General features: G+C 39.0%; 1 protein-coding gene and 1 pseudogene across 3 annotated transcripts; both read left to right on the top strand.

Annotated features, from left to right (window-relative positions):
* Nucleotides 1-25,023: 25,023 nt before the first annotated feature.
* LOC101710967 (nascent polypeptide-associated complex subunit alpha pseudogene) lies at nt 25,024-25,637 on the top strand (annotated as a pseudogene).
* Nucleotides 25,638-32,663: 7,026 nt separating this feature from the next.
* LOC147821667 (vascular endothelial growth factor receptor 1-like) lies at nt 32,664-131,147 on the top strand. 3 transcript variants are annotated; one of them, XM_087199544.1, is made up of 14 exons: nt 32,664-33,012; nt 62,492-62,588; nt 63,460-63,686; nt 82,789-82,913; nt 86,672-86,834; nt 86,937-87,073; nt 89,618-89,792; nt 90,545-90,662; nt 92,726-92,895; nt 93,638-93,797; nt 111,969-112,083; nt 119,408-119,516; nt 125,748-126,056; nt 130,876-131,147. In XM_087199544.1, exons 1-14 carry the CDS (start codon nt 32,949-32,951, stop codon nt 131,130-131,132), a joined length of 2,226 nt encoding a protein of 741 aa, XP_087055670.1. In that variant the 5' UTR covers nt 32,664-32,948; the 3' UTR covers nt 131,133-131,147. The 3 variants fall into 3 exon arrangements, with proteins under 3 accessions (XP_087055670.1, XP_004854856.1, XP_087055669.1); XM_004854799.4 differs by lacking the exon at nt 130,876-131,147 and adding an exon at nt 126,220-126,442 and having other exon boundaries at nt 32,801-33,012; XM_087199543.1 differs by lacking the exon at nt 130,876-131,147 and having other exon boundaries at nt 32,801-33,012; nt 125,748-126,170.
* Nucleotides 131,148-144,179: the final 13,032 nt, after the last annotated feature.

The following is a 144,179-nucleotide window of genomic DNA, read 5'->3' as shown; positions in this document are numbered from 1 at the left end:
ATTTTAAGAAGGTGAGCAGTAGCACCCTTGACGTTTCTATTTTTCTTTGTTTTTTCAGTGCTAGGGATCGAACCCAGGACTTTGTACAAGCTACAGAAGAACTCTACACTTTGGGCTGCATATAAATATCCACCTTAGATTTTTAAATGGTTGGGTTCTCCCATAAGTAAGGCTCAGCCCAATAATATAGCATACATATAAGTTATGCATATAAAAGATGAGGCTCTTAATATAGAAAATGAGGATAGTACATATTTATTCAAGATCTGAAACCTGAGTATTAAAGGGCAGTAAGTTGATCTCCTGTTGGCAATGACTTTATAATATTTAAGCTTATACTGTCCTGAGTGGTTTAGGATCTGTTAATTAATTTAAACTCATTTTGTTACTTAAAGCATGATGAATTAAGTAAAACATCTAGAAAAAATACAGTAACAATCCAGAAACATTGTCACTAGTGTTCAGCAGCTTTCAGTCTTTGGCTCTATGTATATAATACTTTAGCGTTAAAGACACCTAACTCACCCCAACCTTTCTTGGCTTTGGTTTTCTATCCTGTGCCCATATTCCCCAGCAACCTCTTGCCTGCATGAACCCAGGGGTCATAACCACACAAAGGGTGTCCTTTACCTATATAGATGAAATCTTTCTAAATAAAACACTGTGAATTGGGGGTGAAACTCAGTGGTAGAGCACTTGCCTATCAGGTTCAATACCTAGCACCATAAAACAAGCAAACAAAAACGTAAGAACACACTCCAGTTCATTGTTTCTCTTCTGTCAGTCTGGGCCTCTATGACAAATCACCATAGATTAGGTGACTTAAACAAAATTTAAAAACTGAGTTTATTTCTCACAGCTCCAGAGACCGGAAGTCCAAAGTCAAGGTGCCAGTGTGGCTGGGTTCTGAGGAGAGTTCCTTTCTTGGTTTACAGATGGCTGCCTTCTGGCATGGCAAGACAGTGAGGGAGCTTTCTGCCCTCTTCTCCCAAGAGCACTAATCCCATTGATGAAGGCTATGCCCTGGTAACGTACTGACTTCCTAAAGCCTCACCTGAAAACACCATCATGTCAGGATTAGGGTTCCAACATGTGAATTCTGCAGTGAAACAAATGTTCAGGGCATTGTGACCCCAAAGACCCTGAAAGATAAAATGGCATCTATCGGGAGCAATGCTACATAATTTTAGGGAAAAATCATTTGGTTAGCCTAGTTCTCCTGCCTACAGCCCAGCTAAGGAATTCCGAGACAAAATTCTGTTCTGGCCTCGGGTCACAACTGAGACTTCAATGATCCGGTGATGCTGTGATTCTCCAGGACAAGAAACATCCTGGGAGCTGAAAACATCCTGGGAGGAACAAACATCTACTCAGTTCCTCCTTTTTCTTGGACTGTTACCATCTTGTTTACACGGATGTACTGAACTCTCTGCAAGTCATTTGTTACATTTGTTTCTCCCGATGTACTGAATCAAAGGTGCAGTAAACTGGGGGATTTCGTCTTTGCCGCCCAGAGCAGCACTGATCAGACTCAAATCTCAGCTTCTTCTCAGTCTCATTTTCTTACCTTTCCTGTAATTCGCCTTGTGCTGCCGTGGCTCGCAGGAGACTAGGACTTACTGCAGAGGTTCTAGGAATGTCCCCTTTCCCTGTTCCCTATAGGCATCCTGAGGTCTCATGTTGGGGCCTAGTTTGTCTTTTTGCCACTGAGCCGAATATTTTACATTTTAGCCACCTTTTAAAACTAGGCTCTTTGCCATTTGAAGCTAGAGTTTTAGACATCGGATATGCTAGTGTACTCCCCTGAGTTCATGCACATACACACACACACACACACACACACACACACACAAACATACATCTCTGTCATCATGTCCAAGGCAAACCAATCCATGGGCCCAACTGAGTCAAGATCCAACCTATGGAAAATTTAGACACAGTCAGAGGTGACTGACAAGTGTAGAATTTTTAATGGGGAAGCCCTAATAATTATAAATGCATAACATTAAGCACCTTCATGTCTTTTCCTTACTATGGTCATGTGAAGACTGCTCTCCTTTCATCCCTGTTTTACAAATGGGGAAACTGAGGGTCAGAACACTTACGTCCTTTGCCTGGATCACTGATGGTCAGTGACACATGGACTACAAAACATCCTCACTTCCTGGTGACAGGAGAGGGAAGATCCTGGCTCCAGTTGTTGGGGTCCCCAGGCCCCGCTCTGAGGTTAGGGGTACAAGTTTCCCTGGTCCCGCAAGATCTATGTCCTGACAAATCCCACATCCTCTGCCACTTTTTAAAAATCTCATCTAGCTGTCTTGCTCTTCAGTTGGCATCTAAGAGCCCTTCAGAGCCATAGTGAAGAGCAGAGCGTGAACCCTACCCTCTTTGAGGAACTAGCAGTTCTTTTATATTCTCTGAACTTTATAGATGAAAACATGAATGCAAATGTGGGAAAGGATTATGTAAAATGAAGGAGGCTCAATAAAGAAAATTCCTAAGACATTACACAGGAGGAGTAAGTTCAACAGACCTATTGTACCACACAGTGTTACAGTTAATAACAATAAGCATTGCATTCTTAGATGACTAAGAGACTGGACTTCAAGTATTATCACCACAAAAAAATTATAAGTATGTGAGGTGATACACATTAGTTAGTCCAATCCTGCTATTGCAGTGTATACATATTTCAAAACATCATGTTGTACATGGTAAACATACATATATATATAATTTTGTCAATTAAAAAAATAAAAGATGAATGGGAAGATGACTTCACTAATAAAATGAAGTTCACTGAAACTTACATGCAAAAGCTCATGAATCAGGATTACTTGAAGGTTTGAGTACGTGCATTCTACAAGTAGTGAAACTGTGTCTGTGATGTTGTTCTCCTTAAACTGCTAGATTGCTCACCACTCTGAGGTTAATGTCTTCCTCTTTTTATCTGTGTGACTTCCCACACATGTCCTCTGATTTTTTTAACACATAATGATATTTTTAAACATTTCTTAATAGTAGCAATTTCTAGTTGCACCTCTTGGACAGATACTGGGAAATACTAAATAAAATTAGCACTTAGATTGCTGTGAATTCTAAAAGCAGTGCAAAGTCAAGCTTGCAATATTCTCAAAATAGTGAATCAAGAAACAAAGTTGATTTTTTAAAAATAAGTTTTTAATCTTTTTTAAATTTTACTAGACTTTATTTTTTAGGTCAGTTTTGGTTCACAATGAAATTGAGCGGAAAGTAGAGTCCACATGCGCCCCTTTTCCCAACATACACACAGCCTTACTTGCTCCCCACCACCCTGTCAAGATCTCGCACCAGAGTGGACCACTCATTACCATGAGCAAAGCTACACTCACACATCATCACACAGAGCCCACCCTTGGCATGAAGTTTCACTCTTGCTCTTATATGAGGCATGGATGTGTACAAATGTGCAACACCATGTACCCACATCACTGTAGCACATTGAGTACTTTCACTGCCTGAACACCCTCTGTGATCTGCTTGTTCATCCCTTCTCCCACCCAACCCCTAGAAACCACTGATCTTTTCACACGGTCGTCATATTTTTGCCTTTTCCAGAATGTCATATAACTCAAATCATATAGTATGCAGCCTTTTCAGTTGAATTTATTTCACTTAGTAAAGGCCCGCAAAGAAGTCTTCTTATCAAGCTCTTCTTTTTGTATTTTGCCTCGAAAGCCTCGATCTAATTGTCTTCTTCTAATTTCTTTCTTCTAATTGTGACACATACCCGCTTCACTCTTGGTTTCCTGTAGCATCTCAGACCACTAAAATGAAGCAATTTTCTATATTTAATTATATAAAGTACAATGGGACTTGCATAGTCAAAGGATACTTTTGCCTTCACTTAAAGTCTTAGTCTATTCAGGTTGTTATGACAAAATACCATAAACTGGGCAGCACGTAAACAACTAAAATAGACTTTTAACAGTTTGAGAAGCTAAGAATTCCAAGATGGCAGTGCTAGCAGACTGGATGTCTGGTGAAGGCCCATTTCCTGGGACAGAGATGGTACCTTCTTGCTGTATCCTCACCTGGTGAAAGGGGCAAGCATTTCCTTGGGGGTTTGTTTTATAAGAGCACTAATCCTATTCATGAGGGCTCCACCCACATGACCTAATCACCTCCAAGGCTAAACCTCCTAATACCATTACCTTTGGGGTTAGGATTTCAACTCCTGAATCTTGAAAGGAAATTAAACAATCAAACCATAGTACTTACCAACAGAAGATGACAGGGACCCCCTCCGAACCAAAGCATTTGGAAGATCTGCCTGGAGCCAGTAAGTAGCAGGCTCACTACTACCACTTAAGAATGCTAAATACCTTGCAAACATACTTAGTTCTACCTAACATGCAAGAAGAGTGTGTGCTTTCTAAATTCATTTAGTGAGAACATATTTTATTAATATTACTGTACCCAAAGGAAAACTATTACAAATTTTTAATCTTCTTATGTCTTGGTCTCAAAGTCGCAAACTAATTCTCATTATCCAAGGCTTTCTTGAACTTCAGAATTCAATTGAATGATAAAGCTGCCAAGAAATCCAGAGCCTCTTTCTGCAAGGAGCCAGACCCTCCACACATTTGGTCCTCAGATCTGTATAAGCAGTGGAGTTCCTGATAATCATGGAGCTCTTTAACCTGTTAAAATTAAAAATGTATTCAATAGTTCTGATAGTGATCATTAGTACTTAAATAGTAGCTCATGTATACTGAATATTTACTGAGTCACTCATTATGCTGTTTGCTTTACATAGATCCTCTTATATAATCCTCGCAGTGAGGTATGACTTTTTGTGTGAACTTGATTGGCTGGAGAGAGGCCTAGGAGATTAATAAAACACACTTCGGGATATATCTGGGTGGGTCACGGGCATGGCTTCGAAGACTGCATCTGCTCCCTGGCTCCTCTAGGCTAGTGCCCTGCTCTCTGTTTCCTGATGCCATGAATTGAGCAGCTTTCCTTCACCATGTCCTTCCATTCTGGTGTTTGTGTTTTGGAACCAGCTGGCCAGGGACTTAAACCTCTGAAACTGTGAGTCAAAATAAACCATTTCTCTCTAAGTTACAGGTGTCAAGTGTTTTGTCTCCAAAATGGAAAAGCTGAAAAATATACTGTTCTTTTGTTATAGCTTGCGTCTAGAATGTCTTCCAAAGCCCCACGTGGTAAAGGATTTTACCACAGTCTGTGACCCTGCTGGGAGCTGGGGGACCCTTTTGTAGGTGGGGGTCTAGTAGGAGGAAGTCAAGTCACTGGGGTACCCTCAGATTAGGAACCCGGGCCTCTCTTCTTACCCTCTTTTTGACCACTATGAGGTAATCAGGCCTCCTCTGCCCCATATTCCCACTCTGACACACTATGCTGCCCCAGGCCCAAAGCAACATGGCCAAAGTAAACCTTTCCTCATTATAAGTTGATTTTTTTCAGGTATTTTGTCATCGTGATGGAAAGCCAACTAACACAACTATGATTTGCTGATTTTACAAAGAGTGGACTAAAGTGTAGAGAGGTTAAGTAATTTGTACCAAGCAAAAAGAGATGCAGCTTTTGTGTGGAACTAGACACATATGCAATATTAGAGGTTCTTTTTAAGAAATGGAACACAAATACATATAAACAAATTGGGAACAGATCCTTGAGTGAGTCCAGAAATGTACACTTCTCGTGTAACTGGTTTTCTGGCCCATGGTCACTCCATCATGACATAAGTGAGCCATGGTTAATCCAGGGAGTCTGGCACCAAAGATCATGACATGAATTTCTGTTGTGCTGCTTCTGGGAAAGTAAGCACATAACTTCATGCTGAGATTTTAAGCCACGTCACACAATTAATACATAGGGAGTTAGAAAACAGACATTAAAATTAGGAGAAATAGTTGATACACATTTTTAAACCAGAGAAAGAGATTCCATTGGGTTAGTGTTTTCTGCAAATTTCAGCTCAAAACTTTGGTCCAATTCCTGAGCATCAGACTTTCATAAAAACATAGCTCATATTTTAAGCTATACTTTAAACTATTTGAGAGAAAAGAAGACTTATTTCTTTTTTTTTTTTTTTTTTTTTTTTTGGTACCGGGGATCGAACTCGGGTCCTTGAGCTTGCGAGGCAGGCAACGGAACCACTGAGCTAAATCTCCGGCCCAAGAAGACTTATTTCTTGAAGGTCTTGGAGTATAAATGACTAGCAACAGGCACTCCTACATTTGTTTCATAAATAATCTGTCTAATCAGAATATCTTTTTTGTGTCCTAACTTAATGCCATATCTACCTCTTGATAGCATCACTTTGGTTTGCAGAATACATTACGGTCCTCTTCACAATGATTTCAAACATGTTATTGTTGAAAACAAATGAAGTTAAAAATGTCATATCACATCTCATCCATGATCTGCTCTAAGTCTGATGAATATTAGGGGCTGAGGGGTGGTTTGGGAAGCTCATTTTATGACCCATTGATGGTGTTGACTTCAGAAGACTAGAATTATTTCCAGGCTGTGGGCCCAGCCTCTGGGGAGGTAAAGATACAAAACTTGGGCTTGAGTTCCTGGGTGTGATCTTGTGCAAATCACTGTACTTCCTTCAGACTCCATTTTCCTTTTCTGCTAAATTGTGCCTTTAGAGTCCCTGGATAGGAACATCAACAATTGTTATCTGTTATCTTTAATATCTTTTGATATCAGAAACCATTGAAAAATCCCTATACAACCTTACAGAGCAGAATTTTGATGCTCTGGTCACTGCAGACCACTGACACACCATTTGACAGAGATCATGGAATAGAAGAGGCTGAAGTAGGCTTCCTCTGCTCCCTTTCCCATCACTGAGGACCAAGCTTAGAAGTATTTCAGTTGTGACACATGCCTGGTATCCTCCTCCCCCAAGGATATTGTTTTATTTCTTTTCCTTTTATTTATTTTTGTGGTACTGGGAGTTGAACCCGGTGCCTTGACACTGAGCTGCATCCCTAGCCTTTTTGTTTTTTATATATTTTGAGACAGGGTCACTAAGTTACCCAGGCTGGGATTGAACTTGTGATCCTCCTGCTTCAGCCTCTACAGGTGTGCGCCACTACATCTGGCATAAGGCCATTTTTATAAAGTGTGTTTCCCTTCAAGATAATGCTTCATAGTTTTTGTAACTTGATTTGCAACGAATATGTTGAGAATGGGAATAGTCAGAGTTGCTTAATGGTATTTATCAGAGAGAGATAGCCCTTGAAGCTCTGATTAAAGTTTCCATTTTCAAGATTCATGGTAGAGGCATGATGAGATAAAACAATCTTCATCTAGACCAACCATACCCTTCACAGCCTCACAGATTCAGGTCACACCTACCATCCTTCCAGCCCCAGGAACTCCCATTGTCTCAGGACATCTTCATGGGCCACAACCCAGCTGCTTGACTCTTTCAGTCACTCTACTATGGACAACAAGGAAGACGTAAAGCTGCATTTCAAAACAGCGTTAAGCATTTTAAGATGATAACTGCAGTGCACTAAACCAGGTATGGGACCTTCTGAGACTGGGGCCCTGTGTAGGTGAAGAGTGCCCCGCAGGCGGCCCCTTTCCCATCCCTGCAGGCCTGTGCTTTCCTTGGAGACTGTCTCTGTTTACTCAGGCTACTATCAAAAAATACCTTAGACGGAGTCATTTATAATCAACACAAGTACTGCTCAGAGCTCCAAGCAGCAGTAGCTTTAGTGTCTGATAAGGGGCCATTCCCCATAGACGCTACCTTCTGAGTGTCCTCAAAGGCCCACCTCTTTCTGCTGCCTCGAGATTAAATATAACAAGTAAATTTGGAAGCATACAAACATTCAGACCACAGTAGAGACTTATTTCAAGGGAATTATTGATAATTATATTTCTATTTTAAAAGTCATGTCTTTTCAATGATAAGCCTGAAGTTTTTTGTGTGTTTTGTTTGAGACAAGGTCTTAAGTAGTTGCTAGATAGCCTAGGCTAACTTGTGATCCTCCTGTCTCAGCCTCCCAGCAGGCTTATATGTCTGCCAGCAGGCCCAGATCCTTGGCTTTTTTCAAATACATGTATTTTGGTATTCTGAGTTGATCAATTGCAATTTCTATTTTTTTAAGAGTACTGGGCATAGTTTTCTATTCTCTTAATCACTGTACAGCTGAATAACCTCTAAATTATCTCTTTTCTGTAGTCCTTAAAATGTATGGTTACCAAAATAAGACAAAATGTTAAGGTTTAGCAGGAAGAATGACAGGGATCAAGACAGTAGAATCAGTGTGACTGAAACATCGAAATGTGTAATTTTTCTCCTCTTTTGATTTATTGCTATTTCAGTTGGGTTTTCTGCACTTAATGTTCATAAGCGTAATTAGTTTATAACCAAGGATAGACACTTTCTTTATTTGATTTTGGAAACAAAGTTATAGTAACTTTATAATATATATTTTGTGGCTTTCACTTCTCTTTCCCAGATCAATTTTATGAGATAAAGATGATCTGGTTCTTGAATATTTATTAAAACAGAGCTGAGAAATGATATGATAATACATATTTTGGGGAGGGGGAGGACTCTCTTGAATGGCTATAAAGTTTCCAAATTTTTCGTGAGTCAAAAACTTTTAGTTTTTTACATTTTTAATTACAAGTTAAAAATTAAAAATAAAAACCAAATGGAATAGTAAAAAATAATAAAATTTCAAGTCTCTGTCATCATTTTAGTATGTTGATATAAATGCTCAATAACTTTTTTTGACAAAAAAAAATCTGTGTATTGTATCAAAACAATATATGCAGAAAGGTATAAAAATGACGGATTTTTTAAAAAGTTACTCCAAACTTCATTATTAAGAAATAGCGTGTTCCACCACTCCCAGCCCAGAGGTAGGGACTTCTGGGCCGCCATTGCACTACTCCCAGCCCAGAGGCAGGGGTTTCCGGGACCCCTTTCCACCGGTCCCAGTCAGAAGTAGGGGCTTCCTCGCCACCTTTCCACTGCTTCCAGCCCAGAGGTAGGGGCTTCCAGGCCACCGTTCCACCACTCCCAGCCCAGAGGAAGGGGCTCCCGGTCCTCCATTCCACCGCTCCCACCACAGAGGAGGTGAACCACGCAGATGCCAAGAGCACCCCTCCCCCCTCAAACTGAGAAGAGAAATAAACAAATCTCAAAACCAGACTTCCAGATCACCTAAAGCAACCTCAAAGGGAACCAAGATGGAACAATCTGATACTCATCCACCTGGACTCCCTGAACTGGCAACAAAAAAGAATCTGGAAAAAATGAAATTAGAAATAATTTCTCAGATATCAGCAGAGACTGTGCCCATAGTGCAAGACATGATTAATAAATCTAGAGAGGACACAGATAAAACATATAGAGGAGCTGAGGATCATGATGGAATACCAACATAGAAAACAAATGGAATCCATAAAACAGATGCAAACAGATTTCCAGGAGATTAAAAACTCCATTGAAATTCTATGCAGCAGAATGAGCCAATGTGAGGACAGAATTTCACATATAGAAAATAAAATTGCAATTAGTGAACAGGGAAAGAAAATTGCTTAAAAATTGTAAAGGACCATGAGAAATCAATCCAGCAGCTGATAGACAATGCAAAGAAGAACATAAGACTTATCAGAGTCAATGAAGAAACAGGAGAGCAAGCAGACAACATAAAAAGACTGTTCACAGAAATAATGGAAGAAAACTTCCCAAGCAGGGGGAAAGAACTTGACATACAGATAAGTGAGGCATATAGGATGCCAACTAGCCTTGATCAAAAAAAATCTACACATAGGCATATAATAGTTAAGATTCCAGAAACCCAACAGAACAACAAAGTTCTACAAGCAGTTAGAGAAAAGACACAAATCACATGCAAAGGAAAGCTCATCAGAATCATAGCAGACTTCTCAACATAAACCCTCAAGGCAAGGAGAGCTTGAAGTGATGTATTCCAAGCCCTAAAGGAAAATAGCCTCCAACCCAGATTGATGTACCCTGCAGAGCTATCCTTCAAAATTGATGGAGAAATAAGATACCTTCATGACAAAGAGCACCTTAGGAAATTCATGAATCCCAAACCAGCACTCCAAAAAATCTTAGACAATATCCTAGGAAAAGACAAAGGGGATCACAATCCCTGGAAGCACAGCAGAATGAATCCATTGGGCACAACAAGAAATTAAACACAAGGGGGGAGAATCCAACAAAAAGAAAAAGGCATAACAATCATAAGTCAATATGTATCAGTTATAACCATCAATGTTAATGGTCTCACTTCACTAATCAAAAGAAATAGACTGGCAGAATGGGTCAAGAAGCAAGATCCAACAATATGCTGCATACAAGAAACAAACTTAATTCAAAAAGAAACTCATAGACTGAACGTTAAAGGGTGGAAAACAATGCTCCATGAAACAGGAACCTGAAAAAAAGCAGGAGTAGCTATCCTCTTTGCAGATCAAGTGGATTTCAAACTATCACTGAGGAAGAGAGACAAAGAAGGACACTACATGCTTGTAAAGAGAACAATCCAAGAGGAAGAGATGACAATCATAAATGTCTACGCACCAAATACTAGTGCACCCAACTATATAAAACAAATACTAACACACATGAAAAATCATATAAGCACCATACAATAGTAGTGGGGGACCTCAATACCCCATTGTCACAAATAGATAGATCAACTAGACAAAAAATAAGTAATGAAATACTAGAACTCAATTGAACTCTTCAACAAATGAACTTAGCAGATGTTTGCAGAGTGTTCCACCCCACAGAATCAGAATACACATTCTATTCAGCTGCATGCAGGTTGATCTCCAAAATACTCTCATACTCACTCAGAGAACATATTTAAGTAAGTGCAAAGTAATTGAAGTTATCCCCTGTATACTATCATACCACAGTGTGATGAAATTGGAGATTTGAATAACCAATGGGTCACAGAGGAAATTAAAGAAGAAATTAGACAGTTCCTTCAATTAAATGACAATGACAATACAACATATCGGAATCTATGGGACACAATGAAAGCAGTTTTATGAGGGAAATACATAGCAGTGAATACTCATATTAGGAAAACAGAGTGAGCCCAATTAAACAACCTGATGCTGAACCTCAAGCTTCTAGAAAAAGAAGAGCAGGACAAACCCAAAGCCCATAGAAAGGAGGAAATTATAAAGATCAGGGCAGAAATCAATGCAATGGAGACTAAGACAATGATACAAAAAATCAACGAAGCCAAGAGTTGGTTCTTCGAAAGAATCAACAAAATTGACAAACCCTTAGCCAACCTTATCAGAAAAAGGAAAGAAAAGGCCCAAATCCATGCAATTAGGAATGAAAAGGGTGAAATTACAATGGACCCAGCACAAATCCAAAGGATCATCAATACCTACTTCCAGAACCTATATGCCAATAAGATGGAAAACACAGAAGAAATGGACAGATTCCTAGATACATATGAATTACCAAAGTTGAACAAAGAACACCTAAAACTTCTAAACAACCCAATATCAATCAATGAAATTTAAAATGTAATTAAAATCTTACCAACTAAGAAAAGCCCAGGTCCTGATGGCTTCACCACTACATTCTGTAAGACATTTGCAGAGGAACTACTGCCACTACTACACTTGATCTTAGCCAAAAGGCCAAGAAGCTACTACTGCCACTACTGATTAAACTCTTCAGTGAAATTGAAAGGGAAGCAATACTCTCAAATTCATTCCTGGAAGCAAGCATCACCTTGATCCCCAAAGCAGAGAAAGATCCAACCAAAAAAGAGAACTACAGGCCAATCTCACTAATGAATATAGATGCAAAAATCCTTAATAAGATACTAGCAAAGAGAATGCAGAAGATCATCCAGAAGATCACACACCCTGACCAAGTGGGATTCATCTCAGGGATGCAGGGATGGTTCAACATACGCAAATCAATCAATGTAATACACTATATCAATAGAGACAAGGACAAAAACCATATGATCATCTCAATAGTTGCAGAAAAAGCATTTGACAAAATCCAACATGCATTTATGGTTTTTAAAAACCCTACAAAAAATTGGAATAGATGGTGTCTAACTCAACCTGATAAAAGCCATCTATGAAAAACCAGCAACCAGTATCATACTAATTGGTCAAAAACTGAAATCCTTCACATTAAAATCAGGAATAAGACAAGGATGTCCACTATCACCACTCCAGTTCAACATAGTTTTGGAAACATTAGCCACAGCAATTAGACAAGAGAAAGAAATAAAAGGAATAAAGATAGGAAATGAAGATGTCAAATTGTCATTATTTGCAGATGACATGATACTGTATATAGAAGACCCCAAGAATGCCACCAAAATTATTCTAGACTTAATAACCAAATTCAGTAAAGTATCCGGATACAAAGTCAACACACAAAAATCAATAGCTTTTCTGTATATGAACAACAGACTCACTGAGAGAGAAATAGAGCAAAAAATTCCTTTCACAACACCACCCAAAAAACTGAACTCCCTAGGAATCCACTTAACAAAAGAAATCAAAGACCTCTTCTCTGAAAACTATAGCACTCTGAAAAGAGAGCTTGAAGATATCAGAAAATGGAAAGACATCCCCTGCTCCTGGGTAGGAAGGATCAACATGAAAATGCCAGTGAAAATGGCCATACTTCCAAAACTGCTCTACAGATTCAATGCAATCCCAATCAGAATTACAGCAGCATACTTCATGGACCTTGAGAAAACAATCCAAAAATTCATTTGGAACAAAAAGAGACCCAGAAGAACAAAAGCAATTCTAGGTAACAGACATGGCAGGGGATATTACAACCCCCAACTTGAAACTATACTACAAAGCTACTGTGATAAAAACAGCATGGTACTAGCAAAGAAACAGACCTGAGGACCAGAGGAACAGATTAGAAGATGCAGAAACAACATCATACACACTCAGCCACCTCATCTTTGACAAAGGAGCCAAACACCCTCACTGGAAGAAAGATAGCTTCTCTAATAAATGGTATGGGATAAATTGGGTTTCAACTTGCCAAAGATTAAAACTAGACCTATATTTCTCACCATGCACTAAACTAAAATGAAAATGTATTAAAGATCTAAAAATTAAAATAGGAACACTGAACTGGCTGAACCGAGGTTAGGTAGAACTCTTGAAGACATTGGTGTAGAAAAAGATTTTATGAACAAAACCTGAGCTGCCTATGAGCTAGCACAAGCAATCAACAAGTGGGATCTCTTCTTACTAAAAAGCTTCTGCACAGCAAGAAAAACCAACAGAGTGAAGAGACAACCCACAATGTAGGAAAAAATTTTCACCTGCTGTTTCTCAGATGAAGGTCTACTATCTCGAATCTATAAAGAACTTAAAAAGATCAGACCTCCCAAATTTAAAGACCCAATCCAAAAATGGGCATCTGAAATGAACATGCATTTCTCAGACAAAGAAGTAGAAATAGCAAATAAATATGAAAAAATGTGCAACCTCACTGGTCATGCAAGAGATGCAAATGAAAATAACACTGAGATTCCACCTTACCCCTGAAAGAATGGCTGCTATCATGAAATGAACCAATAACAAATGCTGGTGGGGCTGTGGGAAAAGAACCCTGCTCCACTGCTGGTGGGAGTGTAGACTGGTGAAACCACTGTGGAAATCAGTATGGAGATACCTCAAAGAACTAGGAGTGGAAGTCCCATTTGACCCAGCTATTCCCTTGGTGTGCATATTCACCAAAGAATTAAGAGAATCATACCACAGTGATATATGTGCACCCATGTTCATAGCAGCACAGTTTGTCATAGCTAAAATTTTGAACACCCCAATTGCCCATCAGCTGGAGAGTGGATAAAGAAAATGTGGGTTTTTTTTTTAAATAAAATGGAGTACTACTCAGCCATAAAAATGAGACATTAGAGACATTTATAGCTAAATGGATTCACATTGAGGTGATACTCTTAAGTGAAAGAAATAGGACACACATGTGTAAATACCGAATAGCTTCTCTAGTGTGAGAAACTGAAAGTGTAAGTAAGGACTAAAAGGTATAATAGATAATGTGAAATAGGAAGAAAAAGAGCAAAGGGGAGGGGAAGTGGGAGCGGTATGAGAAAGGGAAGAAGGGAATGGAATTGATATGAGAAAATGAAAAAATGGAAACAAAGTCTTTGTAAAAAGGGAGGGATGGAGGGGTTGAAGGGAGGGCAGGGGAAGGGGGAAAAATAAGAACCACGAGAGATTATGTAAAGGTGCAAATTTCCAATGATGAATGTCATTATATTTTATACCTAAAATGTACTCATAAAATTCATTTAGAAAAAGATATTACAGCCAGTTTTTAAACATTTATTGTTTGTTTTTGCAGTGCTAGAGATTGAATGCAGAGACTTTTGTACACCAGGCATGTTAGTTCATTTATTTACTTATTTATATATTTATTTTTGTTGTTTTGAGACAGATTCTCACTATGGAGATCAGGTTGGCCTTGAACTCTCTATGTCATCCTGACTGGCCTCAAACTCATAGCAATCCTCCTGCTTCAGCCTTCGAATGCTGATATTACAGGGATGCACCACCACACCTGTCTGACCTCAGTTATCATTTTTTAGACCAAAAATATAGACTTTTCTTTCCCATAAAAGATGAGGAAAATAGTAGTCTTTTACTTTTCCCACTTCTCTTCATCTGCTGATTTTACAACCTTTACATTTTATTAGGTAACATAATTCCCAGAGCCTTTAGTATGACTATATGTGCATGTATATGCTATATATAAAAGTGCATGTCTTCCAATGTATTTAATGTTCACTTCCAGTCCTTTTTCAATGGTATCTCATATTTGATTAATTGTTCTCATTTTTAATTAATTGTTTTAATTAGCTGAATTATATTGTTGAGTCATGCAGCTTTTCCATGAAGAGTGGTAGGCATCTTACTCCCTGAATTCCTTCATGTTTGAGAAATGCCTGCCTCTGCCTTCTACTTGCATAGCATCTTGCCCTAGCCAAACACCTCCCTTTCCCTGAGAACTTTGCAGGCTGTGCTCAGTTGCCTTTTGCCTCTGGACGTTGTGATAGAGAAATCTAATTTCTTTGTTTTTGTGATGCGATAGCTAACAAATTTCTTCTTCATCCATGAATCTCAAAGTTTAATTAAAGTATGTTTTTGTTGGTATTTTGCTGTATTAAAATTGCCTTGAACACTATTTGTTCTCTTGATATGGATAATTCACTTTTTCTTCATGTTATATAATTTTCTTATCTATTTTGAGTAAAGATTGTTATTCATTTTTAGATTCTTTACTTCAGGGATACAAATTATTTTTGATTTGAAATATTTTAATTTTTCTATTTTTATTAATATCTCATCAGTTGCTTTAATATTTACCTTTTCATATGTATTACTTAAAATATCTCAAGTCTCTGTGCCAGTAATTAAATTTTCAGTGGTATTTATTTGTACCTTCCATTCCTCATCTATCCATTATGGCCACTTCTACATGTAAGGAGCTTGGAAACTGACAGTTTCTGAACAAATGAAAAGCTGAGCAAAGTTGGGCATGGTTGTATATACCTGTAATACCATCACTTGGGAGGCTGAGCGAAGAGGATCACCGCACATAGTGAGTTCAAAACCAGCCTGTACTACAGAGAGAGAGAGAGAGAGAGAGAGAGAGAGAGAGAGAGAGAGACCTCTGCAGGACCCAGAATTGGGGGTGGGGGTGGGACCTGAACTGTAGTAATGAATTGCTAGAGGCTCAGTGTGGCCAAGTCTGAGAGTTCAAAACTACAGGAAGACAAGTCATGGAGGCCTTCAAACTTTTGTGAGTTTTACCTCCATGAGCTTGACCAGACCCTTATATTCCATCCCAGAGAAAAATCTCCTTGTGCTTCCAATGCGGGGAGGGAAAAGGACCATTTTGAAATACTGTACAGAACACTCAGTTATTCTTAAGGAGGCCTGCTGCCAGGAGAAACTAGTGACCCAGAGCCTGACCTGCTGGAGAAATCAGAGCTTAAATACCGAGGAGCAGGGGAATCCCCAAATCCGGGCAGCTTTAGCCAGCCTGCACCCTACAAGGAGAGAAATGACTGAAAAGCACTTGGGAAATTCACATGCCACAGGCATAGACTCACCAAGCATGAGACCTACAACCACAGAACCTTACCACCAACTACTAGAGGCCTATTTCAAGCTATTCCTTTTATCCAGTATATCACATCCAGCCATCCAGGAAAAAACCCCAAAACACAAGACAAACTAAAAGGCAAAGTGCAAGGGCCGGGGATTTAGCTCAGTGGTTCCACAACCTGCCTTGCAAGCACAAGGACCTGAGTTCTATCCCCATACCAAAATAAAAAGGCAAAGTACAGTTTTAAAAGTTCCACCACCTCCCAACAGTGCTACAAGCTGGGGCCCAGGCCTTCAACACACAGACCTTTGGGTGACTCTCCAGATTTAAACTATAGAAACCTCAGAAGAAGGGGCGGAATAAAAGAAAGAGAAAAATATTCAAAATAATGATTGAGAATTCCCTAAATTTGTGTTAGATACCAAACCATAGGTCCAGGAAACCTAGTGGATACCAAACAGAATAAATGTCAAAAATCTATATGTAGGCTTATCATTTTCAATGTACAGAAATCAAAGAATTTGACCTCTCAGAAACCATGCAAGGAAGAAGAGAATAGAATGGAATAGGTAAAGTGCTGAGAGAAGAAAAAGCAAACAAAATTCTGTACGATGTGAAATTACTCAACAAACAAAATTCTGTACTATGTACTCTTTATCAGTGAAGGAGAAATGGATTCCCTAGACAAACAAAAATTGATGAAATTTGATCTTCCTTGCAAAGTATTGAAAATCAAAAATCCACCAAAGGAAACTGGAAAAAGAAGAACACATGAAATCCGAAGTCAGAGGGAGAAAAGAAGTAAGACTTAAAGCACAAATAAGTTATATTGAAAATAGGAAATCAATGGAGAAAAATCAATGAAACCAAAAGCTGATTTTTTTGCAAAGATCAATAAAATTGATAACCCTGTAGCAAGGCAGAGAGACAGAGAAACTACTTATACTAGAAAAAGGGGATATTACTGTAAGAATCAGAAATTAATGCTATGAATAACTCTATACCAACAAATTTAATAACCTAGGTGAAATGGACTAATTCCTGAAAGACAGGATCTGTGAAAATCATACAAGAAGAAATGGACTGGCCTGGAAATATAGTTTAGTGGTGGAGTGCTTGCCTAGCATGTGTGATAAGGCCTTGGGTTCAATCCCCACCATCACAAAAAAATGAAAGAATAAGACAATAAGGAATATCCTATGTATAGTAAAGAAATTGAATCAATAATTAATAAATTTCCAAAACAGAAGTACCAGACTCAGATGGATTCACTGGTGAATTCTATCAAACATTTAAACAAGAAATGATACCAAGTCTCTGTAACTACTATGTAATAACGCTACTTGGATATTCATTTCTATCCATATGTCTGCAAACTCTTCATTTTCTGTTTCATATTTACTCAGGATAGGCTGGGTACTATTACCGTGGCCTATGACATGGAAGTTTCTTTCTTTCTCATGCAGTTAGCTGAGGGCTGACAGCTTTCCACGGCTGCTCCTTTTCCCACACTGAACCTATGGCTTCTAGATTGGGGGGCGCAGGAGAAACATCAGCATAAAGAACTCACACCTGCTGGCCTGGCATTGTCTTAAATTGGCCAAGAATTTCACATGTCACTTACATTTATTGCTAGAATGTGCACTTTTTGACAAGAATTATTCAGATGATACTATTAACTGCAAGACAGTCAAAGCAGTGCAAAATGCCCATGTGAAGCAAGCACTGTCTCTGCATAGGTACTGTCCTTGAGGTCTTGTTTTATTGATTTCATGACTTTTTAAAAAAATTATTCTCTAGTATAAAGAGATTGGGAAGAATCTCATCAACCTAGTGGGACACCTAGGATAACTGCAAGGAGGAACCAGAGCCTGCCCAAGAGAGAAGCCATGGGAGTTACAATCACCAGAAGTGCTGTAGGGGCCGAGCCACCCAAGCCCTTTGGAGTTCACATCTTGCCACAGATTGCCAGAGATGTTGAACATGGAACTACAAGATTTAATGTTTGCCCTTCTGGATTTTCTACTTGCTTTGGCCCCATTCTTTTGTACTCCCCTATTTGTACCTTTTGGAATGGTAATGTCTATCTTGTGCCATTGAATGTTAGAAGTGCTTGACTTTCTTGTCATGTGTACAGGGGTTCGCAACTAAGAGTGCCTTAAATCTCAGAGAAGACTTTGGACTTCGATTTTTCAGCAGTACGCCAACTCTTGGAGATGGGCTAAATGCCATTTGCCTAAAGGGATATGTATGAGTCTATGGGGAGCCAGGGGTGGAATGTCTTGGCTTGTATTTAGAAGTTCCCCCAAAGCCTTATGAGGTCATAGGTGGGACATTTTCAGAGGTGGCTGAATCTAGGGTGTGTGGTGCTGGAATTGATTCATGGTGCAATGCTAGGCTCAAGGGCACTAGGATTAAGGGTGTGAGTGCTACCCACCCACCCTAAGTAGCCTGAATAAGATATAAGGGATAGAAAGAGCTGTGGTAGTCCCTTGTTGCTTTGCTTCCTTCTGTCCACATGAACTGTTTCTCCCCTGCCATGCCACCCAGCATTGGAGCCAGCTAATTATGGACTGCAGCCCTCTATGAACTGTGAGCTAAATAAATCTTTCCCTCTTTAACTTTGGTGTCAGGTATTTTGTCTCAGCCATGAGAAGAGTGACTAAGACAGCCCCTGAGGGGAGCCATGCAATCCAACAGCTGCCCAAAGTCTATCTAGTGGACAGACATCTAAGGGCTTTGAATGCAGAAGATGGGGTTGGGGACTGGAGGGTCTAAGCATCAAGGAGCACCTGACATTCAACAGGAGTCAGGAGACTCATACATTGCTCAGGGTAAGGGGAAAAAACTGTAACCTTTTCAGAAAATACTAGTGTATGTGTAGGCAAAGTGTGGCCACTGATTGAAGGCCTGATTTCAGAGAGGTGGGATTTGAGGGCAGAAGTGCTGTCAAGCCATGAGGATTAGTACAGAGGACTAGTTTGGCAGAGCACAGAATGTAACACTAATTAACACTTATAAGCTTATTTTGGTTCTGAGACTATTAGAAATGATTTTCTGCATTCTTCCTTCACACCTTGGAACAACCCTTACTGCCCTATCATCATCCCTGCTTTGGAGAGTAAGGGGCTGAGATGTATTAGGTGGGTTGCTCAAGGTCATGTAAGCTGTAAGAGGGAGAGCCAAAGCTGGAACTCCTGGCAGGTAAGCCCTCTTAACTGTCCACACACTCACTTTGCTAGTGGAAGCTCTTTGTTTCTGCTCTGCTCTCTGGATGTGGAGGACCCAGAGCACAGATGCAGTGATCTTGACCCGATGACGTCTGAACTGATCTGCAGAAAAATCCTGCCTTCATTTTCTTGATTTATGAGATCAATTCCCAAGGCCCAGATAGGTGGAGAAATGGGTTCCTCAGAAACCAATTTTCCCTTGCTAAGAGACCAAACCAGGGGGTGGAGGTGGGGTGCGGGGAGACAGGGACTGGAGTGGAGAAGTGTAAGCCATAAGCCTGAGCAGATCAAGTTACCACTCCATTCTGGTTTAGGTTTGACTATGCACCAAGCATCTCACCTGGTTGCTTGTTTCCTTAAAGCAGGATTTGTGGGTTAGCCATCTGCAAGCCCACCTGCACACTAATATTTTATTTTTCTTTTATCTCCCCCAATCAGTTTTCTGTGATTTCCTTTCTTCTCTAGTCATCAGGTCTTCTCTTCTTGTTACATTCTAGGAAAAATATGTCCAATTTCTTTGTAATATTTTCTTTTGTATACAAATTACCTGGAGGCTCACCAGAAAATTCTGTGTTGTGTGTATTACAAAAAATCAGTTTTAAAAGTCTTACAATAGTGTCATTAGGTGCTGAAGCATGAGTTTCTATCCTTTCACCTTGTTTCATTTTCTCTATTTAATGATCACCACCCATAATTTTTAAATAAATACAATGGAAAAGAATAAGGATTTCAAAAGCTCAGGTATTTCTATTCTCTCCTTTTAAATAATTTTTCTGTTTTTTCCCTTCTCCTGCATTCTTTTCTTCCTTCCTTCATTCTCCCACCCCCATTCTTTCTTTTTCAGTGCCAGGGATCCAATCCATTTCCTCTACATGCTTTCTATTACTCTAGCACCGAGCTACAACCCTGGTGTTTTCTTCTGCATGCTCAAACTCATTTCTGTGTATCAGCACTACTTCTTCAGGAAGCAGTACTTTCCACATCGAATGGATTTGTTCCATTATAATTTGTTTTTCCTTGTGATTGCTTTATATTTTGCTGTTAAATTGATATTGATTTGCTGGAAATTTATGCGGAGGATACCCATCTCCCTCACTATCTATGAAACCAAAGTTCTGGTCACTGTCTCTCTTTTTCTCTCTGGCTTCAGGTTCAGATCCTGACTTTACTTTAGCCTGATAGCCTGGGTTTAAAGTTTCAGATTAGGAAGAAAAAATGTGCTTTATTAAGAAAAATTTTAAGCCAGTTATCATGGAACATTCTTGCAATCCTAGCACTCTGAGAAGCTGAGGCGGGAGGATTGCAAATTTAAATTTTGTCCAGACATCTTAGTGAGACATTGTCTCAAAATAAAAGGGACTGGGGATGTAGCTCAGTAATACAGTGCCCCTAGTACTAAGAAAAAAGAAAGAAAGACAGAAAGAAAGAAAGAAAGAAAGAACGAAAGAAAGAAAGAAAGAAAGAAAGAAAGGCAGACAGACAGAAAGGGAGAAGGGAGGGAGATTTAAATATGTACATAAGACATAAATGCGATGTCTTCAGCATTATCAACACAGCACATGCCTGTCTTCTTTCATCTTTGCTTTTCTTGGATACTTTTGAAGCAAATTTCAGACATTTTATTCCTTAACCACACTGTGTTTTGACTTGATGCTTCAGTCATTGACATGTCTTATGTTTAAAAACAAAATTTGTCTCTTTTTGGGATTAATATTTTGTCTTATGTGAACAAATGGGAATTACAGTAAAATATAGAAACAGACTCCCACCTATTATACCAGTGTTATAAGGATATTTTTATGATATGATAAAAAATAAAGTTACTTCACAGCGTAAAAATAAATGAAAAGCAGCTTAGATGTGCTTTTCTGACAATAATTAGAATCAATGTTTTAGTTTTAGTTTAGAATTTGATTTTATGGGCTTATTTTTTTCAACAGAAAATATTTAAACCCACTTATTATATTTAATCCTTCCCTTTTAGGAATGGTTGAAAAGCTGAGGAATCTAACTTTCTTACCAGCAGCAGATGTGCCAGGTATTTGTTGCACCTGAGGATGCTGAAGGAGAGACAGGGCAAAACGTTGCTGGGTTTCCCTGGGATTTCTGCTGCTGCTCTTACTGCCAGTAACAAGAGGCCGCCTAGGAGGAGCCTGAAAGAAGAGAAGGAAGGAAAGGGCTGGTCTTCCATTCCCACTCCCTGCTGACCTGCCCTGAGGGTGTGCTGGGGTGAGGGGAATTTTTGACGAAGGAAAGCTAAACATGGAGAACTCTGCTAGTTAGTTACCCATTCTTACTCAGAGGTGGAAATGAATTCCATGGCTTTAGTGAAATTCCTAGTAAGAGCCCAGCCATTACACAAAACTCTATCCATCTATCAACTTACATATCTACCTATCTCTACCCTCTACTGCATCTACTGATATACACACTGGTCTGTATCTTCTATTTACCTATCTAATCTATCCCTGATCTCTACCATCTATCAATCATTTATCATCCATCCACCATGACTACATCATCAATCTATTTCATATATGTACAGTTTTGTTCAGAGTTATGGTACAGGAATCTGTTCCCTTTCTATTTTGGACCCGAGTCGCAGCATTCCTTTAAATTGCCTTGGCTTAAGCAGAAACTGAGTCAGTTGCTTTTAGTTGCCTACTTTGCTCCATAGGGCTGACCTCCCCTGCCCACACACACACCCTGCAGCAACCTCCCCAGGATCCCCACAGGCAATGCTCAGCTTCCTTAGAGACAGTCTTGGAGCCCTAGAGTTCTTACAGGCTCTTCCCCTCCCTCTCCTCTGCCCAGAGTTCATTCGCTCTGGCTGCCCCTTCTCTAAACTGCTGACCGCAGCCACCCTGTACCCTGTCCTTCCCATAATATTGTCTCCCCATCCTGTTTCCTCTTCATGCTTTGTTTCTTCCTAAGTTCATTTCTTATTAGTTTATTCTTTTCCCTTCAGTCTCATTCTTCTTGAGTTCACTATTTGCCAGTCTAAGCATCCTAAACCAGCCCTTCCTGGTATTGACAAGATGAAACACATTAACCATATCTACTAAGTATTCATGCGCTCTCAACCTTGTTCATTGAGACTTCACCCTCTGTTCTCTACCATCTTCTATCTTCAACTCCCGTCTCTCCCAAATAATCTTCGTCCTACAGTACACTGGCTTTATTCCCTTTTCCACTTTTCTATGTCTTCTCTCACTGTTATAAATCTGTTACTATCTTCAAAACAATTGCCAATTTAATAACGAATAAGGCATTTTAGCACTCATAACTATATCTTATTTTTAATTGCCTTAGAATCCTTTCCCAATATTTCATGTACATTTAGCCTTCTCAAATTTATTATAAGGTTCTGTATGGCAGTACTTATATCTTCCATGAGACTATTTCAATCAGACTAGCACAATATTATGTATAGAGCATGGGCTCAAAAATACTTAGTAAAATGAAAGAATCCATTTTCAGGACCATATACCATGACCTGAAACATTTCCTTTGACTGCTCAGCTAAGCAACTTTCACTGAGCTGGTGGAAGCCTTGGGCGAAGCAAGAATTTCTTTTTATTTTTTATTTTTGGTACTGGGGATCAAACTCAGGACCTTGCACTTGCGAGGCAGGGCCAGTGCCACTGAATTACATCCCCAGCCTTCAATGCTTTTTTTAAAATTTGAAGCAAGAATATTGATGAGTGAGGATGCACGTGTGCCTGCACCTAACATTCCAATGACAAATTCAATTCATCTTAGAATATTTTATAATATGGAAACTGCAATGTGTAGCAGTAGAATAATATTTTGAAGCTATTAGATATAATAGTTGTGACAGCCATATACAAATAGGGAAAAATAAAAACACTCTAAATAAAGAAATTCTGTGAACTACCCCAAGTGATCATAGTGGCTCCATAGACATGAGGGATTTATGAATCATCCTGCAGCCCACCTCCAGCTTTTCACTTTTCTAAAATATATTTTAAACTAAAAAAGGAGCAGCACTCAGCCCCCAGAGGGAGCCGGCCCTCGGCATAGGTACAGCACACAGCCCCCAGGGGAGCATGGCATAGAAAGCAGAGGCAAAGACTAACCCACTGACCTGATCCTGGATGAAGAGAATATCTGGGGAGAGAAGGGAGCAAGCAGAACCCACGACTGAGAACACTGAGTCCTCTTCTGCCAACGGGAGCAAGGACATGCCTTGGGTTGTCCAGTAACCACAGTCTGGGGTGAGAGAACAGCAGGGCATCTAGTGTCAGGAGGACACCTCAAAGACCCAGAGCCCTAAAGCTAGGCATGGAAATTTGTGACTGGCTGGGTCCCAAGACTGCAGATCGTGGGAAGAACTACTCACTCAGTGACATGGGAATTTTTTCTTTGTGTCAATCTTTTTCAAAATTTTTTTCTATTTTGTATTATTGTTATTTTGCTTTATCAGTTTTTTTGAGGATTGTGGTTTTTCTCTTTTTCTTTCTTCTGTTGGTTTCTTTTCTCTCTTCCAACTGTTTTCCTCTTCCTTCTTACATTTCTTTTATCTCCTGTTGTCGCTGTTTATCTTTTTTCTTCTTTTCTTTGTTTCTTCTTTTCAGCAACTGTTCTCTACCACTATTCATTTCCTTTTACTCCTCAATAGGATACCCTATCTTCCTTTCTCTCCTCCTCATAGCTCATGGATTAATTTTTCAAATTTTGCTTTTTTCATTCTCTTGTTTCCCACCTCCTCCACTTTTACTTGGATAATTACTAAGCTTTATGAATCTCTAGATGTAGTTAACATTACACTATTGTTGTTGAACACTGTGTCACTGATAGTAGAGGTAAAGTTCCATTCAGTAGATGTTTACTGTAGGTCAAAGTATGTCAGTATTTGGTTTGTCCTAGTCTTTATACTATAATTATAGATCTCTTCTAGGGTTGTACTTTATTGGTCCAAACTCTAAAGGTTTGTCAATAGTGTGTTTGATGTTATAATTAATACTGATTTTATTATTATAGCCGAGGTGACATAGCTGGTGCTACTAATTGGTTTTCTTGAGGTGCCAATAACTGGATAGCCTTGGGGTCATTTACAATAGTATAGTCCATTCCTAGAAAACTGGGTACAAGGCCAAGTACACTGTCACCTCCCATCTCAAGAAAATGGAAGTGGCTGGATCCTGGGACACAGGCGAAGTCCAGCAGTTAGCCACACCCAGAGGACACGACAGAAAAGAAAACATCAACTAAAGAAGTCTCCATACTAGAAACAAAGCTTTCCACTACAATCAACCCACAAGCTTCACCAACAACAATAACAAAACCCAAACAATTGAATAAACAAACAAAATTAGAAACATGAGAGACAAGTCAACAAAATTCCTCCAAAAACTCCCAAGTCCCCCAAAGTTGATCCATGGATCATTGAAGGGGAACAAAACAAAAGCCACACACCTGAATTATTCAAATGGTATCAGGGGAGATAACAAAATAGATCAATAAGGAATTTAATAAGCTCATAGAAAATATAAGTAATAAGGTATTGGGCCAAATAAACAAAATCCTGAGTGAATCTAAAGAAGACACTAGGCTTGCTCTCTTTCTGCCATCATCTTGGTTTTGTATTCTCCACATAAAATGCCCATTGAAGCCACAGAAACCTTCTCTCCTACAAAGCAGGAGTTGCCACAGCCCCAGGCTGACACAGGGTCTGGAACAGAATCTGACAGTGATGAATCAGTACCAGAGCTTGAGGAGCAAGATTCCACATAAGCAGCCATACGACAAGCCCAGCTGGTGGAGGCAGCTGAAATTGATGAAAAACCAGTCAGTAAAGCAAAACAGAGTTGGAGTGAAAAGAAGGCATGGATGGCTATGTCCAGGCTGGGTCTTTGGCAGGTAATAGGGTTACTCGAATCACTACCCAGAATTCTAAGAATGTCTTCTCTGCCATCACAAAACCAGATGTCTATAAGAGATCAGCTTTAGATACTTAAATAGTTTTGGGGAAGCCAAGATTGAGGATTTATCTCAGCAAGCACAGTTAGCAGCTGCTGAAAAATTCAAAGTTCAAGGCGAAGCTTCTGAAACAGTCAAGAAAATACACAGACTCCAACTGTACAAGAAGAGAGTGAAGAGGAAGAGGCATGGAAGTTAAGGACATAGAATTGGTGTTGAGGGCAAGGGTGGTCTGAGGCCTGAAAAACAACAATAATGATATTGTAAATGCTTTTATGGAGCTAACAATGTAACCATCTGAAAGGAGGACCTTTTTGGTGTTCAAAAAGGTCACTGCAGCTTGGTTTAACATATGTACTGTTCTATCACTAATAAAGTTACAGCTTATTGGATGAAAAGAATAAAGAGGAAACTAACAAAAAGATAGAAGAGCTAAAAAAAAAAATGATGCAACTACTTGACCTTTGATAAAGGGGCCAAAAATGTACACTGGAGAAAAGATAGCCTTTTCGTGTTGGGAAAACTGGCTATCCATATCCAGAAGATTGAATATAGACCCATATCTCTCACCATGTATTAAACTAAAATCAAATGGATAAATGAACTAAATGTTCAAACAGAAATATGTAACCTAGTGGAAGACAAAATAGTTAAAACTCTTGAAATCGTATTTGTAAGCAAGAACTTTCTAAACAGAACCCTGGTTGAACAGAAAATAGTTCTGAGAATCAACAAATGAGATCATATTAAATTGAAAAGGTTATGTATAGCAAAAGAAACAAACAGCAGAGTGAAAAAAACAACCTAAGAATGGGAAAATATTTTTTCAGCAATTCCTCAGATAGAAGACTCATCTAAAATATAAAAAGAACTCAAAAAAATTAGACCCATGCAAAATAAATCAAATAATGGGTAAGCAAAATTAATAGAGACTTCTCCAAAGAGGAAGTACAAATGGCCAATAAATACATGAAGAAATGTTCAACCTCCCTGCCATTAGAGAAATGCAAATTAAAACAACATTGAGATTCCATCTTACCCCAGAAAGAATGGCCATTATCAAGAAATCAGATAATAACAAATGTCAAGGTCATGGGGAAGAAATCCTTCCACGTTGTTGGTGGGAATTTAAACTAGTATAACCACTATGGAAATCAGTGTGGAGATTACTCAAAAATCTGAAATTCCATTTGACTTAGCTATTCCCCTTCTTGGCATCTTCATGAAAGAGTTAAAGACATCATATTACAGTGATACATGCATACCCATGTTTATAGCAGCACAATTCATAATAGCAAAATTTTGGAATTGGCCTATATACCCATCAACAGATGAATGGACAGAGAAAATGTGGTGTTTACACATAGTGGAATACTATTCTGCCATAAAGGAAGAAAAATTTGAGTTAATTTTCGGGAAGGGGATGGACTTTGAGACCATAATGTTGTCAAGTAAATCAGATACACAAGCTTAAATAGTCAATAGTTCCTCTTACATGAGAAACCAAAAGTATAAATACAGAGCAAAATAAAAGATAGATAATAGAAAGTGGAGAGATAGATCTTTCTCAAAGGGGAAGGGAACCAAGAGCGGGAAGGATGCGGGAGGGAAGGGAGGGACAAGAAATTAAAAAAAAGAAGGAAGAGGGGCCAGAAATTTAGCTCAGTGGCACCACGCCTACCTCACAAGCACAAGGTCCTGAGTTCAAGCCCCAGTACCAAAAAAAAAAAAAAAGAAGATGCATCACATACACGTTCCAATTCCACACAAAGAAGGTAACCATTATGTATCACACACATTACTAATAAAAATGGAAATCTAAAACAAGAGTATCTTAAAAGTAATAAAACAAGAAACAGTCAGTTAAGTATCAAGATAAACTTGGCCTTAGGCAAGATGGTTAATCATAATGAATAAATGACCATTATACAAATTTCCTTAGTTTTGGGTTTTCTGGGAGTTTTCCTTTTTGTTTTTTGAGACCAGGTGTCACTGAATTGCCCAGGTTTCCCAGGCTGGCTTCATATTCAATATTGTTTTGTCTCAACCTCCCAAGTGCTGGGATTACTGGTGATTGTTTTAGATATTATTTGCCTCTCTGTTTTGCCTTTTCTTTTGCTTGGTGCTTTGCTAATTACATAGTTATGACTTTTATTTTCTCCTTCCTACAATATCTTGAATAAAATTGACCTGTCTAGTTTCCTTTTGCTATGACCATCAATTATTCCTAAATAACAAAACAGTAAATGTTAATGAGTTTGTGGTGTACCACATATAGAGATGACATCAAGCAATAATTTGAGTCCTAGGTTTCCTTGGCCCTCGTACATTACTGCTTTCATTCAGTCATTCACTCATTTGTTCAGCTCTGGCCTAGTTAACATTTAAAAAGAGAATGAAAACAGGAAAAAGAACACACAAAAGGTACCACATATCTAAGGTATGGGAGCATTAGATTCCCTAGTCAATGATTTTGGTGATGATCCAGAAGACACTTTTTTATATTTGTGGATAATTAGTAGCCAGAAATGTAGAAAAGCCACTGAATGACAGGATTCTTGACCAAAGGATTTCAATGGGCTATAAAGAAACATAATGAGAGTGTGTAGGAGCCAGATGTGCGGCACACACCTGCTACACCAGCTTCTCAGTAGGCTGAGCCAGGAGGATCACAAGTTCAAACCCAGCCTGGGCAATTTAGCAACACCCCATCTCAAAATAGAAAGTAAAAAGGGGCTGGGAATGTAGCTCAGCCATAGATGGTCCCTGGGTTCAATCCCCAGTACTGCAAAAAACAAAACAAAGCATGAGGGTTTGGAATGAATCAACAATGTACCTATATAAGGAAACATGTGTTTTTGTGCAAAAGCTTAAGGAGCCCTAATCAGGGCCATTCAGTAAATTCAACCAGGCCCATTCAGTAAGCTATTCAGTAAATGCCCCAGGCCTGATGGGGCCACAGAAGAGGCTCCTGATGCAGTGAAAGAAGTACAGAAGCTCGGTCATAGTCCCTAGGAATAGAGGGAGGAGCAGGGAAACCTGGAGTCCAGAACCTCTGCATTCACCTTCGAAAAGTGGCCAGAACCCTAAATAAATCAAAAGATCTTATATGGCCAGAAGCAATGGTACAGGCCTGCAGTCCCAGCTACTTGGGAGCCTGAGACAGGGTGATTGCTTAAACCCAGGTGTTCAAAACCAGCCTGGGCTACACAATAAGACAACATGTCAAAAACAAGAAAAATGAAAAACGAAGATCTTATAAACAACAGCGGTACCAACCTAGACAGAGGAGAAAGTAGCCAGAATGGATGGAAGCTCTGCAGCAGGAACAAGAAAAGTGAGGGAGCTCCAGGTCCATGGCTCCTGCACAGGGCCATCAGATGCGGGCATTGCCATCATCCTTGGACTCTGTTGGCTGGGTTCTCAGAGGGGGCTTCCCAGTTACCTCCAGTTCTCCTGTTTCGATTTCTATCTCAACATCTTTCCCCTTCTTGCTCAACTCATCCAACTCAGAAAAGAACCCCTAGGCCTTCCAGTGCTTTTCTCTCTGCTTTTCTCAAAGTCTTCAGAAGGAAAGGAATAGTTGTGAGGCACTTTTGATCCTGAGTACAGTGAACTCTCAAGTTACGACTGGCTTCACATATGAACGACTTGGGTTATGACTGGAATTTTAGTTTTAACTTAGGAACAAAGTCTTGAGTTACAACCCAAATGCTGGTCACTTGTGCCTCTAGATGGTCTCAGATACAGATTTCACTCTTAAAGAGTTCCAGAAGGAATATGACAACATCTTTTCCGGTGTGGGGTTAATTGAGAGAGCCTGGGCCAGTGTCCCTCTAAGGAACTGAGATCTGCCTGTGTACAGGAGAGAGACTTTGAAGTCTATGTAGAGGAGCCTGAGGCTTCAATTGGCCAACTTGAGTTACAACCAGCCCTCAGGAATGAATTAAGTTCATAAGTCAAGGGTCTACTGTATCTCACCTGCAGGGAGACTGATAAATTGTCCCCCTTCTAGAGGAAGCTGGAAGAAATTTCTACAACATGTCATTTGAGCAACGACGGGACGAGAGTCCTGGAGAGAAGGTGCCCAGGGCACGGGAGGTTTCTAGGTACCAGTATTCAATAAATTTTCATGTGGAAAAGAAATTGGCTCAGTGGATGGGTCAAATAATAGCTTTCTCTTCCCCTCTCTTCTCCTCTTTCTCCTTCTCCTTTTCAGTGCTAGGGATAGAGCCTCAGCCCTTACACATTCTAGGCAAGTGCTCTACCACTGAGTCACGGGTATTTAACTTCTTTGAAATGGGAACGTGTCTAGCCACAGACACAGGTTGACATAAACAAGACTTGTGAGCCAGTGGACTAGATTAGCTTTTGACTGATAAAATTGTCAACGTGCCTGCTTGGTGCACCTAGCAGAGCTTTCTACAAGAGATTTGGAAGGGTGTGCTTCTTAGACTAAGGAGCTCAAAACTGTTCAGAGGATGTGTAATGACGCCAAAGGGAGTAATAAGATCACAAGGTTATTGCACCCAACTCATGCTGGGTATTTTCCCCCTTGCTTCAAGCTACTTAACCCATTCGGAATGAAACTCCTGATACAACGTCAGCCATCCCAAGCCGAGCAGCTCCACATTCAGAACATTGTAGAAGACCTGCCCTTGACTGCCTTCAGTCTCTAATACTGATGCTGTGCCACTTTACTTCAGTATTGAATATTAAAGCTGTTCAGGCTCTACCAGCAGTGTGTTCCTGAATAATGGCAAGAAAGAAACCTCAAGAGAATGTTTGCAGCTGATAACAAGAGAGAGTGTCTGGTTTTGCTAACCAAACAGGAGATGAAATGTTCTTTTGTATGTGAGCAGGAAGCAAGCAGATAGTCACTTCAATAGCTTTTTATACCCAGCAGGCATGTTGAATTTGATCTTTCCCATCAGTATTATCTATAAAACCTCTTTCATGTGTGATTTAGTTAGAACCGTCCTGTAGCCCATTATTCAAAGGTATTATCTTTTTCAGGGAGAGGGGTGAGAGTTATACTTTTATCCCCTGTATAGAAGTTAAAATGAAATCACAAACAAAACCTCAGAACTGTTTATAGCATTTATTGAGTTCTGTATGAGAATGCTAATTCAACTCAGAAAAAGAAGTTGTGAAGAAATTGCTGACTGTAAGTAAAAGCCTGCAACTTTTCAAAAGAAAGTTGGGGAATTTGTGAAGGACCACACCTTCTGCATCACGGATTTCACATAATCATAGTTAGAGTTGGCTCAATTAACTTTAAATAACTGAGCAATGCATTCACATTGTTGCTGAGCATCTTACTGTAATATAAAGATCCTTTTAAACTTTCCATCATATACCTATTCTGGCTCCACAAACTCAGTGTAGATTCATTTCTGGCAGTGGGTTTGGGAAGTGTTTGTGTTTAAACAAGAATCAAAATAGCATTTGAGGAAATAAAAAGCATTAAGTTTTGTGAGTTGTTTTATGGGCCATTTTCCCCTAGACTTAGCTGAAGGAAAATAATTGTCTCTCCTAAAAAGCCCTCCTTGGTTTTTCCCTGCAGATGGTCATGCCTGTGCCTACACTGTTGGTGAACTCCACACCCCTCTAGCACTGAGTGGATTCCTGCACTGTCATGGACTCTTTTTGTCAGCCTCCCCATCAGACCCCAAGCCCCTTTTAAGCAGCGGTGGTGTCTTTCCATTGGGCCCCCCCTGGCTGGGCTGCAGAAGGGCAATGCTGCTATGACTAATTCTTGGGAGAAGGTGTGGGAGTGGCAAGCAGCTCCAGGGGAAGCAGAGGGCTCTCTGTGTCCCAGGCTTTCCTTGGTTGAGGACCAGATGGAAGAAAGATCAGCTGTGGGCTCCCACCTCTCCCACGGGTGATCATGTGGTTTGAGAGGAACCAGGGTGTGCTGGAGGCAGAGCACAGGAGCTGGGGAGAGTGGTGAGGGGTAATGGAAAAATACAAAGGGCTGGTCGAGCCCAAAGGTGAGCCTGAATTTCAGAGTCTTGCTTTTCTTAGGAATCACCAGGTGGGGGGCGGGGGGAGTATTGCTCACATGCTGCAGCTCTTGTCCTCCCCATGCACTGCCTGTGGGGAGCTGCAGGTAGCCACCTCTGAGGCTCTGAAATGTGGCAATTTTAGGTTGCCCAATCTTCTCAGGTGGAAAGGGAGTCCAGTCCTTCAGGAAGAATCACTGGCCCATTTAGGAGCCATCACAGCCCCTTTTATCATGACCATCTGTCAGGTTCCAGTAGGACTATTTTCAAGCGTGCAGTATTTACAGGGACAAGACTGGACTGCTCTGTGAAGCCCAAGACAACTTCAGCCTTTGAGCTGATAGAGACATAATTGAGGAACAAACAACGTGGAATTAATGTCATTGTAAGTAACGTACTGTCACAAGTTAGCTTCACCAGGTTTTGTTCTGGTAGCAGCAGAAACACTCATCTTGCTAGCTAACTGCCACCGTGAAGTTTCTTTCTCGAGTATTTAGGAAATAAAATTCAAGCGCTCAGCCCTCACAAGTTGCAGGAGCGGTTTCACGCCTCAGCTTTTCAGAGGTATCAGGGGTCACTCCTTGTTTTGCTTCTAGGAAGCACAGGGTTGTGGAAATGACCTGGGCGGGTGCCTAAGTGCAGCCGAAAAAGCCACAGAGGCCCTGCCCTGGGAGCGGAGTCTGGTCCTCGGTCTTCCCCAAAGTGCCAGGGAACCATCCGGTGCCCGTGGACTGTCCCGGTCCGGAGCGCCCTGCGAGGAGGGTCTCTGGCGCCTTCCTAGACGTCTCGGGACAGTCTGGCGAGGTCAGGGCGGAGGGACAACGCGGGAAGAGCGGGCAAGGGGAGCGGGCCGACTGCGCCTCGCTCTTCTGTGCCAAGGACACCGTCGTGGAGGCGCGGCCAACTTCCTCTGGATCGGACTTCCCGCCCCGGGGGCCGGGCGGTGGAGCTCCAGCCCTGTCCCCTCTCTAGTTTCGGACGGCCCCCAAGAGCTGAGTAAGCCGGGTGGAGGGAGCCTGCAAGGATTTCCTGAGCGCTGGGGGCAGGAGGGCACGTAGCAAGGACCCTGAACCTGTCAGGGCCGCGCTCCTGGACCCTGACAGCCCGAGCCTCCGCAGGCGCAGTCGGCCCCCGCCACCCGCCCTCGGCGGCCCCCGCCCCTCTCCAGAGCCTCAGGGAAGCGAACCCGGGAGGAAGACGAGGGTAGATGGGGAGGCGGATGAGGGGTGGGGGACCCCTTGACGTCACTGGAAGGAGGTGCCGGGGTAGGAAGTGGGCTGGGGAAAGGTTATAAATGGCCCCCGCCCTCGGCTCCTCTTCATCAGGGTCCGCGGGAGGCTCCGAGAGCCAGGCGGACGCTCTTCGCGACTCCTCCCAGGCGGCGGCGGCGGCGGCTCGGAGCGGGCTCCGAGGCTGGAGCGCAGCGGCCAGCGGGCGCCGGGCGGCGAGGATTATCCGGGGAAGCGTTGCCTCCTGGCTGGAGCCTCGGAGAGGGGCTCCCGGGGTGCAGGGCAGAAGCGCAAAAAGACGGCTCAGGCGGCCGGGTCGTCGGACGCAGAGAGCGCGAGGTCCGGGCGAGCAGGCCGCGTCGCGCTCACCATGGTCAGCTGCTGGGACACCGGCGTCCTGCTGTGCGCGCTGCTGGGCTGCCTGCTTCTCCCAGGTGAGGCGGGACTGCGACGGGGCTGCAGGGCGCGGAGATTGTGGGGCCGGGGCCAGGCGCACGCGGGGAGGGCTGGAACCTGGGACCCTCATCGCAGCGGGCACGGCAGGGGCCACGGCGCCTTTTCTCCGAGTAGGCGCCTCGGAGCGGCTGGCCGGGACCCGCGGGCATCACCGTCCAGCCTGGCCGTGGCGCCGCGCCCGGGTCGGAGCTGGGGCTGCCCCATTGCAGCCGCAGTCGCGGTCCCCTTCCAGGCTCCCGGCTCGGGTCTCCCCACGGAAGCTCTGGGCGCAAGGGGCACCTCTCACACGGACTTTCCTGGCACCCAAGCCTGCTCCCGGGCGGCCTGGAGCGGGTCCACAGGTTCCCTGGGAGTCGAGAGCAGCGGCTCCTGGACGCCTGCGAGGCTGCCGGGGCGTGGGCGATGCTGGGTTCTGGCACAGGCCTCGCGCCACGAGGGATGAGGAGGAGGAGAACAATTCGGAGAGGGTCGCATGCTTGCGGGGAGCGGATGGATTTCAGGAGCGGCGGGCACTTGTGCCCCAGATTGTTCGCCCGGTGGCTCGGCTGCGCCCACTCCTCCTCGCCCAGAGCGCGCCCCAGATGGGGCTCCGTAGGGTGCAGGCCAGCCCAGGTCGCCAGCACTAGTGACCCTGACCCGCCAGGGCAGCCGAGGGCCCACGTACCGTTAAATGCAAGAATTGCAAGCCTGACCTGTAAATTCCGAGCCAAGAAAAAGGCTGACAATTTGGACCAAAAGATACAGGTTGAGGAATCATTGAGGTTTGCTTGCTAAGTCAGCTCTCGCCGGGCAGGCGTTTGGAGGACAGGAGGTGGAAGTGTCAGGGTCCGGAGATTTTAGGAACAGTTAGCGCAAAGACCGTCGCCATCCAAGGGTCAAAGCCCAGGGACTTGGGGCACTCGGACTCACGGTCTGTGCGAAGTAGGGCTGAGGGGCCAAACCCTCTGGAGTGGTCTGCTCTGCAGGGAGAGCCACAGTTTGAAGCCCTTTTTTTAAAAAGTGGGGGCGGGGGACAGGTAAAAATAAGTAAAATAAGGTAACGTAAGGTAAACCATTGTAATGATTCCCGGGAAGGAAAGTCAGTGGGGTTAAACACATTATTTAAAATGAACAAAACTTGGTAAACCCGAAAGGCTGTGGCAGATGTTTTTTTCTTGGTGGGAAGACTAATCAGACCATCAGCTTTTAAATAACAAGCAGTTCTAAGTGGCAATTAGATCGGTAAAACCAATAAACGCGGAGGCAGGTTTTGAAGTCCCAGTATCTGAGAACCCAGGTGGGGAACGGTACAAACTATGTTAAATATTTCACGTTCTATTTCACAAACACATTTTTTTGTTTTGTTTTGAAAGGCTGCTTATATTAAAATATAATTGCGTAGAGAATTTTAAAAGCTCACCGGTCTACTATATAAAAGTAAAACTAGGAAAATTTCTTTGAGCTAAAAAACGTGGTGGGAGAAAGCGCATCTTACTGGATTTTTTCTGCTTAACACACATATGTCTTTTTTTTTATTTCAAAAGAGTGGTTGACTTTAGTGATGTGTAGTTTTGTTTGAGTTGAGCGTCTTGGAGAAGCTTTACAGGTCGTGCGTAGGATCCTCTGGTGATTTTTCTTGCATCGTAACTTATTTAATGAAGCAGGAGTCTGGGAGCTCTTTCTCACTTTTAAATTGTTTTACAAGTGTTATGGGAAGAATGGGGGACAAAAGTCGGCAAGGTGCGACCCCTTCACTGCTTTGAAAACGTTTTATCAGCTAGCAAGCAGGTTTGTAGCTGCCAAGCAAGCCTGTGAAACCGCAGCTTCTCCGGCTGGATAACAAACATCGCACCGCCAATCAGCTACCTGCTTTCTAAGTCCCTCTGGCTTTTTCAGTCCAACAAGGGGGTGGAAGCTGCATTTCTCTGGCCTGAAAGAGGCCCCCCATTTCCGCCCTGTGGGCTTTATCAGGAGTCTGCTTGCACCTCTGTTGAGGCCAGAGCTGTCTCTGCAGATGCTGTAACTTTGAATATTTATCAGTTATCGATATTGTGCGTGTGCGTGTGTGTGTGTGTGTGTGTGTACAGGCACGATGTGTAAAATAACCAGAGATTGAGTAATATAAAGAGATCACGAATTTCCCTTCTAACAAGTACTTACCTTCTTCCAAATTTGTAAGAAGAAGAAGAAAAAAGATGCCTCCAATTCAGATACTTTCCTCTGTATTGTGATCTTTCTCTCTAGAAAGGGTAACAGTCTTTTTTTCCCCAGCTTTAAGACTCGCTCTCTTTTAAGGCACCTCACACTTAAGCAAAGTCACAGATCCCCTTCCCCTCTTTTTTCTTGAGTTCTCCAGCAGCTGACATTTATGATTCACTGTAACTAATTAGAAATACTTAATTGTGAACTTTATGAGGGCAGTCCACAGTAACATTAAGTTCAATCAGAATGTATGTGAAAATAATACGTATTTCCAGGTTGAATGTGACGCATCTCTCAAAGCTTCTTTTATGCTGTAACTTTTTGTTTTTGCCAAGGTTTATGAAGCCACACTTTCCCCACAGAACCGCATCTTTGAAATGTTCATTATGTAGGACTTTGGTGATCCACATAATTTTCCAACTGATGGGTCACGTTGCAGATAAACTAGGCAACCACCTACTCCAGTTCCCCAAATATTTTTACTTTATTTTTTTATTTTTATTTTTTGTACCAGGGATTGAACTCAGGACCTTGTGCTTACAAAGCAGTCAGTGGCACCACTGAGCTAAGTCCCTGGCTTTACTTTATTTTTCAGTACAGTACTTTGTTAGTTTTTTCTTTCCCTGATGAAAATTCTCTAACAGGATGTATAATTTCTCATCTAATAATCACCAAGCGGTCTTTTTGTTTTCATATATAAAATGCAGAAAATAGAACACCTGGCTGATTTCTAAGCCTCTTTTCCAGCTCTAAAATTCAATAAATGATTCCAAGAAACTGATTGAACTCAATGTCTTTCTCCGCCTCTATCCGCTCCCTCCCTCCCTGTCCCCCTCCCTCCCTCCCTGTCCCCTTCCCTCCCTCTCTCTCCCCCTCTCTTATTTACATTTGCATACAGAAACTTTGCTAAAGCAAAGCTGTGGCTGTAAGGATGAGCTGGGTTTCCCTTTTACTAACAGTAATCACTGTACTTTCTTTTTCTCAAGTACAGTAGAATATACCTAACCATCCAATTGGTCTTTATTACTTGCATTTTGCAAGAAATGGGATGATAGAGAATACTTAAGTCATTATCTTGAGATCATTATCTTGAGATCATTATCTTGAGGGGGGGGTTTCACCAGCAAAATGTGCTATCACAGGATGGCTGCCTTAAGTACTAAAGGTACAAGTTATTTAAAACCGTATGTTTTTTGATTTTTAAAGAAATTGTTCAAGAAATGGCTTTATTCTAAGAGTTCCAGTTTTCAACAGGGCAACTAAAACTTCTAACTTTAAAAATGAATCTATTTTATGTGGCTTAAAAATCAAATAATTGCTTCATTTTTATTAAAAACTATTGGAGGTGGCCAGGGATTTAACTCAGTGGTTTTGCCGCCTGCTGCGCAAGCGCAAGGACCCAAGTTCGATCCCTGGTACCAAAAAAAAAACAAACCAAAAACCTATTGGGACATTTCTAAATCTATTTTGAATTATATAATATAAAAATTGAGCTGGCATGAGGTAGGCATACTCTACCATGAGTATAGGTAGACACACCTATACTCCCAGCACTCTGGAAACTGAGGCAGGAGGATTGGCACCAGCGAGGGCTAGCTACATAGTGAATTCAGGCCAGCTTGAGCAACGTAGTGAGACCTTGTCTTAAAAAAAATTGAAATATGTTGCAAAAATGGCTGCATACTTACCCATGTGCCACCCATGGCACAGTTTGTAACAGCTAAAGCTTGGAAACAGCTCAAGTGCCCATCAACTAGAAACTGGATAAAAAACATGTGGGTTTTTTAATAAAATGGAGTACTACTCAGCCATAAAGAAGGAGAAACTAGAGTCATTTATAGCTAAATGGATGCATATTGAGGCCATACTCGTAAGTGAAATAAATAGGACACATGTGTAAATACCAAATAGTTTCTTCAGTGTGAGAAACTGAAAGTGTAAATAAGGATTAAAATGAGTAAAACGAATAATTGATAATTTGAAAGAGGAAGAAAAGGTCCAAAGGGGTAGGGGAAGTGGGAGGGGAAGGGGAAAGGAAAGAAGGGAAAGGAAAAATTATGAGAAAAGGGAAAAATGGAAACAAAATCTTTGTAAATAGGGAAGGGTGGAGGTGGTGAAGGGAGCACAGGGAATGGGGAAAAATAAGAACCAAGATGCATCATGTTCAGGTACAAGCACCCAATGATAAATGTAAGTGCATTGTATACCTAAAATGTGCCAATAAAAGAATTTAAGGGAAAAAAAATGAGTGCATACTGACAAAAAAAATAACATGCTTAAGGGAGATTATTCAAGGTATGGCCCATGTTTACCCTGACTTGGGCACCTCAACAAGGTGAGAACAAAAGACAGTAGCTCTGAGAGAGAGAGAGAGAGAGAGAGAGAGAGAGAGAGAGAGAGAGAGAATGGGAAAGTGCAAAGAGCTGTTTTGGTGCTAGGGTGTGAAATGGAAAGTCTTGGTGGTAGAGAACAGGCAAGTCAGGTTCTTGGTTCAGCTGCATGATTAAGCATATGTTGAGTGACCCCAAATAAATGTCATTTTTCAGTTGATTTCTCATTGTGGATAGGGGAGGAAAGACATTTGACATCACAACAGGCTCTAGTTTTTGAAAAGTAAAAATATTTTACTGTGAGTGGTTGAAAACCACAAAAACATCTGTTGCATTGGGATTAAACAACATAATAGAACAGAACAGCCCAGTCTTTTCCATTAGTTTTACTCCGCTGGAGGCGCTTACAAGGATGACCAAGTCTCTTTCCAGATGCTTTCCAGGAGCTCGGTTGAGTCCTCACACATTCAGCATGCTGCTGATTAAATTGCTGCACTTTATACTGGATTGAAGGAAGGGAAGGAAATGGGAGGAATGGGGTATCTGAGGGAGAGCTTGAAAGGAAAGGCTGTAGTTTAGCCCATGGGGCTACAGTGGGTTTCATTAAGGAAATGGTTCCATTGAGTCTGCTGAAGATAGTGGACTTGATTTCCTGCATTGCTGCTGGGGCGGATATGGGGGGGGGGGTGTCCAGAATTCCTGGGGATTTCCCATCAGTCTTGGTAAACCTAGATGCCTAAAAGATGTTGCTGATCACTGGTCCTTTCCTTGATTTCGAGCTCTTCGGGAGACTTGGCCTTGTCTCACCAACACATTCATGGAGAGAGCCAGATGGAACTTTAGTGAGTAGAGAGCCCTCTCCTCATTTCAGAGATGAGAACACTGGCCCTGAGAAGTTTAGTGATAGCCTCCCACCAAGGTCAACAGCTGGTTAGTGGCAGACCCAGGGTGAGAACCTGATGTCCATCGTATAGACATAGCTTTTTCATTTGTATAGTGCCTCTCTACCCCAGAGAAGAGGTGGTCAAATATTTGTCGAGTAACTCTACAGTGCTAAAATTTCTAAATGACAGCATCTCATTTATTTATTTTTAATTTTGTATATGAGGAGGTATTGGGGATGAATCCAAGGCCTCCTGTATGGTAGTCAAGCACTCAACCACTGAGTGCCACTGTCAGCCCTAACATCTTTTAAAATCTAGAATTGTCTTCTATTTTCTTAAAGCCCATAAGGGGTTTAAATTAAGAATATCAAAAAGGATGGCTGCTTAGTGGCACACTGAGACATTTGGTGAGAAGACTCCTTTTCCTTATGAGTACAGCTGTGGCTTAAAATACTTAGGGTTTATAGTACTAGCTTCATCTTTTACCATGTCCCTCCAAACACTGTGTTCCAGATACCCAAACTCTCCCCAAGTCAGAGAAATTATTCACCCTTCTTCAGATGGCCTTCCCTTTGCTCAAGCAGTCATGCTGCCCAGCTGCCTGCAAGAACCTTACCCTCCCTCTACATCCACTCCTCCACTGCCTACAAAGCCCAGAAGTCAACTCTAGAGTTCCTCCTGGAAGCCCTGGACAGAACAGGTGTTTTCTTCTGCTTCTGTACCCTCAGTATGTACAGCACTTTTCACCTACATTGGCAGTGTTTTATTTTTTCTGTGTAAGCTGTAGAGAGAGAAATCATGCCTTAGCTGTCCTTGTACCTACTGTAATGCCTGGCACTCAGGGTCTCAGTAAGTGTTGGCATGAATGAATGAATGAATGAATGAACATATAGCAACATTATCATTTCAAAGAAGTCTCCTGGGGTAAGATGCACATTTACTCACATATGTTATTATGCTCCTGCCAATTCACTTGCACTTGGCCTCATTTACAAGGAATTGTGACTGTTTTCAGGAGATATTTGTCCTCTTTAGCAAGGAACTGAGTTGCAGGAAGTCAGCTATGCCATCTCCTGGTATTGGAGCATGATGCGTCCTTGGGGCCTGTCCGTCATCGAAGCCAACATCTTATCCTCTGTTTTGAGGTACTAAGCACTGCCACTTTATCCTGCAGTGTCTTATGCAATTTTTAGAGACAATGAGGCTCTCAGATTTTAGGGTTTGACCTTCTTTCCTTCTGTTACTTCGAAACTGAGTCCTTGGGTGCTAAGCTGTGATGCAAACCCGAATGACTGACTCCAGAAACAACTGTTTCAATAGGTGCCTTTGTTATGGGGCCAGACTGATCTGCTTAACTTCTGTGCTTAGAATGAGTTACCCCCAGCCCTTCAAGAAAAGGAGTTCCTGCCAGCACTGCCCTAGTAGGTATCAAAAGAGTCAAGCACTGAAAGACAAATACCAAATGTTCTTACTTGTCGTAGAAACTAAAGGTTGATCTCATGGAAGTAAAAAGTGGAATAATCACTGGAGACTAGGAAAGCTGTTGAGAAAGGAATGAAGACAGAGGAGCAGCTGAATAGGAGTAATAACTTCTAATATTCTATAAACTAGGATGCCTATCATTGACAACTATTAATTGCCTATCTCAAAATAGCTAGTAGGAGGAGTTTGAATGTTTCCAGTTCAAAGAAATGATAAATGTCTGAGGTGATGGATATTTCAAATACCCTGAACTGATCATTCCACATTATATACATGTATTGAAATATCACATGGAGCCTATAAATACATGCAAGTATTATGTGTCAATTAACAATTTTACAATTTAAATATAAAGAATCAGAAAGTAATTGATCATCAATAAAAGTTCAGTTAATACATTTAAAAAAATCTGAATCACATGGTTTGGGCCTAACTTGCTTTATCTCTAACCCCACCTGCACTCCAGCCTTGCATTTGCTCACAACAGACTCCACAGCATGCTTCCTAGTTGGAGGCGTAGCTCAGGGTTAGAGCATTCTCCTAGTATGTGAGAGGCCCCAGTTTTGAGGCTTACCACCCACTACAAAAGAAAGCAACAACCAAAAAGCCCATGCTTCTCAAAGTGTAGTACCTGGTCCAGCACCATAACTGTTCCCCAGGAATTTAATGCATCAGAATGCTTATTATTTTATTAAAATCCCCAGGTATTTTGTTTGTACATTAAAAATGGAGAAGTGCTGATTTTAGCAAAGGATTGAGGGACAGTTCTGGTGCCCAGTTCCTCTTCACTGACACACTGGTGATAACCTTTACCTGTGTGACGAAGAGACTAGACGTGCACCAGCTACAAACCTCTTCCATTTCCCATGATGATTTGTGTTCTGTCTTCTGCTGGAACACCTATGTCCTACTTGCTGTCTCTTTCTGCAAAATCTTAACTTAGCTTGGACTTGCAATCAAAGTAAACAGAAGTTGTATCCTTGATGAATACTATGGTTCACCAAATCATGGGTGGCAAGATTGAGGTTTGGGAGAATATGGATTTGGTGGGAAATAGTACAATGACATTAAATAGATGGGTTTTAACTGGAAATAAAAGTTCTATGAGACATTTGCTTCCAAAACAATGTTAACTGGTGGTGAAAGCCAGCCGTGGTAAGTGCCCTTTCCAGAATTTCCAGATGTCAGGAGGCATCAGTGTCTCATCTGCAGCTGACAGATTTTATGTCCTTTTTGCTGGCTTGGAATCTAATGTGTGTTATTCTCCCTCATCTCATTATCACATATCTTGGCACATGCTTTTGTCTATTTCGAAGATTATCTCAGTGCTTGCAGGCGCTTTTTCCCACCTTGGTCTTCTGTCCTTCTGTTTAATGGGTGGGTGTAAATGGGATTTCCTTTCAAACCACAGATCCACCCATGTGGTCTACAGAAACAAAGCTACAACAATTAACAGACTCTTTTGTTTAAAAAAATCCTGAAGTGGACCTGATATAAATGAAAAGCCTTGGCCTTTATTATATACAAATAAAAAACCTCTTAAACTCAAGGTCACGTGTAGCCAAACCATGATGAATGCTCTGCCTGCCAAGGGATTTCTTTGAAACTCTTTGCCTCTCTATAGGGCAGTGATCCCTGGTGGGGTTCTCTGTTAGAACAAAAAATCCTCATGCCCTGACCACAACCCTCACCAATTGAATCACAATCCTTGAGTGGAAGCCTGGCATGGGTAATTTTAAAGGACCTAATGATTCCATAGGGCAGCTGAGGTTAAGAGCCTCAAATTCCATTGTACAGTGGACCCTTGACTTACGAACTCAATTAATTCCTGAGGGCTGGCTGTAACTCAAATTGGAAAATTGAAGGCTCAGGCTCCTCTACACAGCCTTCAAAGTCTCTCTCCTGTATACAGATCTCAGTGTCCTTAAGAGAGACATTGGCCTAGAATTTCTCAATTAACCCCACACGGGAAAGGATGTTGTAATGTTCCTTCCAGAACTCATTAAGGGTTAAATCTGTATCTGAGACCATCTGGAAGCACAAGCAGCCAGCATTTGGGTTGTAACTCAAGACTTTGTTCATAAGTTAAAACTAAAATTATGGTCATAACCCAAGTTGTTCATATGTTAGGCTAGTCGTAACTTGAGGATCCACTGTATATTAGAACCATCTGGAAGGCAGGCTGAACTACGGATTGCTAGACCCTACTCCAGTTTGTGATTCAGCTGGTCTGGGATGGGCCAACAGTTGACGTCTCTAATGAGTTCCCAGGTGATGCCCATACACCTGGCCTAGAGACCACACTTGAAGAACCACCAGTCTAGTGGCATTTTGAACCGTGGCTACATAGCAAGCACCTGTCCAGGGGCCAATCTGTAAAAGGCATTAAATCATCACTGGACCTAGGACAAGGTGGAAGAAACTGTTTATGAGGATTCCTGCCAGGAAAAATACCAGTAAAATGTATGGAAGGAATAATGAAGTGTTGGGGTGTGCAACCGAAGTGACAAAATTAAATGCCTTCTGAGGAGAGAGGTCTGTTCTGTGGGTTAGATGCCAGATCTATATGGCTGGTCTAGATGATAGAACCCCTTTCCCTCATCTGCCTTACTTTGTGTAGCACGCAGCATTTCCTCTAGTTAAATGTCAGCCAATACCGTACCATGGGGTAGGAGTGTCCTGGGCACCCAGATGCCTAAATGCAGTCCAAAGCCTCATGATACTTTGCCTCTTGAATGAGCCTCTGTATCTGTATTTCCTTTGTTGGGATCAGCACCCACCCCCAACTTTGAGTGGGTGACTTCTACCTGCTGGAGCAGTATGGTGATGTGCCACAGTACTGTCTTTATCACCCAGAAAGCTCACTGCTAGCTGGAGCCAGAACATCAGGGGAGACCATGGTGCTGGGAATTTTCTTACAAAACTCCAAGAATCCAAGCAGTATCCCCTTCCCTGAGTGTTGAGTAACACCTGTAGGGGGTTTTACGCCTAATTTTGTGTGGCCTCTATTTGGCACGTTCCCTTTCAAATAAAGAACATATGCCCAATCCACCACTTCAACTCTACATCTTCAGGGCTGAGACACTATAGCTATGTGTATCTATTATCTAGTGCTACATCATGAACTCTCCCCAAATGTAGGGGCCCCAAACAACAATTTGTTCATTATGTTTTATGATTCTCTGGGTCAGAGGTTTGGGCCAGGCTCAGCGGGGTTTCACCTGAGTCACTTAGCCAGCCCCAGCTCTGCCAGTCTTGACTGGGACCTTGGCACTGGGCCTCATACTCCACCTTGTCTTTCCTCAGGCAGTTGTCAAGCTGAGGCTTTCTTACTGGAAGCTGGTGTTCCTAGAGCACATGCTGGGTCCTTCCTCGTGCTTGGAGGCCCTGAAGGGATTGGAATTCCTATATCACTCCGCCACATTCTGTTGGTTCAAGCAAGTCCTAGCCCAGCTTGCAGGACTGGGGAGGCAACCTTCTCTCTCCATGGGGGGACCTCCACAAATTGTGCTAATGTTATCCAACCTGCTGCACCACTGTTTTAATACTTCACCTTTGCTTTTCAGTCTAGCTATTAGGCTGGAGTTTAGCCAAGAAAATCACAGCTAGTAAATAATAAACACTAAATAATGCTTAGCTGTTTTACTCAGGGTTTGTAAGGGAATAGATTTAATACAGGACATATAATTTATAGGATTATTTTATAATATTCACCCAAAAAGTTAAATGCAGAGGAGATCTGTCCATACGCTTGAGACCCAAATAATCTAGCTGAGGGCCTGGATCCCTCACAAGTCCAGCTAAAGGCCTAGATCCTATGGCAGTGTCCTCCATGAGTCCAGCCAGAGGCCTAAAGCCCATGGTAATGTCTCTTGCAAATCTATATCAAGGATCTGCATCAGAAAGGCCCAAAGGCCAATGGTGGAAGCTAGAAAGCCCACTGGGTAAAGGATCTGTGCCACCAGGCTGAGGGATCTGCAGTGGAGCCAGTAAGCAATGCTCAAGGTGAAGACCAGAGCTCCCCTGAAGAGAACAGCAACCCTTCGCAGCATACTAAGGACCCGAGCTCTTCCTCTAACAGAACAGAACAGTGGAGTTCACCTCAGGAAAACCAGCTGCAGCAAGCCTCCCCAGGAAAATCAACAGCATACAATCTTCCCCTCCAGTTCTCTCTCTCTTTTTTAAAATTAATTTTATTGGTACATTTTAGGTATACAACATAATGACATTTATCATTGGGAATTTGTACCTTTATGTAATCTATCTTGGTTCTTATTTTTTTCCCCATTCCCCTGTCCTCCCTTCAACCTCTCCATCCCTCCCTATTTACAAAGGCTTTGTTTCCATTTTTTCTTTTTCTCACATTAATTCCATTCCCTTCTTTCCTTTCCCCTAGCCCTCCCACTTCCTCTTTTCCCCTTTTCTTCCTATTTCACATTATCTATTATACCTTTTAGTCCTTATTTACACTTTCAGTTTCTCACACCAGAGAAACTATTCAGTATTTACACATATGTGTCCTACTTATTTCACTTAAGAGTGTTGCCTCAGTATGCATCCATTTAGCTATAAATGTCTCTAATTTATGATTTTTTTATGGCTGAGTAGTACTCCATTTTATTTTTAAAAAACCACATTTTCTTTATCCACTCTCCAGTTGATGGGCATTTGGGCTGTTTCCAAGTTTTAGGTATTACAAATTGTGCTGCTATGAACATGGGTGCACATATATCACTGTGGTATGATTCTCTTAAATCTCTGGTGAATATACCCAGCAGGGGAATAGCTGGGTCAAATGGTACTTCCAGTCCTAGTTCTTGGAGGTATCTCCATACTGATTTCCACAGTGGTTGCACCAGTCTACACTCCCACCAGGAGTGGAGCAGGGTTCCTCTTTCCCCCACAGCCCCGCCAAAATTTGTTATTGGTTGATTTCTTGATAGCAGCCATTCTTTCTGGAGTAAGGTGGAATCTCAGCATTGTTTTCATTTGCATCTCTCGAATGACCACTGATGTTGAACATTTTTTCATATGTTTATTTGCTATTTTTACTTCTTTGTCTGAGAAATGTCTCTTCATTTCAGATGCCCATTTGTGGGTTGGGTTTTTTAATTTGGGAGGTCTGAATTTTTAAGTTATTCATAGATTCTAGATAGTAGATCTTTGAGGAACAGCAGGTGAAAATATTTTTCCACCTTGTGAGTTATCTCTTCACACTGTGGGTGGTTTCTCTTGCTGTGCAGAAGCTTTTTAATAAGAAGAGATCCCACTTGTTGATTGTGCTAGTTCACGGGCAACTGAGGTTTTGTTCATAAAATCTTTTCCTACACCAATGTCTTTAATAGCTCTACCTAACCTCTCTTCCAGCCAGTTCAGTGTTTCTGTTTTAATATTTAGGTATTTAATCCAATTTGACTTTAGTTCAGTGCACGGTGAGAGATATAGGTCTAGTTTTAATCTTTGGCAAGTTGAAACCCAATTTTTCCAGCACCATTTATTAAAGAGGCTATCTTTCCTCCAGTGAGGGTGTTTGGCTCCTTTGTCAAAGATGAGGTGGCTAAATGTGTACGGAGTTGTTTCTGCATCTTCTAATCTGTTCCACTGGTCCTCAGGTCTGTTTCTTTGCCAGCACCATGCTGTTTTTATCACAGTAGCTTTGTAGTATAGTTTCAAGTTGAAGGTTGTGATACCCCCTGCCATATCTCTGGTGCCTAGAATTGCTTTTGCTATTCTGGGTCTCTTCTCGTTCCAAATGAATTTTTGGATTATTTTCTCAAGGTCCGTGAAATATGTTGCTGGGATTTTAATTGGGATTGTATTGAATTTATATAGCAGTTTTGGAAGTATGGCCATTCTCACTATGTTGAGTCTTCCTACCTAGGAGCAAGGGATGTCTGTCCATTTTCTGATATCATCTTCAATCTCTCTTTTCAGAGTGCTATAGTTTTCAGAGAAGAGGTCTTTGATTTCTTTCGTTAGGTTGATTCCTAGGATTTCAATTTTTGGATGCTATTGTGAAAGGAATTGTTTGCCTTATTTCTCTCTCAGTGAATCTGTTGTTTGTGTAGAGGAAAGCTATTGATTTTTGTGTATTGACCTTGTATCCAGCTACTTGACTGAATTTGGTTATTAAGTCTAGAAGACTTTTGGTGGAGTTCTTGGGGTCTTCTATATAGAGTATCATGTCATTTGCAAATTATGACAATTTGACTTCTTCATTTCCTATCTTTATTCCTTTTATTTCTTTCTCTTGTCTCATTGCTGTGGCTAATGTTTCCAAGACTATATTGAACAGGAGTGGCGATAGTGGACCTCCTTGTCTTGTTCCTGATTTTAGTGTGAAGGATTTCAGTTTTGACCATTTAGTATGATATTGGCTGTTGGTTTTTCATAGATGGCTTTTATCGGATTGAGGTAGAGACCATCTATTCCAATTTTTTGTAGGGTTTTTATCATAAATGCATGCTGGATTTTGTCAAATGCTTTTTCTGTGTCTATGGAGATGATCATTTGGTTTTTGTCTATGGCTCTATTTATATAATGTATTACACTGATTGATTTGCATACATTGAACCATCTCTGTATCCCTGGGATGAATCCCACTTGGTCAGGGTTCCAGTTCTCTTTTTATGCCATTGGCAACAATCCTCAGTTAGGCCTTCCACACCCAGAACGATGCTGACTTACTTCAGCTGGGCATTCCGAGTTGACCATTAGTTAATCCACCACATTGCCCCTTATAAATAGTATCCAAGAGTGAAATAACCACCAGAGCTTCTCATTCATAAATCTTTTTTTTAGGGCACTTGAGCCACAGTTAACCTGGCATGCCATGTTTGTACAGTGGCCTCTCACCACTACCCTATCACCAGCAGGAGTGGTTAGCAGATCCTAGAGTCTGAGGGTAGGCAGCTCTGCAACTTCTTAGGATTGATTTCAAGGTGTGTCTGATGTATGTCCTTCTTATAGAGGATGTGGTAAAACTGTAGGGAGAAAGATGCTTTAGGGTAAGGAAGGAGGAGGAAGGTAACCTCTGATGACTGTCAGACACTTGGATGTACATACATTACTCAGTTCTAAGAGGGAGGTGTGGTACTCATAACTATAAGGGAAGTGACATGTAGGTAAATTAAATATTGTCCTAACAGAAGTGGTTTGTAAATCTGAAATTATTTAAATCTGATCCCATCAGACTCCAGACCTCTCTCCTTACCATATAATAGAGCCTAACTGAAAAGCAGAGAAGAAAGAATATGGGGTGAGGGTGTTGGTCTTTCCCTCTCTCAAAACGAGCTTATCCTTTGAATTTCACCATTCACAAAGAATGTGAGAAGCCACTGCTACTTACGTTTAAAGTGGCATTGGGAGATTCCACTGCTACATGTTGCAGACACCGTTAAAATCTCCATTAGGACAAAATTTTAATTCTGTTGGTTTTCTTATAGGTATTCAGAACTGTCCAAAAAAGTCAGAAGAGGATCCCCAAAGTCATTAAGAACATGATTTTATGTGAGCTCCAAACTGATTTCCTAGACGCAGTTTAAACCTAGTTCGGGTTGCAATAAGGGACGGATTAAGGCCAGCATTTGATATTAGAAAAGCTCTTCTCAGGCAAGTCCTCAGCAGAAACTTGGATACCTTCTGACAGACAGTTTCCAGGAACCAAATACCTGCTCCTGTGTGCACCTTCTAGATCCCAGTAGCCCCCAAGACTGGGAGCTTACCTGAGGAGAGGACCAGAAAGGCAGATGCTCAGGAATTAGAGGGAAGGGAGGACACTCGCTATATCCCTGGGGAGGGGAAGGAATGCAAATACTGAGCCTCTCAGAAAGCACACTGTTCTTTCTATGTCACTTTCTGTGTTGGCTCATGCAAGCCTCTTTGTAACCATCTGTGACTTTCCAAGAACCACACACTTAGGGCACAGCTGAATTTAAACATAAGTCTTCTTGATTTCAAAATCAGTGCTCTTTCTACCAACATTTACCTAAAATAGCATGAATGAAAAAATGTAGGAACAAAATGAAAAGCAAGAGCTTCATTTTCAGGGTTTAGAATAAAAGGCTGATATATCTGTGAGAGAAAAAAAAACAACTTCAAGAATTCTCCTCTAGAGGAAGTTACTGTTCAGTCTGGGGTGGCTACCCTCAGGCTTCCATCTCCCTCTGTAATTGACAGTCCTTGTGCAGTTAGCAAAACTGGAACTTCTGTGTGTGTGTGTGTGGTGTGCGTGTGTGTGCTGGGGATGAACCCAGGGCCTTGGGTCTGCCAGGCAAGTACAGTACTGTACTCTTGGCACTGAGCTACATCCTGAGTCCTGGACCCTTTTCTATGACTCTGGTTGTTCCTTGCTCCTTTTTCCCACCTAGATCATTCTTGCAGATATTCAGACCTGCAAAAAGTCAAGATAAGAGAAAGTAATGTTTTACTTCTTCCTTAATGTGTTCCTTGGAGAGGGACAGTTTTCCATACCAGATGATGATCATGTTTATCGAAATCTGAGAAAAATGCTATCCTGCCCACCTATTGAGGAGTTTTATCTTTTGCTTCAGGGAAATAGCTGGGAAGTGTGGCCAAATGTTGTTATATGTCCTAGATTGAAATTGTAGGGAAGGGTGACTTAAATCTTGTTTGCTTTTTATGATTGTTTTCTTTTTCTAAGTTGGCATTAAGAAACCAAAAATATATGTAAACAGTGAAAAGGCAGGGATATATTAAAAGGGATTGCAAATAAACTATGTAAAGTGGCAATGTAAACTCTTGCTACAGCATTTCATGATTAATGATATTGTTTTCTTTTTTGGGAAACATTGTTTAACTCTCTTTTTCCACTTAATGTCTCCTGCTGGGCCAGATTTTTGTTCTCTGTTCTTTGAAAATTTTTATAGCTTCAGAATTATCTCCATAGGGACTTCTGCTAGAACTAAAAAAAAAAACCAGCGTCGAAACCGAGTATTTGTATTACTATAGAATGGACTTTGATACCTATAACTTCTGTCAGGAAGGGAATATTTGTCTCACATTGTTGATGTACAAGTTAAAAGCAATCTACCACACCCCATCCCATTCTGTCCTCAGAATTGGTAAATGAAAAATGCTCTGTGCAACGTATTTACCACATAAAGTCACTTAAAAACCAAGTGGGGGAAAATGAGAAAACTACCAGAAATGTTAATTTTTTTCAAGAATTTTTAAATTTCACTTTATCCTGTTTAGACTGACACATTTAGTGATTCTATATCCAGATGTGTCTTTTTAAGGCACAGTACAAATCTAAAATGTAGAAATAGTATTATTTTTGTTTTTGTTGTTGTTTAATGTATTTTACAACCCAAATTGAAGAGTCTGGGACTGCCTTGCTGGAAAACTCATTCCCTGTTTTGAAAGACTGTTGATTACAATCTTGGTAGAAGAGCTGTAGAAAATATATTTTCTTACAATAATTTGGAATGCTAAGTTTTCTCCCATGACTTCCTGAGGAAAAACATGGATCATATCAAATTTCTTTTTTATTCTTCCACTGCCAATTTCATAACTAGTCATCTTTCTAGATTTATATCCAATTTCTAACTTGAGTTTAGGCATGCAGAGGAAAACTATTTTATTTTAGGACATTTCAATGTATTCACTTAGAAGGCGGTTAAGTGATTATCATCAAGTGACCTATTATGTTTTATTTATGAATATAACTTTGGTTCTATTCACTGTGCTGCATCCTTACCATTGAATATGTATTCTTATTTGGTAAATTTTGCTAAGATTGTTACCCGATGGTGGGTCTTGTGAAGATTCTTTCCAGGTCCTTGTTGTCCTGAACAAAGAATTGGACAAGACATACAGAAAAGACAGCAAAACTATACGTTATTGAAGACAGAAAAGAAGTACGCTCTACAAGGCAAAAGCGGGCCAGTGAACAGACTCACAGCAGCACCAGGTCTTTTTTATCTAAAAATTTGGATTGGCTTCCCCCTCAGGAAAATAAAGACATTGGGACAATCATCTCATCAAAAATTCACTTGGTGTCCTGCCAGATTTAAATTGTCCTATGAAAAGACTCTCTTGGCGTCCTGCCAAATGTAAATGAAGGATTGAAGTACAGTGGACCCTTGATTTACGAACTCAATTCATTCCTGAGGGCTGGTTGTAACTCAAGTTGGCCAGTTGAAGGCTCAGGCTCCTCTACACAGCCTTCAAATTCTCTTTCCTGTATACAGGCAGATCTCAGTGTCCTTAAAGAGACATTGGCCCAGGATTTCTCTCAATCAACCCCACACAGGAAAGGAAGTTGTAATGTTCCTTCCCGAATTCTTTAAAGGTTAAATCTATACCTGAGACTACCTGGAAGCACAAGTGGCTGGCACTTGGGTTTTATCTCAAGACTTTGTTCATAAGGTAAAACTAAAATTCCGCTTGTAACCCAAGTTGTTCATATGTCAGGCTGGTCGTAACTTCAGGGTCCACTGTAGCACTTTTTTGATTGGCCCTCAAACAGCCCCAAATTCAAATGAAAACATTGCTTTCTGATTGATTCTGCGTACGATACTGACAAGTCATTCCGAGTCCTGTGTTCTGCACGTGTTCTCTGGGTTTTTATGACACTGGATACGTTCTGCCCAGTTCGTTGTCAGCTTTGCCCCAGCCTTTGTCTCTCATCTCAAGATAAATCAGCTACATTGGGTGAACATGTTATAACTTCCTGTGTAAAAATGTGTCCTTAAACATAAAGTGTACCTAATTCTGAAAGCCTTTCCATAGGAAATGCTGTTTCTGATCCATCTTTGCAGTTGTGAATCTAGTACAGTGGGTTGAACTGACTGCTGCTGCATCTTCCGCCATTGCTCTGGGTCTCAGAGGTCTTTGTAGGAGCTGTGGTTCCACCCTGGTTTGCCTTCTCAGAGCCCATGTGCACACAAATGTATATGTGGAGGAGGGTGGCAGAATATGTTTCAGAGCTGGCAGTAACCCTCCCAATACATATATGGTATTCTAATCCTTCTATACGGGCCATCCTCTGGGTCCAGCTCATTTTCTTGATGTTTGCTAAGCTGGCTTCATACCCTGCACTGGCTATAGACTCAGGATTGAGAATGAGAATGTACTCTACTCAGCCACTAGGAAATAGGTTTCCAAGAGAGATTGTCCTTGAGATGACCTCTACTCTACTCCCCACTAAGATTCCCTCATTCGGTCAAGGTTCCCAAATAGCACAGAAAGGAGGTAGCTGATTGGGAACTTTTCATTTCCAGGTAACTGACACTGCCTTAGATACTAGATAATGCTACTGTTGCTGCCACTGTTTTGCTACATTGGCTAAGAAGATTTTGATTGAAAAACTATTTCCTCTTGGCTCTGGACTATCCATGGTATAGAAGAAGGAAGGACAAGTTAGCCCTGGCAGAGTCTTTTATTCCTATCATCACTGACTCTCTGCCCCAGCCCTCTGCCATGATGCTGTATTTCAAAAGCCCAAAGTGACATGGGTACATCTTCTAAAGAATGTTTATTTGTGGTGTTTTTTTCCCACTGTCAGGTAAAGTCAGGTAGGCTCCAGACTTAAAAAAAAAAAAGTGAAACAGAGCATTGTGAGAAAGTAGAGCTCTCTCCTCTCATCGAAGAGATCAAGGAAAGAAGTCACAAGAAGTAAGAGAATTTAAGGGACATTGTTAAAAGGAAACAGTGGTTGGGGTGGGGGTGTGCCTCAGTGGTAGAAGCTTCCTAGCATGCATGGGACCCTGGGTTTAACTCCCAGAACTGAAAAAAGTTGTTTCAAAGTAAAGATGAGGCTTAGAGGAGTTGAAGACTCAGAAGTCATTGAAGGAAAAACAGACTCTTGTGTTTCCTTTCACAAATCACCCAGTCATGTTTTAGTTCTTACCCTCGGCTTTGCTCTTCTGAGAGAACATCTCTCCCTCCCTAGGTTGGTGAGGCAGCCCACAGCTTGTCCTTTTTCAGGCTAACACATAAATAAATTTAAATTTATATTTATATAAAAATCTGTATATGTAATATATCTATGCGTGCATAAGAAGAGTTAAATGAGGGAAAGGAGTTGCTAGATCCCTAGGACCAGGTGTGGAAGTCCAACCCTTAAGCACTGGACAGTCTCTCCCTCGGGAGGTAGTGGCTTCGTTCCATGGAGCAGCTCCAGGGTTAGGGACCTTACTGCTCCTGCGCAGGGCTCTTCCTTCTTGCTCGGTGAAACTTCTCGTTAGGTTATGTATACTTCTAGTTTTTGTCTTGTCCTCCTCCACAGTAGCCTGATCTGTAAGTTGTTGGTTGGCCAAATGATAGCAGAAATTGTTTTTCTTCTCTCAGAGATAGAACATCCTGGTGATATAAGAAATTAATTTCTAAAAGTGAAATTCTATATTGAGTAATGCAGATGTACGAGCAAAAGTGCTCTGAGAATTAAAACTAGGTTTGGGGTATATACAACTCTGCCATCATCTATGCATGTTTCTAAAGAAGGCTGTAATATCACATACTGAAGTGAGTGATACACATTCAGTAAATTGTTCCTTTAAAAAGTTGAGAACCTTCTAGCTGAGCATACACCTGTAATCCCAGCACTGAGGGATAGGCAGAGGCAGGAAGTTTTCTGCAAGTTCGAGGCCATCCTCGGCTACATGGTGAGTTCATAGTGAGTAAGGCTAGCCTAGATTTGAGATTGTCTCAAAAAACAACAGTAAACAAACAAAAACAAAAAAACAGAAAAAAACTGAGATCCTTGTGGTGGAGATACACTGATTTTAATAAGCTACTTTTCCTTCTAGGAACTCGACTCTCAGCAAAACATGTATTAGATTGATTCCATCTGAGACAATATTTTCAGATTTGTAAAAATCTCTAGGAAGGCACAACTATTAACAAATACTTCCTATGTAAACTCAATGAATCTTAAGACATTGTGAAAATTAAAAAGAACCCAGATTCAAAAAGAACAATTTAGAGAATATATTCTCTTGTTATCCAAGCAGGATTTATTTCTAGACTATGTATAATGAAAAGGAATTATATTTCAAGTAATTTTTTTAATTTAGGAGGAAACTGAGTTTGACAATAGAAAATACAGTGGTCAAGAATAGTGTTTAGGGCTGGGGATGTCGCTCAGAGGTAAGGTGGTTGCCTGCCATGCTCAAGGACCTGGGTTCTATCTCCATTTTTTGTTATTGTTTTTTTTTTGGTTTTTCGGTGCCAGGGAGTGAACTCAGGCCTTTGCAATTTCAAGGCAGGCGGCAGAACCACTGAGCTAAATCCCTGGCCCTATTTCCATTTTTTAACAAAGATAGACAGACAGAAAGATAGATAGAATTTAATGAGGCTTTAAAAGTTTTTTATTAGAGATCTTAAAAATTCAACTCCCCTAGGATGAATAGCTCTATTGTGCACTCCTGGCCATTGAAATCTCAGAGGCTTTGTGGATATTATTGGTTGCAAGGACAGAGATCTTCTCAACTTTACTATTAGTGAGTGAATTGGAAGCATCTCCTGTATAGATAGTTTAAGATTTCCAGAAGAATGTTTCCAGTGGCCTTTGGACTTTTATCTCCTGTCAGAGAGAGCTGAAGTGAATGAAGGACTGCACCATATTCAGCCTTCCGATCTTATTTTATTCCTCCCCGATTTTTCTAGGCAAGGCAAGCTGTGTTCTGTCATTATTTGGAAAAGATGATATAGTTGAAAATGTTGAAGAGTATATGAAGAGAATGGATAAAACTTGTGTTGGCTATAATAATGTTTTCTGCTATTTCTTGCATGGGTTGCTACAGTGTTAAGGTGATGCCTGCCTGCCTGTCTGCCAGCCTGTTGTTACATCAAAAGGCATTCTTTTGGATTCAAAACTAAAACTTAAACAAGAAGCATTTATGGTTACCTAATAGCACCATGACATTATAGCTCAACAATATATTTTTCTTTCCAGAAAAAACTATGTGTGAATCTGAAGGTTATCTGTGCCACTCGATAGGTTATAAGTAGTAGCTGAATATAATTAAAAGGTTCCAATTCCTGCACATATGCTTTAACCATTACATGGCAAGCTCCTACATTCAACTGACAAAATATTTCCCAGATCATCCCTGTGATGCATTCCTTGTAAGAAACCCCACAGGGACCCGTGTAAATAACGTGTCTGTGAAATTCCTAGACCTGCTGTCATCATCTCTGTGGATGCCTGGAATGTTGCATTGAACAGTAAAGGAATCTTTGCTTAAAAGCCAGACTGTAATCCTAATATTAGTTATATAGAATAGAGAAAACTTCTGATTTTAATGGCGGGTCGTGTACATACCAGCCTGTGCTCCAATCTGGAAGCATAGGATGGTATATACCAGGTTGCACACTTAATCTTACAAATGCTGAGTGAGTGCATACTGAAAGTGTACCTTTACTGAGCATTCAGTGACTGGGTCTTTTTCAGGTATTTATTATATGAAAATACAGGTATTCAAGCCTGAAATAACTCATAACTTTAAATTTGAACAACACCATAGCACTACTAGTGATTACGATCCATTTTGTAAGCCATAACGTCAGGGACTGTTTTCCCCACAAAAGCATAAGCCCTTGAAATGAGCTTCCTGCTATTGACAGAGAAAATGGAGAGGCATCTGAAACAAAACTTTATGTGCTCTTAGGGTGTAAAGAGGATTTGTTCTGTAGGTAGCCCTCAGTACAACCAGGTGAGGGTCTCCTAGACTTCTCCACTGAATATTTTTTGAGCTATATCTTGTGCTCTGTCAACCATATTTTGACCTGTGCTCCAGGCAGCTCTACAACATGGTATGGTAAACTGAAATGACACATAGTTAGCTCTATGAAGATGGGTTTTGAACTCACTCAATAAAGCTCAGCAGTGTGGGAGTAGAGCACTTTTGGGGGAAAGGTAACCCTTGGTCTGCAAGAGATTTCTCCCTGTCCAACTTGAATTAACTCTGATGTCACATGAAAAGGAGTAGTGCATGGATTTAGGTCACTGGAAGGGTAGCCTCCTGATGGTAGATGGTGACAGGCCTAATGATCAATGAATGTGCCCTGTTACACTATGACCCTTTGAGAAGCCAATGTCAAGTAAAAAACTCCAAGAGGTATGCTGAAGACATGCTCTTCTCATAAAACTGACAGTAGGAATGCTGATATTATTAGAGGACTGTTTACTTGGCATACATTTTAAACCACAAAGATTTTTTCTTTTTAATCACTTTTATAAGCAAAAAAAGAGTAAAGTCAATGACTCATGTACAGCTGGAATGAAGACTGCCCAAATTCCAGTCACTGTAGACATTGCCTCTTCAGTGGCTGACAGTATGATGTTCTGTGCCATGAGCTGCCAAACCTATTTAGGGGTTTTGTTGATTGGCAATTCAAACATGAATTGTTGGGGCTAGGGGTGTAGCTCAGTGGCGGAGCATTTCCCTATCATATATGAAGCTCTGAGTTCCATCCCTAATGCTATACACATATATGAAATATAAATTGTGAGACAGCTTTAAAACAAACCGGAGCAGAAAAAAAATTAAAAAATTAGTAACATGGCTTATTGTGGGGTTAGATTGGCACAAACATACAGGGGGAAGAAGTGCCAAGGCTAACAGCTGGCAGTGCACATTTAAATAATTTCTTGACCTGTTTTTGGCACCTGGAGTCAAGACATTAACGCTAAATGACTATTTTGCATTTCCTGTTAAGGCACTGATGCCATAGACTTTATGTTTTGAATCTAATGATTTTGGAATTACCTAGAAAGGCAAAAACTCTAAAGTTAGAAACCAGTGAAATGTTTTTGTGGATTTGGTGTGGTAAAATAGTGAGCTTAATTTACTGTGAAGATTTAAAGTTTCCCTGAGATTTAAAAACTTTTTACAAATAGTAGCTAACTAAACATTCAGTCCCTTTTTGGACCCTGAAGGTCAATAACACAATTATCCTAATATAAAATATTCTATATTGTGAAGCTGCCCATTTAAAAGTCCCAAATAATCTTGTCTACTTCAGGGAGTAGTCAGAAGTGAGTCAGAACCTCATGCTGTTACTACACACAATTCAATTTCTAGCTTTCCCTACTCTAGACTGAAAGAGTACAGTGAAAACACATACCAAACCTCTTCCATTTCTCCACCTACTTCCTGACCACAGCCAAGACAAATGTGAAATTTGCAGAAGGAGAAGAGCGTGCACATGGGTATTAGCTGGTGTGTATGTGTGTCTGGATTCATATGCACATCCTTTCATTAGGGTTTTTCTTGATTTGAGGCTAATTAAAAAACAAAAGTAGGAATTGGGGGGTGTGGGTACATGGTATGTATGTGTGCTTAGCACTTGTGAGGCCCTGAGTTTGAGTACTAGGACCAAAAATAAATACGGCCAATTGTTTTGGAAGAAGAAAAACCCTTAGTATTTAAAATATCATGGCTAATTGTGGGTCTTGGTTTATTCTGATGCCATATAAATTCCCATGATTTTCACATCTTCTGTGCAGTCTATTGGCAGATGGAAGGCAAACCTTCTGGCCTTGGGCCATTGTCCTAGAAATCAAAGAAAAATGAACATTGTAATGCCCTTCAGCACTGCTTGTCCCTATCAGTTTAGCAAGTACCACTGACTCATTTGATGCAATGATTCTAATCAGTCCATTTAGTGATAATGTCCACTTCCAATTATCTGATAAATACATGCCCTAAAGGAAGCATGACACAGAGGTTAAGATCGAGAGTGAACGTTTGGCTAGATACCAGAGCCCTGTAAGAATTAGCATCCCAAACACAAATCTTGGTAGTCCTGAAAATTTCAGTTGCATTCTTCACCCTCCTCCACTCTCAGCACCAGTGAAAAAGGTTCTCTGAGATTCAGAGTATGCAATTTAAGCTTTTAAGAAGCTAACTCTTGAGGAAGGAATCTTTCCTTATGAATTATATTCAACCTCACACAACCCTGGTAAGTGGCTCATGGTCTTAAATTCAAAGTTTAGAAACATGATACTCAGGGGAATTATATTTAGATAAAGAGTCCATTTGTCATATAGGGTTATGCACTATTGAGAACACAGTATGCAAAATCAAAGACAGATGCTTTTCATTTAAAATAAATCTAATATACAAAGCTTTGAGTTAAAAACTAATAAGTTAGAAATCAGTAATTTTAATAGAAAAAGAAACATCAGCAGATTTCTTCGGAGAACTCTAAGCAACATAACTGACAACGCGGCGACTCAGTTCTGGGAAGAGGACCAAGAGACGGTGTGGGGGAGGGGAGAGGGGAAGGGAATGTAAAAAAGATGTGTCGTGTACATGTACCCACAATGAATGTATTCATTCTGTACCACAAACACATACTGAAGAAATCTCATTTTTACATAGTTAAAATTCAAAATATGCATTAGAAATGATTTAAAATTAATGTTAAATTTTAAAGATTGTAATGAGGATAGAAAGTTTTTTGGAATATATATATATATATATATATATATATAACTTCTACATAAATAATGTTACTAAATGTGAAGGAAGACTTTCTCTAAAGTCAGTCTTCTAAAACTTTAAGAGTTAGCTCTGTTTAACCATTTAAGGAACTGCCATGCTGTTTTCCAAAATGGCTGTACTAGGGCCGGGGATTTAGCTCAGTGGTTTCGCCGCCTGCTGCATAAGCTCAAGGACATGAGTTTGATCCCTGCTACCAAAAAACCAAAACAAAACAAAAACAGTAGGCCAAAATGACTGTACTATTCTTAAATCCTACCAGTAGTGCATGAGAGTTCTAATTTTTCTACATCCTTCACAACACTTATTATTGTCTGATTTTTAATTAAGTGATCTTAGTAGAATGAAGTAGTACATTATTGTGTTTTTGATAGTCTTCTTTTTTTGCATGACTAGGGATGTCCTTTATCATTTCATGAGCTTATTGGTTATTTGTACATCTTCTTTGGAAAACTATTTAGGTCCATAGTCAGTTTTTTAAAATTGGGCTGTCTTCTTACTAGCAGTAAATATTTTAAAAATGTGACTTCTAACTTGCACATTGTTATAATGGCTGTGATTTCAGAATAATATTTAGGCTGGAAGGAATTATGAAAATGGACATCTACCTCCTCCATTGACAGATGAGGAAGCTGAGGCTTAGAATGGCTTTCTCGTGGCCACAAGAGAACTAGTTAGTAGCAGAGCTGTAGAGAGAAATGAATCTAAATTTTAAAAAAGGAAAACAGATTTTTCATGATATATACAGCCTTGCGTTGCTTAATAACAGGAAAATGTTCAGAGAAGTTCATCTTAGGCAAGTTTCTTGTTGTGTGAACATCATAGAGTATACTTACATAAACTAAGATGGCCATGATGTCACTAGGCATATATGACCACCATCATTTATGTGGTCCATTGTTGACCAAACTACGATTTATCATATTCAGCTAAAGCTCCTTTTTTACCAAAAATAACTTTTTGGTTTTGATATAATAGGGGCACAGGAGTAGCTCTTAGTAAATAAAGGAGCTAGGGGACTTGTCCTGAAGTTGCATTCAACTAGAAAGAACACTTTTTATTTAGATCAGTAAACATAGGAGTTCTCTAAAGATACTTCTAGTCTTTTCATAAGTCTTCTTTGAGCCCTAAAAGTGACAGCAAGTTTGTCTGGTTCATAATGACCTCTGCTGGGAGTTCATTCTTTTAGTATCCATCACAGTGGCTTTGAAGAGCTTTTTGAAGAAAGAGATTCAATCACTGGGCTTTCAGTGCAGTTGTGAAATAAAGCCTTCTTTGATTGAAAATTTACTCTTCCTATTGAAGAAAAAATAGTCTTCCATTTTGCCTAATGAAATAAAGGGGGGAAATCAAGGGTGGCTTTCTACCTGACATGTGATATGTGAGGAAGGAAAAATGGGATTTTTACCAGTTATAAAGTTCTATTGTACCTATTAGACAACACAAAACAGGAAAAAATGAATATTCACATAGGATCAATACAAAATGTCATTGTTTAAATAACGTATATGTTGGTTTTTTAAGGCAATTAGTCCACACTGCTTGAACTTCAGATTTTTCTAACAAAAATGTATATGATAAATCCCATTTTCAGGGTCTGCACTGAGTTTTTTGCCATTATGTTAAATAATTTTCTGATAAAGTGTATACTCCTCATGATTATACTGTAGTTGACTTTGATGAAAAGGGACAGCATCATTCATTAGGATATAAAAGCATTCATTCAAATCAGACCTCTAGGCTACCATGGCAAACAGTGGAAAGTTTTAACACCCACCCCAGCTTTACAATGGGAAAATCATTGTTAACTTATTGTGCTCCACCCTTAAAAATGAAATGTCCTGTGGATTTATTATATACATGGGCAGTGTGACTCTGAGCTTGTGAAAAGAGCAAACTGGTGCCATCCATGGTGCGAAGATGTACATGTTTATGGGTGTCAGCATATTTATACTTTTAGATGTATAACTTAAAAGACTGTCTGATATATAGTAGATGATCAGAAAATGTAACTGAAAAATCTTCACTACTCAGGTAGGCATGTGGATGTTAAACTGACTCATAGAAATGTTTTAAGGTATAATATGTGATTTTAAAGCATTTGAAGCATATATATATATATATATATATTTTAGTTTTCCTGTTAGGCTATAGTCTTGGGGTTTCCATTAATCTTTATGAGATCCAAGTTTCCTGTTTCCTGAAGAACAGTGACATGCTCAGTGTCCAGTTAACTTGGAAATAATAGTTTCCTTATATTTTTTCTTTCTTTTAATTTACTACTTTAATCTAGTTCCCTCATTCCAAGTGAAAAATACATTGATGTTAGGTAAGACAAATTATGTAGCACAATATTTTTCTTAGCATCTCCCCAGGATTTCTAATAACCCTATTTTTTTTCAATGTCTTCTCACCACTTAGGTTGTGTTTGGACTAGAGAACAGCATTTGAGTGCAGGGAAAAATGTGAGGAGGGCTTACTTACAGTTTAAGGAATTTATAAATACAACACTTCTCTTTGAGGTTACAGATTCTCTGAGTTAGAAGTACAGTGTTCTAGGTTGCTGATTAAGAGTCACATGATTTAGAAACCAAAGATTCAGGTGCCTGAGCCATGAAAATGAAGCCTTCTTCCCAAAGGCTGTCCTGGATCGTCTCCACCCAGACCACAGAGCTAACTACCAATAATGCCAGAATTTTCCACAGGAAGCTTTGCTGCTCTTGCCCAGCATAGAAACAATTGCCCAATTAAATCTCCAGAGTTCCATACCATAACGAAGGGCAGAAACTCTTCTGGCCTGGAAAATTTTCAGGGTAGGTGTTATCAATTGCTGGCTGTGGCTTTAGAAAAACTTGCTGATTTTGAGCTACATAATGCCTTAGAAAACTCATAAAGATGAGTAAAGTACAAAATGTGTACTTGAATGGGTGAATTGTTCTGAAAAGGGACATCATTCATTAGGATAGAAAATCATTCTTTCAAGTTAGATCTCTTAGGCAACCATGGAAAACAGTTGAAAATGTTTTAAAAATCTACATATTTCTTTATATAATACAGTAGTGGTATCATCCTAGTGAGTAGCAGTGTGACCCTAGACAAGTCATCTCTCTGTCCAGACCTCAGTTCTTTCATCTGTAAAACAAGTGGCTAGACTAGATGTTCTCAGATCTCTTGGGGTTTTTGATAGACCAATTGGATCTGTATGAAATGGTCATTTGAATTGAAATTAATTTTGAGCCATTTTATCTATTATAGTAGTACTTTGATACCAGGACCTATTGTCTATAAAAGTTACTTTAAAATATTAATTTATGGGCTGGGGATTTACCTCAGTGGTGCCGCCACCTGCCTTGCAAGTGCAAGGACCTGAGTTTTTGATCCCTGGTACCAAAAGAAAAAAAATTAATTTATATCATTGTATCATCAGAAGAGCATAAAATGTTCACTTTACATTCTTCTTTGCAATTATATAAGCAAAATATTTTCTGATAGAAGTGGGAAGGTGTCTTACTTTTCTCTTGGTGCTGAGACAGAATACCCAACACCCAAAGTTAAAGGGGAAAGGGTTTATTTAGCTCACAGTTCATAGAGGTTTCAGTCCATAATTGGCTGGCTCCAAGGCAGGGTGGCACATGGTAGAGGGTCATCAGAGAGGAGAAACAATTCATGGCACCCACACAGTAGCAAAAGCAACAAGGGAACCAACAAGCATCTTCCTGCCCCTTTTACTTTATCCAGACCACCTGGATTAGGGCAGTGGCGAACCAATCACTAAACCAAAATGGTTTAGTGATCACATGCCCTTAATCCCAGCATCACACACTCTCTATTCAGCCACCTATGACTGCATGAGGCTCTGTGGGGACATCTAAACCCAAACCATAACAGGATGCAGTTTATTCCCGACCCCTACTCTTTGATAAGGATCACTGATCTCCTGCTTTCATCAGACATTGCAGCTGCCTCCATAGGATGAGGAGGAGGTGGAGGAGGGATGAGAGGGGAGGGGTGTGAGGGATAAGGAGAAGGCAAGAAGGATCCTAATTAGTAGTCTTCTGAGTGGTCAGTGAGAGCTTCAAGGGAGACTCAACCTCTGTAGGACCTTTGTCTCAAAGGATCATTCAATTGAGATAGTCACACTGTATGATAAGAGACCCAAGAGCGTTAGTACAGTCTCTTGTTTTACAGATGAGAGAACTGAGGTCTGGAGAGAGAGGTGACTTGTCCAGGGTCACACAGCTACTCCCTGGGATTATACCACTACTGTATTGTATAAAGACGCATATAGATTTTAAAGCACTTTTACCTATTTCATTGCTTCACAGCAAGCCCCTGTGAGATATACTTGTCAAATAGCACATAAGAGTAGACGATTCCCTTTTACTGCGCCTTTACATAAAGAACTTGTAGATTATGTAAGACAAACTAATGGCTTCTAAAACTGACTTAGATTCTAAAATTAATTTTCCAAATGAGAAAACTAGCTCAGAAAGGAAAATGACTGATCCACAAATATAATTGCTAAACTAATGATAGTTACAACTAGGACACGGAAAATTTCTCTACCTCATAAAAAGTTATTGTTACATACTTATGGGGTAGAATATGATAATTTGATGCATGTATATGATATATAATGATCCAATTAGGGTAGTTAGCACTCATGTTCTTAAACAATTAAAAAGTTATATTTGTACATAATATTTATACATAATTATGAGGTACAGTATGATATTTCCTTTTTATCCAAGAAAAAGATTACACAGGCCTATGTCACTAGATAAGGCACACTGGTATAAAGAAGTCCAATATTAGAAATATACTGGAGATGACATTTAATCTCGAGAGCTTTGAATGTTATTTTCTATTAATATGGTGGCATTTTAACATTTTAAATAGATGTGCTTTTGGATAGTATAATATTTAGGTTACTTGATATAAAGTAACTATAATATTTGTGAGCAAGACTTGAACTAGAAAAATTTGTGAACTAAGAGAAATTTGTATTCAATGTATCTTCTGCATATGTAATTAAAAAGAAAAATAACTTTAAAAAAGATGCAAAGGCAATTTGCAAATAACACATTTTAATAATTTGTTTTCTAGGACCTAGTTCAGGTTCAAGATTCAAAAGTCCTGAGCTGAATTTAAAAGGCACCCAGCACGTCTTGCAAGCAGGGCAGACACTGTTTCTCAAATGCAGGTAAGAAGCTGTTTTGATTTGGGAACAATCTAGTTGCCTTTCCCAAGGCAAAAATCATTCATTCACTGGTACAGTAGAAAGGACCTTTGGAGTAAAGAGGTAGAGACCCAGGAGTCTCCTGGGATCTGCACTCTGCAGCTACAAATATCCAGCTTCACATAGAAGGTGATTCCCAAGTAGGGGACAGCATTACTCATTTAGGGGGCAATGGGGGAATGATAATGCTCAAACATTTTTGGATTTTTGATCTGAGTATTGTTGATACATGCACATTCGTGCTTATAGCAACACAGTTTACAAAGCTAAGTCTAGGAAACGGCTTATATGTCCATCCACAGATGAATGGATAAAGCGAATATGGTATTTATGGAGTACCACCATGCCATAAGGAAGTATGAATTTGAGTCATTTGCAGTGAATAGATGCTCCTTGAGACCATAATGTTAAGTGAAATAAATCAGACACACAAGTTTAAATACCACATGGTTTATCTTATATGAGAAACCCAAAATATAAATTAAAAGCAAAATCAAAGATAGATAACAGGAAGTAGGGAGATAGATTTTCTTCAAAGGGGAAGGGGACCAAGAGATGGAGGGACCAGAAGGGAAGGGGAGGGAAGGAAATGAAAGAAAGAATTAAGATGTGTTATGTACATGTACCGGTTCCCCGCAAGGAATGTAATCATTATGTAATGTGAATGGAAAAGAAAAGCAAAACGTCATATTTTTTTCTGGAAAGAGGATGATGGGTACACGTAAGAGAGAACCTCAGGATAGTGTTTTCTACTGGCAAAATGGATGCTTAGGAACTGGTGCTGAATCCTGATCCCAGCCTTGATTGTGCTTTGTTTTCTTATCTGTGACTGCAGGAGTGAAGCACCCCATTCATGGTCTTTTCCTAAAACTGTGAGTAAGGAAAACAAACGGCTGACCATAACTAAATCTGCCTGTGGAAGGAACAGCAAACAATTCTGCAGTACTCTGACTTTGAATTCAGCTCAGGCAAACCACACTGGCTTCTACAGGTGCAAATATCTGCCTGACTCTACTTCAAATAAGAAGCAAACCGAATCTGCGATCTATATATTTATTAGTGGTAAGATTTTCATTTTTTATATTCTATTTGCTATTGCTTGGTAGTAGGTTATACATTGACCCTGATCCATTGGTAAGGTGGCTTCCTAAGGAAAGACCAGGAAAGAGATTCTACCACAGCTGTAGATATTTAAAGAATGCAATTTTAACACATTTCTTAAGTGTCAATTTCAACCAGAATTTTTTTTTTGCTAAATTATTTTATTGGTACATTTTAGGTATACAATACAATTACATTTCTCATTGGGAATTGTACCTTTAACATAATGCATCTTGGTTCTTATTTTTTCCCCATTCCTAGCCCTCCCTTCACCCTCTCCACCCTTCCCTATTTACAAAGATTTTATTTCCATGTTTTCCATTTCTCATCATTTTTCCTTTCCCTTCTTTCCTTTCCCCTGCCCCTCCCACTACCCCTACCCCTTTGGACCTTTTCTTCCTATTTTGCATTATTGATTATGCATTCTAATCATTGGTACATTTTAGGTATACAATATAATGGCATTCATCATTGGAAATTTGCACCTTTACATAGTCTCTCTTGGTTCTTATTTTTCACCCTTGCCCAGCCCTCCCTTCAACCCCTCCAGTCCTCCCTATTTACAAAGATTTTGTTCCTATTTTTCCATTTTCTCATATTAATCCCATTCCCTTCTATCCTTTCCCCTAGCCCTCCCACTTCCTTCCCCTTTGCCCCTTTTCTTCCTATTTCACATTACCTATTATACATTTTAGTCCTTATTTACACTTTCAGTTTCTCCCACCAGAGAAACTATTCGTCAACTAGAATTTTTTAAGACCCAGTCAGTAAATTGTATGCTAGGGGAAGTATGTGTGTGTATTTATTTCACCAGTGAACCCACAACATCTAGAGTAGTATCTGGCACACAGTAGGATGATTAGTGAATGGTAGAATCTTAGTTCTAATTCTTTTTTTTTCTAATTCTTAATTATTGGAAATCCCAAAATACAACACAAGATTTTGGTCCTTCAACACAACTGCATTCTCTTATATGTTAGAACCTTAAAATGTTGTCTTTTTTTTTCTGGACTAGGGATATAGCTCAGTGGTAGAGTACTGAGCATGTTCAAGAGTGCTTAGCATGTTTGTGGCCATGGCTTTAGTCCTCATCATTACACACACATGCAGTACGATTTTTTTAAACTAAATTAATGTGTAATGTTGCTATTGTTTCTAGCAATTACAAAATTAGATCCCATTGATAATAGTGTATTATTCATGTTCATTAAGCACATATTATGATGCTATAAGACTTGGCACATGCCAGTGTGCAGTGGAAAACAAAAAGGTAAAAATTAATCGTTTTCATTATAATTTTATTCTTTCCTTAGAGAATGAATATATGAAGTAATACCCAAAGGGAAGAAATGAAAAATCCTTAAAAGAATATAAACTGGCACTAGTAAGGAATCTTTGAGAAAGAATGAGAAAAGTGGCTTGTCATTGGGCTCTTCCTGATTTAGTTCCAGTTTCCAAAACTTGTAGAGGGAGATCTAGTGAACATAAAAGCAAGATTAGTAGGCATTAAAAATGACAATGATCTATCAGCATGAATAAAACTATTAGCTGCGGGTCCATCTTCTGGTGAGTTAAAGAACAAGGTCTTTGTACAGGAGGTAGTGCAATAGATTTAACATTGTGGTGGAATTATTTTTGAATTTTTGAAATGAGACGAGTAGAAAATGTTTTAAATGAGCATAACATGCAATTCTCTAGATCCATGATTAGTCTTAGGAGATAGCAGAACAGTTGCATGATGTGATATTGACATAATACTACTGTCAGCTATTGTCGACCTCAATATTTTTTCTGGCGCTGGGAATTGAACCCAGGGTCTTTGCACATAGCTATGTCCTGAGCACTTTTTATTTTTTATTTAGTGTTTTTTTTACTTTTGAGACAGAGTCTTTGTCCCTAAGTTGCTTATGCCAATCTCACACTTGTGATCCTTCTGCCTCAGCCACCCAGGACACTGGGCTTGCAGGTGTGTACCACCTCACCTGGCTTGTTAGCCTGATTTGACTGAGCCACTTTTATGTCCCTGCTCCTCAATCTCTGTTCTGACAATATTTTCCAGGGGTAGCTAACAGCAGGGACTAAACACCCTAGCAGTTATTCCTCACAGGGATGCCTCAGCCCACCTACACGGAAGAGTAGGCTGCAGGCTGGAAAATTGTGCACAGGAAGTCAGCCCATCTCCACAGGAGGGAAGAGAGGGTGGAAGACAGAAAGTAGGACAGTGTGGAGGGGGTGCAGAATTAAGAACAGAGACTTTGGGAGAGGCGACTTGGCAGTTCAGGGGGAAAGAAGACACAATGCCTGATAGTAATGAGGAAAAAAAATCATGTACTCAACCATCTGCTTTCTCTTTCTAGTACCATGGTGTCTCATGTTCTTTCCAACTCATGGAAAAAAGAAAGCACTTTGAAGAGGGTCCTAGAGACTTCCCGTTTTTCTGAGGGAATAGGAGAGAAAGCATTCCTACTAACATTCTCATAAATCTTTCTCCATCAGTTTATCACAGTCTAACTTGCTTAGACACTCGTGAATAAAAGAAGCCATTTTTTTCTAAAAAACAACGTTCACTTCTTCTTCCATGTATCTTCTTCAATAGATGTGCCAGGATTATGGACCCAGCAGGTAGGGAGTCCAGAGCCTACTCACACCAATCCTTCCTTATAATGGAAGAGAAACTTAGCTATTTAGAATCATTTTTATTTCACCTACAAAGGGAAAATTTAGCAAACAACCATTACTTTTGACTGTCAGATGAATTGTTAATCTAATTTAAAGAGGGCAAGGTCCATATCTCTTGATTACTTCTATCTGCAATGTGCCTCTCCAGTAGTGTCTGGCATACCGCAAAAATTCACTATTTGTTAAATTAATAAATGAATTGGCTAACATATGCTGTGTGGAATATATTGTTTAAATTGATTTTGATCATAAATTCTAGGGTTAGTGGGACAGTCATGATGTCTGTTATGGGTTTGGGGCTGTCATGGTCATTGTGCCATGGATTTGTCACGTCTGCTAAACAGACTGTCCTAACAGTAGCATAAAGTTATAAGTCCCAATATCTCAAAATTTCTGCATAATTTGTTAGACACCAGGAAGTTGTCTATTTCAAAGATTGTTCTAGGAAAAGGAAGGATTGTGAGACGCTTTGTATTTCATAGTTTATTATGACACACATGTATTTATAGTCAATATGAATATTATATGAGTTCGCTGGAAAAATTGTTAGGGTATAGAATGGGACTGAATATTTTTGAATAGCATGAATAGTAAAAGGGATTTGAGACAACAGCAATAGTCACAGGAAAGCATCCTGAATCTTATTTGCTAATTAACCATCTGATTTTTAGGGAACACTTGCTGTGTGCCTGCAGCTATCCTACTATGAAAAGTAATGCCTATTTCGTTGTCTTTTTTCTAGTAGTGTGTTCTTAATCTCACCTTATTATGTGACATGATCCATTAAACAATTAGAACTTTTTCAAATAGCCTAACATGTTATGTATTGTCATTTTCATTATTTTATTAATTTTCTTTCTGACAAAATTTTGTCTTCTGATTCCATTTTTATTGAACACCTCCATTACAGGTTAGTTTTAGTTCAGGGGCACAATACATGTTTCTGATAACTCAGAGCATTGTCTTTGGGATTAATAAAACTCCAACCATTTTCTACCATATGACTGTGATTACTCACTAGATATTAACTCACTATTACTTATTTACTGTTGAATATTTACTTCAGAACATGTTGGTCTCTTTGAGGATTTCTATCCCTGATAAACATTGCCAGATATGCTGGCATTTTATTTTAGTTTTCTTATAAAAAAAACTATATGACAAAGTATTTAGATATCTTTTGAAAAGGCAGGTTGATAGTCTATAGTCTTGTCTACATATCACCAAATCCAGTGTGTGGATTATGAGTAAACTCATATTTAGACATTATTGATTGCTGCTGGATAAAAGTCACAATTCCACGTATGCACTGATTTGGATATTAACATCTGATACCTAGTATATAGAAAAAGTAATATGGCCACTTTATCACGGCAGCTTGTATAAATCTGCCAAACCTCTAGTATAATCCATTAAATCATTTTACTTAAGTAGTTATATTTAACTCCTTTAGTTGATTCAATTGTCTGGCAAATTAAATTTTACATTAATATAACTTCCTACATTTGTTATATTTCTCTTCACTTAAACAAATGGTTTTGTTTATGTTATGCCATATATTCCTTACCACAATCCAGTGAAGTTCTACTCTCTTCATTTTACAAGTGAAGGCCCAAGAATCCACTTTCCAGCAAGGCTCTGGGAGGCTATGGGGAAGGGGTTAGGGAAGGTTGTCAGATTTTCCCTTCGAAGTCTCAGTGGCAGGAGATGGGAAGAGGCAAGGAGGCCGATTAGAGGGCTGCTGTGTGCACCAAGGCAGGAGAGATGGCAATCCCAGTTTGCCATAGTGGTGGTGGGAAAGGAGTTGGTAGATTTGAGGGATTCCATCACCCTTGTTGATTAGATGTCTGATGGGTGAGGGGAAGCAAGGAATCAGGGTGACACTCAAATTCTGCAAGGAACAATTAGGCAGTTTGTTCTCAGTTCCCTAGACAGGTAGAGCTTTGTTCCACTCAATTCCTCTTAACGTGAAGATACCATCATCATCATCATCATTATCATCATCATCATCATCCTTCCAGGTACACCTTTGGTGTAGTCTGGGCATGTGGCTTTTGAATTGGATAGCTGAAAAATTGAATCTCCCTGTTATTAAAGCTTTAAAATTTGAAGTCATAAAGAAAAAACTGTAATGTAGTTGCCCTACCCCTAATTTGTTGCTAATTTCAAAAGATTTCTAGAGCAATGATAATGTTAGGGCTATCCAGCTATCCCCTCTGGAGAAAAAAATAGCACTTTCATCATTCTTTTCTGATGTTCTGGTGTGCACAAGAAATTGGCTTTGGGCCAACCTTTTCTAAAAATTAGAGAATTTCATGAAAATTATTGTAATATATGAATTGTGACTGAAATGTAAGAAAAGTGATCAGGAGAGTTTTTACATGGCATCTCCAAGGTATTTAATATTTTGTTGATATCTTCAATTTAATTAGCAAAACTTTGAACTTAGCATGTTGAGTTTCCTACGTTGTAAAATTAACCTATTGTGAAATAACCTATTCCTCCCTTCTCTAGTCCCTTTAGAAGCTACCTAAATAGAATGTCTTCTCTTGAAGAACTATAATTAGAAAGTGAAAAAATAGGGTAGGGGTATAGCTGAGTATCTCTAGTTATTCCCTGTAAAAGAAACTGTCTCTTCTTTTATCTTGATTGTTTTTCTTTCCAAGTCTATTAAATAGGCTAGAGTGTTTTCAAAAACAGTTATTTTTTTCCATTGGTTTTCCATATGCGTAAAACTAATGAGATCTGCATTAACAGCCTAATTTGAGCTAGAAAAATTAGCTGACACATTGTGTCTGTAACCAAAAAGTAGTAGCGTTTCTAACAACACAGGTATTCTGGGAGAGAATAATAATTACGGCTTTACATAAAGGATTTAGTGGGAAAAATTTCTAACAGGCTATGGGACCCTGAGCAAGTAATAATCCTAACAATGCAGATGTTCTGAGGAGTCTATGCTGTCATTTGTACAGCACTTGAGATTTTCTTAAGAGCATTTATACCATTATCTCAGTGAGAAACTGAGTTGTTGTTTTCTCCATTTTACATATAAGAAACAACTTCATTGACTTACACTAGAGAGACACGTCATAGAGTGACAAGCCAGGATCAGGTCCAAGTCAGAAAGCCAGGTGAGGGCTATTTCCCCTGCACTGCAATTTGAGCTCTTGACCTCAGACCATGACCTACTTGTTGTTTTAGTCTTTGAGAACATAGATTATATAATTGTTACTTTTTTTTTTTAAATCTCAAATTAATTTTTTTCTTTTAAGGAATAATAAGCTAGTTTCAGACTGTATTTCTAAGTAATAGACCTTAGAGAAGCAAATCCTGATACCAAAGAGCTTTGTGTTGTCATCTGTTGTAGTGGTCTTTAATGAGGACCCCACTAATGCACGGAGCATGGAGGTTCTTCCATCACCCCCTTTCTTTAGATTCCTTCCTAGATCTGCCACAACTGGGGACACAGACAAGCTGATTGGCCAACACTGCCTGGCAGGATGATGCCCAATTTGCCATGCTCATATAGCAAGTTCAATAAATGTGGCCAAAATAACAAGCAGGGACCTGAATAGCAAAGGTAGCAATGTGTAGACTGACTATAGAGTCTCGCTGCTTCCACTTACCCCATGATGTAGAGAGCCACACTTCTGAGGTGGAATATGTGAAGGCTGTGAGTTCTTCATCCTAGATCGAAGAGGAGGTACTGATGTTTTCAAAGCGGCAATCATGATGAGCAGAGAGCATTGCATGACTGTCAAAACCTCTATAGTATTTCTAAGGAGTCAATGCTATAATTTTGTCAGAGACACTTTAAAGAGAAAGTATAGTTTCTATTCCTCAGAATTCTCCTGCAAGGGAAAATGGACTAAAACAGTTTACATTTTGTTGAAGAAAACAATGAATAAACCAACTGAAATGAACAAACAAGCAAGAACTCTTAGCTACCTTTAGCTGGCTGAATTCTCAGGGATAGATTTCTTAGGAAATCTGACATTAACCTTTGCTTGGTTAACTTGTAGAGTTGTAGATATTTAGCTTTCAACATGTTCTCATTGTCCCTTTCCCCTGCCCATCCAAAGAATCTCTCCCCATCCTTCTCGTACTTACTTCGCTTCCATCCCTACCACATAGCTCCTACTTATTTTCTGATACCTATGTTTCTTGGAGTACAAACTTTCCAGTTAGAATTGGTTTCCATGTTTTGTCCCAAAGGTTGTGATTCCAAACACAGCGGTCACTTGAGCCACTGTAAGTACAGACAGGCTGGGTGACAGGTCAGATTTTCTTTTCACATTCTAACCTGATATATTTGCTCAGGGGACAGATAAACACATTGGGGCATCCAGTTTGAACTATCAGATTCTGGACTACAAATCTGGAAACCCAGTTGGGTTTCCTGAAATGTTAACAGTCTGAGGCTGATTTGCATTTACAAAATTCTGCTTCAAAGGATCTTCTGTAAAGTATTCCTAGGAATTTTCTGGCCTGTCTGCATATAGAGTCATCAAAAATCTGGTACAACGTCAGGTTTTATTGGATTGTTAAAATAAAATTGTGAAAGAAGAGAAATGAGTATGTCTAGGTTTAAAATATGCCTGGATGTTGGTTCAAATCAAAGAATTTTCCTTGGGAAACACACTCCTCTACATCCTGGCTATGTGCTCCTTCTAGGGCTGAAGCATGAAAGAGATTATGCATTCTATCCATCACTGAGGGACAGCTGATTAGGACCACATGGTGAAAGTTTAGAAAAGAGTAACTTAACTCTTAACAATTTCCTTTTCAGCTACATAAAAAAAAAACTGATGGAAGACATTCTTGATATTGTTAAGCCCTGTGATTTCACATTTCCCTTCTAAAAACATTTTTGTCATTAAACACTAAGGGACATTGACTGTAATATGGAAACACATATGGCTGGGACGGAAGCCACTCGTGTTGGTGGAAGTATTGGTAGTTAGACACATTGCATGTCTCAACCCTCACCCCAGTCTTTGTGTTCACTCAGTGTGTTCCCAGGAATGTCATCTTAGCACTTGATGGTACCTGTCCAATGATTAGGCCTTTCCCTCAGAAAGAGAACAATTCCTAGTGCTCCCCAGGCTCCATGCCAGAAAATTTTGGCATGCCAGCTCTCTAGAGCCACATTGCTGAGACCTTCTAGCAACAACATAATTGTGTATCACCAGACATTAATAGAACTACATAAATCCTCAAAAATAATCAGAATGAACTTGGTCTTGAATGAGCCTCTTGGACACAATCTAAGACTTTGAAAAGCCAAAGACTGTGGTAGAATTATGAAATCTTAAGATGACAGTGAAGTCCAAAGGCGATAAAGTCGATCGTGTGCTCTCATGTTTCCCCTACAGCCAGGAAGTATGAAAAATAGTGGGTCAAAACTTTATGGTTTTCAGGATTTTTAAAAAATCTCCTTCAAGTAATTTTTTAAGAAAAATGAGCAAGGGACTTTTTCAGAAAAAAAAAATCCCCTTAAAATGAATAGGCTTTGTTTCTGATTTTAACAATATTAAAGTTATGAGGAGGTAATCTATTTTTATCTTTATGTTCATTGTGGTTCTAATACTCTTAAAATTTTCCTTTGCTATTTAAAATAATTGTTATTCTGTCATTGGATGCACTTTTGCTGAGTTACATTTAGCAGCAATCATAGCTAACTGTACAATTCAAAATCTATGGCTTACCCCCCTTCCCTTCCTTCCTTCATCAAATGTCAATTAATAAGCTGTACTTGAAACAATAGAACCTGAGCTTTGGTTTGTTTTCAAATCCCTGTTCTGATATTTTTTAGGTCTTTGACTTTGGAGAAATTATTAATAAGAAATAATAGCTAACATTTGGCTATGTCTTACTCTGCTGAACACCTCCTAAGCACTATGCACAACAACCCTATGAAGTAGCACTCTCTTCTGTTAGTGTATGTGTGTTGGGGGTCAGGTGTTTCATAGCTCAGTCTTAGGTTCACAGCAAAATGGAAAGGAACATACAGAGATAACCTATATATCCCCTATCCAACATGCAAAGCCTTCCCCATTACCAACCTCACCTTCCACAGCAGTACATTTGTTACACTGATGAATCTACAATGAGATACTTTCATTACCCAAAATCCGTAGTTAATAGGGATTCACTCTGTTGTGCTGTTGATGAAGTTAGACAAATGTATAATGACATGTGTCCCTCGTGATCTTATCGTACACAGTACTTCCACAGTGCTGAAAATCTTGTGTGCTCTGCCTATTCATCCCTTCCTCCAGACCCCAGTTCCTGGCAATCACTGTACTTTTTTACTGTTTCCTTTTCCAGAATTCATACAGTTGGAATCATATAGTATGTAGCCTTTTTAAATTGGCTTCTTCCATTTAGTAATGTCCACTTAAGGTTCCTCCATGTTCAGTACCCTTACCAGCATTTGATGTGGTCCCTCTTTAGAATTTTGACATTCTCATAGGTGTACAGTGGTAGCTCATTGCTTTAGTTTCAGACATGATGTAGAGCATCTTTTCATATGTTTGTTTACCATTTTATATGTCTTTGGTAAGATACTTGCTAAAGTTTTGGGCTCATTTTTGAATGGGGTTGATGTTTTAAGAGTTTTTCTGTGTGTGTGTGTGTGTGTGTGTGTGTGTGTGTGTGTGTGTTTCCAGTTACGGTCCTTTATCAGCTGTGTTTTTTGTAGATATTTTCCCCAGTCTTTGATTTGTCATCTTACCCTCTCAATATTGTCCTTAGTGGAGCAGAAGTTTTTAATTTTAATAAGGTCCAGCTTATCAATTCTTTCTTTTATGGGTGGTGCCTTTGATATTTTACCTAAAAAGCCAGGGCCGGGGATTTAGCTCAGTGGTTCTGGCGTCTGCCTCGCAAGTGCAAGGACCTGAGTTCGATCCCCAGTACCAAAAAAAAAACAACCCCAAAAAGTCATTGCCATACCCAGGGCTATCTAGGTTTCCTTCTACATTCTAGGAGTTTTATAATTTTGAATTTTATATCCAGGTCTGTGATCCATTCTGAGTTCATTGTTTTAGAGTGTAAGGTTTGTGTTTATACCTTTTTTTTTTTTTTTGCATGTCCATATCCAGTTGCTCCAGCACCGTTTGTTGAAAAGACTATCTTTGACCCATTGAACTGCACTTGCTCTTTTGTCAAAGATCAGTAGACTATATTTATGTGAGTCTATTTCTAGGCTGTCTATTGTCTTTTCTTGATTTTGTTTTTTTTCCCCAATACCACTGTCTTGACTATTGTCTGCTTATATTAAGTCTTGAGATTGGGTTGTAGTCCTCCAATTTTGTTTTTCACCTTAGATAATGGATTCTTTTGTTTCTCTGTCTAAATGTTAGAATCAGTTTATCACAATCCATAAAATAACATCTGTGAATTTGATTGGGATTGCACTAAATCTATAGATCAAGTTGTCAAGTCAGGAAGAACTGACATTTTGACAATATTGAATGTTTTGTGAACATGAAGCATTGTTGCATTCATTTAATTCTTTGGTTCTCATAGTAGTTGTGCAGTATTTCTTATATGTATAGATTCTTGTCATATTTTGTTAGATTTATGCCAGAGTGTTTCATTTTGGGAAGTACTAATCTAAAATAGTTTCATTTTTAATTTCAAATTCCACTTCTTTATTCCTGGTATATAGAAAAGTAACTGACTTTTGTATATTAACTTTGTATCTTGCAACTTTTCTATATTCACATTGCATCAAGGAATTTTTTTTGATTCTTGCAGATTTTCTGTATAGATGATCACATTATCTGCAAACAATGATAGTTTTATTTTTTTTTCTTTGCAATCTGTATATCTTTATCAACTTCTCATGACTTATTAATTAGCTCAGACTTCCAGTAGAATTTTGCAAACGAATAATGAGAAGGGGCAGCCTTCCCTTATTCCTGTTCTTGGTGTCAGCTGTGGCTGACAAAGTATACCTGGGAAAGATTTCAGGCTTTCAGCTGACTTCATTCACTAAGAAAATGAATCCATTCTTGGGCTGCATTAATAAATATTTGGAGTCCAGAATAAAGGTGGTATTAGTCTTGCTGTTCAGTTTACACTTCAAGAGAAGCAATGAAAATTAAGATTTTCAAAGCAAATTCCAAAACCTTTCTAAACTTTATTTCATCCTCTGTAAAATGGGTACTTGCCTAATAGGGTTGTCAGTACTAAATAATTGGATCATTTTATTATTTTCCTTGGCAGGAACAACTGAAGGGACTGAAATGTTCAATCTAAAAAAGTAAATAACTGGTTGGGAAAATAGAAGACATAAGTGTGCTGTCTCCTTTCGAGTTTTCTTATATAAAAGAGATAAAACTTCATCTTTACAGTTAGCTGGCCGAAGAACTAAGAACAGAAGTCAAGACAGACAGATGTCAGCTTGACATAAGGAAACCCTTTCTAAGATCTATAGCTATCCAAACTTGGAATGAACTATTTAGGAGATGATGAGGTAAAACTTCTGGACCTTTCTACTCTTGACATTCATTAAATAACATGTACGTCACTATCATTTATTGATATCTGGTTCAGGCTAATTTCACAACCCAATGAGCTAAATTCTATTGTCAGTCTATTACAGAAAAGTTAGAGAAATTCAGTACTATGTCCAAGGTTTCATACTTGGTAAATGATTAAATCAAGTTTCGGGTCCAGGTTCTGAGGCCCCAGGCCTTCCCAATATGTCCTTGTCCTGGCTTCTACCCTGGCTTCCTTGGACCTTTGTGTGCAGTGCAGGGTTGCAAACTGGAAGTGTGCACAACAGATTCAGGATAGATTGGCAGGCATAGTACTTTTGGCTGCCAATATTTAATAACTAGAAGAGTGAAAAATCTGATTTCCTATGTTCTTTAAAAACTACAATTTCTAGCCACACTGAGCCACATTCCCACTTGGGAACAATTGTCAGAAGCAAGCAGGGGCTGCACCCCCTCCATTCTAAACTCCAACTGCTCCAGTCTAGCCTCTAGTAGTTCTTCCACTCCTTGCCTTGTCTTCCTTGCCTGGTCCCTGGTGAAATGTCAGTATCCTATGCCTAACATGAACACTGTAAATGAATGCAAAACAAATCATGAGTCTAGGAATAGGGCATTGTCTGTCCCATGTTCTAGATGAAGAAGTGAATCTCAGAGTCCCATAGTAGCAGACATCATCAATGCAGCCCTTGATAGAGCCTGGCTCCTGACTTCACAGGCATGTTCAGGGGACACTGTACTGATGGATGGAACACACTGAGGCTGCTCTAGGAGAACCCAGTGTCCCAGGTGGATAGAATTCTGACCAAGCAGTCCCTGTACTTGAGAGAGAATTCCCTCCTAAATCTCTATGAATCAGGGCATGTTCTCATTTGGTTGTTGGTTTGGAGGTAGTCATTACAGAGTCTCTCGTGGAGTTTCCAGTACCTTACAGCAGAGAAAGCTAAGCAGGGATCCAGTGACTTGAGCTTGGTTCACATTGTGGAACTTAGCATTCTGTTGTTTCGCATTGCTAGGCTTTGTCAGAAAGTTCCATGTTACTTCCGTCTCTGGACCATCATGTCTCCTACTGTGTGGATAACTGAAGGTGTAATTGTTGGTCCCGAGTCATGCAGCAGTGCCAGGATCAGATTCAGATGTGATAGAGAGAGAGGGAGAGACTGGTGTAGGATAAGGAAACCTGAATTTAGTTTGGTTTGGCTCAGCTATTAATATTATTTCTCTGCTCATGGAAAGTCTCTCCACTCTGGGCCTCAGTTTTCTTATTAGAGGCAGTATCAGGGTATCTTAATAGTCCCTTCACAGTTTTATAATTCAGAGGCAGTGCGAGGAATCATAGAACTTGAGACATGACCCAGACTCTTAGCAGTGGAAGAGTTAGTTTATTGAAGCTTTTTTCTTGTGTTTTTCTCTTTTATTTCTGTTTCATTTCCCTACCTCTCTCCTCTTGCCATTCTTCCCTTCCCGCCTTTATCTTTCCTGATTTTTCCTTCTCTTTCTTCTTTGAGTTGCCTCAAAGGAGATCAAGGTGAGGATCTGGTTGAGGTCAGTCATCTGGGGAGAAGGACCCAGAGGAGCCAACCAGCTTTGGGTGTATTCCCAGGGCACACAGAAGCCCTGACTTTCTTGACCCTAGGGTTCATCAGAGTTACCATCTAACCATTATTCCACTCATACTGGGATCTTCAACGTAGTTTATTTTGATGTCCTTACTTGCCTTTAAGGCAAAATTTAGTACTTTTGCCTCTAATCAACATGAGCACTCCTGTGTGTGGGGTGTGCATGAATGCCCAACCAGCTAGGCTATGAGGACTTTTAAGTACCTGTATTAGGCTTTATGCACAATGATGCTTATATAATATGTTCTGATTTCCTTTTTTCTTCCTCATCTGATATCTTCTCCAGGAACATCTGCTGACTGTGCGCTGTGTGACCACCCTCTGCTGGTCACACAGAGATGATGATTGGTTATCCTGATTCCCTGCTGGAGCTCACATTCCAAGAAGCAAATTTCACAGATGATGCAAAAGGAAAGAGAGAGGGGGAACTGTTTTCCTTGCTCTCTCTTGTCTGACTCCTCTTCCCCCTTTCTCTTCTTCTGCTATTCAGTCCACCGTTTGGAATGATACAGTCAAGCTTTAAAGGACAAGATGAAAACCGTGTCTTTTTCTGAGGAAAGATAGGTTGTAGGGAAAGTGCTTTGTTAGAAAGAGGCATTGCTTGTTTTACAGCACACAAATCGGTTTTTAATAGGATAGCACTTCAGTCTGAAACACAATAACTTTTCTTCATTTAACTTGCTCTAACAGAAATCTTTGTGTAAGTTAGAAGTATTTGTTCTGATGGCAGAATCTAGCAGCTGATAACCGTAAATCAACCCCGGGGAGATTGTTTTTCTTTTTTATCACTTTTGAATCTGGAAAGTGAGCATCCAGTAGTGGTGGAAACTGTTCTATTTTTCAGCTGGTAAATAATATCTGAGGTGTTTTATAGTCAAATGTACACTCATGACTCACAGGAAATACTGACTTGCACATTCCACGTGGACTGCACTACTCAGACACATCAGGCAAGCAACTTCGTCTACATGAAGGCAGAGAGGTTTTACTACGCTCACTGTTGACCTGGGAGTTCCAGGGGTAACTGAAAGACATTTATAATCATGATGCCTTTGGCACAGGGAAAATTTTCATTTTTTGTGGATGCCCAGCCTGAATGTGAATTGGGATGAGAGAGAGGTGGTCAGGACTCTCTGGTGAGGAGCCACGGATGATCTCCAGGAACCATTCTATGAGAGAGCCCAAAGCTCTATTTTCTTTCAAAATAAGTTTCACTGATATAACTCATACATCATAAAATTTACCTACTTAAAATGTAAAATTCAATGCTTTTTATCATATTGACAGGGACATACAACCATTCTTATAACAATCAATTTTAGAACATTTCATTATGGCACAAGAAACCTCATATCCTCTGTATGCTTCCCTTCCCATATTTCTCCAGCCACAAGAAACCATCAATCTACTTTTTCTCCCAATAGTTTTGCCTCTCCTGGATATTTCTTATAAACAGAATCATACAGCATATGGTCTTTTGTGACTGGCTTCTTTTATTTAGCAAAGTATTTTGAGGTTTTTCCGTATTATATCATGTATCAGCCCTTCATTCCTTTCTATTGCTAAATAATATTCCACTGTATAGACACGCCATATTTTACCTATCCTTTTATTACTTGTTAGGCATTTAAGTTGTTTCTGCTTTTTGGATACTTTGAAAAATGCTCCAATAAAAATTGTGTGCAGGGCAGGGGATTTAGCTCAGTGGTTCCACTGCCTGCCTCACAAGCGCAAGGTCCCGAGTTTGATCCCCAGTACCCCTCCCAAAAAAAAAATTTGTGTGCAACTTTTGTGTGAATGTAAGTTTTCATTCTCTTGGGTAGGAGTGGAGTTGATAGGTCACATGGTAACTCTGTCTTTAATCACTGGAGGAACTGGTAAACTGTATTTCAATGTGACTGCACCGTTTTACATTCCCATCAACAACGGATGTGGATTTCCATTTCTCCACATCCTTGACAACACTTGTAACTCTGTGTGTGTGTGTGTGTGTGTGTGTGTGTTTTGTTGTAGCCCTGTTAGTGGGGTATAGTAGTATAGCACTGTGGTTTTGATTAGTATTTCCTTGATGGCTCATGATGTTGAATAACGTTTCATGTACTTACTGAAACTTTATACATCATTTTTGGAAAAATGTCTATTCAGACCTCTTTTCCATTTTTAATTAAGTTATTTCTCTTTATTATTAGAGTTGTTAGAGTTCTTGAATTTATTTTATAAAATTACATATCATAAATATATTTTATATACTCTAGGCATATTAAATATAATAAATATATATAACATGTACCTTCATTTTTATACATTCTAAAGAAGTGCATGTAGGGCTGGGGATTTAGCTCAGTGGTTTCGCCGCCTGCTGCGCAAGCGCAAGGACCCAAGTTCGATCCCCGGTACCAAAAAAAAAAAAAGAAATTCCACATGACCCCGCTATTCCCCTTGTAGATATCTTCCTAAAAGAGTTAAAGACACCATGTTATAGTGATACATGCATACCCATGTTTATAGCGGCATGATTTTTATAGCTAACTCTTGGAAGTGGCCTATATGTCCATCAATAGATGAATGGATAATGTAAGTGTATTTATACACAAAGAAGTACTACTCTGCCATAAGAAGGATAAACTTGAGTTATTTGTAGGAATATGAATACACCTTGAGACCATAATGTCAAGTAAAGTAACTCAGACATACAAGTTTAAATATCGCATTATTTCTTGTTGGAGAAATCTAAAATATAAGCAAAGAGCAAAATAAAAGATAACAGGAAATAGGGAGCTAAATCTTTTGCAAAAGGGAAGGGAACAAAGAGATGGAGGATAGCGAGGGGAGGGGAGGGGAGGGGAAAGAAGAAGAATTAGCATATGTTATTTACACATACAAACTCTCCATTGAGAATGTAATCATTATATACTGCAAATGGGTACTAAAAAAAATAAAAAATTTTGAAAATACAAATAAATAAATATGGTTCCTCAAGACCAGGATTTAGAAGGGAAATTAAAATAAAGGAAAAAGAAATCAGGAAAAAGTTTATTTAAAAATGTACTTGTGTTAGAAAACAAGATGTTCAACTCCTGAACCCCTTTGAAGTCAAAAAAAATGAAAAGCTCCCTAAATTTGGGGGGTCACGCACTTACTCTGAACCTGGAACACCCAGCTGAAATGGAGCAGAATGAGGATAGCATGCTGGGACCTCTGTCCGTGTGCCTGATTTGTGCCAGTCCGATTACAGATTTCAAAAGGAAAAAACACATTTTAAAAATAGACATAATTCCATTCTGAGCAAGGGTCCTGTTTGATCTTTCCCTGTGTCTGAGCCCACTTTTTGCCCTGAAGAGATAGCCCAGATACTCCCACTGGGTGAGCAAACCTCATATTCTATGCCAGTTCTGTCACTGCTTTGAGCCCCCAGAGTGCAGTGTGGCGAGGGCAGTGTGACCTTTACCTAGTTGTGCACTGGCACAAATCCTTGGTCACTGTGTCTGAGCTGCAGGCCAGGCAGCCTTTGGAGCAGCTCTTCCTCATTCTTTCAACAAGCAGCCAGTTTGGTCGCAGGAAACGACTCTGCAGTGCTGGCTGTGTTTAGGAGTCATTTTTAATTTTGTGACAATGACAAATGTATCCTACGGGAGTAGTAAGTGGTTTTACTGGTGATATTAATGGAACTATGACCTCTTTTGTATCTATGGTCCTACAAAACAAAATATGTTTGTATTATGTCAGGCAAGTTTATTCTCAGTCCTTCCTTAAAGCAGATTGCAGAGGAAATATACTATTAATAAGCCCAGAGAATACTGTGTGTGTGTGTGTGTGTGCGTGTGTGCCTCCAGTCACAAGTTCATTTGCAAATGCAGTGCATTTATGCCAGTACTGTCTGTCATACAAATGATATATTTTAAATTGTGTTTGAATAGACACAAATCATTGAAATTCTGACATCTTTGAACAGAATTATAGTGGGTTCAGTACTGAAATTGGAGTTGGCTTTTAGAGGCCAATAGTTGTGATAAATTCAAGTGTTTAAGGATCCAAAGAGGCAAGTGGAAGAAGAAACTAAAAGACAATGTTAAATTAGCCTTTTCTATTTTCATTTGGAACTGGCATTTCAGTAGCCTAGAAATGACTATACTGATGTTGACCATTTCCTGTAGGAACTTTTAAGCCAGAGTCCTTATTGAAAATGGTAGTTTAAGGAGACAGTAAATTAAACATAAAGGATTTACAGCTTAGTTAAATGGATTAAACCATTTCCTGGTGTTTGTGTTTACTTTGGAGTTCACAAAAGAGACAAAAATATAGACTCATGGGAGGAAGGAAAGTAATGATCAAATCCCAATAGTCTCTAGCTGAGTATCTAGCTCAGCAACTTTATTTAGAAGAGGAATTTAATGCTGGTAAGAAATCCTTGTCTCCATATAATTAACTTTTCTCCTTTGCATGTTTTACACCCATTGAGAATTCCTAATAAGCATAAAACTTTATTAATTGGGACAGTTAATGTCTTATTCTATTATCGAGGACAAAACTAAAATAAATCAAATACAACATGTATATAGTTTTCCTCAAATTTAAATGAATGGTGCTTTATAATTTGAGCTTTAACTTTAATAATTTAAAATATTATAAAATGACACATGGTCATTCTAGAAAAATTGCCAACTACAACAAGGTAAATTAGAAAATAACTCATAAAATTACCATCCAAAGATAATTACTGGTTTTTTTTGTTTTTGTTTTTTTGGTACCAGGGATCGAACTCGGGACCTTGCACTTGCAAGGAAGGCGCCGGAACCACTGAGCTAAATCCGCGGCCCCTAAAGATAATCACTGTTAACATTTTAGTGTATTTGTTTCCAGTCTTTTTTCTATGTCACTGTGAGTCTGAAATCAAGGTGTTTTGAGGGCCAAGCCTCTGAATCTGTCTCTCTCTTACTACCTTCTGGTGGTTCCCCGCAATCTCTGGCATTCCAGAGATGTACATGTCATGCCAAGCTTAGTCTTTGTCTTTATGTGGCTGTCTTCTTGCACAGATGCCAATCAGTACCCACTCTACTTAGCAACAAGTCTATTTCCAAATCAGGCCACATTAGAAGTACAGGGAAGTTTGGGCTTCAACTGTTTTTGTTGTTATTGTTGGTGGCGGTGGTGGTATTTTAAGAGGATGTGCACAACTCAATCCTTAAAGATCAGTATAAACACCATCTGGGCAACTATTGGCTGCTGACTTTTTCTTTCTACAGTTTGTTCTCCACTCAGCATCCAGCATGAGCTTCCTAACCTACAGATTCAAGAGAGGATCAGCAAGCAGGTGCGAACCTGCTTGGTTCTTTAAGGTCCAGACAGACAGAGTTCACATAGAACTTATTCTGGGCATGTAAGGCTGGAGCCGGGGAGGGCGGGGGGTGGGGGAGGAGCAGGGCACAAAGACTCCTGAAGAGATGGCTGCCTAAGGATGTCAATGGATTCTTCAGGACCAGGGCAAGGGTAGACTGGGAATGTTTCTAGTAGGCTCTGATGTTCACTCTGGTTCCTCAGGAAGCAGAACAGGCTCTTTGAATCTTCCTTGCCTCTGAGAAGGGCCAAATACCATACTTCCAAAGCAGATATTCTGGTGATTATTGAAAGGCTTTTCCAGATCTCTTTGGAGGCACTTGTACATATTTTGTTTTTGCTCTTCGCAGATAAGCCGTGCATACTAAAGAAACAGACCTAATATGCACGTGAAATTCTCAACACTGCTTCTCCTGCTTCTTGCCCTCCCCCTAAGCAGCTCAGACATTCTTATTCCTAACAGTCTGCTAGGAAAGGTCTAGAAAACCTGCTGAGGCATGTTTCTGTCATTCTAATGTTAATCCTCTCTCTAAATTGCTACACTCCTGGAACATCACTAACTCTCCAAATAGAGTTGACTTCCTCTGTGGCCTTTAAGCTGTTACAAAGGCTCTGAAGTGCATTTCCTGGGGCACTTAGCATAGTGAAGTTTAAGCAGACTATTCTTTCACTCTCAGTGGTACTCCTTATGTCCACTGCATATTAGAGTATGGGGCAATCCCACTGAAGGCCGAGAACTGAATAAGAAATTGGGTTTTATTAAAGAAGTTTCTTTTTCCAAGCGAAACACAGATGGTCAAATTGAGAGACAAAGACTGAATGACCTTAAGGGGAAGATGGTGTAGTACCTGGATGACCTCACCAGCTGCAGAGTCTGTGTGTTTGTATTTCAATCATTTATGTATTTTTAATTTTTTTCTCACTCAGATACAGATAGACCTTTCATAGAGAGGCACATTGAAATACCTGAGATTATATATATGACGGAAGGAAAGGAGCTCATCATTCCTTGCCGGGTTTCATCACCTAACATCACTGTTACTCTTAAAAAGGTAAAATTTATCATTGCTCCTCTCAGAATATTTTTACTGCAACTGAGCATAATGATTTAACCATCTCTTCTTCTGGAATAATTTTCTTACAGACCTATACACTTCTCAGTGGACTTATCTGTAATATCCTTCTACAATAGTAGAGAAGTGCTAGAAGTTGTAGCCATGTGTGTACTGTAGTTCAGTAGAATAAAATGGAATCTAGTCTTAATCATAAATCTATATGAATACCTACAATCATGAACATTTGTATATATTGTCACAAATCCAAATGTCTGAAAATATGAGAAAAGCAAATTTTACTGCTTATATAAATTAATAACTTGACAGAATGGCTCCTCCATTCTGAAGACAGAACTACCCATCTCTAGCACTGACATGCATTTGCTTTATGCATAGGAGCCAACATCTCTTGTTTGAGTTGGGGAGTTCTGGTGATGAGCCTTAACTCCTTCTAGGCATCCAATTTTAACCTCTTAGGTAAAAAAAGGGTTAAAGAAAAAGTTATCCGTGAGGTTTTCCTTTGTATTATGTTATAAATTGTTTATGTAGTAAAGAAAACATTTATGGTAGACTCTAATAAAGACAAAACTAAAATGTGACATTTGAGTTAATTCATTACACAAGTTTGGAAAGGTTGGGCTATAGCTCAGTGTTAGAGAGCTTGTCTAGCATGCATAAGGCTTGGGTTCAATCCCCAGCAAAACACACACACACACACACACACAGAGTATACTAGGTTTAAGAATTGTTTGTTTGTTTTTGAGACAGAGTCTCAATATGTAGCCCAAGCTTGCCTTGCACTTGGAGCAATCCTCCGGCCTCAGCCACCTGACTGCTGGGATTACAGGTGCACCATGACTCCCGGCTTATGACTAAGAATGAATACAAATTCCCCATATGGAAAACTGTACTAAATTCTGAGACCTTAGAGTTTCAAGACAAAACTCCCAAATCTACCACCATCCACCACAAAGCAGGTACTGAGGAAGTAAGTGGTGGTAGTGAAGTTGGGAAAGTCCAAATTGTGGTTCGCATCTATTGAAGTGCGATGAGATGTCTCCCTGTCCTCCCCCCTTGGATCATTCTCCTGTGTTGTAAATTTGACTTAAGCCTACTCTGTTGTCTATTAGGGACAGGTTTAAGCCTCTATCACATCTGTTTGCCATTGTCAGAAAAATATAAAACTCCTGGGTTTCACCGGGAGCCATCAGAGGAGTTAAGCTCAACTGGTCAAGGAAATACTGAGGTTCTCAGGGTGTGGGGGGACTTCTGGCATACTGAGCATTATAGCCAGTATCATGAATTCCCAGTCCATTCCTACCCCTCTTCTCCAGTGGTTCAGTTTGCACAAGAGGAAGGCCAGAGTGGCTCAGAGCAGAGGCTGGTGTCACACTCTCCGGAGTGTCATCACACTGCCGCCTCCCTACTGGCAAACCAACAAAGTAATGCAACTCTTCTCCACCTCTTTTCCTTCATTTGAGAAATGGAGTGGTCACAGTTGTACCACTGTCACTAACACAGTCATTAGGAAGGCCAAATAAGGCAAGATGGAAAGCACTTAGACTAGCATCTGGCATAAGACAAGCCTCATTCAAAGGTCAGCTATTGGTATTATTTATTTAACAGTTTAATACTCACTTCTTGGTTTATTACCAAGTCATGTTTTCAACTGCATGGTGTTACTCCTCTTAGTTGGAGATAATAACTGCTACCTGATTAACATGGAAAACCACGAAGATAGGGAAATTCTTTCATGCAAGTCCTACTGCAAGTGGCTTTTCTGTCACAGAAACATTCCACAATTCCAGCATGTAAAAATGTGGGGCAGGGGAAGTTATTTACTCTTGTTTTACTGCCTAACCTTTACAATGCACAATCTTTAAAAATAAAGACAAGAGAAGGGTAAAATCCTAATAGGAGTTTTAGTTTTGACATGTATAGATACTGAAAATATCCTAACCTATTATTTGTGCTGACATGAAATTAACAATTTTCCTTTCCATTTTTCATATTGTCCCTTTTCTTCTAATCTGCTATCCCCTCCCCTCTCCTTTCCTCATGCCTTCTCTGGTGGAGCCACTGTCAGCTTGAGATGGCCCTGTCTCCTGGGAACCTTGTCTTGAAGGTGCAGTCTCCCTACCTCTATGACCCATGCAGCAATGGCCATAGCTGATTATGTTTTTGCACTTGTCAGCTAAAAACGAAGTTACTTTGTCAATGGAACAGTACTAGTGATGACAGTGGATAGATCAGAGTAAAAACACTTTAAAGGAAATGTTAATTTTTTAAGTTGTACTGAGGAAATGTGTCAGCAAACGTTCCTTCTAGGTTTGGTGATGCATATCTGACTTTTAAAGCATCATAGGTTTCGATTCCTGACTTATATTTTTCTGAGTTTTCCCCTTAACTTTTTGTGCCAAATTACAAAAGAAGGTTCTTTTCCCCCACTGAATCACACCATTCCTTAGCTAACAGGTAGGATATTGATTTACTAGAATATGAAAAGAATCCTTCACTTGCTTTCAGGAGTAAACAGGATGTGATTAACTTAAACCCAAGTAGCATTGGTAACACATACCAGTATAGGCATCCTTACTGGAAGAGAGGCACTAGTGACTTTTGGACTGGAATTTTCTGCCACAGCTTCCAGATGGACAACTTCATTTATGAATAAATGGGGGGGGGACTCTTTAAAAGTATTTCAAATATCTTAATGGATGCTAGGCATTTCCATGGGCAAAAGTAATCTAAGTTTTTTCCTATTCTCACTGAGGATAAGTAATAGCAGTAATAAGAGTTCATGTTTCTAAAAGTGGACTGGCAACCTGGCATCTAGGGAATTTTGTTTGGCCAGTCCCTTGATAAAGCAATGGAGCAATGTCCCTTGATAAAGTTAAAGCTCAAGGTGGAGTGTTTACACTGTAGGTTTTAAAACTTAAATCCTGGGTTCTGGAGGTGTAGCTCAGTGGTAGAGCTCTGGCCTGGTAAGTGCAAAGGCTGAGTTCCATCCTCAACCACAGAAAGAAGAGGAAAAAGTCCTGGATATTGGATGATGGCATCAAGAGAGAAGTAACTCATGAATTTTTTTCTTCAGTGTGGGTTCATTGTGCTTGACAGTACTCTTAAGAGAAGGTGTTTCATTCATAAGTGTCCTGGCCTCCAGAGGCCAGATCCACTGCCAGAGCTTCCCCTCCTCAAGGCAGAGCTGATGGCTTCCCTGTGAGGCAGTGGGATTCTCAGAATGACAACCTCAGTGAATGCCATGTTCATGTTAGGAATCTTGGAGGATCTGAAGGTATTGATAGACAACTACCTCTTTAGTAAGCCATGCAAGATGGGAAGACAAGTGATGGCTTATTAAAAGCTGCAGATGATAAAGACATATGAGGATATCCTGGTAGGCCCAGTGCAAAACATGCTAACTGATTTTTCTGTTGAGTACCAGGCCAGCTTACCATGAAGATCCCAGAGGCCAAGGAGTCACAGGTGCCCAGTAGAAGTCTGACACAACAGCGAGTTAGATCCTGGATGAGTTCAGCTTGCTCCCAAGGCTGATAATAAGTTACTATAATGACTGTAATTTATCACATAAAATAGATTTGGTCATATTTAAAGAAAACTAAAGAACCACCGACAAAGACTAGAATTTTTACCTATACCATTTAAATGAAAATCACGTTTTCACTATTTACCAGTGAAGCAGCATTGCTGTAGCACTAATATGATTTTGTTAAAGCATGTTTCTTCCTTTTCAGTTTCCATTTGATACTCTGGTCCCTGATGGAAAAGGAATAACTTGGGACAGTAGGAAGGGTTTCATAATATCCAATGCAACATATAGAGAAATAGGGCTTCTGACCTGTGAAACAACAATCAACGAACATTTGTATACTACAAACTATCTCACACATCGGCAAAGTAAGTGATGGTCCAAAGGCCCGAGCTTGAGCCAAAATGCTCTATGACTTGGCTGCCAATGAATTTGTGGTGTTTAAAATATTTTCTCTCTTACGCTTGTAGCCAATACAATCATACATGTCCAAATGAGCCCAGCAAACCGAGTGCAACTACTCAGAGATCACACTCTTACTCTGAACTGTACAGCCACGACTGCCTTGAACACAAGAGTGCAGATGACCTGGAGTTACCCTGGTAAAGTGAGTGGCCCATTTTTCTACTTGCTTGGCAGGACACTATTTAGTCTTAGCAAGTAAAACACTACTGGGTTTTTGAGACGGGGAAAACCCAGAGGGTTCTGGCTCCTGTGGCAGTGCTTATCAATAAGGAAGCTTCAGGTTTGGATAGGGTGCTTTCCTCGCCTGGCATTTCATGAATGTGATCGGCATAGATACTGTCTTTTGATGTCTGAATGTTTTGTTTTGAAGTGTATATGCTGCTGTTTCTATACTGATTCTGGGTGGGAAAGGGGATTGTTTCATCTTTGGAAACGATGCTCTAGGATTTAGAGATGAGAGAAAAATTTATCACTAGATGCCAGGCAGAGACTGTCTTTTGTAATAACAACTACCACTTTTTGGGAAGCTGCCTTTGTCAGCGCATTCATTTAAGGTACTGGGAGATAGTCAGGCTCCTGATTAGGGTATGTTTGGAAAAGATACTGCAGCTCAGCTATCCAATATTCCATCTGTTGAGTGTCAAAGGAGTAATTCTGTCCTTCAGAAAAATGAGAAGAGTGAAGATTGATCAGGTTCTCATATTCAAATGGAACATCTTTGTAGACAATAATTTTTTTTAAAGTGTACAGATGAAGAAACTATGATAACGTTTTAAGAAAATTCTCACAGTAGATAGTCACTGTCTCATGAGTGTCACTATGATTTATGTGGCATGTCCCAAGCACTGTACAGTCATTTAATATTTTTTCCAATTGCCCAATCACCAAGTTAATGTATGATTAAATAATATATAAAAGATTAATGCATCAGTCCCAAGGTATTGTTATTGACATTTATTGCCAAGGAAATAGAATAACTTAGCAACAAGAAGATGTAATAAGTACCCCATAAGGAGAGTTTCAGGGACCTATCGGTTATAAGCTGTTTTCTAGGAAATAGTATTGTTTTATTTAAATAAAAATGCTATGACTCATAATATTTTCTGGGTTGTGATAGAAAGTACATATTCTCAGTAAAAGCCAACAAGGAAGAAACTTTTATCCCGTTAGCAATGTTGCTATAAATAAGGGTATTTAGAGTATATCTATTGAATGCTGATGATTTTCAAAAATATTAATGTCCAGTAGAATATTTTGTGATAGAAATATTCTATACGTGTGCTGTCCAATAAAGTAACCACTAGCCCCATATGGAAAATGAGCATTTGAAATATGGCTAGCTTGACCGAGGAAATGAATTTCAAATTTTGGTTAATTTTATCTTAAATAGGCAGATGTAGCTGGTAGCTGAGGTATTAGAGCAATCCTAAAACACAGGATAAATTGTTTTCTAAGGGAAAAACAATACCAATGTTACTTGAACCTGGGAAAAAAAGAGTTCACAAAGGGAGAGGTAATGCTCAAATAGATATGCAGAAGGTCTTAGTCTGTCATGTTAGGAGACTAATTCCCTGACTTTTGATGGCAGTGATTGACTTTTCTCTCTGGTTACTGCTGATAATGAAGAAAATGGCCTAAATATAGTCTGTGCCACCAGGGAATTAAAAACATAGCTGGATGAAATGTATTAAACTTGGCAAGGGGAAGACCTAACTTCAGACCTAAAGAGAAGTCAGGGCAGCTCCCAAAGTCTCATTTCTATGACCCACTACCAATTTCATGGGAAAACACTGAAAGGAGGAAATGACATACTATGTGTTATAAAATGGACAATTAAGGAGAAGGCAATGAGATTTTGCCTTTTTAAAACAGGAATGGGTCACTGTGCCCAGTTCAGGTTGCTGAGCCTTGAGCCTTCTCTTGGTCTTCCCTGGATGAACACTGGACAGTAACCCCCAGACAATGACTAGATTTGTCCATGAGTTTGCACACCCAGATCCATGTATTAGAACTTAGCAGAAATTGGCAAGAATTTCTCAAATAGTGAAATAATGGAATGAGGAGTATTCCATGTTAGTCTGCCTGGTCCAGAGTCATCTTTTTATTTACAGCAGCAGGAAAGGAAACTCATGTGGTGATTTATTAAGAAAAACACTGTCCTGAGTTCAATCCCCAGTACCAAAAAAAAAAAAAAAAAAAAAAAAAGAGAAACACTGTCATTAAGCCAGATACTAAAACAATTGTCTTGCATGTTTGGATATGATATCTATGGCTAGAGAACTGGCTACTGTTTGTAGAGATATAGGTATGCTGGAAGAAGAACCCTAGATTCATACTCAGAAGACCTGGCCTCCTAGACCATATAGGCCAATGTCTCTGTCACTTTAGTTTCTTCATTGGCCAAAGAACAACAGTCCTGCCAATTTCCCTAGGTGGTTGTGAAAAAACAGATAATGTATGTCCATCAGAAGAAATAAAGTGCTAAATAAAGGCTATTGTGCTACAAAGCTGAAGCACATCTAGGGAAAGAAACAGTTTCCAAATATTTTGCTCTAAGTACATTTGATATGCTTCTTAGCATAAAAAAGAACCAGCTGTCAAAATAATGACCTGAGAAATACTAAAATACTATAACATTAAGTATGAACAATTACTACTACTACATTTATTATAATTTTCTTTCTAGGTAACTAGGAGAGCTTCTATAAGGCAACGTATTGACAAAAGCCATCCCGAAATCAATGTGTTCTACAGTATTCTTACGATTGACAAAGTGCAGAAAAATGACAAGGGACTTTATGCTTGTTGGGTGAGGAGTGGACCATCGTACAAATCTGTTAATACCTCAGTCCATGTATATGGTAAGTGTTGCCAGATCATGCCATGTTTTCTAGTTGTTACAGACTTTGGGTTCTATAAACAAGTCAATACTCTGGCTAGTACTTACACTGTCATTTATGAATATATAGTTCCCTCCTCCTCGCTTTCAAAAAAGCAAATGATATTTAGTGATCTTTAACATTTTGGACAGTATTTCTTCAGAAGTTTATGGTTAATAACTGAAATAATATTTATGAAATTCCTCATTTAGTGTTCCATATAAACAAGAGAAAATGATAGTGTTTTACCTTTACCATCTGAGAAAGTTTTCTCAAGCATTACCTTTTAAAAATATGGTGTGATCAATTATTTAGAATCGATACTCTCTTATCCCTGGTTTTATTGTCATGGAATCCTAATATTGTTGCTTAATTTCAGTATGCAAATTATATAAACAAAATGCTCAAAACTTTATTTATATCATTGTTGAAAAAGAAAACATGTCTATGGCCATACCACCCTGCGCATGCCCAATCTCATCTGATCATGGAAGCTAAGCAGAGTCGGTCCTGGCTAGTACTTCGATGGGAGAAAAGAGTGTGAAGAACAAACCCTACAGAGCTGTTCTTCAGAAACCTTTGATTTCCTTTTGGCTGTCTCTAGGTTATTTGTGATATCACATTACTTGGGTCCATAGCAACTTTCTCTCATGGCCAGGTAGATTTCTCTCTGAGGCAGTGAAGTTTTGTTTAAATATTCTGTTCTAATGTTCTTATCACTTCTCCTTTGAAAGAAAAGGCATTCATCAATGTGAAACATCGGAAGAGACATGTGTACGAGACCACAGCTGGCAAACGGTCCTACCAGCTCTCCATGAGAGTGAAGGCCTTTCCTTCGCCAGAAGTTGTATGGTAGGACCACAGTCATTTTCATAGCACTTTAAGATACCTTTTATAAGTAGAAGATACAAAAGCCCAATGAGTTAATCTCCTAAGAAAACTACCAAGAGAAGTTACTTGGGCAGCGCTCGAGGGCTGGGCTGTGTTGATTTCCTGGTGGTGGTGGCCAGGTGGGGAAGGGAAGTAATGCACCAGGATAAGATGAGGTTATTTTCTTTTCCTCTTTTTATAATAAGTGCTGTTTCAGTTTAGTCAGTCCCTTGCCAACACTAAATTTCTGTGTCTCCAAACCTTCCTGTGATGTCAACATTCTTTGAAAGGAACGTGTTGGGCCATAACTAGGAAGCATCTTGAATGTGTAACATGCTCTATTAACTCTGAAGAAGTGGGCCCTTGTAATGAGGATGCTGAAAATAATTCTTTTATATGTAGCTGTGTTGAAAGTGCCAATCTTGTTTTAAAATTAATCAAACATTAGTACAGACAAGACTTATTCATTTGTGGGAGTGGACAAGTGGACCTACTTGAACTAATGAAGTGGTTTTTTTGGCTTGAAAGTTGCATATTCAGAAACTGTTTAAGCCATTTTTTAAAAATAATATTAATACAACATCTAGTAAAACAATGTAATCTGTTTACAATCTGAAGTCATTTTGTTTAATTACTTTTAAATGCCAACATCTTTGGCTTAAGTCATTACGTTTAAACAAAGGGTATGGCAAAAAAACTGATTAGGAAAACAATCCATACAATACAGGAGTGGTATCTTTTTGAAATCTCTTCAGCCAGAGCTTATTTGGTTTCAGTATCATATTAAAGGTATGTTTTCTTCTAGTTGCTTGAATACTTAATAGGGAACTGAAGAGAAAAATTAAACTTTATACTATGCCTTCATACCATAGCACTGGAAAAGGGATTTTTTTTCTTTCATAATATCTAAAAAGCTTAGCAGTACATTATTAAATTTAATAGTAATTTGATGGCCAGAAGGTACATTTACTCTTTTGTTGTAAGTGTACTCTCATCTGTTAATGCTGATTTATTCAATAACCAAGTAGCAAGAGCTGAAAAAAATATTCAACCCACTTTCAAAAATGCTGTCCTGTAACAGGAACTAATTTAAATTAACACTAAAATGATGCTTACAATCACAAAATACAACCTCATCATTTTAAGTGCTTTAGAACTGAGACTCATTAGTAATGGGAATTGATTTGCAGGACTGTGTAATACAGGCATGATTATGAACTGATAACACTTCATTATTTTACCTTTTTAGAGAACACAATAAACTCTTACCCGAACAAAAATGCTCATTTAAAGAACATTGGACTGAAAAAAAACCATAGGATGTTAGAGTTAAAAGGGATCTTTGAGAAGCTGAGGTCACTAAGGCTCACGTTGGCCTCACATTCACCTGGCAGCAGTTAGGGGTGGAGGCCACTGAACATCCAGGCTTCCTGACTCTCACTTCTATGTGCTATTGGATGATATCAAGGCATTGATTCTATATTTAAAATGTTTTAAAATTATTTTAAGTTGATAGTTTGTTTTGTGCCTCAACAGTTTTCCTAAGGGAAAATATCTTGATTTCACTATAGTTTTGCTATGAAAGGGACAACTGGTGTGACCATTTATATAACTAATAAGAACTCCACATGAGACCACAATAGGAATGTCTATTTTTATTTTTATCTGGAGAAGGAATCTAGTTGATCTGACTTACAATGGCTCTTGAACTGCTCATGGAACCTCATGGGAAACTGAAAAATATCTCGATGGAATTAGAGCCTGTACCTCTAAGTTAACAGGTCAGAGTGGCCACTGGCCTCCCTGTGGATACATTTAGTCACCACTTTTCTTTTTTCCTTTGGTTTACTTCTTCTTTGCCAATAAATATGAAGTAGTAAATAGTCTAAAAACCATTATCTGCTTTTACTGAAATGTTAGTACTCAAAAGTTTTAAATCAATGATCAAAGGCTCAAAACTGATTACCTGGAGCTCACAAACTGAATTGCTATGTGATATTGGAGAAGCATGGGAAGTGACTTTCTGACCATGTTTTGAACAACAGGCTGAAAGATGGGTCACCTGCAACAAAGAAGTCTGCTCGTTATTTGGCTCATGGCTATTCATTAATTATCAAAGATGTAACTGCAGAGGATGCGGGGAATTATACAATCCTGCTGGGCATAAAGCCATTAAATGTGTTTAAAAACCTCACTGCCACTCTAACTGTAAATGGTAAGTTTATGGTTCATACATTCTTTGGGCTCTACTAAGGGGAAAATTAATGAAAATTAGTCAATTCAAGAGTCAGTATAAGGGGTTGGGGATGTAGTTCAGTGGTAGAAAACTTGCCCAATATGCGTAAGTTGCCAAGTTCAATCCTCAGCATTGCCAAAAAAAAATAAACCTCAAAAAAACAAAAAACCCGCAAAAGTCAGTACAACGATGTCAAAGAAAACAAAAATTTAAATAATTATTTTAAAAACCACTTCTGAGGGGCCGGGGATTTAGCTCAGTGGTTCCAGTGCCTGCTTCGAAAGCAGCGCAAGGTCTCAAGTTTGATCTCCGGTACCAAAAAAAAAAAACCACTTCTTTTACCATCATAACTATTTCATGTTTGCTTGTCTTCCATGGGCAACAATGTTTGTTATTATAATCATAATGTATATAACATGGAATCAAATTAATGTTCTCAACATTCTTCTAGTTTTTTTGTCTTTTTTTTTTTCTTTTTTTGGTACCAGGGATCAAACTCAGGACCTTGTACTTGTGAGGCAGGCATGGGCACCACTTAGTTAAATCCCCAGGCCCAGAACACTTCTAGTTTTTAAAAATAGGCATTTTCTTGTCAAAAAGGGTCTATTTGTGTTTTTGTTTTCCTGATATCAAGACCAGTGAGACTGTGGCCCTTCATGTGAGGCCTTGGACAAAGTCAGAATGCCTCTTGACTTTCATCTTGCTCTTCATTTCCTTCCAGTGAAACCCCAGATTTATGAAAAGGCTGTGTCGTCATTCCCAGAACCAACTCTCTACCCATTGGGCAGCAGGCAAGTCCTGACCTGTACCGTCTATGGAATCCCTCAACCTACAGTGCGGTGGTTCTGGCATCCCTGTAACCATAATCATTCCAGAGCAAGGTAGGGGGAGTTAGTTTCTTGAGTAACTTTCAAATATTCTTTGGCTACCATAATATTATTTAATGGACACAGGTGGGAGTTTACAGATAGAACATGTAGTGTGTTTGGGGAAAGACTTTGCCTACTTTGGAAACAGGTAGGCAACAGTTATTCCTCCTTCTTGAAGATTGCCTCCCTTGTCTCCCTGTTGCATCATTTTTCTCTCTAGTGTGCCATTTTAGGAACACAGACACAGAACTAAGGTAACCTGTGAGCTCTTACTTGCCCAGGCTGGAACCTCAGTGCTTGCTTCCCAGTTGAGACTCTTCAGACTTTAGCTACACCAATGTGTTAGTTACACTGGTCTTCCCATTTTTCACTGGATGATCCACCATCTTCCCAGCACTAATGATCACTATGTTTTATCTTTGAGGGTTTGCTTATGTTTTTCCATCTGTCTGAAATGGGGTTCCAACCATTGTCTGCCACGTAAGATGTCCTTCTTTATCAAACTCCAGGCTCAGTTCTTACATCACCTTCTCTGTGAAGCTTCCTAACTGCCTCATTCAGACTCATTTCTTCCTCCCAGTATGAAAAACATGTTGTTCACACCATTGTTAATGTATGCTCATTTGTCTGTAAGCTATGAGCTAACTGCTCTGTACCTAGGGCTCCCAGAGTATGGCACATAGTAGATGCTCAGCCTGTATCTGCTGCATGAATACTTCCCTACCCTCCCTGCACACAAAAAATTTCCTTGCATGTCTTAGTGACTGAACACTGTTTGCTTTTTCCCTTTTGTCTAGTCTAGAGAGGTGGTACCAATGATAGTTCAGGAGAGCTAGGTTGAAGAACAGGAATAGAAGCAATAGGGACACCAATAAGATATTATTGAAACTAAGAATTATTATTATTATGCCAAAATATTTCCTTTATTGCTTTTAACTTTCAGAGTGTTTGGAAGGATAGCTATTAAAAAAAACTAGTCTGATAAAAAAAAATAAACAAGGCATAATTCTAGCATAAACAGAAGTGCCTATTTGGTGTTCTAAATTCTTCAATTTCAAGTCTTCATCTATGTCTCAATCCTTTGTTTAGGGTGTAGTACACTGATAGTGGAAAGTTACTGGTTAGTTATGGAATTCCTAGGAAGTAGCTATTTCCACATATGTCTGACTTGTCATTCAAATGTCTTTTTCTAAGAATAGAAATATAGAGAACTTGCAAATCTTGGATATCTTCTATACCACTGTGGATATTTCACCAAAACATAGTGAGATCTGCTGAGATTTTGTATTATTTTATTAATTTCAGGCAGGCATCCATATTTGTGCTAACTTGCAAATAAATTAAAAATAACTAAAGTATTAGGTTAGGATAAAAGTCTTAAAACAGCCTTGTAAAGATATTTTAAAATGTTGTTTTGACAATGATATATCTAAAATTTCAATTTGATGCTTACTTAATTTTAGTAGTAACTGTATTAAAAAATAATTATAAATGATAGAACACAATATTATAAATTTGAGGTTTAATAATGTAATAAAATATGATTTAGGGAAGGAGGCAAGCTGAAGTGAAATTGTAAATATTAGCTACTTTTTCTATTTCTCTGTGGAATGTTGGATCTTTCATTTTATGGAGTATACTCACCATTGCCCAGAAAGAGGTCTTATTCCTTTTGGAATTTCTTCAAGACCCAATGTCTATTGACCATTTGAATTTTTCTGTTAAAGCCATTCATTTTTACTACTCATAAGACAGATAAGAAATGAAAGCTTACACTGTTACTATGCAGGCTCATTTCAGTGTTATTGCTCGAAATTACCTGCCAACAATGTATATCCAGGAACAGTTCTCACTCTAAGTGAGCAGGTTCTGATCCAGTCACCTACCTGTGGGAGGCCCAGATTTGACTCATGGGGGTTAAATCAGCACACTCAACTTGAAAATATTCTGAAATATGCATGAGAGCTTTTGTTTACAAGGATACTAAGAACAACTCTAGTTCACCCTGTCAGAAAAAGAAAAGCTAAAATTTACAGATAAACGAAGCCTACTTTAATTACCAATTTTTTCAAATGTTGTTATATAAATGTGTTTTTATATGCATAAATTAACATATTCACTTGTAGACAGGATTTTTCATTAGCAACATAGGAATTATGAATGTTCTATTATGCTTATTTTGAGCTATACAGTAAAACTTGTACAGTGGACCAATACATGATCTTCTAAAGAACCTGGGCAACTAATACACATACATTACTCTTCAAAATGTAGAATAATTTTTAGTGTTTAAATCTGAGGCTCTAGTCAAAAGGGACATCTATAGTTGGCCATACCAAAGCATTAGTTTAGTTTTGAGGCCAGACTGTCTTCATTTAAGGAACCCAAAATTAATAACTGGTTTAATATGTTCAGCTAGTTTATGTATATAAGTTAATATAAGAAGTTTAGACTTAAATTGTTCATGTCCTAGAATACGATAGATATGTAAGTATATTTTAAAACCATCAGAACTACTGATCAACCAGAAACTTCCTTCTTTTAAAAAAGTACAAATGAGCTATGTTTTAACTAAGTAATACTGTGGGTTTTCTTCTGCCTATAATTTGTTCTGATGAAACATTAGTAAGAAGTCCTGTTGTGGTATTGCATAGTACAGTGACTAAAGCTTACAGTTATGTACTATATATCTCAAAAAGCTACAAGAAAGGGTATTGAATATTTTCACCATATGAAATGATAAATGTTTGAAGAGATAGATATGTTTAAACTGATTTAAACACTACATAATGCATACACATATTGAAATATCAAACGGTACCCCATTAGTATGGACAATTCATTTTTTAAGAAACATTAGGAATAAGAGGGGAAAAGGATGGTTACTAAAAAATCATGTAGCTAATAAACCAAGAGGGAATAAGCACAAGTTCTCCCTTTTACTTCCCTGCATATTTTGGATGGTAAGGTGGTAAGAGAGGTGTTTCAATGTTTAAAACTACTAAATTGTTAACATGAAACGAGGAGGAAGTTTGCCATTTTTCTGGTAGAGACTTCTAAATAGATACTGGTAAACTTGCTCTGTGTTAGGCTGGCACAAACCTAGGAAGCAGACATAGGGGTGTTAAATTTCTAGTTCCTCTCACATGTCTATAGTTTCCAGCTTCTGATCCTATAAAAATAAGATAATTAAACACACTTTATAGACAGAATATGAGGAGTAAATGAGGCGAGCATTTACCACACTGTGCTATAGAAATACAAGGCTGTAATTATTGATTGAGAGGTGTATATTTCAAGTTAAGACCCAAGTTCCTTAGAATGTGAAAGGAAATTTCTATTACAGAACTAGTTTCACAACAATGAGAAATTGTACCAAATATTTCTGGGAAATGAAGAGAAATTGTGAAAAGTAAAATATTGCTCTTCTTTAAAAATAGAAATCTGGTAGGTCTGAGGGGGAAACCCTGTAGAATTGAGGAAAATATGACTTTGTTAGCGGAAGAAAAAATTAAGGAACTATAGAAGTGTTAGGCAAAAGTAAAAGAAAGAATAAATAGAAGGCTGCAGTGGGATAATGAAGTAACTCTCACAGGTCACATGGCCCTCCATTCACTTATTTCCAATCATGGGAGGAAGTGGTTCTGCCCCACAGATGGTTAAGGCTGGGTGGGGCAGAGTGGTATGTGGGGAAGCTGCCTGTAGTTTGGCCAGTCCACATTCCATTTGTGGGACTTCATGCTTCCCCTGCATTTTGAAGAATGGAGTAGGGACTAACAATTCTCCAGACCCATGAGCTACTCTTGATCTCAGAGATGATCTTTGCCATACCACTGGAAGAACTGTTTAGATAAGATTCGCTAGGGCAGGGAGGTTGGCCTCTAAGGAACAAGTGACAACGCAGGACTGCAGGGAAGGGGTCTCTCCCTAAGAGATTTGAGGATCTCAAGAGAGTATGGAGAATGGACAATCTGGGCATCATTTGTTTGTGCTCCAGGTTACCAGTTCAGTTTTCTCAGGAAGAATCTTAAGATGTTAAAAGATTGCTTTTATTTTTGTGTGGCTGAGTACCAAAGAGATGCCCATGTGACTGACTGGAGCATGTTATGCCCGAACTGGCCTTTAAGCTCACTTTCACTAGTCCCCACAAACACCAGATGGCCAGTGGGCTTTGGATGGCTCATCTTTGCTGGCATTCTCTATTAGCTCAGGTCCCCTCTCGGTCAGTGTCCAGAGCTACCTGGTTGGGTTTTTTTTTTCTTTTTTTCAACCTAAGCTTAGTTTATAAATGCTGAATGTGTCTTGATCTTTAGTATTGGAAGTTCACTGTCTCTGTCCTTCAATGAATATAGTTTTGTATTGAGAACAAGCATTTTTAGAAGCAGACCCCTTTAATTCTCTCTCCCCATCTAACTGTCGCATATAATTTCAAAGTAACAACACTGGTCAGTTATAATAGATATAGTTGCAAAATATACAAAGGCCCTTCTGGTGGAAAAACATATTAGGTAACATTATAAAAATTTCAGTTTTTTTCAGCTGTGATAGCCAATAGAAATTTTTAGGGAGAAATCTGTACTGCTTGCATTGCATTAATATTGCTCACTTTATATAAACCAGTTTTACACTCTGGCAGTATTCAATCTAAATGTGTAATGTCAACCGTTTTGTCATCATATAAACATTTATTAGGTACCAATCGTGTGTAAAACATAAAGACAAACTTCATTTGTTGTTAGAATTATTTATTTTTAATTGCATGAGATCACACCTATTTGGTAATTACTTACTTATTGGAGTAATATATGTACTCAGTCTTGGGGTTAGAGACCTGAGAATCAAGGAAACAGGTTCTATTCTTGGCATGCCCCTGACTTCTCTATGACCTTGTCCAGTTATTTAATCTGTGCTTCCATTTCCCCTTCTGTAAATGGCAACTTCCAGGCTTCCCTTTTCCTCTAAATCATAGCTATGAAGGAGTTAAATGAGGAAATCACTTTAAATTACATTTCTTCTTTTTTTAAAAGCTTGAAATTTCCTAGTTGTTACATGCTTATATTTCTCTTCTGCTTCTTATAATTTATAGAGCAATTTGATCATTAACTTCGAGGGTTAATGCCAAATTAATAAACACTTGAATTTATCAAAGTAGAATACTTATAAGAAAAATCTTACATGTAATGCTCTGTGAATAGAATTGATTTAGTGATTATTTTGTTAATAATTACCAAGTAAGATAAAAATGGAGGGCTGGGGAAATAATTCAGTGGTAGAGCATTTGCCTACCATGGTAAGGCCTGTGAGGGCCTGGGTTCCTTCTATCCCCAGCACTGCAAAATAAATAAAAATTAAAATATAGAGAAATAACACACTAGCCCTTCCACCATTGGGGTCAACCTGTTATTTTTTTAGTGCCAACCTGGACCCACTCTGTCAGCCTTTGTCCCTGACAGGCTTCTCCTTTTCCCAGCTGGCCCTAAACTTTGCTTGCTTTATTTGGTCTTTGGCTAATAAGGCCCCCTCAGGATGTGAAAAAGTGTTGGGTTCTCAACTCCTGGAAGGTTGAGGGGGTAATCTTCATTACTTTCTTTGCTAAAATGGTTGGTTTTCTAATAAAACCCCACGAGGTAAATATAGGCCCTCAAAGAGGTGCTTTCAAAACTCTAAGTAGGTCAAATCTAGAATCTAGAATAATTACATACTTGAGAAGTTAAAGAGGAAATAATATACCCTGCCATTCTTGATGACAATTTGATGTCACATTTCTGAAACACTCTTGGTTTGCCCCAGCAGTAAAGCCTTACAGGGGTGTCTAAGAGGGCTGAGCACTCAGGACTAAATGCAGTTTGCCCTTTGCTCCTGTGGGAGGAGGGGTGACCTACAAAAGCCAGGCAAGGCAGAGACCTCTAGGAACTCTGAACAAGCCTTGCCTAATTGCATTTCTCTATTGTTTGCATTTGCATATTGGCAAGAAAAGCCCAGAATCATTAAGGAAGTGTTGGGCATAGATGATTTGGAAGAACCATAGTTTTGTACATCAGTGGGGTATGTAAAATTAACAGGACAAAACCAAAACAATTGTTAATGGTAGTTAATTAGAAATGTCCTCAAGGATCCAAATTGAGTTGACTGCCGTCATGAATGACTATTATTTTTATGCTATAATAATTTTATGTCCTATATTTTGTTTTCTATATACAAAATGAAAATTTTAACCTGTAAGTTGAAAAAGTCAACATTTTCTGGGGGTAAAATAGGTTACATGGCTAAGGAAAACAATAATTTAAGATCTTTTCTTTTGGAAATATGATTACTTACCTCATATTTTAATATTTACCACATTCTTCTTAAATATATTTATAATTTATATCCATGTGTCTCTTAATGTACATTAAGAGCTTTGTAGGCTTAAGGCAAGTACACTACACAAATAAGATCTTGAACAAAAGTAGGAGTTTAAAGAAGACCACTTGACCAGAGCCCACTTTAGCAGGACTTTAAGACTGAACAAAGCCAAATAAAACTGGCCATCTTATACAAGAGGTTTTCATCATGAGCCAAACATGAATGTTCACTTACTTACTAATGAGAAACTTCTTGCATTGTGTTATATAATTACTGGATGAGAAAGTACATGCTGCCCGATGTGATTGTTCGGACAACAGCCCTTATTAATATTTCATACAAAGTCCTGAAAACAGAGCGTGAGTTCACTTGCCAAATGCCTCTTTCGTACTTTCCTGTGCTTTGTGAGGTTTTCCTCTTTTTTCCACTCTCCATAGTAATACAAGTGAATCTGATGAGTTATTGTTTCTAATGAATTAAGTCTCCTATAATTGCTATCAAACATTTCATTATGTATTTTAAATTAAACCAAAAGGCTGACTCATAGGAAATTTATGCTGGATGGTTTTTATAGAGCTCTTGTCAGCAAGATTCAATGTTAGAATATAGAAATAGAGAGAAGACGGTGACATAAAATTTGCAAAGACGCCTTAAAAAATTGATAAAACCTCTCCCATTTGGGGGGCCATATTCACAGACTTTTTAAATTACTCCAGAAATTAATAGCCTGACACAAGTTTCTTAGGTAATAGATAAGTAGGCTAGACCATTTATAAAAATATGCACTTATGTTTAGACATGTACATTTTTTTGTTTATCTCAATTTCCTTGGTAGGCTGTTTCTTGAAATATGGAATCTAGTCTATGGTTTTAATGTAAACTCAATGTCTTTTAAATAAAAAAAATAAAACAGAGCCTGGAGGATCAGGAAGATAGAAAATGTATAGATGATTTAGACAGTGTGTGTTACAATGAGCTTCTAGCCACTAGCCCTTGTTTCTTTATGCTTTCTCTAGAAGCCCAGTAGGATGTTTTCTCATCATCGATGCAATGGTCTACTGAGTCATAATAGCTATAATGGATTTCACCAATGTGCCCTTTCTGGTGCTGAAAGCTGTATTCATCCCTGTACTGGTCAGCTTTCCCACTGCTAAGACCAAATATCTGACATGCCCAACTTAAAGGAGGAGAAATTTATTTTGGCTCATGGTTTCAGAGGGTTCAGCCCATGGCTGGCTGGCTCCAAAGCAGGAAAACCATGGTGGAAGGGCTTAGTTAAGCAAAACTGCTCACTTCGTGGCATAGGGGAAAAGCACCAGAGAGGAAGGGGCCAGCAATGAGATAGTCCTCAAGATCACACTCCCATTACCCACCCAGACAGAGGGATGCTTTCTGAATCTGTGAGGCATCTTTTAATCCAGTTGACAACCATGTCTAACCACCAAAAGCCCTTTATACACATTATCATTTAGTCTTCAACTTAGTATTGTTTGTAATACTCATTAATTTCCCTATTTGCCATAGAGAAACTGAAGCTCAGAGTGTTATTTCTCAGGTATTTTCAGATTATGGAATAAAAGGAGAAGAGCAAAGTAGGTGGCGTTGCAGAAGGTAACTTTTCATTGGTGTCTGACGGGACTGCTCCGAGTGAATTCCTGTGGATTTCCCTGGAAGGAGCAGAATTCCTCCTGTGGACAGGTTAGGGGAGCCCTGGCCTATCCTGTTAAGTTTGCTCTTTTCAGCAGTGAGTTTAAATTGAGCACATCTCTGGAATTAAGAGTTGAGCTGGGGATGGGAAAGGAAAGGAGAAAGAGGTTAGCAACAATTCCGAAAATTTGGTTCAAATCACACAGTATCTTTGGGAGCAAGTGATGACCGGCAGCTGGTAGCTGATGACAAGTGATGCAGTTTAAAGGAAGACCATGGAGCAGGTAGGCTGGGCCCTAAAGACAAGAGATAGATCGTGAAAATTCATATGGAGAGAGGGACAAAGAAGGGACGGAGCAATATGGGGTTCAGTATGGATTGAGGTGCTGGAGAGGACATGCCAGAAGACTATTTTGGGTGACTCATCAGATTTGGGCTGAGAAAAAAATAAAAGCACAATTGGAAAAGCAAGTTGGGACCTGACTTGGAAATTTTAGAGTGGAGTCGATCATTCACCTCAGCCCATTTTCCCTGGCTGTTCTGCAATCTACTGACCAGAAGGCTACCTTGGCACTTCTTCAGATCGATGGCCTTTTACAGCTTCACTACTGTGGCTGTACTCACAGGCTGTTCTTCAGCATGCATTAGAGGCACTGAATCCCTGAAACTCTTGCCTTCTATATCTGAAAATCAAGGCTTTGGAGTTTCACTCAGGATTTTAAAAAATAAAATTAAAATTCAAGAATGCACAGTATTCCATGTTCCATGTGCCTTATCATCATCATTGAGCATTATGTAAGGGGGCCACTAATTGCTGCCTTCTGACAAATCCTCCCTTGTAGATATGAAAAAGACCTCAAATGAGCAAGGTGAGTAAAATGTAACTGTATTTAAAGACCCTCAAAAGCCAAATAGAAGATTATGACTGGTAGAAGACATGTGGCCTAGAATTTTTATTTTTATTTTCTTTATTGATAAAAGTTATTAAGCACTTACCTATGGGATGTTAGGTACTTAGTATGTACTTTACACACACACACAATCTCATTTAATTATCATTTAATTATAACAAAACTTCTTTGAGACAGACTGTAAGAATCCCCATTTTTCAGATCAGGCACCGCGAATTCAAGGTCCTTGTTAAGAAGCAAATCCTGGTGATATGTCAGACTACAAATGAGTGGCCTTCTAGCCCATCATCAACCAGATGATTGAAAGCACTTCATCTGTCACTACCAGCATGTATTCTGTGACAACTTAAATATTAAAACGAGGGATCTTTAAAGCTTATGAACCAGGAAACAGGTATATTTTAGTTTGGTTTTTGGTTTTTTTGTTTGTTTTTTGAGACAGGGTCTCACTATGTAGCCCAGGCTGACCTTGAACTCATGGCCATTCTCTTGCCTCAGCCTTCTGAGTGCTGAGATTACAAGTGTGTGCAGCCACACCCAGCAGCAGGTATATTTTAAGAAGCCTGTGTTGGTTGGTGTTGTGATGCATGCCTGTAAACCCAGAAGTTGGAAGGCTGAAGCAGCAGGATTGCTAGTTTGAGTCCCACCTGGGCAGCTTAGCAGGACCCTGTCTCAAAATTAAAAATAGGAAGAGCCAGGAGGCAGCTCAGTGGTAAAGTGCCCCTAGGTTCAGTACTCACTACTGAAGGAAAAAAGAGGAAGCCTGTGTTCAGACAATAAGAAGCAAATTTAGAAGGTGTTGGGATACCGAAAGACAATATAATCTACAGCTTAGCGACATGGGCCCTGGAACCTGAGTCCTCTGCTTCATACTCCTTTCTACCAGCTGTCAGATTCTTGGCAAAAGCAACCACTTCTTTGAATCTGTTTCCTCACCTATGCAGTGGAAAACAGCACTGACATCAGCGATTATTTGGGGGAATAAAATGAGATAAAACATATGAAGTACTTCACCCTGTGGCTGGCCCATTGCAGGGGCTAAGTTTGTTTGCTAAAAGTTGCTCAGTACTTTAGGCAGCTCTGTGACTGCACTGCAGAGCCACTTTCCTCTGAAGTGGCATCGTGTACATGCTAACATCCTGTGAATGCCAACAATCAGTAATCTTGACAAGATGATCCGTGATGTTAGGTTACTGTTCTTCCATACTTGCATCTTTGGACCGGTCTTCAGACTACTGTGACTCTTGCTGGTCCAAGTGGGACCAGAAATGTTAGGCATTTCAGATTATTTATAAGAGTTACAGCAGCCTGGTTCTCCTCTTGTCTGTGAATTCTTCCTTGGCTACTGAATGCTCATTGGCTGAAATCTTGTTCAGCCCATAGTAGGATATTGCTCTTGTCATTTTACTTGCCTGTGTTCAACCATATTCTGGTATTTTTTCATGAATTTGACTTGTTTCTTTAATAAACACAGACAGTCCTTAATAAAAGGAAGTAAATTATGTACTTTCAGGGGGAAATGGAATGTAAGTGAGACAGTTATTTTAGAGTAAGATGGTGCTGGTAATTATGAGCCAATATTCTTTCCCAGCCTTTGCAAAAAAAGAAGACAACCACCAGTCAGTTTTCTATTTTCCATCAGACCAGGAAACACTTCTTCACTTGTCAGCATCATTGCTAAGATTGAAATTATTCAGGACTCTCAGTTTGTCAGGTACTGACATGCTAAGCTGTGTTTATCTGGGTCCCCAACAGATCCCTTGTCTTCATTAATATTTGTCACTGATGGCACTGATGGTGGTGACATAGTGATTAGTTTAGGAGGCATGTGAGCTTGTTCAGTGGTCACTAGCACCCCTTTTTTCAGCACATTTGAGTTAGCTGATGGATGGTAGATTTTATACCTGACATAAGGGTGGGCCCATTCTTTGCTAGGATTCACTCTTCTGAACAGGCAGTTAAGTGAGCAACAGACATGTGCCTTGCTTATCTACTGTTCGCCAGGTGGATGGGCTAGGTTCTGAGGCAACAATGATGAGAGACATAGTCCCTGCTGTTAAGTAGCTCTACATGTAGGCAGATAATAAAATGACAACATTACCAATCTGTTCACTGTGTGCCAGGCACTGTACTAAGTATGTTACCCAAATTAACTCATTTGGTATCACTGTAATATTTGCTGATGTCAAAGGGATGTTCTTTAATTCTTTATTTAAATTATTTCCCTTCTGTTTGCTTTTTAGCTCTATAATGAAACTAGCAAGAAATGATACCATGTTTTTTCCCCCCTTTGGAGTTGGCAAAGCTAAAAACATATCCATTCCCAAAGAATTCGATGTGGTTTACAAAAAGTATAATACACAATTGAGCAACTCTGGACAAAAGGAGAAACTAGTATAAGACAGTATAGCGTCATAGTCCACTTGCTCCTTGCTGAGAGAAGATTAAGGAGTCTATAAGGTAAAAATGAGCCAAGAGAAGTATAATCATTCAGGGGGCTGAGATCCAAAAGAAATGAGTTCTCTTCTAGTCTTTGGGATATAGGGATAAAATCCTCAAGCATGTTTCTACCACACTGAGTGTGTCACAGGACTGATAATTCCAGTACCCTCAGTGCAGGCCAATGGCAGAACACCAAAGCAGAATTTATTAAGTGATTTTATGGGCTGTGATCCAAGGACAAATTTTCAGAACGATTCAAGAAATCAAAACAAACTGCAAGTCCTCTGAGCAATTTTCTGTGCCTGTGAGTCCCATAATTGGGCTTTTGCTATCAGGGTTATATAATTAGAAAGTTATAAAACCATTATTTGAACTCAGGTCTGGTGGTTCTAAGATCTGTTCCTTATGCTAACCTTGTCCCAATTCTGAAGGCATCCTGGATATTTCAGTATTGACTGCTATATACTAAGTTAGCCTCTGTCTTCCTTTTCTCAAGTACAAAATACAGTGATAGCTTGAAATATTCTTCACTGAGTGATTGGAGCTAATATATATCTTCAGTCTCCTTTGTGAGTGTGGTGAAGGATATTATTTGTAGCCATTCCTAATAATTCCTTAAAGATTTTTTATTTATCAAATCACCCTTCCTCAGTCAGCTAGTCCTTCACTAAGAAGAAAAATGAATAAACAAAACACATTCTTTTTGAGGCTCTTATCTGGGTGTAACCAAACAAGCACCCACCCATTCTTTTAGCCTCCCCATCACCCAAGAGTGGGGCTGAGGATTCCCTGGCCCTGTCTAAGGCTCTGTGAAGGAGATGGGGAGGTGGGGGAGGGCACTGTTAGAGAACATGCTAGAAGCAGAGGAGGGGCGGGAAGCAGAGGCTGAAGACAGGCCTTGTTCTGAGTGTGAATGGACGACAGCCCTCAAGTGCAGGAAGCAGTGCAAGCTAAGGCGCTCATGAAAAACGTCTTATCTAAACAGAGGTGACCCAGGACACTGGATCCTCTCCACCATTGTCGGAGGAGCTGACCCAACACCTATGATCCCCCAAATTCTTTATTCCCCTCCCCCTTTGAGATAAGAAATGATTCAAGGTGTCACAAGCTCTTTTACTACACAAGTTACTTCTCCAGAACTTCTCCAGAGTCCCCTCCACCTGACCCTGTGACCACCCTGAAGGCCTAGGCTCTTTGCCTGCAGCAAAAGGAGCAGGAACCATTCTGCCTAAGCACTCTTTCCAACTCTACACCCTCTTCTGCCAGCATCCTCCCCTCTATATTGTCATTTGTTTTATGAGAATGTGAGAAGAGGGGAAAAGATAGTGTTTCAGATCCTATTAATCTGATGGCTCAGATACACTCTCACGATGTTTTGACACGACGCCCACAGTAGCCGAGGAGTGTTTACATCAGGGCCTTCTGCAGGATGATGCACTAGGATGGGGAGGCAGCTTTGGTTATGCCCTTGGGCTGGGTTCCAGGTGGTCTTTCTTTTCTATTTTTCTAAAAAGACATTTTACAGCCTTGATTTGCTCTTTATTACTACTCTACCCTTTTGTTTCCTAACTTGAAATGCTTCAATATTCTTTACAGATTCTAATCACAGTTAGCACGTGCAGTAAAAATCCCATTTACAGATAAGCACAGTTTACACCAATCCTCAAATTTCATCATCCAAAAAAAGAACAAAAAAGAGGAACAGTATTCCTTCTTGGGATTTTGTAGAACTTTCTAGCTCATTTTTCCTAATTAAGTGTCCTTTAAGTATACACTTAACATATACATCAACTCCTAGGCTATGTCCCAGGCTCCCATAGCTGTCCGATATTGGGGTACTGGGCACCATCCCCCTCAACCCTGAAGCACTCTTTAAGAAATTATAGTTTGTAATAAAGCAGGTGACCTTCATCTCAGAACATGCCCACTGATCACGGAGACAAAATTGTTACCAGGAAAAGAAAAAGTTTGTGTTTTTAAAAACTTTTGTCAGGAGACTTTAAAAAATGATAAAATTGGGCTGGGGATTTAGCTCAGTGGTTCTGCCGCCTACCTCGCAAGGACAAGGTCCCAAGTTCGATCCCCGGTACCAAAAAAAAAAATGATAAAATTTGTCAGCCAAGAGAAGGAAGAAAGTTCCTATAATACTAGCATCAGAACATTTTTATGACCTAAACCAACCAAAATTTATTTTGAAAATAATAAAGTTTTCTTCTACCTCTTCCCCCTACATGTTTCCCCTAAAGGATATCTTATTCCTCTTGAAAATGAAAATTTCTCTTGGTGGGTGACTTTGTAGCAGTCTGAATTCAGAGCACCCCCAGAGATTTTCTTTGAAACAAGGAACTCCACCCTGGGAAGTATGACAGAAAAGGTTTGGGAGGTTCTTTGGGAACAAAGTCCCCTGGTGACTCTAATATGGTGGAAAGAGTTAGGAGTCTGGATTCTACTCTCAGCTATGTGAACCTGAGCAAGGCATCTGATCTTTCTGGTTCTCAGTGTCCTAACGAGTAAAAGGATTTGTGAAATGGCAACGGTAAGACCTGCTTCACTGGGGGACTAAGAGAACTAGCTGAGGCAAAATGAATGTGTAAAGCTTCCAGCCCAGGCCTGGTGCAGTAGCAGCTCAAAAACAGCCAGTTTCCCTTCAGCCAGAACAGAGCAGAAAGAAAAGTCAGCTTCCATGTCTTTTATCATAAGGTGAGAGGGGATCCTTAAAACAGAACCAAACCTTATTTATCTTAAGACTCTGGCTGCAGAATAGACCTTCTAGGATTGGTGTAGTTACTAAACGGACAAGAAATCAATTACGAAATGAGAATTGATTGTATACTAAAAAGGAATCTTGAGTACCATAACAGGCACTGTAAACAGGTGGCAGTTTCTGAAAAGGCTAAATGAAGAGTTGAACCACACTGCCCAGTTCTTCAGAGAATAATTCTGGCCTCTTCACCCACTTCTAAAATTGTCATCCAATTCTGTTATTTTCTTATATAAGTCACTTCAAATAAAACACAACTACCACCAGTGGCTACAATTCACCCACTCTCCCTTCTGATTCTATCAGGTATAGTAATCCATCTTTTAAAGAAAAGAAACTATGGATCTGAGTTTTAGGCAGGGCAAGGGGAGAGAAGGCAGGGAGAATGAAGAAAAATTTTTAAATCATTATTTTTTTTAAGAAAGCCCTAAGAAAAACCCCAGGTGAACATAACAGGGTACCCTGGGTGCAGACTGTGCACTGTATTGGGAATGCTGCTATGAAAAGGTGAATGGGGAGCTGAGTTGAGTGTGACAGAATGAGCTCTAACACAGACTGCAATTGCAGAATGTGTACTCGCTGGACATTCAGTGTGTTTTGGTTGTATAAGATGGGGAAAAGTGACCATTTTGAGGATTTTAAAAAGACATTAAATCCTCATTGCAGTAATGGTGTTAGTACAGTGACTATTTCAGAAGCCTTTCTTTACCCAGAGAAACATTGGAAATAATATGTTCTTGGTAAACAATGGTAATAAATGGAGATTCATGTCATATATGGCCTAAGGGTTAAGTGCAAGATTCTAAAGTGAGCCAGAACTGAGTACAAATTCTGGCAGCCATCAATTTCGTCAGGAAAGCAGATTTGACCTGTGTTGGCTTTGCCTCTTTCTGAGTGTTCAGACTGCCTTTATCTCTTTTTCATCACAGAAGAGCCAAATAATTTAGGAGTGTAGAAATAACAGGGCAAATCCATTTCCACTACTGGAGAACCAAATTAAAGCATGTAGGTTCTAAGTGTCATCTACATATATGGAGAACAGCCCTTTTCCATTATGTGTCAAGACGATTAGTACCTTAGCCCAAATGCAAGACTTCTCCAGATGATTCAGTTGGAGTCAAATAGATTGACATGTTGCATGTCAGGTCCCAGCTTTGTGTTGAATACAGCTGATTTATTTTTATCAGTCTCTGGTCCTAAATTAAGTTGTTTCAACTCCAGAGCAGTTGACAGAGATGACATGGAGTACACTTTTACCCTCACAATTTTTCTCCTTTCACTGGTTATAAATACCTCCGTGCTATTGTGCTTGGCATGCTATATGCAAATGGAGGCAGGAGTCCTAAAGCTCATTAGGAAAGGGATGAAGGATTGGAGCATGGAGAAGACAGTACTGAGCTGAAGCTGATAACAGTGGCCTTGTCCAGAATAGTGCATGGGAGCTTTCTTATCTCGCTTTGGCAGGAGGTGCTCTGGGCTTCCTGTGCGAAATCAGAAGTGAACGCTGCTTTCCTCTTGTTGTTCAGTTTCCTCCCCCCTCAAGACGGTTCCCAGCACAGTGATTATCTTTGCATCTTCAAACATGGCACAATCTACTTCCTTAAGGGCTTGATGTATTCTTAAGACTTAGGCAAACTCCCCTCCCCCTAAATCTCTTTTCAAGTGCTGTTACAGAGTCAGGCTCCTAAATGATGTTCTATTTTTATGGTTCCAATTACAAAGGGAAAAATAACAGGCCCTAAATTAGAAAAGAGTCACAGAATCTGTCCTTTCATTTGGAGGGCCTGGCAATAAGCTGGGCCTATGGTTTCTGTACCAGGGCCCTGTGTAGTTTGTAACTGCCCTGAGAGTCACAGATAGGGTGGCTGTTGCGGGGAGGGATGTCAGAGGTCGACAGCCCCAAGTGAACTCAGACAGCAGTCTCTGTTTCCCTTGGGAAATGCCTTGACTTGTTTTACTCTAACATATTTCTTTGTACTTCTGAAAGCCAAATAATGTATATGAAATTCCAATCTTTGACTAAGGCCTCTCTTGTCTTTGTCATTGCTTTGGGGAAAAAAGAATGAACCCTAAAGCCTTCGCTTTCAGGTCACAATCCCAAATGCACACACACATGTCTAAATCAAATACAAACACATTATATATACTCGCGTACATGCTGAGGCCATATAAAAGGTGGGAAGTCAAACAGTAACGCAAGGTATGGATGTTACAGTCTAGCAAACAGAGAATATTGATGACAGAAAGTAGGGCAAAATGACTTTTATATAATGATTTTAAAACTATTATCAAAATGTTTCTAGTAAAAGAGAAAGTATATAATCTCTTTGGTTCAGTTTTTTCTGCTAGTCAATAAGACTTAAAATGTTCATTTATCTTACCTGATGATTATAAAGAATAGCTAGTAGAAATTCCAGAAATTCTTTAAGGAGTGGTCAGCCTTATTCTTTTTAATTTTAAATACTGTAATCTAATTGCAAAAAAAAGGCATTTTTGTAACATTTGGAGAAATCTGACACACGGGATAGGTGTAAACCATGGAAGTATTACTAATTCTGTTAGGTATAAAAGTAGCATTGTGGTTCTATTAGAAAATGTGCATAGTTTTAGAAACACCCACTTAGGCAGACAGCTAAAAATGATATGAGTCTGGCATTTGCTTTAAAGATACTTCAAAAGTGAAAAAAATAGGTGCTAGTAAGGAAAATGAGGCAAATGTTGATTAATGAAATCTGGATGGGGGTATACCTCGGTGATAGAGTACTTGCCTAATGTGCAAGGCCCTTAGTTCTATCCCCATCACAATACACACACATCCACACACGCACACATAAAATCTGGAGATAAGTATTTGGTGGTTTATCACATTGTGTTCTCTTACTTATCAGTAAGTTTGAAAATAATAAACAATGAAACTTTTTCTAGAAATAGAACATATCAGGTACCTCGTGCTTGTGCATATGTTTACGAATGTTTGTGGAGTGCTGATTACACACTAGGACCCTGCTTACCTAGAGACACTGAGTGAATAAGTAGATGTGGCTACTGTTCCCCTGTGACTCTTGGTCCAGAAGGCTTCAGAAGCAGTAAGTAAACACTGAGAAGTTGGCAAGTGCTCTGAAGGAAGATGTTACAGGACATTACATGTAAGGGAGGGACCCTAACCCAGCAGCCTGAACATTTAACTTTCTGGGAACCATTTTCAGCTCAAGCAACAAAGAAGAATATTAACCAAACTTTTTGTGACCGACACAAAGTCTTTTATCTTAACCCTGTTCTCACTTAATTTATTCTCCACTCGCTTTCACATAAATCATCACTGCTCTTATCTACTTAATATCCACTTAATATTCTTTCTGGAAGTAAAATTCTTCCTGGCACAAAAGTCTCCAGAATCTGCCTAAGACATGCACAATTCAAGATTAACAAGCTTTATAATCACCAAAAGTTCTAGTCTAGAAGGTAAGAATGCAAAATGATGAAATGTTTAAAATACAGAAAGACTTCACAGACCTTAAAGATAAACATCACCACACTGTTTTATAATTAAACACTTGCGACCTAACAATGTCAAGAGCTTTCCATGATACCCCAAAACCTGAAAGAAATAGATTGAATTTAGTAATTACCCCAAGACGTTTGTTTCCAGATGCACTTAATTAGCCCTGAAAAAATTAGCTGTGCAACTGAGTATTCCAAGTAAAAGCCAGCCTTTTATAGATGTGAAATGTTGTTATTTTCTAAAGGTTTCCATTCGTTAGCATAATTTCCTTTTCCCCTATGTCTGCATGTTATTCCCACTGGGAACTGATTAAAGTCTAGACATTAAATTTTCTAATATATGCATTCTTTAATATTTAGAACAGGAACGATGTATGGCAGCATACTGTGGGGTTTTATTCCATATTTGCTATTTTTTAATTCTGAGGATGAATATAGGAAAAAAAAATCAAAAGAAAAGATGATTTACATAAAATCTGTGCTTAAAATCTGAACACTTACTCAATGGTTTTCACTTACTACCATTTACTACCCCAGGCTGCAAAACAACATTGTAATGACCTATTTTTTTAATAGGTATGACTTTTGTTCCAAAAATGAAGAGTTCTTTATCCTGGATCCTAATAGCAACGTAGGCAACAGAATTGAGAGCATCACTCAGCGCATGGCAGCAACAGAAGGAAAGAATAAGGTATCGTTTGTAAATATGGGTGTGGGAATATTCTAAAAATACATACTTATCTCCCAGTCTTAGGTTTATTGGAACCAGAAGCAATTCAAATGCTCAAACAAAATTCAAGGAAAAGCAAGACAATATCTGAGACATGTCTTCATGGGGACATACATTAACAATACTCAAACTGGTATATTCTCCAGCTGACCCCCAGTTCTGAATGGAATAGATAGAGCTGAATCCTTGAACATCAGATTGTTCCATCAACGGTTCTCAATCCTACCTGCATATTAGATTCATCTCCCAATTGGCATTACATCCAAACCTCCAGGGTAAAGCTGGGGACCCATAAAAGCTTCCCATGTGATTCTAGCTTATAACCAGGTCCGAGAATCACCTTCACACACAAGTGGGATCCCAACAAGCAAAAGCTAGTACAAGTCTTAAGGCTAAAACTGAATATTTCTGTATCATTAGTTATCATGTTTTTCTCTCTCTTTGCTAAGGCAAAGCCTAAGCTGGGTTATATAAACACACAGTCTATTAGGAGATCTCAACCTAATCCAGTCTAGCAGACATTTGTTTTTCCTGTGACTCTTCCTCTATTCTTCATTTTCTACTACCCTAACACCCTTCTGAGCTTCAGCCATAGCTGACACCCTGTGAACCAAGCGAGCCTCACAGGACTGAAAATCTAGTCACTCTTTCTCTGTTGAACTAGAAAAGAACACACTTAAAAGTTGCTATCATGAGACACAGGAATAGTGATACTTTAAAAAAATCAATCTCTTGCTGAAATATTTATTTACACATGCATATCTTGATTTTGAGTAGGGATTGTTAATATAGACACTATTGTCTGCTTGAGTGTTATTTTACCTATATTACCTATTAACAACTGTATTCTTTGCATTTGAAGATTTAAAAAGTATGGAGCATCATTATGTAGGATTTAACAAGAAACAAACAACATTTGTATTTTTCATTATGTAAAACCTTTTAACATATGCTAATATTACCATTATCCTTTGGCAAGCCAGGGTGGTTTTCTCCATTTTGAAGATAAGAAAAATGGGGATGATAAGATGATTAACCCAAACTCACACAGTTTAGAAGGGTAAATGAGAAACTCAAAAAGTCTTCCAGTTCAAAACCAAGGGATGTCACGGCTAACTTAAGCCAATGCAGAGATTAAAATGACGGTGGCTAACATAATAATGTCAACAGTCACTTGTCAAGGGTTTAGGAACACTTTTATAGCTACAGCAGTAGCTGTAGGTGGTTTTATAACTCTTTTTCTCTAACACATATGAACAGGAGTTGAAAAACATTCCACGATGTATAACCTTTGATGAGAGAGCAATTTAATGACAGAGATAAGGGAAACTCTATAAACTTTAAAGTTTAGTTTGGGTGATATTACATTGGGAGGGACTGTCTCAATTTATTAGCAGTGTGCAGTAAATTAGTTGTCACAGAGTACTAGGGAAATTTCAAGATGTCATTAGTAGTCTCTATTCATTTCGCCTTTTCCTGACCACATTGAGAGATGGATTATTTACTGCTAGATATTCATAACAGGAATTTATGGTATAATTTTAGTAGTAACTTCTGGTATCTTATCCATAAGACCATATAATAGGAAATAAAATGAAAAATGAGAAAACTAGATTTCTAATCAGTTTGAACCATAAAGTAGTAATGAATTCTATGTGTAATGTATAAAAAAAATGGTAGGAATAAAGTAACAAAACTTGACTGAGATAGAAGAACTTCCCTAATTTTCTCATGTGGGCCTGAAACAAATGTACTGTCTTATAACTTTGTAGTTAGGAAGAAGATTTCATGTATACACCTTTGCACACAGTTAGGACTTAAACCGTCTGATCCGCATTCAGGAGCCCTGGGGTAAGCTCTGCCCCTTTATATCTATAAAACCACTTGCAGTCAGTTTCTCTTTCCTGGAATTCTCTCCTCCAAAATGGCACTAATGATATTTGCCCTACTGAGCTTCCTGTTTTAATGATGAGAAGAAATAACATGGTGAGAAAGCCCTTTAAAAATACTACTTTAATAAAATGCCGGCCATGTATCCTCTAATATAATCCCCTAAACTGACTGCAATCATATACAATCAAGATTTTAATTGTTAAACAATTACTTGTACTGAATTAACTTTTAATACTCTTTCTAAACAGCATTGCAAAGGTGAAATATAAGCAGGTGTAATAGTAACACGTTAGCTTTAGAGCAAATTGATTTCATGCTCTTCAGAAATTTATTTGGGGGAATTTACTGCTTTTACTTTTGTATTAACTAATTGTATTTTTGTGTGTTAAAAAAGGTAACTTTCATAGGATGCTGTCATGGAAATTTCACTATTTTTGAGCTGTATGAAGTGCTCTTTACAATTGAAACTGTTCTTTTTTTCTGTACATTTTTAGAAATTAAGTCCAAATTTAGACCATGACGATCCCCCTTATTCACAGCCACATAGGCAGCCAGGCCATCAGTGCTCCTCTAGGCATCAGGCACACAGGACTTACACTAAGGCACCTATTGCATTTCAGGGACTTGCTTTCTTTGTTCCTTTTTTTTTTTTTTTTAACTCAAGGAAGGTTATAAATGAAAATCAAATTTAGTTTCTTTATTGGCAAGTTTTGGTCCAGAATTGTGAAATATGAGTCATCAGCTGAAGTACTTTATCGCACATACGGAATGTTCATAGTTTACATGAGTTGCCAGATTCTTGGGTTTATGGATATGAATTAGAAAGTAGAAGGAACCTTGTATTAGAAAAAAACATTATAGCATTAATTCTGTAAGGCTGGAGAATCATGATGATTTTAATGTAACATTTCCACTGAAATGAGGGCCTCTTGAGTATGTGTACTGTATGACAAAAATCCATGACTGAACTAATACTTATCACAGAATTATAGCTTAGGTTTTAATTCCCACACAGTCCCCAGTTTGTTCTCATTCTCATGTTCTATTTTCCCATCAGTTGGCTCTAACGTACCGACCTACATTAATTTTAGATTTCTCCATGACCGTTATATACCTATTTTTATTTCTCCCTAAAACACTTAAAAGCAAGTTATATTAGAAACATCCAGAAATTAAAACCACTGTTCCCTATGTAGACTTCTTAAAAACTAGTACTGGAAATTAGGCTGAATGATGCATCACCCCATTCATTCATTCTGTTCTGTGATGTTCAAATGACATTGAAGTACTAATGCCTAGCAAAAGGGAAGGAAGGAAGGAACTGGAAACTTCAAGCTTTCAGTACTTGACGACAATCTTTGAGTGTTCTGAGTCATACAAAAAAATCCAGGGAATAGACTAGAAGGATGTATTTCTAATATCTAAATCCCTGGGCTCCTGACACGACACCCCCAACACAGAAGTATTCCAAAGTAGTAAAAATAAGGAGCAAAAAATATGAATCCTTCAAGAATGTAGAATTACACCGGACTGGAAACTTCACCAAAAGTTTGCTTATCATTCTTTTTTTTTTCTTTTCTTTTCTTATAGTGCTGGAGATTGAGCTATACCTCCAGCCCCACAATTGAATTTTTTAAATGTTGTAAGTTGGTGTGTTCATCCTATGTAATGGGGCAATGTGAGTTTTAAGTAGATGTGAAAGAATTGTTACCCATTACCTTTTCACTAAGAGGAACTTGGGTATTCTAATTTTATTTTAGCACTTCAGGGGTTTTTCTATTCCTCAGTCCTCTTTCACTTATTTTCAATGTGGAAAATGAACAATAATTATAGAAGTAATAGAAGTAGGTATCTTTGAGAGTTTCTCTTGTTGTGCTCTATAAAATAAATGATTGTGATTTTAAAGATATGTTACAACTCAAATCCTTGGTACTTTGTGTTTTAAAGTATTACAGTGATATCTGGGCCTCTGAATGTTATGCTATTTTTATTTTTTTTTCCTTTTGAAATGATAGTTTGGGTTGTAAGCATTGGGAAACAGATTTGTCCCTTGAGCACATAACATTCATACATTGACACTTACTGTGATATGTGTCGTCTTATAGTTCAAACCAAACAAAACCAACCTACAGCTCACGCTTGAGTTCCTTTCTCTAACCACATAAAGTTTAAACTGTCAAGTATTTTCTTATATTTTATGAAACTATGTTTTAATTTATAATTTTAAAATGTAATCTTTGGAAGAACAGAAGCAACCTAGAAATGAGATAATTTTTAGTGAAGTTGATCATAGAATAAAAGTTTCACCTTATTTTTAAATTTTCTTTAATTATAACCTCTTCATTCATCACTCAAATTTTCACACCATACATTTTATCAGTTGCAAACCAGCTTGGAGCTTATGTAAAATACTACCAAAGAAGAAAACTAGCATTTCTATACATGATAGCATTTAGCTTATGGCCCATCTCTGCTGATTAAAGGAGGAATTCTCAAGGAAAAACCCAATTCAAAGAGTAGGCAGAACTTCACCAATAGGTCTGTTACTCAATTTAAAGGGTTTCAATGGAAAAAATCAATTTGATTTAGAAATTCAGAACCCAGGTACTTTAGTTAGACACAGCTGGGCATAAGTTTTGCCCAGGCTGACCTGTGGCCCTGCATATCTTGGATGAATCAGGTAACCTTTATAAACCTCAGCAGTCTCATCAATAGAGTAGGGCAGTGATGGCAAACTGTTTAGAGCTTTCAATGATAACAAACAGCTGGCTATGGCACATGTCCCATAGGTTCACCGTCAGTGAAATAGGTTAATATACCCATCTCATAGGGATATAGGGAGGATTAAATGAGATAACACATGTACATTGCTTTGCATGCTGTCTGGTGCATAGCAGAGGCTATATAAAGTTACCCAGAAAACAACAACAACAACAAAATGTCCATGATCATCAATATCATTTTCTACTTCTATTTTACTAGAAACTCTGGTGAGGAGAATACTAAGGTAGGCCTGACTATATAGAAGGTGTCTTGCTTTGGAAGGCAGCATTCAGGCAAAGAGGAAAGATTTGAATGTTTTCCTGCCTCCATGGTTCATCCTCAGACATCGATTCAAATCAGTTCTAAGTACCTCAGCTTTATTCGCTGAATATACAATTTTGTCGGAGCCTAAATGTATAGCCATTCCCAGATCACCTACACATGACAAATGTGTGCATGTAAATTGACTTTCTCTTGTCATGAAACCCAGTTCTTGTGCTCATTTGCTGAGTTCAGTGAAAGCAGCATCATTTTAATAGAAGCTCAAACACAACTTATAGAGGCAAGTAATTTCTATCCAAATTTTCAAACATTCCCCAGCCAACAAAAATAGCTTTCCACTTAGTTACTATGCACCAATAAACTAGAGAACTGAAATAAGTTTCTACTTGGGCCCCTTGGGATAAACACTAGAACTTAAAAACAGTGCTTGAGCTGATGTGACACAGAGGCTTCATTTGAGCTCCTTGCTTCAGAACCTATTGCAAATTGCTTTGCAGCACAAGCCTGAGATTTTTGAGACACAAAAGGGAGTACAGTCTCACTTGGTTATCTTTCCTGCCCTTTCCATCTGTCACCAGCAAACAGTTCCTTTCACATTGCCACCTCTAAGCATCTCTTCTAACTCTACCACTTTCTTCCATGACTCTCGATGCTGAGTACATTAATTTAAAGGAGATGGCTACCAGAACCTTTTTATTTCCCACTTATCAAGATTAATAATCAAAATAAGAAAGGCAATTTCTGAGCTCGCTTTCAAACTCCACTCCACTGGTGATATGGCTTTAAATTACTGCTTCTTTGAAAAGTAACGAACATGCATGTGATCTTCAGGTTGGAAAATTATTCTCTATTGCCTTAAAATTTGTTAAGGGTAGGGACTGTGTGATATTTGTTTCTGACTCCTTTGTAGTATCTGGACAATGTCTTGCTAATCACTCAATAAATGTCTGCTAGACTGAATGAAAAATGCCACATTTTGCAGACATTTTTGTTACCTGTAATTTCAATAATACACAAGTAGATATAATTAAGTGGATACTTCCAACAAAAAAGAAGGAATTTGTAGTAATGAGCTTGCCAACTAAAAAAATTAAGTGCACTTTTCATCTCTTTGTCTGAAAGACAGAACTACCTTAATTAGATATGGGATAAGAGACCACAATTATCTAGTACTAGCAACTCAGAAATGTTACGATCTTTCCCAGTGACTAAGCCACTTGAGTATATTCACAGCCTGGGAAAGTCCACAGTCACATTTCAGCCTATGCAAAAATGTAGCCATAAGTCACTTGATCATTTCATTGTGCATTAGGTAAGAACCCTGATTAGTCAGAAAATATCACCACAGCTCCTATAATTTCACAACCTATGGCCTGTTATTTGCATCGTCAAATACAGGTCACAAAGATTTATAAGCAACTGGATCAACTTTTTGTGTGTAGTTTTAAGTAGGAAAAACTAGCTTTTTCATGCAGAATCTGCAATGGGGCTAAATTTGTAAATAACAGTTTGTCTCATATTGCACAATTTATTCTCTAATAGAATGCAGTGGGAGCCTTTGAGCTGTCTAGATTTTGGTTTCCTTATTCTTTAGACATTACAGTTTGAAAGTGTTTTTAAGCTCACACGAACTTGACTACCTTCAGGACAAAGTTGTCAAACAGTAGCACTAAAATCTAGTGAAGCAGGGTTGTATTAATTCACAATTTTTGTCTTTACTTTGTAAGAATTGAACAAACTTACAAATTAGGTAATTTATACATACACACATATGCACACACAGAACAATCTTAGTTTTTCAGCCTCCTGTCTCCTTCAGGACCATTCAGGGCTGGATGCCACATTCCGTGAGCACACAGAAGAAATGGCCTAGCCAAGCTTTTTCTTCTGTCCTTGCTCATGTAACACACCCATCATGGAACCAAATGGCAAAAAGCCTCCTGTTTTAGGTCCCATCCTACTCCCAATCACCCAAACAAGGGACAGCCAAGGCTTCACCTTTCCTTTCACTGACATGGAACTGCCCACCTTGTAGGTGACATGTACAGTCCTGCAGCTCAGTCTCAGGTCTGTAATTGTTAGGCCAGCAGCATGAGAAAGGCCTAAAGCCCTTCTTCAAGTCAGATGTCATGGACTCTGGTCTCCTGAGGATTTGCTTTCCTGTTATTTTTCCATTTTTGCTGGGGCTAGGCAAGGAGAGCGCTTTCTGTTAACCACCAATCATACAATACTATCTTTGCTGAATGAATGAAAGAACTGAATCATTTCAACTCTCAGAAGCTCGGTAGGGATGTTCAAAGAATTCTTCGTCCTGTTGTAGCTAAAGTTTTTTTTTTTTCTTTTGCAGACGGCAAGTACTTTGGTTGTGGCTGAGTCTAGAATTTCTGGAATCTACAGTTGTATGGCTTCCAATAAAATAGGAACTGTGAAGAGAAACATAACTTTTTATGTTACAGGTAAGCTACAATCCTACACCCGCAAAGACAGCCTATGACCTTGGTCTATCTTCAATCCTGTTTTCTTTTAGTGCTCTTACACTGGAGTGATTTTTTTAAAAATCCGTAGAATTGTCAGGCTTTGAGTACCTTCATTCTTATTCTTAAGAATAGAATTCTACAACATCATTCGCTTTCCTAACATTATTTCCCCAAATTCTCTTTTAGAGTTATTTATGTTTGTCTTGCTCCAGAATGGATTGTAAATTTAGAATCTTGTATATTCATTTTGAACTCCCTTTAGTTCCTACAGGAGTTTCTTAGTAACAATCAAGGAAACCTAATACCTTTGATGCTGTAATAGTTCTGATAACCTAGAAGTTAATTGTTTCATAACTTAAAGTAATTTAGACTTTTGGGAGAATAAGGCTCTTAAAACTCTGAAACTGAGCTTTCTTAACAATAGTTAATGAGTTTTTAAGAGCATGTAAGGATCTTGAAATATGATGGTTTCTGCAAATCTTAAATCCTCTGAGGTACACAAATGGCACTCTTTATGTCCCTCCATGGTACAGGAAGGAAATAAGTAGCTCAAAGTATAAAAACAATTGACTGGCTCCACAATCCCCCAATTTCTGAGGAAACCTGGGCAGCCTGCCAAGTCTCTGGAAACTTTGCACTGCATGCGACAGGTTGCAGAGATTGCCTAGAAGTCTCCAGAAAGAAACAGGCAGGACTGATTTCATGAGACAGTTGAGTTAACAGGAGTCCTTTGGCAAGTTAACCAAGCCCCAGACACAAGTTGTCCATGGGAGAGTCTCACAGGTCAGAGCTGGAAGACACTAATAGATGCTCTTCACACACTAACTCACACACTCTCCAGAGGAGAAAATAGGGTCTGAAAAGCCGAAGCGAGGAGGCATATGGCCAAGCTGCTCTATGCCACATCAGTCCATCTCCTCCCCCGTACAGATGTGGAAGGAGCTTTTCCACTCTTTGCATTCATTCCAGAGGAGAAAAGGCCTTCACTTAGAGAGAAGAATGCTGACAGAAATTTCATGTAGATTAGTTTGCTAATAAATCCAGATGAGTTGGATTAACTAAATATAAAGATCTGTATTGTTCTTTATATTTGGTTAGAAACAAGTTACCATCTGAATCCATAAGCACTATATTTAGAATACAAAAGGTGGAGCAATGCTTGCTCTTCTCTGAACATTCAGTAACTGTGCAACAGCTTAATGAGCACTATTAAATAGCACTTGAAGGGGAAGGACTGCAGCCCTGTCTTTCTAGGAAGAGAGTCCTAACACTGAGAAAATGAAGAAATGATAAATTACGTGTCTCCTAGTATCAAAAATGTAGGTTCATTGTTTGGCCGCTTGCAAGGACCCGAGTTCCATCCCCAGTACCAAAAAAAAAAATGTAGGTTCAGAGGAATATGATGAGGGCTGTGGGTATAGCTCGGTGGCAGAACACTTGCGTAGCACACACAGGCCCTGAGTTCTATCCTCAGTGCTATAAAAAATAAGGTAGTAATATGACAGATAAATTTACTCTTTAGAGCCATCACTGTCCAACTATTCAATTGAGATATAAGCTACAAATATAATTTAAAATTTCCTAGTTACCACATTCTTTAAAAGTAAAGTTAATCTTGTTTATTCTGATATAGGCAAAGTCTTTTAATTTCAATACATAATCAACATGGGAAGGGTGCTAAGGATTGAATCCAAGACCTTAATAATGCAAAGCATGAGCTCTGCCACTGAGCTACACCCTCAGCCCTATAATTAACATTTAAAAAGTATTTTGTTTTCGTTTTAAACCATTTAAATAACAAACAATAAAATTCAGTGCAGTGTTAGACAGTGCAGCTCTAAGCCTCTGAGAAGGGAGCAGGATTTTACACAGTCCCGGGGTGGAGTACAGATGAATGTAGGTAGAGGGAAAAGGCCAGGGCCTGACAGTGGCAGAGACAAGAATGTCAGAGGTAACCCACAAGCCATTTATTTAATCACTGACAAGTTCTAGATCAAGCCAACAAGCCATTACATTTGTTTTAATTTCCTATGGATAAATATACCTTCACCAGGATCCAAAAGGCCATGAAAAGATTAGGACCCTGGGACTATTCAGAATTGCAGAGCAGACTGTAGCAGCACCTTATGGTGCAGAATTGACACATGTCTCACCACTTTGCACTCCTTACTCTGGCCCACACTGCCAGGGACCACGCATCCGTCTACAGGTGTGGTCTCCCCTGCTCCTGCCCCTCATAGAGTCTTCTGTTGGCCACTTCTCAGGTAGTCCCAGAGCTGTGCACACTGACAAGCAGTCTGCTCTCAGGAAGCTAGATCTCAGGAAGAGGAAGAGTCCTGAGTCAACCTGGAAACAAACCTGGGGATCATCTTTTTTGGGGAATTTTGGAATCCCAAGGACCCAGGGCATGATACAGGAATGGGGTGACACAGACTCTGGGTGGGCATATCTGCTTGGTGCCATAGACTCGTCACATGATAAGGAGGACTGTGGCCAGGACAGAGCCATCGAAGCCTGTCTTGCCGTGTGTGGTCTGGCTCAGTACCGGAAGAGGATTGCTAAGAGTAAAGAGCAGCAGCATTCACACTTCCTTCAAATGTTCCTACTGGAAACTAAGAACATTTTTGCTTTAGAAATACAAGGGTTTTAATGTTAAAACTGAGCACAAGTTCAACAAATCCAGCCCTCTGCTTAGAATAAGCTTTCTTCAAATAATTCATTCCAGCCAATCTTGAAAAATTCTAGTTTGGATTGGTGATAGATTAACTGGCTTACATTCATTATTTATTTTTAGCTAGTGATTATCTTTTTCTTACTCAAATTTTTGTCAGAAGATTTATTTTCACTACAAATGAGACCAAATACTAATATGCTGCACCTTACATAGCTATTTTTCTAAAACAAATGTACATTTGTTCAGTATTTACATAATATTTTACTGGGTGAGAGTAATGCTTTAAAGGTGGCTACCTAAAATTTTAATGCTGTAGAGATCTTTATTCTTCATTTCAATTGTGTTGCCCCTTTATTAAAATACAAATACTTTGCCTTCCAAACTGATAAAACTAGTTATCTGTGGCCATTCCCGTTTTTGACAGCTTCACCTCCAAACCTTAGCACTCACTTGTTTGCACATGGGATCCACTTGAAACAAGTAAAAGCTTGCTAGGAACGGTTCACTTTCTTTTCAGACAATGTTATTTCCATTCTCCAGTGTAAGTAAAACTTCTATATTTCTATCTGATAAATGAGACCTCTTTCATCTTTTTACATATCTATGCTTGTCTCTTTAATGAATGTAATCTACACGCCTAATCCAATCATGTCAAAGTGTTTACTACCACACTTTCACCTTTATAAACAGATTAGTCTTTCACCTAACCATAGATTGGATGTCTCTTCTGAGCAAGGGTTGATTCTTCTCTGTGACACCTCATAAGACTTTATGGGTATGGCATGTGTTAAATGGATGATGAATGATGAAGAAGACTGTTGAATCTGAAACAGATACTGACGTGTGGGAAGATTTCTTGTTTTCACTTGGAGGTCTAGAAGGCAATTCTTTCTTGGGTCTGTTTTTATACTCAGGCAAAAAAAAATTCAACATGAATTAAGGGGAAATCCCTCTGGGTTCATTAAGTAGTTGAGGACATTCTATTTATCATCTTCCGTGGATCAAAAGAGAATGCCAAAGGGGTTACATCAAGAAATAGATAATCCTGTCTAAGAGGCTGTCTGATGACTTAAGCCAAATTAACTTCAGTAACTGTGATTACCCTACAAGGAACAGACTTCAAAATTGATTTGGTCCTTGTCCTTTCCTATGAGTGTGTTTGGGAGTTTTGCTGGCATTAGGCATGACCATAGGCGTGTGAGCAATTATGGAGGGTGAGACAGGAACAGCACTGCCTTATCTCCCTGCTTTCCCAATGTCACTAAATGCAATTTATTTTGAGATTCCTGGTGGTGCTTGGCAAAGATAAACAAAATCTTCCATCAGGAAACCTGTGAGCTATTTCCACAGGAAGTTTCAAATCACTAAAGTAAACAGAAGCTCTCTACATGATCTCAATGGTGTTACTGGGCTCCCTTGGGTTCTGACAAGCAGGATGGGACCTCATGTGTGGAAAGTTTGTGGTCTTGTTAGAAGCTATCTGACTGCAACCAGTGCCCAGGACCTCTGCTCTACTATCCGTGTAAAAGCTGATGGCTAACATTTTACTCCTCATATTTGGAAAATGCCCAAAATGTAAAAAGATGCTGAGTTAGAATAGCTATTTCTAACACCTCACTTTTAGGTTAAAAAATAACTGTCAACTACTCCTGCATCTTGTAGCACATTCTTAGATTTTCATTTTGAAGCAGAAAAACCTCCAGTGGTCTCTCTCCTCATCCACTGACAGCTTCATAGGCCACAGTTAGTCCCGCACCCAGCTTTCAAATGAATACTTTGGCATTTCTTCAGACGTGACACTTTATAATCAAGCCAAAGCCCAGAAAAATCAGAAAAACAAGCAAAGTGAGATCTAGGAAAGAGTTGATATGATATCTAATTTGGGACTATTGTCCCCTTCAGGTTTAAAGGTTTCTTTATAGCTTTGTGTGCAAAGGATAATAATAATAATAGCATAACATAGTGCTTTTCATCTTCAAAGCACTTTGTGAAATGTTGGCCGAAATTCTTTGCTCAAATATAGATACACCACTAGTAACAAGCAACAGGAGGGTTTTGCAAGCAGGTCAGTTCAGGGCCAGTGGCCAATGATTAAAACTCTCTGGGGAAATGGTCCAAGATGACACGAAGCAACTTGCAGCCCCAAAGCTAAATGATGGTCTTGGTAGGAATGCTTGAGCAGAAGAATGCACAGGTTATTGCTAGGGCACCTAAGAGATGGAAAGGTGACTTGGAAATGACATTGGACAAAATGACTTTTAATGACACAGTCACCTTCAGAAAATGCTTTCAATGTTTTTTAGAGTAAGGTTAATTTTTTTTTTTTTAATGTTGCAGTGCTGAGATCAAGCACGGGGTGTCACACATGCTAGGCAAGCACTTTACCACTGAGTACACTTCCACCCTCAGTCCTAAAGTTCACTTTTAAAAAAATTATTCTTTGTAATTTTTGGAATCTGACAACTCTTCTACATTAGCTGTCTTCATCTGCAAGGAAATACTTGCTTTTTTTGGAGGGTGGGTTTGGGGATTGAACCCGAAGTTTTCACATTGAGCTACATGCACAGCCCTTTTAAAAAATTTTTATTTAAAAAAATTTTTTTTAAATTTTTTAATTTTTGAGATAGGGTCTTGCTTAGTCACTAAGTTGTTCTGGCTGGGCTCAAATTTTCATCCTCCTGCCTCAGTCTTCCAGCATGTGTGGATTACAGGTGTGCTCCCTGACAGGCTGCCCATCTTTGCTCTCTTACATCTAAGTAGGGTAGGATCACCACCATAACAGGGAGGCTGAACAAGTAACCTGGATCCTTTGTCCCATTGTGTCAGCAAAGAGCAGGGAACTACTCTGTAACCTCAGGCGAGGGGGACTGAGGAACAGCTACTTCTCCTTAGGAAAGGGTAGGAGTAAAGTGGTGCTGACCAGCGTGTACCTCCAACTTTCCGTGCTCATTTGTGAGCTATCTTCGATATGTCTGCCCATACAGGTATCTTTGGTTTTTAATACAAATTGCTATGGCTTTTTTTTTTTTTTTTTTTTGAGACAGGGTCCCACTACGTAGTTCAGGCTTGCCTTGAACTCACTATGTAGTCCAGGCTGGCCCCAAACTCACGGCAATCCTTCTGCCTCAGCCTCCTGAGTGCTGGGATTATAGCCATGCACCACCATGCCTGACTCTAATTGCTTTTAATTCACTATTTTGTTCACATCAAATGTCCATTTATCAGTAGGAAGACAGTATGTGAAAAAGCAAATGAGAAACAAGTTTATCATCTCAATTTGGTAAAAGACCATTTCCACTGTGAAGAGCAACTCTGAGCAAATAATGAAAAGGTAGCATAAATAATAACTCCCCATTTTGCATTTCTTGTCTCACTGCTGGTCAAATCAGCATGCCTGGTTCCTCTCTGATGTTTCATCTGTTCCTCTAAGACAAAAAGATAAATACCCTTTTTAATCCTGAAGCTGAATTTACATCCAGATCTCTGACTATCTCACTATGAGACTTATTCTGAAGCTCTTCATTCTTATTTTACAGATGTGCCAAATGGGTTTCATGTTAGCTTGGAGAAAATGCCTACAGAAGGAGAGGACCTGAAACTGTCTTGCACAGTTAACAAATTCTTATACAGAGACATTACTTGGATTTTGCTGCGGACAGTTAATAACAGAACAATGCATCACAGTATCAGCAAGCAAAAAATGGCCACCACTCACGAGTACTCCATTACTCTTAACCTTATCATCAAGAACGTATCTCTGGAAGATTCGGGCATCTATGCCTGCAGAGCCAGGAACGTATACACAGGGGAAGAAATCCTTCAGAAGACAGAAGTTATAATTAGAGGTGAGCACTGCAACAAAAAGGCTGTTTTCTCTCGGATTTCCAAATTTAAAAGCGCAAGGAATGATTGTACCACACAAAGTAATGTAAAACATTAAAGGACGCATTAAAAAGTAACAGTTGTCTCATATCACCTTGATTTATTGTCACTGTTGCTAACTTTCAGGCTCAGAGGAGATGTTCCTCCCAAAATGAGTTCGGAGATGATAGGAGTAATAATGAGACACCCCCAGTGCCAGCTCGGGGCTCCCCGTTCGGGCTGAGGGGGTCTGCTCCCCAGGGCGACTTGGTGCAAGTTTGGATTTGGAGGATCCCTGCACTGCCTTCTCTGTGTGTTTTGCTCTTGCTGTCTTCTCCTGCCTGATAAACAACAACTTGGGACTGATCCTTTTCTTCCACTTTGATGCCAACCTCTTTTTATTTTTAAGTTGTGAAGCTGCACAAACTGAATAATTTAAATAAAGGCTGGTTTCTGCCAAAGATGGACACGAATAAATTAATTTTCTAGCTCAGAATGAGTACAGTTGAATTTGAGACTCTGTCGGACTTCTGCCTGGTTTTATTTTGTACAATTTCATCTGCTCTTGATTTGTAAATAGCACCTGGATAGCAAGTTATAATGCTTATTTATTTGAAAATGCCTTTTTTTTTTTTTTTAACATTAAGCACATTGATCTTAAACTGAAGTTTCTAAAATGGGCCCCAGGGATGCGAGATATTGGTGTAATTCAAAAAGAACAAAGCTTTGTCTCTGCGTGAATTATGCAAGCCCACCCAACTCCCCCTCTCCTCCAATTCCGGGTAACTCTGTAATTAGTGGTTAAGTCCAGCAACTCTCCACCCTTCTCCTCACTGCCCTCGCTGCACCGGATGGCCACTGACAGCACCTAAAAGTGCATTATACCTTCATTTTTAATATTTGTACCCCCTGGTTAATTTTCAAAAGAACTTTATCATGTTAAAATGATGTCATTCAAAGGTGGTCCACAATCCGTTTGTCAAGAAAATAAAGGTTACTGTGACCAGAGGTCTAATGCGTTTTTCTAAATGTCAATTAAAAATCTTGTCTCTTTAAAAAGTCCACTTTACCCATATGCAAATGTTAATAGGATTTTTTTATGGGGATTAAGAAATGGCAAAACTGTAGAATGAAAATCACTTAAAATATATGTCACTTCTTTTTTTAAATCAAGAGAGAGTCTAATCTCTTAAGGTTGCGTTTGAGGGGAAAGTGACTTTTTCATCAATTTAATAAGCATTGTTCCATTTTCATTTATGATTGATCATTATAAGTGCCTCGCAGGAACTATAGAGGAAAAAAATTAGAATAACCAAAATAGCCATGGCTGAGAAACACAGTGGCTGGGCAGTGACAATAATGACAACTTTTCAAGCTTGGGAACACATCAGCCTGTTTCCTCCTTTAGGTAACAGACTCTGTCCCATGGCTAAACTTGTCTTTCACGTGGGAATTGCTTTTGTCAAGTGTGGAAGAGTAAACAATAGCATTTCCCCAGAATGCCAGTTTTATGGAGCCCCAAATGCTTGGAAAACAATTAGCAACCTGGAAGTTGTCAGCCCAAAGGAAAGAATAATCAATTGTATCTTGAAATTTTACCTATGGCTCTTTGGCCTGACTTCTTTGTTCATTATAAGTCAGTGTGTTCCTTCAGGAAACAATGCCTCAGTGCCATAGAACTTGGGGACCCTGGATTTTACAAAAGCTAAAATAGCACATAGAATGATTTAGGGGTTTATGAGAAAAATGACGAATTGGACATGTAGAACCTACCATTTCCTTCCCCTTGTAATTTTTCTGGGGAGGAGAGGATATTACTATTCCAAGAGATGATTTTAAGAATTCCATAGAGCAATTGTTTATTGTGTAATTAACCCTTCCAGAAGCTTTTTTAAAAATTTTTTTAAAGAAACTATTGGGTGAGTTTTGCTTTTTATTCTTTGGGATATGAGGTGATACAGGAATAACAGGGAGGAGAGGAGAAGAGAAAGAAAAAAAAGCCTAAAGTAAATAATTGCTGAAGCAGGGGTATGAGGCTGGTTCCTTAGCCCCTCCTTCAAATGAAGAAAAAGAACTATGTATTTATGGGATCTGACAGATCTTTGGGGCCAAAATGCTGGAAAGGAAAAGAAGAACTTGGTAGGCAGCTATCTTTGGCTACTTACAACCAATGGAAATAGTCCCTTAATTCTGATTTTCTGAAGGGATCCAGCTATGCTTGTGAAATTTAGAAAGCAAGTGTCTACTCCCACCAATATGTGTGGGTTCAGTATACTGTTCTTAAAATGTCAAAATAGATCATCACAGTGTATGAAGTAGGAAACTGACAAAATATGCCCTGCGTTAAGAAGTCATTGAAAAGTAGGCAAAAATAAGACACCACATAGAAGAACATTATCAGAAATAAATTCTAATACTGTATGTTTCAGAATGTTTATATGAACCATGTATTTAATTGAGAATTTCATGTTTATTCAGCAGCTTTTTTGCTGCTTTTTGTTTGAAGTTTGTGTAGTACAAATAGGGCCTCTGGGAGTCCTTCATGATATTTATGTTAAAATAAAATGTTCTCTTCTATATAAAGCATTGTTTTCTGAACACCTGTCAGGGAAGTCCAAATCCTGTCTATGTTGATGTTTTGGATTATAGATATGAAAATAATTTGGGTGTTGGGGGTCTTTATATTCAAGCTTCCTTTTCATAAGGACTATGCAATAATTATTATTTTATCATATTTAACACATTGGAAATAGTAAAATGTGCTGGAGGAAGCTATTAAGAATATAACTGAGTGGGTTGGGGATTTAGCTCAGTGGTGCCAACGCCTGCCTCGCAAGCGCAAGGGTCCTGAGTTCGATCTCCGGTACCAAAAAAAAGAATATAACTGAGTGAACTGGGTCTGCATTTTAAGTAAGATACATCAAAGTTGGCTTGCCACTGTTGAGGATATGAAATGATAAGATACTGTTCTTTATCATCTAGTCATGTTTTACTGATATGCTTGGAGTCTTTACAGCATTAAAAATGTCAAAACTCTAATGAGCAAGTGTAAACAAGTTATAAATTGAAGGCTTTAAGTGGAGCTGTGTTTTCAATTAAGAAAAGCTGTATGACAGATTGCACAGAATGCCAACCAGAAATCTGGTAATGGCCCTGTCTACAGGGGAAGGTAGGACGCAACAGAGATTCTGAACGAGGTCCAAGGGTTATTGCTGTCATTCAGTTCACACTATGTTTGAAGAAGGTTTTATAAATCAAAGCACTTCTTTCAATACTTTTTTGCCTTTAGATTTCATTTTATATAAAATAAGACTAATAATAAACTATGGAAATCAAAATTTATTGAGAAATCTGTTTCTCCTGATAGTAACTCTGCCACATTATACTACTTCAACATGTTATAAAAGTTATATAATAATGTACTTTTTAACCTGGGATATCTAAATGGCTTTAAGGAATGCTAATCCTGCGAGTTTTCCTGCAGGAATATAAAGAGAAAGGTTTTGGGTCTCAACAGAATCCTAGAGGGATATGGAATCAAAGTCATTGCACTGAATTCTCTTTTGTAGCATTGCAATCACTCCTAAGCTGATTTCACAGTGTTAGTACACTAAGATGAGGAATAAAAAATGGTCAAAGAAAGTGCGTACTATATAAATGAAACCGGTGATGCAGAATGTGTAGCATGCCAAAACTCTTGATTTCTGTGCCAGGTTTTGTAACAAGAAGGAAAAGGGATAATTTGAGAGGGTTGAAAGATACAGGAGTTGTTTTACTCTTTTACATTGGAAGCCTGAGCTACCAATCCAGTACCCACCTAACTAGAATGTATACACATCAGCAGGACTGACTGACTACTTCATTAAATAGAATCACTGTACTCATTGCGGGCTTTGGGGGTACTGCTGTTCCTATGTGGGATTTTAATGTTGTAATGTATTGCATCTTAATGTATTAAATTCATTTTGTTGTACTATATTGGTTGGCATTTTATTGAAATAAATTGTATTGTATTATATTTGTATGTTTTAAGAGAAAATAATATAAAATACAGTATTTGTACTATTATATAGTGCAAAACCTATAAATCCATGCCTCTGCCTCTTGAATTAATCCTTTGATTGCTTGCATTTGGGAAGGGTTTGGAGGAAGGGAACAATCAATAAAGCTTTCAAAATTCAAGAATTCTCCTGTTTGGTCTGCTGCCTTACAATTGAGGTTACAGAGTAACACAGACACACCCTCACAGACATCAATAAAAATACGTAAGAAGGTGGGCTGGGTATGTGATTCAGTGGTAGAGTAAATGCTTGCCTAACGTGCAAGTCTGATCCCAGCACTGCAAAAAGACAAAAAAAAGAGAGAAAAGAAAGAAATGATAAAATTATATTACCCCATCACTACACTATATATTAATGTCAACATTCATTACAAGCCTATATAATTTATACCTCCTAGAATATAAAACAAAATCTTTGTTTTATAAAAGCTCTTCAAAAGAAAGTAAAAGAAGAAAGGAAACTATTGGCCAGGCGAAAACCTTTGTATTAAAATCGAAAAATATAGAATCTAGTCCTTGATTTTACAGCATTCTAGTACAGTCTAGTATGGCATCTCAATTATTGTAGTATCTTATATAAAGGGGGAGCAGGTTAACAACTGAAGAGCAAGTTAGGGAATAAAATGCAAATGAAACCCTTGGTCAAGTTTTGCTGCTTATATATAAATATTTAAAATGTTGACATGCCTAGACAAAAAAGTAAAACTGACAAGTAATCACAACTCCCTTTCTTTCTTCACCAGATCAGGAAGCACCACGCCTCCTGCAAAACCTCAGTGATCACACGGTGGCCATCGGCGGCTCTACTACTTTAGACTGTCATGCTAGCGGTGTTCCAGAACCTCAGATAACTTGGTTTAAAAACAACCACAAAATACAACAAGAACCCGGTAAGAGATTTTTTTCTCTTGCTTTTATTTTCACTCTTCATCCTTCCTTACTTGCTTCTCTCATAAGTCCCCCATCACCTGCTTTCCTTACATCTAGACCCATTTGCTGATAGAGCTGCAAAATTAAACTGTGGCTCATGCTTATATAAACCTCCCATAAGTCTCCCATAAGTAATTGGGCCAATTCTTATGTGTCCCATATTTCTAACCCTTACAAAAGGTCCTTAGAGAATCTATTCAACTGGAAGTAGTGTATTGAGAAAGAAATGAGAAAAGCCACTTAGAAAATGGTTCAGTTCACTCGAAGAACTGGGAAAATGAGGGTGAATTTCTTGGTTTGAGGCATTGCAGAGCTTTGAACACCTGGCATGTATGAAGTTGAGAAGTATTTAAAATCTTTTTAATTCACCAAATCAATTGTAATGATTTGGAGAGAAGAAGGCTATTTTAAATGATATTTTTGTTCTGGTATAACAATTGGTAAGCTAGTTGTTGTGGGTTTGTTTTCTTTCAACAATAAATACTCCTATTTCAATTAGACTTAAGCCAGCAAGTGTAAACACAGTCTGTTGTCTGCCTCGTAATACTACGGTTAAATAAAATTAAACTGAACTTATTTATATTTTTGAATATTTATATTAAAAATAAAATGCCACTTGTATAGTATGCATAAGACTCTGGGTCCAATCCTCAGAACCACGAATAATAATAATAATAATGCAGTTTATTTGCAGTATTCCAACAGCCTAAATCAAATAAGGGCAATATGAAGTGGCCCTTAAATGTGAGTCCTTTCCACAAAATGAAACCTCCATTTGAGTCTGATGCACAGGAAGAGGTTATGATATAACAACTCCAGATTTTAAGATATTGACAAATGTCTTAGAAAGGCCCTATATGTTGCAGATCCAAAACCATAATCATACCATATCATACCGTTTTTCTTCATAAAGTCGCACCTCATACTGATGCTATTCACTAAATCATCCAAAGAAATAGGTCATGATCTCTCCTCTGCCTGCCTCATTTAGTCACCACATTCAGCAGGTTATATCTACTGAATGCTAAATGTTTATCAAATCTATCCTTTCCTCCAGGTTCCTATTCTCTTGGTTGAGGTGCTTGTATCTATCCTTTGAACATCACCAAACACTTCCCACCTTATCTCCTTACCTCTCTTTTCTCTCTCAGTGTCCATTTGCTCTATAGCTGTATAAGGTGCATCTGTGAATGGGTCACTTCCCTGCGTGCATCTCCCGCTGGCTGCCCATCATACTGTCTAATAAAGTTCAAGCATCTGCAGAGAAGACTCTCAATGACTGTAGTAGCCCTGCCTGCTACTACACTGTGTTTTGGCCTTCCTGCCTTGGACTTTCTAATGGAGCAATGCTAATCCCTTATTGAACACTGTACACACTGTCCTGCTTCAACCCTCTATACTCTTTTTGTTCTTGTGTTCCCATCTGCCTGGAGCACCTTCCTTTCATCTGATGCCTACCCATTCCTTGAAACCAGACTTACAGTCTTTCCTCCGGAAGGCTTTAACTCCCACCTAGAGGAGGCAGTAATGAGTCTTTATTGCTTATGTTTCCACTTCTCTCTTACTGAGTTTTTCTTTCTTATAAGCATCAGTTCTTGTGAGTATTATCTATGCATATTTCTACTGCTCTCACTATATTTTTTAAAACAATCAGTTTGTATGTATTTCTCATCCAGAGGGCAGATAATGTCTTACTTGTCACCTTATATGTATCTTGTCTTTATAGCCTCAGAATCTAGCATAGTATTTGGCAATCGCTCAACGTTCCATGAATGAATGGTTTTCAGAAAACCATTGTCTGTCATTAGCAAGTTCTTGTAGTACCATATACTCCTCAATTTGGGGATTCCATGTCAAAGCACTTTAAAGCTAAAGAGACCTTTGGAGTATCTTTAGTCCAATCTGGAGAATGGAAAACTTGCCAAAAGAGGTAACATGGTTTGCCCATGTCACACACTACCAATACACACCAATTACATGCTACCAACAGACAATTTCATGGAAAATGAACCCCTTGAAGTGTTCTACCAGAATAAAAAGATGAGTGAACACATGCACACACAGCACATGAATAGCTTGTGAAAGAATGTATGTAACACCCTTCCCTTAGAGTTTCAGAGTGTACATTATTGTACTGAAGACCCAAAGAAGTCCTGTGCTCAGAAACCTGGCAAGCTGGTCTTAATTCTGTATTCCTCAAACTAACTTGATGGCAAAAGTCATTTTATGACATATTAGTATAAGATGTTGAGTTGTTCTTTGAAAGAAGTAATTTCTCCTTAGTTCAATTTTCATTTCTTGGATGTGCGTTAAAGAGCCAAGTAAAACTGATTTTGAAAGCTCATGACTATTATGGAATTAGCTCATGACTGACTATTATGGTCACAAGAGAATGTGACCAGGAAGTCACTACAAATGAAACAATGTTATGGACTGCTCAGGAGATCGGGGCTTGAGGTCCAGTGTTACCCTCATAGCTCATGTACGAATGTGGGCACTCACTTAACCTACTCTCTGAGCCCTGCTTCCTTATTTACAAGACTGCAAGGGACTGTGGTAAATTTGCGTGAGTTAACATAACTAAGTTGGCCCATAGTCATGGCTTGGTAGATGCCACCTTCTGACACACCTTGTTTATACAGATACTGGTCTCTGAATTCCCAGAAGTCACTGGGAGGTGTGGAGAGTTAGTAAGTCATCAAAAATGTTAAGTAACTCTAAAACAGAATAAGAAAAACAGCTATCCCTGAAGATTACCTAAAACAAGTTTTAAATTCTTGTGCAAAACTTTTTATAAATATCACTCTAATATGTTATTATTAGCACTCATTAAGCTCAACTATGCTGTTATAACTTTATCTCTTTTCATTTACTCTTTAAAACTACTATAGCCTTTTTGAAAGGAATTTCTTAATTTCTTTGGAGAGACTCTTTTATACTCTTTTAAACTTTTTTGGAGAAACTCTTCTATAAAGTTTCATACACGATATTCCCACGTCAGGCAGCAAATGTAGTAGTCAATGCCCTATGCTCCATGACTACAACCCTTATATGCATATATACAGGTATCTTCCAAAATGCCAGCTCCTTTAGGATTATTTCTTTTCACAAACCTATGAATAACAATTATAGGTAACCAAAGTGATCGTTCCTGACTCACCAGTGTTCCAAACGAAAAGGAAAGAACATCAAGCTCATAGCCTGAAAAAACTGAAAACTAGTTCACTGTACACTAGGCCACTGAGGCCAGTCTAAATTTTAAAATGCTAAGGATAAGATGTGTATCCTGAGGAGCCCTGAGATGCATCTTTTATAGGAAGGCTAGAGTAGCAGTTCAAAGAGGATTTCTACACCTAGAGGTTTTTAGGAGGTTTAGATCACTGGTAGAATCCAGTCCAATACCATTGTCATTTGTTAAATGATAACTCATTCTTATTCCAAAGAAAATGTGAGAGAGGAAGCTAGGCACACATGAGAACTCACGTTCCAGTGGCCATAAAACGCCTGCTGAAAGAATATAGGGCAGCTGGAGCTTTTTCCTCCCCACTCATTTCCTCTTAGGAAAAACTTTACAGAGGGACACAGCCATTCTCCAGAAGAAATGGCTAAGACAGTGTCAGGGAAGCTGTGTAGTACCTAAATTTGGGGCCCAGAGGGCATAAAGCAAGAACGAAAGGGATCTTAAGTGTGCATGCCAGGAAAACTTGTGCTTGGGGCAGGGAGACAATTCCTGCCAAGACAAGCTGTAGGAGAAGAGAAGGCACTTCATACAGCCCACTGCCCACCACCACCTGACTCCCCAGTGCTGCCCCTCTCCCAGCCTACCACCCCCATTACCTCTTACTCCCTGCCCCCCACATTTTCAGCCCACCTTTTTCCTCCACACTTCTCAGCCTTCTGGGCCACAGGCTACTTCCATTCCTGCCTGGAAAACTCTCCTTCCTCTAAGTTCTTCTTGTCTCACTTTAACTTTTGTCACCAGTGATCATCTAACATTCCACGACAAGGATGCCTCCTTTCTTCTACTGTCTAGGTCTTGTTATAATTCACAGCATTTAGCACATCATTTAGTTGTTCTCTGGTTTTATGTGTGCTTACTTTGGAAATCTTTGAAGATAGATATGATACCTTCACGATGAATAATCATTGAAAATTCATTGAGCATTTACCAGGAATATTTAATTTAATGAAAATTAAATACTTCATTTAATTTTCACAACTATTGCATAAGGTGGGTACTATTGTTAGATGTATTTCACCGATTGGTTTTACTTAACAAGTACTGATTAGGTACCCAGAACTGCTCCAAGCACTTTATTGATATTAGTGTACTCATCACAACAATTCTATGAGGCTTGCTAAGTTATCATCCTGAAGGAGCCGACAAAAAGAGGAGAAATAACTAGCCCCAGGTCATGGAGTTAGTGGACAGCAGAACCAAGGTTCAAATCAAAAGAGTTTGACTCAAGTCTTCACTCTGAAGGCTGAGCATGTGGAACTAAACATTAGTCACACCACTCCGGAGAACAGACAAGTTTTAAGAGACCTAGTGGGCATCCACAAGCATGTGTTTAAAACAGCAATAGCTCCTCATTCCTAACCCTTACACAAGCAGTCAGTCTTCTGAAGTCTTGATTTAAAGCACATTTTCAAACATTTTAAAGCATATTAAAAATTTAAAAATTTTAAAAGAATAATTTTGAACCCAAATCTAGTTACTGTTAAGTTTTAGAAGGTCCAGAACTCAACCTAACACTCATTAATTTACTTATTCAACAAATGTTTATAAGGTCTATCTTGTTATCTGGCACTGTGCTAGGCTCCACAAATACAGCAGTGAACAAGAAAATTAAAATTCGGATAACCAAAAATATAAAGGAATTAACTCCTGTATATATCTCAATGAAATACAAATATAAAGAAATTAATTTATGTACACATCTCAGTGAAATACAGCTTCTTCAAGCAGCAATCAGGGGTCCTGAATTATTCACTATCACCATGTCAACTTGTCTAAAAATGAATTGAGATGAATTAATAAGTAAGGAGTAGAAAATACTATGGTTCAATCACAGCATTAAAATATCTTTAACATGCAAGATGAGAAAAGGCTGATCAAAAGGTACTAAATTACAGTTAGACTAGAGCAAGAAGCTGTGAGTTACCACACAGTACAATGACAGTACGATGACTACACAGATAACTATGCAACTATTGATTTCAGAAAGAATAAAGTATATTGGAAGTTTTCACCATAAAAAAATGATAAATGTTTGAGGAAAATAGATCTGTTTAACCAGGTTCAAACATTACACAATGCATACTTGTATCAAAACATCACAAGGTACCCTATTAATATGCATAATTTTTCTGTTTGTATGTATCAATTAAAAATTAACTTTAAAAATCTTCAATAAATTAGATAATTGAAAAAGTATATACTCTGTTTTTGATTTAGCTGCTTTAATGCTAAGCATGCAGTAGGTTCTCAATTGCCGTTAGCTGAATATACAGAAAGGAAGAGCAATAAAGAGGAAATAAGAGAAAATTTGGGAGAAGCAATAAAGGCCATAGTCTTCAAATTAGAACTGGGTAAAGAGGCAACAAGGGGAACTGGAGGTGTGGCTCAGTGGTAGAGTACCTGCCCAGCCTCTAAAATGCCCTGGGTTCTACCCCCAACCCTGGAGGAGGGGAGAGAGGAAGAGGGAAGAGGAGAGGAGAAGGTAAGGGAAAGGAGAGAGAGAGAAGGGAGAGACAAGAAGCCACTAGGAAGGGCTGACAGGGTGAAAGTGTTGACAGATGAAGGCGATGGAAGACATATTTACTCTGAAGAGACAGGGAGAAGGAGAAGACAAGCTAAAATGAGTCTAATTTAAGGGATCAGTGATAAGAGAGAAAAATGTAGTGTGAAGGGACCAAGACTGGAGGGCACTGCTACACAACAGTTCCAAGTTGGAGATGAATGCAATTTGACAGTGGCTGCTTTGAGTATGGTTTCGTTCCCAGGAACAGACAGACAATAAAGCTCCGTTAGGAAATGGTCATTTCAGTGGGGCTAAAAATTGTGAAGGTTTGCACCCAAACTTGTAGCAACTGTATAAAGTCACCTTAGAGAAACTGTGGCTCTGAGTTTCTTTAGTACCTCTCCAGGCCACTTGGATGGATCAGAAGCTCCTCCAAAATCATCAAGTCACCTTTCTACCTCACACATACCATTCCAGATTCTCCACGGATGCTCTAGCATGGTTCAAGCTGCGATGTGGCTGAGCAGGTACACAAAGGGGCTTCGCTTCACATGGAACCTGCTTCCCAGTGGCGCCGTAAGGAGTTTGTGGGCTGCTGTGGCAGCAGGCCTCTCTGGCTTAGGTTTGCACTGATACAAATGCAAATCATCTCACCAGTGACTGTGCAGAGAAAATGATGTTTCTGAAAGTCATTAAAATGGTGGGGAAAAGTAATGAATTTTGCCTCTTTAAAAATATTTAAGAAAACAGAAGGTAATATTGACCTGAGATGTCTTAATAAAACCTGCATAGACCATTATTTATTACTTATAGTACTAAGTTTCCACGACAGGTAAACATTTTTAGAGCTCTTGAAGGTTAAAGCAGGAATACTAAAACAACTAAGAGCTGAGAAAGAGTAAATTGTGTCTTCCATAGACTGAAACTGGAGCAGGAAAGGATCAATCTAACTGAGTGATTAATGTTCCTTCTTAAGTGGAATCTTCTCAGTCACCAGAACTAAGTATCTACTGACCTGAAAGGAACATCTGTCACCACTGTGTCACTGGCACCAAAAATCTGTATCTGTAGGCACTATCCTCAGATCAAAGGGACACCTGGGGGTTGGGAGACAGGGAGACAGAATCATCTCTGGATTGTACAGAAAAGGAAAAGAGAGAGATGAAGGAGGACAGTAAGGCCCAAGGATGATACACTGACCATCTTCACCTCCAGGCTATTAGAATTGGGAGTTTTGATTTCTTAGTAATTAGTGAAGCTCAGAAATCTCAATTATCTTTTATAAAACGTATATCCTATAGTGATTGACTTGTCTTTCTAATGAGATCAACCTTTGTGATGCATAATGAATGCAGAACTATTATTGTAAAACGAGGGGGGCCTGAGGCTCTGTTTATCACCCCTCTATCAAGCCAGAACAGATCTGCTGATGGGCCTGGCTAAGCAGCTGTGCTCATAGTCCTTTTTCTCCAAAGTGTCATTCAAGTCAGGGAGGGTTTCTCTACCCAGACCAAGGAGAACCAAGTTTCACTAGTGGATCTACAAGTAGCTCTTCTCTCCTGCTAGGACCCAACACATATCCTCAACGGGTTTTTTTTGTACTTCTGACAACAATAAAATATGAGGACCACACTGAACACGGTGAAGAATCAAGGCTCAGTTCTTTTTCTAAGGAGAAGCTTCCTTTTAGAAGGTAAAGAGAAAAGAATGAAAATAAAGAGGAAGGTGAAGTAGCTGCATAGAAAATATATAATCTGTTGGTGCTGCTAAAGCTCAGAGCTACAATCCTGGCCTCAGCCAGCAGAGGGGCCTTACTACAGCCCCCAAAAGGTGAAAATTAGGAAATGTTACTTTATGTACTCCCTGCAATTTTACAATTACTTGTTAATGTTTGTCTAGTTCAGTGAAGCTGAAAAGTAAAGCTGTGGAGTCTATGGTTTATATCCAGAAAAGTAAACTAACCCATGAGAAAAGTCCCATTTTGAAATGGAAATCAATACAAGTTATTTATGGATAAACAATCTTAGCCCTCAAATATATCTCTTTATTGACAAGTTCTAGTTTATTTAGGTCTTGTACCTGCCTATATATGTACATATATATGTAGCATTATATTCATATCCTAAGGCCTTTTCTAAAGTAAATTTATTGGATGCATTTCACAGCATAATATTCTTGGTCCTGTTCAGTCCACAAGAGCTTCCTGAAAGCTGCTGGCAACAAGACAAACCACCTCAGAGCACAAAGTGGCCAGCACAAACACTTTTATACCAATGGCAGGGCTTCCTCTGAGTGGTTTAAATTTGGTTGAGTGTATGAGGGGGAGGGGAATTCCAGTGTACCTCAACTTCTTAATAAAAATTTAGAATGTAAGAAATAGGAACTTGCAGATGTGGACATCACTTTAGAAAGTCTTTCCCTCTTTTTTGTAATGTGGCAAAATACCTATACTATAAGTTTTAACACTTCAAAGTATACATTTCAGTGGTGCTAAGTACATTTACAACATTGCACAACCATTATTACAATCTAGTTCCAGAACATTTTTATAATCTCAGATAGAAGTCCTATATCCATTAAAGCTTTTCTACATTGTTGTTGTTGTTGTTATTGTTGTTGTTGTTATGTGGTGCTGGGATCAAACCCAGGGCCTCACACACATTAAGCACACCCCCACCACTGAGCTATCCCTCTAGCTCCCAAAGCTTCTTCTTTTTGATTATGAGTTAGCCACCTCTTTCAGTTCTTTCTGTGACCTCTTGCAATACCTGGAACAGTATTTAGTATGACCAAGATCAGCAGCTCATTTGGTCTGAAGAGTAGTTTATGCTTGAGGCCCAACAATGAGGATAAGAAATGGGGAATGAAGAAAAATGAAGAAAAAAGAAATAAAGAGATGCAGAGATCTGAGGTGGAGAGATGCAGTCCCCAAGATCTCTCAGGGACTGTAGCCTGTCCAAAGACAGTAAACTCAAAAATAAAATCCACTGGATAGACCCTTAGAGTGGGAAGGGGCTCAATCCCTAATCTACAAAGTCCTCCAGTCTACTGAAGAGTAGACGATTAAAGCAAGGAAACTCATACATGACCTTAGATATGTTCTATCTGTTAGTAAAGTAAACTAGAAGAGATTTTTTTTTTCTATTTCACATGTCCAAAATTTGCATGGAAATCCCTCCCCCAAGCACAGACTTAAAACAATTTAACAAGGACCTAAATGACACATACACAGCAATGCAAGTGGGGTCACTATTATGCCCAAGTAAGGAAAATAGGCAAACAAATATACTCTCAGGAAACCTGTTCGGTGAACTTAGCCAATCATTTGCATAGCTCTAAATTGTTACTCAAAAAGTCAAATTAAGAAAATTCAACCTTCTCCACCCCACATTCAAATGACAAACTCATCTCATTCAACTTGGTCATAATTAAACTGACCATCACTGAAAAAGGAAATGAAATGCAGAAAATGCACTGTGCATCAGATCCTCACATATATGTACATGACTCTCAGGGGGTCTAGCTTCTGATAGAATGAGTTTTGGTTTGCCCTTTCATTGCTCTAATATAAAATTGTAAATTTTTGTAAAGTACAAATCTAATTTCTTGCTTCAAAAACATTTGATTATATGCATAGTCAGTAGTACAAAGTTTGCACCTGTTTAATTATTTGGATCTATTTAGTTTTTAAACATTCATTTAATGGCTCTTTGCTGATAGTAAAGAGGCCTACACTTTATCTTGTTCATTTTAATTAAACAAGTAATATGTGAATGAATTTTCACTGTAAAAACAAATTGACAAAGTACAGAAATAAACTATAAAAATTTTTATTAAGGAGAATTAACACGTTAACTGTTACATATATATCATCAATAATTTTTTCATTTATCACCTATATGTGTGCATATATATATACATATATATATGATTTTTTTTAATATATATGATTTTTAAAAGTATACAAATGGGATCTTGTCATTCATTCACTAGATATTTGTTAGAAGCCAACAATATGACAGGCATAAACTAGGTGCTGGGAACAAGACAGGGCTCTTTAATTTACACTATAATGAAAATATAGGAAATAAAATATAACAAGACTATAACCATATAATATATAATCAGATAACTGCTATGACAAAAAAATAAGACAATGGATTATACTACATGACTGCTAGTACAGACGAATGGGAAAGCCAGCATCTCTGAGATGAAATTTGAGTTAAGAGAATATTATGTGTATTGTTTACGACTTGTTTCTGTCATTTAATGTGTCTTGGAGGTCAATACACATTATTTTATCTCACTCTAATTTTTAGCAGTCATACATTTTACTATGGTATTTCCATAATTTATATAGCTATTACTTTATTGACAGAAAAATATTTTCTCAACTTTATCCTCTTTGCAATGCAATAATATTCCTTATCTTAAAATGATCATTAGAAGTCCTGTATCATCACAAACAAAAAAAGTCCTTATAGGTTACTACAGACAGTTTATGACAGCTGAACATACCATACGAATTGATTGGGTCAGGAGTATCTATGTGTGTATCCGTGTGCATGCACCTACATATGTGCCTGCTTACAACTTATCGATAGACATATGTGAGAGCTAAGATTTTATAGCCAATAACCACAGAGTTAGCATCACTTAACACATTTATAAAAGTTAAATTAGTGAAGCGGTAGACATTGTCCAAAATGCAAGGACCTTTGTTTATGACTTTTCCCTAATTCATTGATTTCAGAGAGAGGAATATTTTACAGCTTTTCTGTTACTGACCTCATCTTACTCTTTTCTAACAGTTCTTCTTCTTTACCTTTTCTACGTCTAAAGAGCAGATAGTCTCATCAGAGACCACAATGCCCATCATGCAATCTGCTTTAGATCATGTGTTTTGCAATATCTTCATAATTTTCTTCCAGCTTAACACGTTATTATAAAGTGAACTTTTCACTGTTATCGACCTATTTTTTTTTCTTTCTTACATCCACAAAGGATGAATCTCAGTGTAAAATTTTCAATAAAGAAGGAAGAAGCCACAGGGTGACCATTTGAAGTACAGCAATCATTTTTTTTATTTCCATTTAACAGGTCCATCATTCTTCATTTCCAATTTTGTCACCCACTGCCATTTGCTATACTTGGATTTCTTTTCCCCAGATATACTTTTGCAAACCTCCAAAGTCTGACAGGAGATTATTAAAAAAATCTTCTAGAGGAAGCTGATCAGACATCCTGCCTCTAGTTTTCTTGGATCACCTTTATTTATCATCTATCTATATTTTGGTTCTTCTGGTCCTTAGTTCAGACACAGCTCTAAACTAATCAAGTCTTTTAAGAACTACTAATCCAAAGATATGATTATTTATTGTGTACCTAGAACTGTATATATATCATCATCATCATCATCATCATCATCGCTACCATTTGCTGAAAACATTATTTGCCAACTTCAAAAGAACATATTATTTTGCTGGAGAGTCAAGGCTATTGGAACAATAACAAACAACATTCACTTTTTATTTTATTAAATTTAACAAACATATGTTAATTATCTACCATGAGCCAAACACTGTTATACTCTACACAAAATGAAAATAAACACTTAGTCATTACCTTTAAAAAACAGATAATAGGCACAAAGCCAATTCAGAAATATGCAAAGAGTGATATAAAACTCTATCAGATATTAGCACATTCGATAGGTAAGCAGAGGAAGCTTCAAGGAGACGTCATTAAACTGGACTTTGACAGATAAAGTTTTGATGATGAAGATTAGTTTGGTCAAGTTAGATGGACATATGTTTTCTGTGTCAGAAGTACACATGGTCAACTGTACAAGTACACATGGTCAGACCAGAAGGCTAATTTAGGAAAACAACAGGTCATTTTTTTGGCAAGGAATAATAAGCAAACATATGGTATGCATTAATCTAAAAGCTCTAGAGATTATTTACTCAAGAGTGAATTAGATTAAAATCATATTCCATGCTCTTTTCTAGGCAAGTATTGTGCATATATGTAAGTGCCAAGATTATCCCTCACCTTAAGTTATAGTGGGAAAAAATGAAATTATTTACACAGTCCCTTGAAAAGACTCAGTACTAAATGGGCCAGACACATTTAAAATTTAGAGCATTCCCCATGGATAAATACATTAACCAACATGATCACAAAGTCACCTATGACCACCATTAGCAACCAACAAAATTGGACATTCAAGTCTTTGCACTGAGGCTGCTCATCTGATACCTTGGAGTACATTAAAGATTCCTATAAAAACCACCAATGCAGAGTTTCACTTGTCTCCTTGGGGCTAATGAAATCCCCTGAGTTTGCATTTCTAACATCCAGGAACTGGGGCTTTTTGAACTTTAGGATGAGAGTGTTAATTGACCTGCAGCTTTATAAATCTGCGGACAAATGAGCATGCTGCAGGTCCTCTGTCAATACTACCACACAGAAAGTTAATGTTAATAATAGCTTCCTCATATTCAGCAAGGACTCCAAAGCTGACCCTCCTCCTCCATCCCCTGTGTCCCACTATCTTGGTGCATTTGGTCATTTCCTTAGCTGTTGTAGGTCAGGTACCTGTTGGCTGAGGACTCAGTAAGGGTTCCAACAGAATTACCCTTCCCCAGGAGCCCACAGTGGAGTGAACAGATAAGAAAGCCAGCAATTTGACTACAAAATGGTAAATTCCACAGTAGAGGCACACACAGAGGGATACAGAGAAGGGGTCCAAGAACACCAGAAGATGCTCTTCAGAGCAGCTTAATATTAAAGAACAAGGTCAAGGGAACAATGTGTGCAAAGTCACTGAGGTTTATCATAAACTGCAAATAGATTAGTAGTGCTTACATCAGGGAGCCATTTAGGGAGAGAGTCACTGAAGCTGGGAAAACAGGCAGAGGCCAGACCGTAAAAGTCCTGCCTTAACAAAAATGTAAATTTATCCTGTGTACATCCTCTGAGTCAAAGCTGTGTCTAGTCTGTCCAGCATTCATGTTTTCAATGGCCCTCCCAGTAAACTGACACGAGTTGATTCGGTTGCCAACATTTAAAAGCATGAGCTTTAACATTAAAAAGTTCAGATTTCTGCCTTCTCTTTAAAACTCAGAAGATAATCCTAGACTCAAATTCCCAGTGGTAGGAGTTAGTAGAGGCTTCATATTCAGATGGAAGAGCGGCCGTCTATGCTACATAGACATGGGCCCCCTCCCAGTATTTCATCCCTAACTCACATACGTTATGAGCCTGGCTCCTGGAGACATCTACATTTCTTCTATGCCCTCTTGATACAATCTGATATAATGTCTTTATAATAAAAGAGAAATAAATACTGAGTTTGTCTGTGGGGA

Source organism: Heterocephalus glaber, unplaced genomic scaffold (genome assembly GCF_053883595.1).
Source record: "Heterocephalus glaber isolate CG9 unplaced genomic scaffold, H.glaber_assembly_v1.0 deba00001720, whole genome shotgun sequence".
Taxonomy (NCBI): Eukaryota; Metazoa; Chordata; class Mammalia; order Rodentia; family Bathyergidae; genus Heterocephalus; species Heterocephalus glaber.
The sequence above is the reverse complement of the archived record's forward strand: the minus strand, read 5'-3'. Positions and strand labels throughout refer to the sequence as shown.

Bases quoted from the DNA above. Each gene is read 5' to 3' on its own strand.
- LOC147821667 (XM_087199544.1), top strand. From the start codon at position 32,949: ATGGTCAGCTGCTGGGACACCGGCGTCCTGCTGTGCGCGCTGCTGGGC. The intron at 89,793-90,544 runs GTAAGTGTTGCC...CTCCTTTGAAAG, and splicing joins TACCTCAGTCCATGTATATG to AAAAGGCATTCATCAATGTG. The intron at 90,663-92,725 runs GTAGGACCACAG...TTTGAACAACAG, and splicing joins CCTTCGCCAGAAGTTGTATG to GCTGAAAGATGGGTCACCTG.